The 144,179-nt window shown below is 36.0% G+C and overlaps 2 protein-coding genes across 3 annotated transcripts; one reads left to right on the forward strand and one right to left on the reverse strand.

Annotated features, from left to right (window-relative positions):
• Positions 1-20,075: 20,075 nt before the first annotated feature.
• Positions 20,076-23,272, reverse strand: LOC134667647 (uncharacterized). The gene is made up of 2 exons (XM_063525070.1): positions 23,147-23,272; positions 20,076-20,623 (listed from the first exon to the last, which is right to left on the reverse strand). Exons 1-2 carry the CDS (start codon positions 23,153-23,155, stop codon positions 20,150-20,152), a joined length of 483 nt encoding a protein of 160 aa, XP_063381140.1. The 5' UTR covers positions 23,156-23,272; the 3' UTR covers positions 20,076-20,149.
• Positions 23,273-36,051: 12,779 nt separating this feature from the next.
• On the forward strand, positions 36,052-110,822 carry LOC134667377 (protein eva-1-like). Of its 2 annotated transcripts, none has more exons than XM_063524775.1 (9): positions 36,052-36,561; positions 44,799-45,018; positions 82,396-82,613; positions 88,277-88,415; positions 89,670-89,819; positions 92,967-93,110; positions 98,636-98,728; positions 104,234-104,398; positions 109,728-110,822. In XM_063524775.1, the coding sequence occupies exons 2-9, from the start codon at positions 44,907-44,909 to the stop codon at positions 110,243-110,245; spliced, it is 1,539 nt and encodes a 512-aa protein (XP_063380845.1). In that variant the 5' UTR covers positions 36,052-36,561; positions 44,799-44,906; the 3' UTR covers positions 110,246-110,822. The 2 variants fall into 2 exon arrangements, with proteins under 2 accessions (XP_063380845.1, XP_063380844.1); XM_063524774.1 differs by having other exon boundaries at positions 36,052-36,557.
• Positions 110,823-144,179: the final 33,357 nt, after the last annotated feature.

Consider the following 144,179-nt stretch of genomic DNA (forward strand, 5'->3'; position numbering starts at 1 on the left):
ATAAATTAATCAAACTTGTTAATCACTTAAATAGGCTTTTGCTTGTTCCAATGACATAATCGCTTAATCATCAATTAGTGGTAAATAGATTTCATTTGAATGCTCACATTGTACTCGTACATTTGAAATTAATTTCGGTTTAATTTCTAACCCAGCCGTGATTGGGCCAAAAAGGGGTAACCGCATGTTGTTCTAATCTCGCCGGTGTACCTACAAACAGCCTACATGAGATACCTGCTAACTAATTAATAAACATCCCGTGCCACTGTCAAAGAATAAACCAGACTCGCAACTCGTAACGTTTTAGCCTGGATTATCCGAAAGCCACACAGATCGGATCAAAATTACGAACAAGAAAATAAATATGAGCAAAAAAAGCAATAGATTTTAACTGGAACCACGTTTAACTTGTTACAGAACATGTTTACCAGTGACGTGATTATGAAGTTGATAAATACATAGTTTGCATTGATCACAACTTTTAGAATACCAATCATACAGTAATTACAAAATTATAATTTTTAAAAGGTACCTTATGGTGGCTGGCGCCGCGATTCGGGAAATTAATTGTAGATTCACTAGATATGAAATAGTGAAGATAAATATCTTTACTATATCGTATCTAGTTTACCTCTAATTCATTTCCCGAATCGCGCCGATAGGCATTATATATCAGTATTAAAAAGAAACTGCATGTAGTTGCAGTTTTTATAGTCTAGCTCTAGACGAATTCTTTAAGTTTTAATGTAATATTCGTAAAATTTAATGTAATATACCTAATGTATTTATGAATATCAAAAGTTGTTGGTGTACAAAGACTGTATTTTGTTTTGCATGGGATACAATTTTTAAGTTTTGTACATGCCAAATGACAGAATATAGTTATAGTAGGTGCATGCCCTGTATCTGTAATGTTCATGTGAATAAATGATTTATTCATTCGTTCATCATTAATTCATTTATTTATTCATTCGTTCATCATTAATTCATTTATTTATTCATTTATTCATTCATTTATCATTTATACATTTGTTATTCATTCATTTACTCAACCATTCATTCATAGTACTTTTAACTTTCAAAATTCAATTTTAATTTTTATTGGCTAATATATTATCATTGTCTTGTCGATGAATTTTTCAAACGATTGCCCTTCTAATTGAATTGGGTCGGAGAACATTGGAGCACTGGATATTAACTGAAAGACAAATGGCCACGTTTCATGCTCAACACCACTAAATTCTCAGGGCGCCTATAAATCGTGAGTTCGCTTTCGGTGATTAGGGCAGGAATAGATACTTGTTACCTGGCTGTTTTTGCACTCAAACGAGTTAATCTAAATATAGTGCTGTGGTGGGTGAACGTTTTCGCAACATTCATTTTTTACGAATGAAATATGTTTCGTTTTACTTATTTTTATTACATATAGAGAATTTACGAGAAAAAAGTAAATAAAAAAAAGAAAAAAGTAAATAAATAAAGAATTATTTCCATTCAGTTTTTGTTAAAGGTACCGTGCACCCAGTCTCTCCTAATTCTCATACAAACAATAGTCCGGTAGATATCTCTTCGATTAACATAAATAAAACACTTGTCCTTAAACATCTCCAACAGGTTAATACAAATAAGGGACCGGGTCTCGACCGTATTCATCCTATTTTAATCTCTCGCTGTAGTAAGGAATTGGCTACTCCTCTCACTATTATTTTCCGTAAATCGTTATCCGAGGGTTGTTTCCCTTCTGTTTAGAAAACGGCTTTAATAACACCAATACACAAAAGCGGAGATAAACATGATGTGACACAATACAGACCCATATCTAAATTATGCATATTTGGCAAAATTCTTGAAAAAATAGTGACCTCCGAATTGACAAGTTGTATCATTCGTATAATTTCTCCTGACCAACACGGTTTTCTTCGTGGCCGTAGTGTCGACACGAATCTCATTACATTCACAGATTTTATTCTGAACGCTATTGACAACGGTCATCAGGTTGACGCCGTGTATACCGATTTCTCAAAAGCTTTTGATAAAATTAACCATACTATGTTATTACACAAATTATACGAACTCGGTATACACGGCGATCTCTACAGGTGGATTGAATCCTATATCCAAAACCGATGCCAGGCAGTATCACTGAGGGGCTATACTTCCAGATACTTAACCATTGATTCAGGGGTCCCTCAAGGCTCTCATTTAGGACCGCTGTTATTTATCCTATATGTTAACGACATGGGTTCATCATTTTCTAGTTCTAAACATCTAGTCTATGCAGACGACACAAAAATTTTCAAAATTATAAAAACAAAGAACGATTGCCTGGACATGCAACGTGATCTTGATAGCTTTGCCACATATTGCGGTTATAACCAATTACTTCTAAACCCTGACAAATGTAACTGTATTACTTTCACTCGTAAACGAAGTCCGCTTTCCGATTTTTCAGGAAAGGTCATAAATAGAGTCACAAAGGTTCGAGATCTTGGCATTATTTTAGATTCTAAGCTCAATTTCATTTCACACATAGACCACATCACCACGAAGGCCTACAAGAAATTGGGTCTGATACTTAGACTATCTCAGCCATTTAAAGATCCAAACACCTTAAAAGTATTATACTCCTCTTATGTTCGTAGCATTTTAGAATTCGGTAGCGTTGTCTGGACCCCTCAATATACCGTTCACATAAAAAGAATTGAAAAAATTCAAAACAAGTTATTAAAGTCGCTCCACTTCCGCCACGGTTTAAACATGTCAGAGAATAGCACACACCGTCGTGGTCTTGGGCCACTAGAAAAAAGACGTGTATTTATAGATCAAATGTTTCTTTATAAACTCCTAAATAGCCTCATTGATTCTTCCACTCTTCTTGAAAAAATTGTTTTTAAGTTGCCGCGTCGTATTCCCACTCGTCACCCCCAAACATTCCATATCAGCTTTTGTAGTTCTAATTTCGCCAAAAATACTTTCTTTACACGAGCCTGTCAAAATTATAATGTTAACTTCATAAATCTAGATATCTTCTCATTGTCTTTCGGTAAATATAGTAGTGGTCTGCGGAGCCAATTATTTCCATAACAGTGTAATGTTATTACATACTCATAAAGATAGTCACACATTACAATTATTGTAAGTAATATTCCAATTGATAATTTTAGTGATCATTTACTACAAATCAAAGTCAACATACATACACATACATACACATACACACTTACACACTTAGACACTACACACACTTAGTTATTACATACTTAGTTTAAAAAAAAGTCATAGTTTTACAGTCTTATGCAATGTATGTACTTACGTCTGTAAGCATGATCGATACTTGGTACTTTATGAGTTGTGTATCCAATTGATACTTCTGTGCATCTTCCTATATATAGGCAGAACCGAACTAGCCCTGTTTCTACTTATTATCAATGTCATTATTTTATATTTAATGGAACTATAGGTCTTATTGTATATCTTCAAGCTTAAACATATTTGTATGCGACTGCTTGTTTCCTAAATAAAAAAAAATAAAAAATAAGATATAAATACAGCATAATGTTGAGTACCTATATACAAAATAACAATGCTGTTGCTCAAATAGAAAAATTATAACTCAGATCGACTTTAATTCAAATATAAATAAACCCAGTCCGTCCCTTACAATATAATATGACGTACCTATAGGTACTATGACGTACCTAGACGTAAATATACGAGCAAAACCGAGATCTTCGGCTACGGAACTGCACTGCGTCCTATTCACTACTATACAGGTACAAGTATATAGGTACAGGTACTCTAATTATATTTAAGCGCATAATTCAATTCGTCGCTCTTATACATAGATTAACGTATCGGATCGCCACTATCTGACAAGGACGGGCCGCGGACCCGCGTGTAATTAAGATCCGAGGATCTGAGTACATGGATCTTAATTACATGGAGTCAAACGTGCCGAATGGGCAACAAATCGGGGGTCGTGTAACACAGAAACGGAGCCTCGGTGTGACGGGTACATGAAATCCGGACACGACCGCGAGCCCTACATAGTAGAAGAGCCGGCCGCAAATTTTTCAACCGACTTGATACCACGATGAAATGCACAATAGTTTCCCATAAAAGTGATGCTAAGTCCGAATTCCATAGTCTGCCACGGCGGAACTTGCCGAAAGTACGAAAAAGAAGGCCACTTCCGGTCCAAAAAAAGGGGGCTGATTTAACCCATCTGATACCGAAATAAAAGTTATGGCAGCAGTTAGAAATTTACATGTAGAAACATAAAAGTGAAGTCTGCCAGTATTTTTTTTGCCGGAAGTGCTTGGCAGACGCTCTCAAAGGTGGCCACCGGGGCCCCTAATTTAACCCATCTGATACCACCATGAAACCAATTCCAGTCGGTAGGTATGAACCCTCATGTCAGGAATATATAAGTCTGCCAAGGCTTTTCCTGCCGAAACACCTTGGCAGACGAGATTATGTGAACAAGGTAACCATCGGTTACCCTACACTAACCCATCTGATACCACCATGAAACCAATTCCAGTCGGTAGGTATGAACCCCCATTTTAGGAATATATAAGTCTGCCAAGGTTTTTCCTGCCGAAACACCTTGGCAGACGAGATTATAAGCAAATTGACCATCGGTTACCGTACACTAACCCATCTGATACCACGATGAAACCAATTCCAGTCGGTAGGTATGAACCATCATTTCAGGAATATATAAGTCTGCCAGGGCTTTTCCTGCCGAAACACCTTGGCAAACGAGATTATAAGCAAGATGACCATCAGTTACCGTACACTAACCCATCTGATACCACCATGAAACCAATTCCAGTCGGTACGTATGCACCCTCATTTCAGGAATATATAAGTCTGCCAAGGCTTTTCCTGCCGAAACACCTTGGCAGACGAGATTATGTTAGCAAGGTGTACATCAGTTATTCTGCCAACGTCTTGGCAGACTTATATATTCCTGAAATGCGGGTTCATACCTACCGACTGCAATTGGTTTCATATAACTGCTGTACATCTTGCTAACATAATCTCGTCTGCCAAGGTGTTTCGGCAGGAAAGGTCTTGGCAGACTTATATATTCCTGAAATGAGGGTTTATGCCTACCGACTGGAATTGGTTTCATGGTGGTATCAGATGGGTTAGTCTACGGTAAACGATGGCCATCTTGCTTATAATCTCGTCTGCCAAGGTGTTTCGGCAGGAAAAACCTTGGCAGACTTATATATTCCTCAAATGGGGGTTCATAACTACCGACTGTAATTGGTTTCATGGTGGTATCAGATGGGTTAGTGTATGGTAACCGATGGTCATCTTGCTTATAATCTCGTCTGCCAAGGTGTTTCGGCAAGAAAAGCCTTGGCAGACTTATATATTCCTGAAATGGGGGTTCATACCTACCGACTGGAATTGGTTTCACGGTGGTATCAGATGGGTTGATGTAGGGTAACTGATGTACACCTTGTCAACATAATCTCGTCTGCCAAGGTGTTTCGGCAGGAAAAGCCCTGGCAGACTTATATATTCCTGAAATGAGGGTTCATACCTACCGACTGGAATTGGTTTCATCGTGGTATCAGATGGGTTAGTGTACGGTAACCGATGGTCATCTTGCTTATAATCTCATCTGCCAAGGTGTTTCGGCAGGAAAAACCTTGGCAGACTTATATTTTCCTAAAATGGGGGTTCATACCTACCGACTGGAATTGGTTTCATGGTGGTATCAGATGGGTTAGTGTAGGGTAACCGATGGTTACCTTGCTCACATAATCTCGTCTGCCAAGGTCTTTCGGCAGGAAAAGCCTTGGCAGACTTATATATTCCTGACATGAGGGTTCATACCTGCCGACTGGAATTGGTTTCATGGTGGTATCAGATGGGTTAAATTAGGGGTCCCGGTGGCCACCTTTGAGAGCGTCTGCCAAGCACTTCCGGCAAAAACAATACTGGCAGACTTCGCTTTTATGTGTCTACATGTAAATTTCTAACTGCTGCCATAACTATTATTTCGGTATCAGATGGGTTAAATCAGCCCCCTTTTTTCGCACCGGAAGTGGCCTTCTTTTTCGTACTTTCGGCAAGTTCCGCCGTGGCAGACTATGGAATTCGGACTTAGCATCACTTTTATGGGAAACCATTGTGCATTTCATCGTGGTATCAAGTCGGTTAGAAAATTTGCGGCCGGCTCTTCTACTAACAGCGCAATTCGGGCAACCAAAGCCACTTTTACGTTAGATAGAGTAAGATATCTATTAGATGTGAATTGGATCTCTAAGTCATATCCTGTGGAAATCGTTCAATAGAACCAAGAGTATGTCCAGAATCGCGTACAGGTTAGAACCTGTCAAATTTGACATTTACGCTAGAAGATCTATCTTTTTTAAACATATAGTTATCGTATCTTGGTGATGTCTAAAAGATATCTAATAGATGTCTATTTCAAAATCCGAATCGGGCCCCTAGTCACCACTACTAGTTACCACCTGTAGTTCAGTAGTCGTACGAGGAAAGGTGACATTCGGATGTTAACTCAGTTGACTCAACTGCAGATACTGTTGTGACATGCGACATTACTGTTTTGGTGTTGATGCCACCGATGTATCTGTCAACTTTCTTGATAAAATGAGCGACATAATAGCAACAGTATTGCAGCTGCAATTCCCATCCGAACGTCACCTTCAAGAGAAACATGTAGAATACACACCGTCAATACCTTGCCACAAGGAATACATCTCTAAATCTACATAGTATTTACTTACAGTGAATAAAATAAAATCAATTAACGAATAATGAGTAGGTTAACTATAGATATTGCCCGTAGCTTCGTCCCCGTGTACTTTTAACTATGTTAGCTGTTTCATATTCTACATGAATGTGAACGAAAAGATAGCATAACGGTTGATCATTTGAAAAACAAAAGACATTTAATCTGATTACTGATGTTGGAAGGGTGTTATTGTAATCGATGGTACAGGTGAGTCGAAAAACCAGACTCAGGAAAACAAAAAGTGTGATCTTCCAATACGCATAGATAATATGGATCTTGATGTCACGTTATCCTGGTTAGTCCCAAGGTCGCCCCTCTAATGAGAATACAAAGTCAACCACAGAAAGCATGCGACGCATCACACCTCAGGGACCTGTGTACCGCAGTTTATCAGAAGCTCTCGAATTAACGAAATCCAACACAGATGTTTTTACAGGCCGGCAACATGCTTTCGTGATCAATGGACCCAAATGGCAAAATGTTTTCGCATTATTCCATTTCCGAACCCTGTATTTCTGCCATAAAGTTCTGTATATTTTCCGATTGTTTGCCTTTTCCCTGTATTCATTATTTCTTATTGAAACCGAAAGCTGCACTTTTATGAATGTTGGACGATATCACGACAATATGGGTTCAATATGAATTTATTTATTCTTAGATGTCCCTGATATCTAGACATCTGTTTTCAAATGCTGATTGCAAAGAATATCTAAAAATATACCAATACATACAATCGATCGGTTAGATTTTTTACTTGCCCGTTTGTAACAGAGAAATGAAGGTAGATTCCGAGTATACAATCTCTATGTACTCATTTTCATTGCTCTCTTGCTTAGCTACAAGCACAGATAGACACACAGAAACTAATAACCAATAATAGGCCTATTTTTCTGAATGATTGACCCCCAATCATTACACACACTCGTATAAGCTTACAAATATGAATAAACCATACCTACTTGAAATTTATGTATCATACGAAGAAACGTTCTCTAAAATAACGATACTTAGCACTTCTCAGAACGCCTTTGAGGGTCGAACCACTGTAAAACCGCACTGTTATAATAACAGTGTAGCAATTTTATCGCAGCCAACATTGTGGCAAAAACCAACGAATCTGCAGTGATCTCTTACGCAATCTCACCGCAAGCCGGTCTTTTTGGAACTTGCTGAGACGAAAAGATTCACGTTAAAATAAAATAAAAATTTATCGTACTTTGTCATCACACGATACACGATATACATATACAGATTTTGATATTTAGTTTAGGGGTATTATTTTGAGTATATCGCTAGCCCAATATTACAGGGTTCTGTGTTTCACTTTTTTCAAACTCAAATTTGAACATTGTCATAGTGACATTAAGTCGAATTTCAACTATCTTGAAAATGTAACATAGGACCCTGTAATATTGGGCCAGCCATATTTCTATTTGTAATTCGTGAATTGTAGAGTACCTACGAGTATGTATTTATTAAGGTTACATTGGAAATGCAACTACAGAAGCGTTAATGCTGTCGCGATACTGGTGAAGCATTGTAAATGCGAGAAATAGGCGATGCCACTATCATTTTGCTTGATAAACTGAGTCACGGATTTGAACGTCCCAATCGCAACAGCTATGCGGTAACGTCAGCAACTCAATTTATCAAGGTACAGTTGACATCGGCCATTTCCCGCTAACTCCGGGTAACGTACTGCAGTAGTAACTTTCTACGTCATGTTTAACGCGTTTTTGTACAATTTACGCGTTTTTTGAAAAATACTGTTCTAGGAACTTGCAAGTCCAGTAAGTAACCAAATACTTATTTTATGGTTGAACTGACGTGCCTTTAGTCACTCGCGCGACATGTTTCCTAGACATGAGACCATGGGCTCATCGAAACATGTCACGCGAGTGATTAAAAACACGTGAGTTAAACCGTAAAACCCTACCGTAAACCGTAAAAACCGTAAATTAGCTTAATATTAGTATGTATCACGATATGGAATCTTTTCCTCAAGGTAAGATAAAGATACTTAGTTTATTATTCAAGTAGGCATATTACAATGCGCTGATGAACGTCAAATAAAGCTACACCAGCTCCAACCCAACACCTCTACCTCTAGAAGATTTAAATCCCCCCGTCAATTGGAGGAGGGTATCCCAATATGGGACCGGCAACAAACTTGGCGGGACACATCTTTTCAAAACATTACATCTTACTCACACAAACGTCAGTTGGCATGTTAATTGCTGGCATATTCCGCGGACAAAAACCTTTTGCGCGTCATTCCATCTTGCTTATTAGTGGAAACAGAGTTGTTAATGGAGTTGGCGCATACACGGCTTCAGACCTTTAATGGTTCCCCCGTGAAAAACAACAGAGTAACGTGTTGTTGGAAAACTAGATGGCCGCTGTTAACACCGTCCTGTACGCATATGATGGTCGTTCTTGTCTACGTCACAGTGTGATAAAACGGTGTCCGTCACTTTCTATCCCACGGTGTTAAACAGTGACAGTTATTTTATCACGTGGATAAAGATGGATAAAGCTATCCATAATACGCCGGCTGTTACAGTTTTACACTTAATAAGGTACCTGCGCAAAGAACCCGGTCAGCCCGCTTCTTAAGCTTGCCTAGCTCTCAAAATTTCATAATTTTGCACGTGTGAATGGGTTCAAATTTTTCGTCCGTGTTCGTTAGTACCAATAGTGAATACTGCAAGTTCATATTAAAATTAAGAACAATAAAAATAACGATGGGCTTTCTTTGGCGCAGGTATTAAAATATAATATATTATTAGGTATAAATGGTAAGCGGTCACCATAGCCTATGAAATCCAGAGGTGACACGTTTAAAAACCTGTATTGTATTTTTTTTTCAAAAACTCTTAAATTTACTGTGAAGCTTAGGGGAAACTTTCCTTAATCGTACCTGCGCCTAAAACGTACCCTATCAAGATCTCGAGTTGTGAAACTGCAGTAGCGATGCCAGTGCTACAAAATGGAACTACTAGTTTGCCATGTCTCATCACCCGTACAACAACTCCACGCTGCCCTTCTACATAAAAATATTCAAAAAGTTAGTAATATTGCTCTTTTCGGGTAATGTTTTTGGTTGATACGTAAGATTTTCAATTCCGCACATGTCGAGATATGTACATTAGAAGTTTTATGCTTAATTATATACTCTTTTACGGTTTCAAATAATGGATGACAGACGCCAGCCCGTCAGCCATTTTTTTACGCGGCAAAATTAAAATCGTTAGTTATCATGTGCCTTATTCGTACTGAACACTTTGTCTTATTTCGTACTTTAGAAAACATGATACAAACCACATATTGTGAAACCTGGATTCACGAACTATGTGTTGGGGTTAACAAAAATACTCATAATTTTATTTGTGATGACTGCAAAGAGTTTTATTAAGATACAGTAAGATCTGCTATAGATAATTAAAATGTTCGTTCTATATTTCAGATGATTGGACAGAAGTGGACAAATTATTCAGATTAGTGACTCAATTATAATATTTATATTAATATTACTTATGTCAATTGATGTGATTATAAGACTGATACTAATTATCACATCTCATAGTTTGACATGGAGACAATACGTACAATAGGTACGTAGTACGATATACGAATATACGGGTACGTTTTAGGGATAATTAGGCCTAAATCGTACCTTTTCCACTTTTTTTTAAAACTTTTATTTCTCAGAAGTTGTAGAGGTTTAAGTTTAACTTGTTACTTTTGTTGGTTCGTTATTAAATAAAGATTCTTTAAACACTATTTGTTTTTTTTTAATTAGTTGTATTTCCAAGAAATTAGCATTTTCTCTTAAGGGGTACGAATTAGGCAAGTTTCCCCTACGTAATTTTAGTCGGTCGTCTCGTACGACATTCTTTGCAGAGCCGAGGCCTTCATTTTTAAGCATTACGAGTATTAACACAATGAGCGCCAACTATGCATATTGGGTTCGTTTATCAAATGAAAACATTGTTTGAAGGGAATTACGTACTTGATATAATAATTATATTCGCAGTATAGATAGTTAAAAATGCAGAACGGTGTGACTAGCAGCTCAAGTTGAAAGAAAAAGTAATCGAGCAGCGCATTTTCACTTATTCAGTTTACTGCTAATTTCATCCGGGGGTACGACTGTTTTCGACATAGGTAGTTAAAAGGTTTTTCCTTGGTTTTTCCACTCTTAATAGGGATGTCGAAAATTTTATAGAACTGTTTACATTTTATAGATAGACACGTAATTATTGACCTGTCGACACGGCTGGTCGACGCCTCGGGAGACCGTAGGGCTGGTGCTTACCTCTCCCAGCGCATATCGCTGGCAATACAGAGAGGTAACGCAGCCAGCGTTATGGGTTCAATGCCGCAGGCAGAGATTTTAGAAGGTGTATTCTCTTTATAACTTCTTTTTATTTTCATATATTTTATTAGTATATTTTAGTTTTTATATAATATTATAAGTATTAGTTTAATTTTTAAGTAGTTATATTTTAATTTTAGTTTAGTTTTTAAATCTTTAATTTATAGTTAGTTTTAATGATATCGTAATTATTACAATATATTTAATATTTTATCAATTAATTTTAAACAAAAAATCGAGTTTAATTAGTGTTTAAATTTCGCGCCTAAACGCTCCAAGCTGTCACGTGATCTTGATGACGTCACGAATAAACAAACTGCTGTCAAACTGTCAGTCAGAGCGTAGATCAAAAATCAAAAGCTTGTTGTATTAAATTTTTATCTCTAAAGGATATTAGGTACATATAATTATAAGCTAAAATAATGAATAACAAGTTTTACAAGTGTTATGCATATGCAGTGCCTACTAAAGTGTAAAAGAACAATAATCAAGACACTTAGAGTAGGTATTCGTCTTTTGATTAAAATATGTAGTACATTTTCACTCATGTGTCATTACTTACGAGTCCCGACATGTATTTTATGAGCCGTAGGCAAATAAAAGACAAGGGACGAGTAAATAAAATAACACTTTCGCACATAAACAACGTTTTATAATACATTTGCGAAAAAAATCACTATAACGCAAATATTTATTAAGTACAATAATAACACTTACTGAATTTGAATGAAATTGTTAGTTCGGCACTATAATATTAGTGTTGGTAAATAAATTGCAACAATTAATCACAATAACTGATTTCGTACAAAAGTACGCTTACGGTTAACAAAATATTTTGATACAACTAAATTTTCAGTATAAATAGCGGCCGCCGGTTAAACTTTTTATTTTTGCTGTTTCCAACAGCCAACGTGGCAATGATAGTTAACATTCAGTAAATAATTAAAAAATATTTTAAGTGAAATATAGTAGGTATTATAAACATTTTATTTATAACATATAATATAACAAATAAATATATACTTTATTTAGTGTAATAATATTTTTTGTATGTAATAAATCTCTAATGGAGAAATAAAAGATACATACAGTTTGTGAACATCGTAACTCTTTAGTGGTGACGCATGGATTACGGTCAGGTTTGATAACTTGTCTGTGGGACTTTCTCACACCGTCACGTGAAAAATAATCATAACTACACCCTATACTAATTGAATGCGGCAAGTATTTATCGATCAATGATGTCCAAAAAAAAAACAAATTGTTATCCAGCCAGAAGCTCAGGGTTAATACGCCAAAAGCCATCCCCAAAACAATATCAAATGGAATCGCTCCAAAATAAATGGCAGAGAACTCATCAAAAACAAAGGGAGAGAAATATTTTAAGACGCTGGTATTTGTCTACTAAACGCTTGGATCTCGCGCGAGGGGGATCTATTGAATAAAAAGCGTAACAATCATTTTTCTTCCTCTTGAATAAAAGCGGAGCCAGCGAAAACGAAAATGTCAGAGTCTGTGAGTGCAGTTTCGTGCTGTCGGTCTCGTTAGCGTGCATTTGGTTTTTCGGTGTTGGGTTGTTTATCAATTCTTCTATGTATAGTGAAATTATATATCTATAGGTACATATATTTTAACACTTTTGAATGATTCACGGTTAGTTACACTAGGCTTATATCGACCGGGATATGAACCGAGATTACCCGCGAAAACAATACAAAAGGTAATCACGGTTCATATCCCGGTCGATAAAAGACTAAGACTAAAAGATATATTTTACTTTTGTAATCGCACAGATTGTCACGCATATGTTTGAAAATAGTACAGCCTCGTAGTTTTAAATGTTACATGATTATGAAATATGAAAACTTTCCTTCGATGATTGTCACTAATCAAAGGAAAAAAAAAACAACGGGTTGCATTCCGGGAGTACCGGCAGAAGTGAAAACTCAATGACATTGTAACAGTTTTTCGAACAGGTCACGTATTCGTGTTACGAAGCATCTTACGTCTTACGTCAAAATATTAATAACAGCGCCATCTAGCGCAAAATGTCTGCAGCTCCATGTATAAATGAGGTTAACGCCATCTAGCGTTATTTCGTCGCATTGCTTAAAACCCCTAAGCACATCACTGTTAGTAGGTACTCGAGTTATATTAGTACCAGTTAGAGAGAAACTCACTAAGATGGCATTTAAATCACATAACGTTCGTTACGTGTCCGTCACACGTGACGTCACGTCTTACGAATCTTACCTGTCGCGAGTTTAACATTTTTCCCCGTCACAAAAAGTGCACAGCGCCGCTAAAGAAGTTTTCACTTCAAAAAGTTAAATTTGGATAGGCACTGTAACGCGTTTGTTCCTGTAGCGTTACTGCTGCAGTCGGTCGCTTCGCAACATCATCGCTCAATTATTTTACCTAGTGACAGATTGAACGTTCCAATAACAGCAACAATGCGGTAACGACAACCACCATCAAGGAAATCGCAACAGAAGAGCTGCTGCCATCGCCATCAAAATGGAACCTTAAATTGACCCACTGATTACCACTTCGCCGGACGATATCGGCCTGTCAGTTAAACGCAAAATTTGACAGCTGCGAACAACTGACAGCTAGGCTGATATCGTCTGGCGAACTGGTAATCTGTAGGCCCCTTAAGACTACTATATTCTAAAATGTTAAGTTAAGATTACATAATGTTAATGTGAACATATTTATAAACATGTCATTCCAAGAATGTGTTGTGTGTCATACCTACAATAGTCATTCTTAAAACTCCACGACTGTAGATATTGTAAACAAGAGGGATATTTCTAAGTTTCTACCGTAATTAATGTTGGTTATAACAGCTTAGTTTATTAAGTAGAGAGCCCTCGTAGTCGAGTATTATCTGGGCACGCTTAATTTACTAAGCGATAACCTCGGGTGAACGCAACTTGCTAAGTTTTATGCCATTAAACGGCGGACTCGTTTTCAGTGGTCCAATTTTCAGGACTCTCATATAAGATGAAAACCGTCTCAATCAAAGTACTGGGCCACGATTTTTTTTGTGCCAATTAATATTTGGGATCCTACCTATTACCATTACCATTAGATACATATACCATTCTCTAGTTGTCAAGTGAAAATAGAGACTGGTGGTAAATATTCAAGACGGACAACCTCCATTCAACAACGCGTTCCTCAAGTGCCTTTTTACTATTTCTCCATTTTAGCTTTAAACGTATAAAACCTGTCCTCTAAAATCAGACTCTACTGTCCACTGTCATAAACACAAAAGTAAAGCATATTATAATAGAAGCATTTTCGGCATGCTCTTTTTTAATTACGCCATCCGGTTTTAACATTTTTAAATGACTCAAAATGCTTTATTTTTGGTTTTAATCTAACTTTTGTGATTAAAACTGCTGTTATTAAAGTCAGATCATACGTTTTGAAATTATAAATAGATAGCATTATGATGGCAGCTTTCATACGCAGATAACTAAAATGAAAAATAATATTTAATATCATCTACAACATTGACTATCTTCGTGGCATGGTGTGGGGTGGGGGTCATTCTTTTGTATTACCTAAATATTCAATTCCTTTAACAACATAATTATAGTTATGCGATGAGATTTCTACTACATAATAAATACAAATCAGCGAGAAGAAATCGTTGAGTTATTATTACTATACTAGATACGACATACCAAACAATGAAATTGCCGCAATCACAACCTGTACCATTTGCCTACCATCTTGCGACCAATACGCAGTAAGCGCTGTACAATTCATGCCACTTACGCATTTAGGTCGCGAGATTCACGCTCCGCTTCTATGATTTTATGCCAAAACGTCAGCAACTCATGGCGCAAAACACCGATTCTCTGTACCGGTTCTATACGTTAGAAATAATAGTTCAATGGAAGAAATACTAAAATAGTATTGATAACGAATTGCCAATAAATCCTAAGTTATACGTACAAAATAATAAAAGTAACGGGTAAGCAAATCTCTATTCTGCTCAGAAGCGTTTTTTTACGAGATGTTTTGGTTGATGAACCCTTCCTTGCCAAAGGCAATAAATTACATAGTAATGAAGACAGCCCTACCACGGGTGAAGTCAACTGGAAAAATACGTAATCAAATGAAAAGTTTTTTTTTTATTATATGCGAGCTGTGACATTTATCTTATCTAGTTAGATCAAGTCACCTACATAAATATATCATCTCATGTAAGCAAAGATTTAATAAATATTTCAGTAGGTAAGTACCTATGTATGACCCTTCATGTACCTACATACTTTCTCAAAATAACAACTTGGACTCGTAGTAGAATATGTTTATAGGTATTGTAAACTTATGAGTCTTATGACTGTAAGCGAATTTCTACGATTTTTTTGCTTCGGCTGTGGAGATTAAAGTACGTTGTAACACCCAGTAAAAATTATCAATCAATTATGTTTTAACTTTTAGGAAATACTAAAAATGATAGCAAATATATGTAGGTACAGTCATCAGCAATAGTATCTTACACAACTGGGGCCGCAAAAATATATGACGCGCTCTTATTGCGCTCCAAATAAGAACGTGTCACATATTTTTGCGGCCCTAGTTGTGTAAGATACTATTGTTGATGACTGTACGTGACATTGACATCAATCACAATAATTTCGCAGCGGTTAGATATACTAGAAAAAGGTTACATATGGAGGCTAGCTAGACCCGCCACAAGACCTACCTACATAATTATTGTGCCTCAGCCCTCTGGACAGAGATGAATAGGACGCCTCGATTAGGGTATTTCTAACCTATGTACAGAGTCTCGTTCCGAACGCCACAGTATTAACGGAGAAATGAATGATTTACGATTTAATACTTCGGAACAGCCTGTATGTAGATACATGGTAATTAAAGAGTATGTCATGTCACCAAAATCTATTTTTTTATTCGGTAGACTAAAATGACATTTCATTCTATGAAATGACATTTTATGTTCATACTAGGATATGTCATTTTAGTCTACCGAATAAAAAAATAGACTTTAGTTTCACTTTAAAATTGCCATTGTGAACGACTCATAATTAACTAATAATCGCTTCAATTAGCTAATAATCGTTTGTATTTATCTGACCTGTCATTTTGACTAATGTATTTGTAAGAAAGGGATAAAACATAATTTAACTAAAATTAGGCCTGCACACAAATTTGTTAGACATTGTTTATCGCTTTATGTAGTTTATGTATTTAACTTGAATATATTTTACGAGTAATTAAATGGTAGGGCTGCCGTTGCTATAGCCAACGGAACAGTCAAGTGATCCGATGTCGACGGGATCAATGATAGATGATTGCCTATCTAAGTACTGGATATTAAGCCTACTTCTATTACCGTGGGTGACAATCTTATGTCGTATCATTTCGATGGGTGGAAATACAATGATTTATTATATTATAACCCAAGATACAAGATATGTTATAGGCGTTCCAAAATTGAAACGCTTAGGTACCTTGTGAATTGTACAAGTTGCCTTAGGTCGCGCCTGGGCAAGCAAAAAATCTGCACGTGCTACCGAGCTAGCTCATCGAAAGAGAAAGAGACAAGCTGATGTTTAACAACAAGTATGACAAAGTCGAATGGAATGCGAAAATGAAGAATTCGAAGGTATAGAAATAAATATGGAAGTATTTTTTGTGGTCCTTTTGTATGCGTATAACATACCTAGAGGTACATTTATATAATATCATTGTGGAAATATGACATGTTTTATTTGGCGCATGCAGAAAATTCTTTTTAAGATCAAACAAAACCGGCACTTATATGACATTATAAACGAAGGCCGGGATCCGTACTTCTCATAAAATGCCTTTTGTTATCACTCGCACGTGTATCTCGTTCCTTATTATACAGGTTGATTTCTGGGTCGTGATCCAGAAACACTTTTTCTGACTCTGTAAATCAGCGGCCGGCAACCTGCGGCCCGCGGGCCGCATGCGGCTCGTGAACCTATCACGTGAACGCAGCCCGAGAGCCGCCTTGGCTATGTTGTATGTAATAGTGACAAACGACAATGTCTCATAAAGTCATAAATATTAACAAAGTACGGCCCGCGTCACCTCCGTTAACTACTATTTGGCCCTTGGCTGCTAAAAGGTTGCCGACCGCTGCTGTAAATGATCCACATTATCACATGGTAGTATTTGATTAAAACATAATTACTTTAATTATTCTTATTTTTCAAGTAAAATTAATGTTATATTAATAAGTAACTTTTGACATATATATATATATATATAGTCCTCCTCATCGTTTTCGATGACGGCGACCCCAGATAAACATCATGGACGCTGTCTAGCGTGAGCCCTTATGTGACTGGCCAGGCCGAACTTGGTCTTAAACACTCTATTGCACGTGTGACAATACAGTTGGCCAGCTTCGTTGAGCGACCCTGAGCATTGGGAGGAGCTTGCTGGAAGAAGGTCATCTTGGCGTTCTACCATCCATAACGGTGTCAAAATGTTTGAGGATAACCGTCTCAAAAGCTTAGACACCAAACGCCAATTACGGAAAGAGAGACCTAAGCCCTCCTACGTGAACTTTTGACATACGTTGTATGGAAAGCGACAAGACGTCACATTGAGTAGGGTCACCAAATTGTATGCAAAAATGTTTTTTCCTACTTGTCATCTGGAAAATAATCATCATTATTCTTGATAAACAATAATTGCAATAATTAACAACATCATTAGGCTCATCTTTGGATTCTGTTGAATTTGGATGATGTCTGGCTCTCTTGCTCCACGACCCCGAAATCACCCTGTATACATACGTGCGTATAATCAAGGTGAAAATATGATATGTATTATTAATTGGCGCATGCAGGAAATACACATAAGATCAAACAAAACAGGTACTTACAAGACAGATAACCGGAGGCTGTGTATTATGGAGTGAAATTATATTGGAAGAGAACGAAGGACTTTTACGCAAACGGGGAATTGTTTAGTCTTCGTACTTTATTTTTCACTTATTAATCACGTTAATATTTCTAACCGTTTTTGAGATACAGTTTGTTAAACATTAGTGCAAAAATCTGTATGTTTCAACCCTAGCAAGTAGATCCCATTGAATGACATGACATGTGTCAATTTAATATGTAAATAACTTTGTAGGGTTGTCACTGATATAAAAATATTTCGTTGTAATGATTAAGTTTGACTTTTTAATCCAACTTTACGATTATAATAACTCGATCGTTGATCAATCAGATACCATACACTATTCTTTCGTTCTGCTCTAGAAATGTTCCACGCCGTACAGGGTCATTTTGGACCGTTAGCCATATTGTGCGAGGTGATTAAGTAGGTTTTTTCTATGGAACCAATCCCGAAATCCCAAAAAAAATTTGACCTTCCCATAGAAAACGTCAACATCCACTCGACCAAAATGTATGAAACGGCCAAAAAAATGTTTGTGATTTCGTAGTTGGTCCCATAGAAAAAGTTGTTCAGTATGGCCTACCTAATCACTTCGCACAATATGGCTGACGGTCCAAAAATGACCCTGTATGTAATCAATTAATCAATAACAGATTTTTAATGTTCTAATACTGCTTCCGATACATTTTTAACTTGCAGCAGCGATCTGAGCCATTATCAAGGACGAGAAGTATAAAATGCAAGTAAAGTAAGATCTTTAAAAAATGCAATTAAGTGCAAGGGTGCTGGCTGAAAGTAGTTTTGACCTCAATGTCCGGAAGGCCGCGTACAAAGGCAGCACGGCCAATACCTACTGTACAACTTTTTTTTATAGAAAATATAACATGAAGATTTTAAAAGGGTTTGAAATTAAAATTCAAGTGACTATATTTTTTTAAATTAAATATTATTATAATTACTGTTTGAGTTATTCTGTCTTGAGAAATTCAGGAACATCTATGATGATTTGTGACATAACAAATATTAAACGTACAATGTTTTGTGCGAATTTCATCCATGCGGCGTCAATACATCTAAAGGTGACAGTCCATTTCCAACCGCAGCTGCAATACTGTTCATTTTACTATGGCAATTGACAGTAACAGCGACGTGTTTAGTGCCAGTAGTGCAGCTGCGGTTAGAAATGGAATGTTACCCTAATAAACAAAGTCTGTCGCGTCTGTTTGTATCATACAGACTGTAAGTTCGTGAAAACTACTGAACAGATTTTCATGCAGTTTGCGGTCCTATCAATAGCCTCCTGACTCCATGAGGCCTTTATAAAGGATTAAATTCAAATCGAATTTCGAATTAAAATGGAATATAGGAAAGTTAAATTCCAATTTCAAAACTGGAATAATGACAAGGGGGAGTCAGGAGGATCTAGTGAATTTTGAGGAAGGTTCAGGCCTAGCGAAACGTTAGGCAAGTTCTCTGTTCGTTTACTTCGTATGCGCTTTTCACTCCTAAGCTGATAACTGCCGTATTCGAACTTCAAGATATTCACAAGAGACGATACGTACTAGATCCATAGATACGTTATAGTTTAGATATCAACTCTCTCTTCTCTTTTGCAGTGCAATTCGGGCAACCAATGTCACTTTTACGCTAGATAGAGTAAGATATCTATTAGATGTGAATTGGATCTCTACGTCATATCCTGTGGAAATCGTTCAAGAGTGTCCCCAGAATCGCGCAAATCTCAAATTTGACAGGTTAGATCTTAAACATATCGCTATCGTATCTTGGTGATGTCTAAAAGATGTCTAATAGATGTCTATTTTAAAATCCGAATCGGGCCCGTAATCGGCTACGCTCGTAGCGCATAGCATTCACTATGCTTCAATTTGAATCAACAAGCTGTTGCACTGCCTACAAGTTATTCGCCTTTAGTATAATAATAGTTATACGATGTTTTTTTTTATTTTGTGCATTAAATTAATAAATAATAGAAGGTACATAGTAGTAGCATTTATTAAGCTGATGCAAATATTTTACTATAAACTGAATGTGTCTTTCGGTTACGGTCAATTGAGCATCCTTAAGACCAGTGGTTCGCTTCGCAAAGGTGTATTAGTCCCATTTTCTTCCCGTAATCTTAATGCCTTCGCAATCTGCCACTCTCTCAAAGTCATCACCTGAGTACCTGGCACTATATATTCGTCCATATAAGTGGCATTGCGTAACTCGTCCCTGTATATACGCAACTGTTCCTTTATATATTCTATAGGTATTTGCGATACGGCTAGCATTGACGGCTTGTAGTCATAGGATTTTCGAGTGTTAGGTATATTATCAGTTTCGTACAGCTCGTAGATTAAATGTTTATCGTTATCGGCAGGTGCTCTGAGGAATACTGAGTAATCGTTACCAACGTGGAGAAAGCCTTGTATATTTGAATCGTAGCGTCTGTTAGAGCTACTGTCAATGAGTTGAAAGAGTGTGTGGAGCCTTACTGCTGTGCATGATGCAGTGAATACACAGAGTGCGGTGAACAATTTCTGAAAAATTAATTAATATTAGTTACTTAACTTTATTGAAGTGCTGATGGCCTAGCGGTGAGAGCGTGCGTCTTGCAATCTGGAGGTCGCGGGTTCAAACCGGCTCGTACCAATGAGTTTTTCGGAACTTATGTACGAAATATCATTTGATATTTACCAGTCGCTTTTCGGTGAAGGAAAACATCGTGAGGAAACCGGACTAATCCCAATAAGGCCTAGTTTACCCTCTGGGTTGAAAGGTCAAATGGCAGTCGTTTTCGTAAAAAACTAGTGCCTACGTCAAATCATGGGATTAGTTGTCAAGCGGACCCCAGGCTCTCACGAGCCGTGGCGAAATGACGGGATAACGCGAGGAAGAAGAAGACTTGACTTTATTGCACAAAATATTTACAACAATGTACAAATGGCGACCTTAATGTCAAAAGGCATTCTCTACAAGTTAATCATAATTCACTTAAACCATAGTAACCACTGCTTTGACGACCTGTCTTCTGGCCTGTGGTTAGTGCCCCTGCCTATTGAGCTGATGGTCCCGAGTTCAAATCCTGGTACCTACAGGTGTAGTGCATAATTATTATCCATCGTATTTTCACGGAAACTTACGAACGTGTCAGTCAGTCTCGGTACAAAAAGTACTGAGGTTGCCTAAAGTAGCATGATAAATACGAACGTTTACGAGAAAGTATAATAATAAACAATAAACATCTGTAAGGTCATTTATTTGTATAATGAGCACAGATATTTGATCCCGAGTCATGGGTGTTTTCCATATATATTAATTTTTATTAATATTTAGGTACATATTACACATATCGTTGTCTGTTTAAGTACTTAGGTATCTATAAACCAACCCATATTGAGCTTACCGTGGGACTTAGTCGATTTGTGTGATAAAGTCCTATAATTTATTTATAATTTTGGACACAATACATAATACATCTTAAATAATTACGAAAGTAACTATCCGTCAAAACCCGTTGCTTATCGCTTCCGGTGCAAAAGTGCCCATAACACTCACGGCATTACCCCGCTGGATGGCTATGGACAGCCTCTGCACCATAAACGATTCGGAGCGGGGATCCTCTCCCTTTTGCCTGAGTCGACGGCCATATCACGCACAAATTGTTTCGCGTCAGCACCCCAGCAGCCCGCCGTTTCCACCGCAAAAGGGACGAAAATATAACCCGAGCCCAAGGGAACATACTTTTGGCGCTTCACTGCCGCCTGAGACTCGGCCGCCGCTCCGGCCGCGCGTGCCGTGCGACTGATATGAGAGGCGGCGAAGGTGCTGACGCACGTAGCGTCCCAGACCAGGCACCGCCCTCTCTCCCACGGCACTAAGGTTAGGCCATCAGGCCGCTTGCCGTCCGTGCGACTTAGACCCGGAGGCTCAAGCACGGATGGAACAACCGCTGATCTGAGCGCCTTCTGGACAATATCGTTCAAGGCATGGTGACGCGGATGCCGCCCGACGCATCGACCCTAATCCTAAGAAGATCCTAATTCTAGATTAATTCGAAGTCCTATAATATTTATTTCATTTATTTATAGTTGGGTTTTGAATGCTTCAAAAGTAGATAAAAACTGAGTATAATTTAGTTGTGAAACCAATCAAAATTCCGACGGCAGCCAATAGGTAGGTATACATTTTGGTAGCAATGAAAATTGGATCCTGGACGTATAAAACTATAATCAGAAATGAATAAAAATAAATCGAATCTAACAACTATCAAACCCGTGAAACATATCGTCAGGTGACAAGCAAAAGTCACTAAATACTATCAAAAAATTAAAGTAACAAAGCACTTTATTACGCTTGTAACACGGCCGGAAGACGCTGGATGCGGGTGGCTTCCAACCGGTACGAATGGAGGTCCAAGGGGGAGGCCTATGTTCAGCAGTGGACGTCTTATGGCTGAGATGATGATGATGATGATGATGAACACGGTTTATTGTCCAATAATTTCAATGGTGTTAGTTAGTGACTTTTGCTTGTCACCCGACGATATACACGCTTGCAAATTGCTATCGACTTCAAAATTAAAACAAGTTACCGTCAACATTTTTTTGTACACACGCTTTTATTAATGACAGTGTATTCTTCTCATTTTAAATTACCAAAAATTTTGAATTATTTTACACAAATCTGCCGTAGTTCCAAAATAAGGTTTGGTTTTTTGTATATGGGGGTTAGTAAATCTGTAAGTATACTTGCAAACAAATTAATACCCGAATCGCTTGAGAAACAAAAGCAAAAAAAAGGGGCAAGATGAAATAAATTCAAAGAGGGTCTAAGATTAAATTCAGGTACTATATTTCGACCTAATTTTACGTACAGACAACAATAGATATTTATGTTAGCCATTAGTTCGACTGACCGAATAAAACGAAAAATATCAACACACCGCACCACATCGCTATTTTTTTTAAATTAAACCACGATTTGAATAATATACTAAGTATATTATGCTATAGGTGATATTATCCATTAAGTACTTCAATTCAGAAACCCGCTGTACTTACCAAATCCATAACTTAAACTATATAACTAGTTGTAAAATTTTGCATTCACATGAAATAAAATAAAAATACATTTCTGTACCTACTATACTTCAACGCGTAAAAAGTTTTGGTTTTATAGCTGTAGTAAAAAACTATAACATTTTCTTTTATCAAATCGTTTTATTTCTGAAAGTTTATACATCGTGCATGAATATTTTTCAATTTTAATAATGAATAATAAATCAATTCTACATAAATAGCAAATTCTAAAAGTGACATTCGGATGGCTACTGTATCAGCATTAACACTGTCAATTTTCTTGATAAATTGCGTGGCTGTCATTACCGCAATGCTGTCTCGATTTGAACATTCAACCCTTTATTCAATTTATCAAAGTAATTGACAGTGTCATCAATGTCATCATTCCTTTTGCCACCACGATCTCCATTCAAAAGACACCTGTAGCTCAATGAGTGTGCAATAATGAACAAGTATTGTTATTAAATTGCACAGCGGGACACTTAATCGCGTATTTAAGTTTAAGATTTACGTCCGACGTTTCGACGGCGTTGTCCCCGTGATCAATACCGTGGCCGTGGCCGTGGTTGTGGTGGTCTTCTCCGAGACCACGGGGACAACGCCGTCGAAACGTCGGAGGTAAATCTTAAAACTTAAATAAGTAATTAAGTCCCGTTGTTCTATTTAATAATGTTTAATAATAGTGAAAGTTTAAATAAGTATTTTATTGTGAAATATTGTAAGCATTAGTACAAGACTATTACGAGTATTGCGGAAAGATTTATACCGGATGTGGCCTGTAACACGAGCAAATAATTAAAACATAGATTGTACTCCTCAATCGATGACACTTTTGTTCAACAACTTATAAAAAATATGAAGTAATTAGACTCCTTATTTTTCATACAAAATAAATATTATCTTCAATGGACGTCATCGCCACGCCATATCATTGTGATTGACGTTGCTTGTCACGCCTTAAACATAACAAAATTCGCAATACATTGCGTCTTAGAAAAAACTTTAAAGTGTATTAAAAATCAAACCACAAGTTATTTTTAAAAGTTGCTGAACAAATGTTGGTCAGTATGAGGAGTGCAGCCTACAGTTTAATTTTTTGCTCATATTACAGGCCACACCCGGTATATGGCTATGATTTATCCCAATAATGTTATGGTGGAAATTGTACAAAGCAGTGGGAACTGAAATGTCCCAGACAATAAATACACCGGTACTTAATCTAAACGAGGAAGAGATTAACTACATTCAACATTTTATGTAATCACATAGATTTACGGCACAGGTCGCCATAAATCGCCGTTGCGATTACAATTAATACGGTTTTAATATTTTACCTCGTTAGGGGCTCAGGACGGTGTCCTTGGTTATCCTTGGATAATTAGTATGTGTTGCGACAACTATGTAGTAAGATTTATTTGTGTGAAATTAGCATATTTTCTGCTTGGGTGGTATGGCTTATACAGCCATGAAAAACGTTGTCACCCTGCCTGACACTGTTTGTATAGTCTGCAATAGACTGAAAGGCCTATGATGGTAACACTAGAATCCATCACTACGCTGAGGATTCAAGAACCGCCCTAATATGTCATTTTGCTCCCCTGGGATACAATCTACTATTATTATTGCCCACTAATAGGTAACAAAAGAAACAGTATACTATACACCATAATTAAGCATGCAACAGGCGGTCTAATAGCTAAAGAGCGATCTCTACCAAACAACCTTTACGCATAAAGCACGACAACACAGTATATTTATTAAATATCGGAAAAACCGAGCCCCGAAAACCCCAATATAGCAAATTACATCGAAATCGTTATAGCCAAGATCCCCGAAATATATAAATAAACAAGAATTACTCGTTTAAAGGTATTAGATAGATGCAGCAAACTTCAAGGTGTTGCACACCATTCGATACATTTTAAAAATAAATGTTTTTATTAAGAGTACGAGAGAACATGATAAGCATATTTTTTATTTTATTTTTAGAATATAATATGTTAGCCTTTTTGATTTCTTAATAATATAACGGGAGTGATTCATAAGGTGATAGTCCATTTCCAACGACAGCTGCATTACTGTTCATTTTACTATGGAAATTGACAATGACAGCGACGCGCTCAGTACTGTGCAGCTGCGGTCAGAAATGGAATGTTACCATTAACCATAGCAACGGAACGGACTATTGTAGTCTGGTAAGTCCGAAGTGGAATTAAAGTATTTCTCGATTTAATTTTGACAATAATAAACTGTGACTAATTAAAATATTTAAGTATTATGATTAAATTTTTCTTATGTAATTGTTTTTTTTTTTCAACGAAATCCTGTGGAAATCCTTTGTTATGAAAGGCCTCATTGTCTTGCGTAGGTAATTATGATATAGATAGAAAGTGCGATAGGAATGGTAGATGTAGATATTCTCATAATTTTAAAATAAAATATGTAGGTACCTACATGCTAAAGCATTAAAGTCCAGCCAGTATGGGATCGCCAACTTTAGAGATATCGGTATCGTTATATCTTATGATTTCAGCTAGAAACAGTTGGAGAGCTATAAACTACACTGTATATCATTTCTTTTATTTATCATCCCTCGTGTAAAATGTTCAAAAGATAAAGCCATTTCCATTTCCAGCTCAATCGGTATAGTAACGACGTCGTTGCTGAAAATATATGATTACATAGCGTCAGACTGAAAACTCGGAGGCTAACAAACCTGAGATAGGGCGTCGACTTGGCACGAGCCAAAAATACGCAGAAAAGGATTATCTATATCATACAAGACAGTGACAGATTTTTGTAATTTTCTAACTTGAATGTTCCAAAATCTTTACAAAAAATTGAAATATTACTGAATATTTTGTTTAAATAACACTATTTTCAAAATAAAAGAAAATATTTAATTTATAAATCATTATTACAATTAATAAAATTACCAAAGTTTTAACCTAAACTACCTAAGCGCCACTTGCACCATTTCACTAACCCGGGGTTAAACGGGTAAACCTGGATTTCCATGGTTACCAGTACAATTTGACACTTGGTTAACGGTTTAACCGCTTAACCCCGAGTTAGGGGGATGGTGAAAGTGGCGCTAAGAGTAATAAAACAAAAAAACTATTCACCAAATTCGCCCCGCGCCTCTCCAGATGCAAAGGAGCCCATCACGGTCGCCGTGTTGTCATAAGGAACGACCCGGAGCGAGGGTCCTGACCATCCTTTCAAATCCTGTTCAAAACTGTATCTACAATACAATAATTGTCCTTACTATATTTTCATAGTCATTTATATTATTTTATTTATTTATTGTTCAGAACACATACAGTCATACATAAAAATATAGATATAACTTACAAAAATATATAAGAACAGACCTGGAGGTTCATAATGTAAACATGTAAACATTAAAAGATACAAAAGCGTTTTGCGAAGAGGAAATAAGTAAAACATAACTGATAATACTACTACCTACCTACCTACTAATTACTTATAGTCATAATTTATTTTATCAACAGCAATTTGGATCTCGTATGTTCTTTTAAAGCTGCAAGAGAGTGCATAAATGGATCGATGTCACAGAAATACTCATTATAGTTTTTTGAAAATCCTTGGAAAAAAGTATGTCTAGAATAATTAGTTCGTGCGAAACTCACATAAAACAAATTACGAGGACGTAAGGAGCGATGCGGTACATTAAACATAATATTTTGTAGCAAATTTGGGCAATTAATTTCATTTTTTAAGATTTTGAAGAAGAAAAGTGTATATATTTATATATATAAGTGTGAGTATTTATAACTATATAGCAAGATTGATCTAGGCTATTGTATACATATAGTTATAATCGACTTTATGTGTTTTTATTTTTATGTAATGTTTTCATATTTCTGTTTGGCACGGAATCCTAATAACACCCTATAATATCTACCTATCGGAGATCTGTCAGCCGTTTGGTAAATCAGTGGTCGCCGATACAGACGGCACCCGCTCCGTCCAACTGGAACAGAGATAGCGCATATCGCGTCATCTTACGATGATTCTTTTAACTTAACGCACTGCCGTATTCGAACTTCAAGATATTCACAAGAGACGATACGTACTAGATCCATTCTAGATACGTTATAGTTTAGATATCAACTAGTTCTCTTTTGCAGCGCAATTCGGGCAACCAATGTCACTTTTACGTTAGATAGAGTAAGATACCTATTAGATGTGAATTGGATCTCTAAGTCATATCCTGTGGAAAACGTTCAAGAGTATCTCTAGAATCGCGCAAATGTCAAATTTGACAGGTTAGATCTTAAACATATCGTTATCGTATCTTGGTGATGACTAAAAGATATCTAATAGATGTCTATTTCAAAATCCGAATCGGGCCCGCAATCCATCTTTAAACGACACTGATAAATACTTTACTATTTTCCTCGTCTGTTATGGAATATTTCCTGAAGTCCATAACTTATATTTCATTCAGTTAAGGCTTGGTTACTAAACCAACTAAACGGGGATAATGTTATTTCGTCTATGTATTAGCCAAAGACACATGTAACTTCTTATAAGATGAATAAAGTCTAAGAAAAAAACGTGATGCCTCGGAAATCAAGAAAAAGTCATTCTCGGATAGATGGCGCACACACCTTTAGCCTATACTATGCTCGGCTAGATGGCGTGACGACACTGTTTCATATTTAACAATTTTAACACATAGATATCAGTGAATGAACATAGTTCAAAATGATATAAAAATTATAAAATCATTTATCTATATATATTCATTTTTTTTTTTAAATTTTATACGTTTTTATTTTGAGTTATGGTCGTGTGTCGATATATGGCAGTAAATTTACAGTGACTACAACATTTACTATGACACTCTGACCCCCTATTTGGTATTAGCAAAACCCAATTTTATTTTTTCTTAGATAAAGATTAAAAGACCGAGATAAATATTTATAGCGTTATTCATAAAGATCTTCCAATGATGATATCCGCAAGAGGCTTCGTCTATTTTTATTTATTTATTGTGTTTTTGTTATCGTTAATATTGCTTTGCTTCAAATTGCACAGTTTCTTCTTATTATTTTACTAAAGAAAACTGTATGTAAACTATTGAAATGAGATGGATATGCACATATACAACAATTAACAGTTTATATTTAATTGACAAATTGTCGCAAAATTTAAACAATTTAATTTTAAAATTACATCGTTTGTAAAACAAATTGCACTTTCAAATATACTAATTACTTTAATTTGAAGGTACTAAGAATGACATCGCCCCGAAATATCCAATAAACACGTTATAGTCCTTGAAATGTTATTTTCCTTTATTCATCATTTTTCTTCTAAATGTTATTTATTATTAACCTAAGCTATGATCGTAGCGCTACGTCGTAGCCAATAAGATGGGTTTCCCGGTATGTACCTATCTAGCGAAAAAGCTTCTGCTAAACGGGATAGTGTAAGCCACTGGGCACAGGAGACCCATATTAGCGACTGCTCAAGTGCTTAAGTATTAAAAAATAAAATACTTAACCGAAACTGCTTGTGCTATTACTGCAACTCTGTTTATCACGAATCATCGTGATTTCACGATAATAATTCAGTGAAAGCCCGGTAAGCCAGAGAGCCGTATTGAACTTTCCGTAAATTCATTCGTTCAGTACTGTAAAATAAATTTTATTTGCCCGTGCCGCAAATCGCGGTTATGAATAATACAATAAAATCGCAGCTCGGTAAACTGCAATTTTAGTATTTACACTATCGGATCTTATTTCCAAATAGAAAATTGTTTTATTTTCTACAATAGACAAGAAAAGTCTGCAGCGGTTTTGATAGCCCACGCAGTGCAAGTGTTATTTATACGTCATAATTTCAAAAACGTTTGACGTTTAAAATAACACTTGCACTGCGCGGGCTATCAAAATCGCTCTATACAGGGACCGCATTACGTATCTCCACAAAAAGGGAAAAGTTTACTTCAAGTTTTTATCAGTATCTTGTGTGATGTGCAACTATGTAGTTCTAAGGAACCGAATCGTACTACTAGAATGAGATTAGGGCATAATAGAGTTAGAGTTTGTAAATTTATGTCATACAAATCGTTAACGGCAAAATGTTACGAAATCTGAATAAAAGCTTTATGCATAACTCACCCTCACCGATATATAAATGACTGGCTATTTATACATTTATGACTTTGAATTGTGCCCCTAGAAACCACTAAGTGAAACGAGAGAAATTTACTCAATGGGTAACTGGAAGGGATACGTTCGCCTTTGTACTAATTACGAATGTTATTTTCCCTGTTTTTTTATTTATTGCCATTGAAGTGTACTACTAATACAAATTGCCAATACAGTTAGCCAAATTTGATTGTAATTAAATATTGCATGTCCGTATGAAATATTTACATATAGTATAATAATTTGTTATGCCCATTTCGTACATCAATTCAATTCCAATAAGGGTAATGAGTGTATAAATATGAAAACAACGTCAATATAATCAAATTTGTCCGAAACAATCACAGATAATACATCAGTGGGTACATAAGTGGGTACATACATCAGTGGGTAAGTAAGTACATACTCCATAATATAAAAACCATTACATGATTGGGTGAGCTGTTAATTTCCGGTGACGCCAATGAAATGTTTCATGCAAAACGGTTTAATACCATCGCTGTCATTTACGGATATATCCGGTGACATCCGACACATCCAGTGTGGAAGTAAGCGCAAACACAATAAATGTGAGTACCTACCTATAAGTCTTTTAATTTCGTGATGGATTCAACGAGTGACTTTCTAGAATTTGTCATACGCATATTCCACATTATGCTGTGGTCTTTCCGTGACCACAGCTGGTGCAACTCAGCTTAATCGTCGTAATCTATGTTAAAAAGTAAAAACAATGAAATTATATCGCAGTAGACCCGGTGTAATTAAGATTGCCTCCAGAATCTCGCGAACTAAATTGACAGGTCAATGTGCACAAATGATACCACAGTTTGGCCAGTGCTGTTCATATCGATATTTGCAAAAAAGTTTGAATTAGAGAATATCGCGAGAATTCACCGCTAGGGGCACAACTGTTGCGCGGTAGGTAGTTAAAATGTATCTTTAAGTAATTTAAGTTATTTTACAAATGTAACTTGGTAATGGTATTTCGAAAATTGTGCAATTTTATAGTAAGTAATAGAGACAAGGATATTGGATAAAAATATTGTAAATATTTTATATAGAAATATGTCAGTTTCGCATCCGCACTTCCTGGTTTGATCGGTAACGTCACATCACGACCTTACAATCGAATCAACCACTTTTCTCGTCACATTCATATAAATCGAAATCGGTCATGACCCCTTTATAATTATGACTTGGGTAGTACCTAAGTGCAATAACTTACCTACTTATCGATATTATTTTATCGACATATACCCGTTACTATTTTTTCTTTGCTATTCCTGGTATCATTTTATTTGTCAAACTCATGTCAATTCAGTTCGCGAGTTTCTGGAGGCAACAAGTATACCCATACCTGTGCCCATACTGTACAATTACGTGTAGGTACGTGTTGTTTGGGTTGCAGGAAATGTCAAAACAAAATGATGTGTGTGGTGTCTTTAATTATTTATTTTTGTTACTAATCTCTTACGGCGTTATTCATAATAAACGCGTTTCCGGCCTGAATTAGCTATGAATCGTTTGTCTTTATCTGTCATTCTGATTTATGTATTTGTAAGAAAGGGTTAAAACATAATTTAACTTAATCAGGCCCTTTATGAATAAGGAGGTTATTATTACATATTAGTTAATTATCACTCACTAGAATCAGAGATATATATATATATAACTGCGTATAAGATAAATAAAGTCTAAAAATAACGTGCCTCGGAAATCAAGAAAAAGTCATTCTCGAATAGATGGCGTACACACCTTTAGGCTATTCACGGCTAGATGGCGTTGACGACACCGTTTGATATTTAACAATTTTAACACATATCAGTGAAAGAACATGGGTCAGTATAGAACAATAAAAATTAAAAATCAAGTAAGTGTACCGTGACTACAAAATTTACTTTGGCAATAGCCCTCTATACTATCTATTCTCTTTGCTAGAATTAAGAGCAAAATTATGATTTTCATATTATCAAAGTTCCAATATCAAGGATAAAGTCAACTGTTGCATGTATAAACTTTCTAGCGACAAAGTCAAAGTACGCTCTAACCGGGAGCAAGCCACTTTCATCTAATTTCCTAGTTGCTTTGCCGAGGAAAATTCATTTTTAGGGCCGCCCCAGTACTCGAGTTCGAGTGGTCTGCCAGGTAGGCAGAGAGCGGGTATGCTGTAAGTAGAAATGAGCGTGATTGAGTCTAGCTATCAGCTAAACCAGTTTAGCATGACCTCGAGTTTCATAACGACTGATTTGAACATTGCTTATACTAAAGACATGTAAATTCGTATAAGATTAATAAAGTCTAAGAAAAAAACGTGCCTCGGAAATCAAGAAACAGTGATACTCGGATAGATGGCGCACACACCTTTAGCCTATGCTCGGCTAGATGGCGTGACGACACCGTTTCATATTTAACAATTTTAGCACATAGATATCAGTGAATGAACATATATGGGTCAAAATGATATAAAAATAATAAAATCATTTATCCATATATGTTTGGAGAGACGAAGTGCAGAAAGACCTTAGCGAACTCGGCGCCGTCGACTGGACAGAAACGGCTTTGGAAAGAGTAGCATGGCGGTCTTTGGTGTCGGAGGCCAAGATCCACTTCGGGTCGTTGCGCCACAGCAGTAAGTAAGTAAGTATCCTTATATATTAATTTTTTGATAATTTTATACGTGTTTATTTTGAGTTATAGTCGTGTGTCGATAGATGGCAGTGACTACAACATTTACTATGACAGGACTCCTCTATACTATCTATTCTTTTTGCTTATAAGAAGTCACAGCGGTATAATACCAATGTCTGTGTCAAAAGTGACGTCGTTTTTTGGTTAAAGAAAAACTCCTTATAAATCAATCAAACTTTTATTGATAAAATAGCAGTATTTTACATGTAACCTTAAGCTAGTTGAGGGTAGATGAAAACATTACACGATCAAATAATGTAAGTTAAAGTCAGGTCGTTCAGTGACTGATCCAGGCGGTTTTGTATTTAGTCGGTTTACCAATAAATGTTATCCATAACTACCCGAAAATTTACAAATTGTTTGGTTACCATATTTAAATATACCTACAGTGTCATTCTATGGAACTTGCTAACTATGTAAACAAAAGTCACTAGTAAATTCATCATTCAGAGACAATTTCAATATGGCGGATTGTTTGTTTACATAGTTAGCAAGTTTCATAGAATGACACTAAGGGCTAATTTAGACGGCGCGCGAACTCGTATGCGATTTTAGTTACATTGAAGACTATTGGTTACATCCAATTCAGCCGACCAATCAAATACCGCAATGTAATGAAACTCGCATGCGATTTCTCGCACCATGTAAATGGGCCTTAAAGATAATAGATATCGACTATAATTCAGGCGCGTAACGCGCAGTAACGCGTTTATGAATAACGCGATTAGTTTCTAAATGTCTAAATACACAAAATTATTTAGAGGTGTAAACGTAAAGAGTTCCCAAGGACTGAATTGCGTTAAGGGTTATTGTATTTTACAAGAAATGAAATCAGACAACAGCCAAGAACCGAATGAAGTGTCTCACCTTAATGCAACTCAAAAATAAAGATACGTCTAACATAACATGTAACCCATGTAAGTTGACTTGGGGTCGCAGCGCATGAGATGTCTTAGGTAGGTATACAAATGATTGATGGTTCGTCACTGCGATTAACTCACTTGTGCACATTATCTAGCGGTTAGAATAACTGTCACTAGAGTGCTCTGTAGCGTTCAGTGACGCTACTTCGATTTGCAGAATCACTTAAGATTAATTAATTCTGGGAGTGTGACTATAATGTCCTCCCAGAATTAAACAAAATGTATTCCTATTTAATTACTTTAAGTAGGTAAATCTATTTCGACACTTAGATACATTTAGAGATATTTTCCAGGAACTTCCAAATGAAACTCTGAAATGCCACAATCGAGTTTTGCCAGTAATTGTTTTATTTCGACAATAAGCACCGTTTACACGTTTAGGAGATTATGCAAAGTGGCGCCAAGTCTGTATAGTAATTTTAATTAATCAAAGGAAGCGCGCGCCGAGGACTGGGACGATCGACCGCAGATGCGGCACAGCCACCACTATAAAAACAGTACGTGGGCCATACTGAAAGTTTCTGGATTCTGATATATGAGACTACTTATTTTTATTAAGTGGCCAGTCCAGGAATTTTCAGTATGCCCTAAGTATTATCACATTATATGTAATATTATATTAAATGCGTAAATAAATTTGTTAATGTTTTTATAAAGCTAAGCAGAAATAGCGTAATTTCATATTTATTTTAATTGTGCCAACAAATTAATAAAAAAACCTTAAATCAATAAATTAAATACTTGTGTGCAACCAATCTGTTATACATAATTTAGGTTTTATTTAATTATTTTTACTATTTGTTTTGTCTTTTTTAAAGCCTACGTGTTTATTTCCATGTTTACGAAGAGTAAATTTAAATTTGTTTGTGCGGAAAAAGCAGTCTTCGAATATATTGGTTCCCTTACATTCCACGACTCTTCTCTTTGCGTACAGGCGGAATACTACTACATGTATTAGAAAATTTTAGATTTTATAAAACAATCTCTTTTTTACAATTGCCCTAATAAGAATCATGTGAACAAATACACCGAAGTCAATTTAATCCAAAATAATGTATCGAAGAGTATTTTTAACCGACTTCCATTTCATAGAAGGAGGAGGTTCTGTATTCGGTTGTGGCTATTTTTTTTTTTTTTCTATGTACGTTCACCGATTACTCCGACATCCGTAGTCCGATTTGAGTAATTCTTTTTTTGTTTGAAAGGAGCTACCTCCGAGTTGGTCCCATTTTAATTTGGTTCTGTTCTGATGATGGGATCCATGAGGAATTGAGGGAACTCCTCAATTTTTAAAGGCACATGTATGGTGATTTGGGTGTTTTCTTAAGCAACTCGAGCATTTTCTCCCGAAAACCACCACTTTGATGAAGTAGACCTGATGATGATGATTGTTTTGATGATAATGATGATAATTTATTAAATGTAGTATGTTGAGCGATTACTCCGGCACCAGTGATCCGATTTGAGTAATTCTTTCTTTGTTTGGAAGGAGTTACCTCCAAGGTGTTTCCGTATTATTTTTGGTTCTGGTCTGATGATGGAATCCATGAGGAATTGAGGGAACTCCTCAGTTTTTAAAGGCACGTGTAAAGTGATTTCGGTGTTTTCTAAAGTAACTCGAGCATTTGCTTCCGAACACCGCCAATTTGATGTAGTGCAAGTGTAGCCTTACCACGAGTTTGACATTGACATATTTGCTAAGTTAGCGACGCTAACGTCTTCGAAACTTACTTTTTATGCATCTCGCTCGCACTAATATGCCAGTACGAGCGAGATGCAAAGAAAGTAAGTTACGCACACGCTAGCGAATAAATCAATGTCAAACTCTTGGTAAGCTGGTAAGGCTACTGATCGGGGGTTAGGGTTAGGAGTTAAGATTTCGGGTAATGGTGGTTGAAGGGGGGGATTGGGTCAGTGGCGGGGCGGAGGATGGATTTAGTGTAGTGACAGGAATTATAATTTCCCAGACGGACTCGAGAAAATTCCAGATTACATATTTATTTTATTAAAGTAGATACACGAATTTAGTGTTAATCATGATGTTGTTTTTCATTCACGCGTCGCGCTATTAACAATGCGTTAAAATTAAAAATGGAAAAATAAAAACTTTTTACAATAAAAAGAAAACCGACTTCAAAAAGGATGAAATAAAATATTATCCTTTTTAAGTCTATGCGTTACCAACTGATATGTTTGAAGTCGGTGCCAAGCCAAGTAGTAAAGAATACCCGTCAAAAATAATCAGCTTTATGACTATAAATCCCATTAGAACTGTACCATTTAGAACTATTATAAATGTGTAAGTAATTCTGTCTGCCTCTTTGTCGCCTTTTCATGGCTAAACAACTGAACCACTTTAGGTGAACTTTGGCAAGAACGTAAATTCCTTGAATTGTTTTATATTTTGAAATGTAGTCCTCTGAATAAGGGACGGGAAATAACTTCAGTCCCAATCCCACGCTTGCGTGCCGACAAACATGGTACGGAGTGTGCCGAGAAGGTTTGATCGTGTGTTCTGAGGTGTGTTCTTAGGTACAGTCGACGTCAAAGATATGTATTATACACTTTTGCACCTTACTCCTTTGTAATAAGACGAAAAGTGTAAACATATTTTTAATGTCGACTGTACCTATAGAAAGTACGTTCATTGTAAGGCAATCCAACGTACATCCTTATCGAATCGCACCAAAATCATGGTATGCTTCAAAAGTTGGCTTGGCACCGACTTCAAACATATCAGTTGGTAACGCATAGACTTAAAAAGGATAATATTTTATTTCATCCTTTTTGAAGTCGGTTTTCTTTTTTTTGTAAAAAGTTTTTATTTATTATTAGTTTGTTACACTACTGCTTATATTTATTACTACAATGGTAATAATCACAGAATTTTAATAATTATAATTCATTATAATTCATTATATGAAACAAAAATTTTGGATATATTATACTGTAGTTTTAAGATATTTCGTATTCCTAGATTTCAATTACAAAAAGTGTTTTATATGCAGGTACTTATCCAATTGATTGGCTTTTAAAGTCATATCCCTACCTACTTGTGTTAAGTACATAGCTATAACTCTGCTAAGATTTTAACTGTATCAATTTATCCATTTTAAAACCCCGGTGCACGTATCCTATATCGGTTAATACCATTTCAGCAATATTTCAGCGACAGTCCGCGTTATATGATAACCGTTCTGCGCAGAGAATCTGGCGAAAGCTCTGAAATACAGTCATCTGAATGGGCCAGTCGCCCGCCAACCGCCGACGCATCGGGACGCGTACGTGATTTCGTCACCCATTCATTCGCGCGTGCACCATTCATAGTAACTTTACGAACCTAATTCAAACATGGAATACAAGTGCCGGTGATACTTATGTGCCAGTGCTAATATTAATAACCGTTATGTGAATTTTAAGTTTAAATTAAGATTCGAAATACAAAATATAGCAGTAGCATATATCAGTGTTTGCGCGGTGTTGATTGTAAAGCGACTGATTATGTTTGGAGGTGTTAATTAGGGATGGACGCATTGGGTGTTTATATTTAAATAATTCAACTCGGATGGATGAAACGGATTTGATTCGCACTGACAAGTGAGTGTTTATTTTGTGTGTTTTCTATACATATATACCTAATTCCTCTTTAAGTAATAAATTTTGTATTCATCCATTATTGTTTGTTGCATAATTCATAATTCATAATACTTTATTTGCAAAAAAAGGAGTTACAAAAGTTGGCAGGTACATTACATTTGTCTGAAAGTCCATCCTCTTAGCCGTCCGTTCGTCCGTCCGTGCCATTGCACAGCATGCATATAAATCGGAATGCTGAGTTTTTCTCCACTTAATTTATTTCTAAGCATTGTTTCTGATTATTACGAAATTAATTTCGGATATCGAATTTGTTTGATCAACAACAAACACAATAACCTTTTAAGTTAAATAACAGCTCGTTTTTGATAGGTATTCTTGTTAATGTATAAATAATAATTTCAAAGCCATTCAATAGAATGATTAATATTTCAATAACAACTTGCTTACTAATTATTATTTCTAAGCGTTTTACCAGTTACCTATTGGTTTTAATTTACACTCACATTTAAAATTAAAACTCTTAAAATTTATACATTTTAACCAAAAACTTGTACTCCTATAAAAGTTCCCGGTTAGCAGTATTATTTACGTTTCACGAATAACCTTTATGATATTTGCTCAAGGGTACAGTTATTATTTCGTCGGCGAAATTCAATGAATAATTTAGGTCTCTCGCAAATCGGGAGCAAAACTTAACCACGCTACATCTGGGTAACGTTGCGAATAATAATTTATCTGGAAGTCTGTATCTTTAGGTATTTGAATAAAATTAAACAAAATCTACCCTCAAAGAGGGTAGATGCTGCCACTTGAGGGTAGATGAAAACATTACATGATCAAATAATGTAGGTTAAAGGCCTGGGCACACCGTTGGGCACGTGCGTTAAAATGTTGGAGCCGCACACGCACACGTCACGCAAGCGGTGTGCCGTCTCTCATAAAGATCTGTATACTACAACGCTGCACGCACACGTGCACGTCACGCACACGCAGCCGGTGTGCCCAGGCCTTCAGTCAGGTCGTTGAGTGACAGATACATCAGGCGGTATTGTATTTGGTTGGTTAACCAATAAATGTAATGTTATAACTACCCGAAAATTTACAAATTTGGGCGAGCTCGCTCCATCGTAGGCCACGTCTACGCCTCGGCTAGTCTGTGGCCATGAGTAAGCCCATTCTTAATAAAAAAAAAATTCTTTGTTTACTTTTATTTAAATACCTAAAGTTACAGAGTATTCATTTAATTAATTTTCTAGAACTATTTACATACCCGTATAATATTATTTCATTAAGCTAAACCTGCGCTAAAACGTACACTCTTAGTGTAGGCGTAGGTCCAAATATTGACAGTTTATCTCTACAGAAAAGGTCAAGTGTTAATAACACACTAATTAGTATAAAAAAATTATAAGTATATAAAAATAAAAATAATTTATACGGTCAAGTGGAATAACTTGGGATATTTTTTTACTACGAATACGAAAATCATTACCCTACTTGACGGTATGCATTCTTTCGTTGATTAGTTATATTACCTAAGATAATTATATACTTATACAGGGTGATCAATCCAAATGGGTCAGTATGGAGAAGTCAGAAACTATAATTGATAGCGAAATCTGTTCATAGGAACCATGGCGTCGATTTTAGATTTAATAATAATGGCATTCAATTTTTTTAAATCTATGTTACATAACCGGGATTCAAACCTGGTCAATATTCTTTAATGTAATCGTGTGTAGTATTTGTTTGTATGGAACTTTTAAACGATGCGTGATAGGTGGAGGGTGCTCGACCAAATATCATAGAGGGCCCCAAGACAAATAAACTACATTAAATAAAAATCAAAATGGCCGACTTTTTTTTTCAAGTTGGTCCGAGCGCGCTGGGATTTGGCATGCGGCGAGCCTGGGGGCTCAAGATTACCATGACAAAAAAAATTAGCATGACAAAAGTCCTTCGGCCTTCCGCCGGGGTCGGCCTTCGGCCTCCCGGCCTGAAGCTCGCCCTTCGGGCTCGCTTCGCCTACTTGGAAATTTGCCTTTGCCCGTGTCCGCCGCCATTTTTGATTTCCTCCAAATTTTTTTTTGACATGGTAATCTTGGGCCATTGGGCTCGCCGTATGCCAAATCTCAGCGCGCTCGGACCAGTTTGAAAAAATTAAAATTAAGTCGGCCATTTTGATTTTTTTTAATGTAGTTTGTTTTGTCTCGGGGCCCTCTATGATATTTGGTCGAGCAACCTCCACCTATCACGCATCGTTTAAAAGTTGCCATACAAACAAATACTACATGCGATTACATAAAGAATATTGACCAGGTTCGAATCCCGGTTATGTATGATAGATTAAAAAAAAATTAATGCCATTATTATTAAATGTAAAATCGAAGCCATGGTTCCTAAAAACAGATTTCGCTATCTCTCATAGTTTCTGACTTCTCCATACTGACCCATTTGGATTGATCACGCTGTATAATAATCATGCGGAGTAAATAGATAATCAATATAGGATTAATTTTTAACTTCTTCATGTTCTTCTCTTTATATTACGTACTTAGCTGTTTTTTTACGAAAGCGAGTGCTGTCTGACCCAGAGGAAAACTAAGCTTTATTGGGATTACCTAGTTAATTTCTTTTTACAATGTTTCCCCTTACCGTAGTGCAACCGGTGAAAATGTATTTCCTACGTCGATTCCAGAAAACCCGTTGGCACAAGCTACGTAAGAGCCAGAATTCAAAACTATGATCAGCTTATAGTTCGTTTTTTTTAGCATTAGAAAGAACTTGCAAGAAGGTAAGCGATCTCGACATGTCTGTTAATTGAAAAACGCTTTTTAAAAATCAAAAACTATTACTTATGAAAGCAGAAGAATATAAAATGATCGTATTCGATTTATAATTGTCACATGTTTGCCGTAACTTATTTTTAAAATGTGTTTTTCAATAAAAAGACACATCAAGATTGTTTACCTTATTTCTAATGCTAAAAAAAACGAACTATAGAAGCTGCACGGATTGAATTCGGGTGACCAATATTCTTTTTTTTTTGTTCAATTCTTTTTTTTTGTTTGGTTATTTCTGATCTCAGATTTCAACCTGTGTAAAACTACTCGCTGGCTCAATATTACAGGGTTCTATGTTTCACTTTTATAGAACTGACATTTGAACATTTGTCGTGACGTCTATTGGGAACGTGCGAAGTCGGTGGCGCTAATCGTCACAAACACAGGTAATCTTATGGAATGTCTGACATTAGTACTAGCGGCAGCCGCTTGAACTAATTTTACTCCATAAGATTTAACGTAGAAATTCCGACAAAATGAGGGCAGCACCAGTCGTGCACATAGCGAATACATATGCAAGATTGACATCCAAAGCATCAACCGTCCCCGAGTTCTAACGAGACATAACGACAAGATATATATCTGAAAATATACAACACAATACTACAGAGTGAGAGATGAAGTGATTTCCAAATTTATACTCATTCTAGATTCTAATACAACGTACATTCTATTCTGATTGTTTGGTGGAAATTCTTTCTCCGCCGCGGGCCTCCACAACTCCCCTTATAGCCCGACCCTGTCCACTCACAGCCATTTGGCTTATTCTTGGCTGTTTCTATTCTAATTCTCATTCTTCATTCTTAATTATCTCTTCATCTCTCTAATCCAATTACTGATGAGACTATAATTCTAACACTCACCGATTTAACCCGCAAGTCTTCTTTCTTTCTATCCAACTTACTTCCCGCCACGCGAACATTGTTTCGTTGGAAAAAAAACGTCTTCTTCCTCCTACTGTCAAAGATTCGTTAACCGTTTTTAAAATATTCTGTCAGTGCTGCCAGTATAAAAAATTAAAACTGTCCAAGGCATACAATTACCTGCTATTTTGTTGATGATCGCGTTAGTCGCGACAACATTGTCATAGTGACATTAAGTCGAATTTCAACTATCATCAAAATGTAACATAGAACTTGGTACCTAATATTGAGCCAGCGAAATGTTGGAATTTTACGAGAAAATAATAAAAACAATATCAATTTAATTAGAACGCTTCATTATCGGCTACAGCATTAGGTATTATGGCACCCATTTTGCTGCTTGTAAGGGTAACACCTATAGTTAGGGCTGATTTAGAAGGCGCGCGAATTCGTATGCGATTTTAATTACATTGAGGACTATTGGTTACATCCAATTCAGCCGACCAATCAAATACCGCAATGTAATGAAACTCGCATGCGAGTTCTCGCACCGTCTAAATGAGCCATGTAGTAGATAATATCATGTGGATATTTAATATATTCTTAGCCTTATTTTCACAATCATTAACATGTCAACATGCAACTTTTCTTTAACGCTGTGTTATACAGGGTGGCCAAAAAATAAGTGCATTCCCGTTGCCAGGGAGGTTTAGGGATTATACTGAGCAACTTTTACTATGGGATCAACCTTGAAACCGCGAAAAAAATTATTGGCTGTTTCATACAGTCATTATGACTCGTCTATTTTCTATAGAAGGGTACATTTTATTAGATCATAATAGATCAATAGATTTCGTGCAAGCTAAGCTAGGTGTTAACGTAGCTGTGGTGTTTACGGGACTGAAATTTCATTTTGTGACTGTCTCTACATATAAAACCCACAGCAAAATGCTAAGAATAAAAATTACCAAAGCGTAAGACTAAGATTTACATCTGTCTATAAATTATTTCAATTTAAAAACCTCCACCCACCAGCGTCATTCTATCCCCAGGCGTAAAGGCCAACTTGCCTAAGTGGAATTTCGGAATAAATGAAGGCAATTGGGGCGGCCCGCATTATGTTTAATTTTTACCCCGTAAACTGTTTTATGTCTCAGAAATATGACTTTACAGCAGCACCCAAAATAACTGAACTCGAATTTGTTTGATTTGGAACAGAAGCGTTCTTAAAATTCTAATTATAGAACCTTTATCAGAAATTGCACATTCAAATATCTTTCCGTCCTTTTGAAATCATATTGCTGAGATGAGAAATAAATTAAGAAATAATAGTATGTACCTAAACGTTACCAAGTTTGTAATTACTTAACTGATATCCTTTTTATATTTTTTTTTTTATTTTATTATTATTATTGCTGAGATGCCTATCTTATCGTGGTAATAATTAATTTTCCAATACAGATACGATTATTAGCAAAAGTCTAGAACTTAATCAACTAGAAAATTTTAAACAACTTCATCAGCGATTAAATTATATTGAGATCCCAACAAAAATTTTTGTTAAAAAAATAGAATCTAGATAACCGTTGGTTTGGTTCTATTAATTATGATGTCAACCAATTCTTAGGCAAAACCATCACCTTAGGTACTCCCGATTAATAATTTAGGTGTATTCAAGAGTCATAAAACATTATCACCGTTGCACCTAGTAGTTACGTTTATCAGTAAAACCCAACAGTATTTTTGTATGTTATGAGTAACAAGTACGTTACAATACCGGCAGTATCTACCTACTTACATAATGATTAATGAGTACAAAGATAAACAATGAGCATAATACTTCGAGGGATCTTTTCCGTCCATTCTGTGAGGAATATTATGTCAAAACGTGACAAAATGAATAAGAGTGACATTCCATTTCCAACTGCAGCTGCAATACTGTTCATTTTACTATGGAAACGCGTCGCTGTCATTGTCAATTTCCATAGTAAAATGAACAGTATTGCAGCTGCAGTTGGATATGGAATGTCACTTTAATGTAAAATGAGTTAAATGAGATATGAAAATACCAATAAAATATGCAATATAATTCACTATAGTTAAAAACATCAAAGTGACAATATATAGTAGATTGTTAACCAAGGGTTGAAAGATACCCATTTCTAGCGAGGTAGTTTAGTCCGAGACGGAAATGGTGCTTTTCACCCGAGTTAAACACTCTACTTTTCATATCGAATGCGAGGAAATCAAACAAGACAAGGTAATTTCGCAAAATCAAATAGACCTACGGCCATGATTTTTTTCTAGAGCATAAACGTTTGCTCTAGAGCATAAACGTATCACTTTCTGCGCACCTTTTAGAACAACAACAACCCATTTTCAGAGCATGAGATATGAAAAAACTGGTCAAGTGCGAGTCGGACTCGCGTTTCAAGGGTTCCGTACATCACACAATTTTCAACAAATTTTTTTTGTACGTGTAACGTGACGTGAGTGAAACGTCTTGAAAAACCCGAATGAGTCAATCAAGTTTTCAACACATGTAATATGAAGTTTTCTGTCGTGGTGGCTTATATCTCTGCAAATATGCAAAGTAGCTTAGATAGGAAATTAAATGCCGAACAATAGTACAAGTGTCTAAATGCGAAGAGTGAAGACCGAGCTCCGCCAGGCGTGTCTCACTCCGCGATTTCGTCGCTTTGCTACAGGTAGCTAAAAGTACATCCGTTCGACCCCAATTTTGGGGTTTGCCATAAGCCGCGCGTGGCGCTGTCGCCATCTAGGGGCCATATCTGTGCTGATCGTGACAGACGCGTTTTGTTAGAGAGTGAGTCTTCTGTACCTAGTACTATTATTTATTCTGTGGCTCCCCGTAGAGCTTAAAACTCGGAGCGTCCGACGGGTCGCGCTTCCTACAACTTCCGCAAGTGTTTTAAAAGCGAAGGCCGAAGAGAGATAATACCTACAAGGTGGCCAAAAAATACGCACATTCCCGTAGCCAGGGAGGTTTTGGGATTATACCTACTGAGCAACATTTACTATGGGACCCGAAATCGTGAAAAAAATGTATCCTCCCATAGAAAACGGACCAGCCAAAACGTATGAAACAGCCAAATTTTTCTTCGCGATTTCGGGGTTGCACGTCGGCAACCGGAATACACTTAGTTTATTAATTGGCCACCCTGTATAGTGCTTTTTAAAACACGTGACAATACCTAGTAACCTAATCAATAAGTACTACAAGTACCATTGCGGCTGTGTGCCAGATACAGCCTAGTCGCATTTTTTTATCTACAGTCCAACTCACGCTTGAAGCTAAAGGCACGCCTCTTCGGGACGCTTCGGGTCTTCGGCCTTATGCGGATATCGGCCTAGGGCCTTCGCAATAGCTGTCTACATCATGTTTCACTTAAAGTATTGCGGCTGTGTCCCTAAAAAAACCTAAACCGCATTTTTGTTTTTAAATCCGACTCACGCTTGACTCTAGATTTCTAATAAGTTTTCCTGTCATCTTTAGGTAAAGGACTATTTTGTGTATTTTTTTCAGAATTTTAGACTTAGTAGTTTCGGAGATAGAGGGGGGGGAATGGTCATTTTTTGTCTATTTTCTTGAATAACTTCTAAAATTTTTATCGTAAATTTATAAAAAATATATATTTGAGATTCTCACAATGAGCTCTTTCGTTTGATATGTAACACGACATAGTTGCAAAACTTTGATTTTAAATTTTATGGTTTACCCCCCAAAAGTAGCCCCTATGTTTAAAATTTGTTGACGTTACATATCCGTTTTTGGGTCACAGACTTACATATGTGTACGAAATTTCAACTTAATTGGTCCAGTAGTTTCGGAGCAAATTGGCTGTGACAGACGGACGGACAGACAGACGCACGAGTGATCCTATAAGGGTTCCGTTTTTTCCTTTTGAGGTACGGAACCCTAAAAATTGTCTACATATCATCTGGCAATAATTTACCATAGCAATAACCATTTGCCGTACTACATATCAATTAAAAAAAAATCTAAATACGAGTAATTAAAGATATCAAAACATTTGAGGCACATTTTTTTTATTTCAGTGGTGTCAAAAGAGATAATAATCTTTGGTGTACTTAATATTTATTGTTACAATGTTATATATGATGATGATGTGATAAGTTGTAACGAAACTTTTACATGCCAAGAGAGTACATGAATCCCATATTGCTTTTCCTTTTATCTTATTTATTATTTAATAATTCAAACTGTTCCATTATAAATCATTTGTTTATTATTAAAATGACGAGACTTCTGTGATTAAACGATGTAATATTATTTTCATCCTCATAAAGTAACGAATCAGACGTAAGCTGACATAGACACGCATTTAGGTTTTTACTGTCTTCTATTTTTTATAGAGTTTAATACAATAATCCCAAAAACTCACTCTTTTGTTATTTTATCCTCAAACTACGTGTCCAGACTTCTACCAACCATCTGAATAACCAAGCTTTGAGGTCAAGCACGTTCTAATCACTGTCATATTTTGTTACAGATAAGTCGCCAATCAGTGCCATGTATTCAGCCCCGAATACTAGTTTTGTGCACTAGTGATGCAGTCAACATGCGGTTTAAGTGTATCTGTCAAACATGTGTGAATTGAATGGACCGGTCTAACTTGGCCGCAGACGTGCGGGCAGCAATGGCGCGGAAAACAGGCCTCCTCGTCCTACTGTGGATAGCAATTTTCCCATTGTACCGAGCGGATAATCTTGGTGAGTCTGTTCAAATTGAAACTGCCATCCCATTGTTGTATTCACGACTGTAATACATAGTGTTATGGCTGATTTTTCTCTGATCAATAATGCGGATGTGGTAAACGGATTAACGTTCAATCTATTTCCTCACTTACGTTAAATATTTTGAGGGCGATGTTACGGAAAATAAGATAGCGAAGTATTTGTTAGGTTTTAACCATTCTATTCTTATTCACAATCAGCACTTATCAAATATATTATCTATCTGTTTTTCTGTTAAATATAATATTATTATGATAATTGTTGAGTTACACAGCCACGCCACATATTTTGACTAAGTTGTAGAGTTTGTAAAGTTAAGGCGTGTACTGTGTACCTAGAGTTAGAAGCTTGGCTCTACATAAGATCTGATAACTTTTTGGCAGTGCGAGCCATATGGTCTCGTCTTGGCAACATTTTACATGAAAATGTTTTTGGCGAGATTTCACTTATTTTTGTAAGTTACTTATTACTTATGTTGCGTAGTTTCATCCCCTAATTTAAATAAGGGGAGTAATTTACTAAAAATATAAAATATGAGTTTTATAATTTATAACAGTTTTCAGACCTCCTAGCATCAAAATTTGTAGAAATCTCATACATCCCCTAGTTTAAGGGGTTGGGGGGTAAAAAAGTCCTTGTTTTCGTTTTTTTTTGTTGTTTATGTACTAATAGTAAATTATGTACCAAATTTCAGCAATCTAGGACTTCAGGAAGTAGGTACCTTAAAAATTTTGATGCAATCAGTGAGTGAGTCAGTAACGAAATTGTTTTCTTTTTCATAAAGTTGAAATCTATGAACAAAATCTTAAGTATACGAGCTATGCAATTGACACTTTATATACTGACATCATATCCCGATCATTTTGTTTATGTATCTGGTATAATTGCTTAATTTAATTTATTTGTTTTGATTTGTTAGGTATCGATGCACTGTGAGTCGTGTTTTACCCCCGATCATTTTATTTATTACAAAATTACTGCGGTACATTGATAAACTTTCCCCAAATCCCACGCGTACGTGTTTGCTAAAATTACTTTCGACGATATTCTTGTAAATTGTCAGCGATGAAATACACGCGCCCTCACTCGGTGAACTCAAAATTAAATGTGTCATTAAGTGAAAACGTGACAAGCATCGTCTGAACTGAACCCAGTGCGGTAGATGTGTGGGCGATTCTCAGAGATGACATTCGGTGCCTGACTTCGGTGCCACATTTTTTTTTAACTTATATAATATGCGAGTTTATTTCCTAAAATCTACCCTTAATATGAAAAATATTGGTAGTGGAGGCCTCCATTAGAACCTTATAGTGTTCAAGATATTTGAGATTTTAAAAACACCGAAATCATGTGCAGGCACTGAAGTCAATTTGCGTCACCGAATTCAATAATGCTTACACCAAAATCACATTTAGGTTTTATATCTCAACTATATAATTATTTTAATCATATTTTTCAATCCTATTTGTTGATAAGCGATGTAACAAGGCTAATGATCTCGAAAGCTTACATAAATTTAATAGATATAAGTAGACTCAAGATTTTAAAATAACCAAATTACGGCTTGTAAATCAACATCTGTAGAAGATATCCCACACTATATGACTGGCCTCATATAATAGGGTGATGTGTGGTCCTGAAACGAATTTCAGACATGTCGACATTGTCGACCACAAATTCGCACATTATAATCATTTATTCATTGCATTATTATATCCATGAAGGAGAAGATGTTTGTTTCACGCAATCCGACCGTACACGCATCTAAAAAAAACTTATGTTACCTGCACCCGATAAACAATACACTCTTGAGTGGTGTTCAATGCTCATTAAATATTTAATGTACTTATAAAGCAATGTGATGCAATACGGAAAACAAGTATTTTTTTAATAAAAGAGTTTAAAAGCGTGAACTCCGTCAATTTAAAACTATAATATTTGAAGTAGTCGAGTAATGCTTGAAGATCCAATTACCAATTAATTATGATCTCCAGCACCCTCAAACACTTGAGCTAAATTGTAACAAAGTTGTTGACAAAGACATAAGACATTGAGGATTGTTAAAACATTTGCTGTGTTCAATTTGTGTCTATGGCTATCCTTTAGAAATATCGATCAGTAGGTACGCTCAGTGCCTTTGAAGCGATCTCGACATTAGAATGCTATTTTATTTTTAATCCCTTGTTCTGTACATCCTGTCCCTTGGGTTCACCTTGCATAGTACTTACATACACAAGTTATTTTAAAAGAAGTGGGATCTAATTGACTACATTTATTTAACATGGCTGACATGTTTAAAGGTATCGAGGTGTAGGGCCTCCGGTGATACAGAGGACAACGAACATAATTTACTTAATTGGTTGGAAAAGAATATCAAGACAGAGAAAGAAACATTGGGTTACGTCTGGTTTAAAAAACTACTCATAGTGAACTAGTGATTTTGTGTACCTATACCTGTGTATATGACATAATTTACTTACAAACATGATTTTACGTTTGTACAACGTATCTTTCACTTTTTAGACATGATAAATTAGTACAACAAACTAGTTTACAAAGCAAGATTTGAATTCAGTGATCACTTTTTTGATATCGGTGGTCAAAAAATCCACCGAAACCAGGGAAATCAACACCAGCGATATCAAAATTAATCGGTTTTTAGCAATTACAGAAATAGCATGAACGATACAGAGGAGATGTAATAATGGTGGATTTACGTACTTTCGATGACTTCTTAATCACTTACATAACGATAATTGCACTAAAACTTTCGGAGTAAATTGCACCACCGATCTCAAAAAAACATAAGACCAAACCCAGCGAAGGACGGAGAAACGTTTAAAAAATCACTTTATTGTACTGTGACTGTACCTCTACTTTATTGAACGGTTAAGGCACAACTAAAGCATACTATGTTTGAGACACTGAGTTCCTGGTCTACAACTTTGAAGGAGTACTGACATGTTTTGCAAATTACACCGATATCAGTCACTAGCCCGGGGGTTTACCCTTGAATTGCCGACAGACATTTCATCGAAAGTTATTTCGAAGACAACGTTTCAAGTATTTTCATTTCATCGACAAGTCATTGCGTCGAAGAATTGATACTAGTAAATTTACATCGGGGACTTTTAATTGGCACTCGAGTTATTTCGTATATAGTTTATACCGTGGTATTTCTTTACGGGTTTTCTTATTTCATTTTGGATTGCATTTAATAAAATTTATTACGCATAAAATTATTTCAATTTGTAATATTTGACTTTGATAGCCGTTCGTTTCTATATGGGGTCGCAGTTCTAACTTAACCTAAACCTACTTTGAAAGCCGTTCGTTTCTGTGTGGGATCGCAGTTCTAACCTACCCTAAACCTACTTTGAAAGCCGTTGGTTTCTGTGTGGGGTCGCAGTTCTAACCTAACCTAAACCTACTTTGAAAGCCGTTCGTTTCTGTGTGGGGTCGTAGTTCTAACCTAACCTAAACCTACTTTGAAAGCCGTTCGTTTCTGTGTGGGGTCGCAGTTCTAACCTAACCTAAACCTACTTTGAAAGCCGTTCGTTTCTGTGTGGGGTCGCAGTTCTAACCTAACCTAAACCTACTTTGAAAGCCGTTCGTTTCTGTGTGGGGTCGCAGTTCTAACCTAACCTAAACCTACTTTGAAAGCCGTTCGTTTCTGTGTGGGGTCGCAGTTCTAACCTAACCTAAACCTACTTTGAAAGCCGTTCGTTTCTGTGTGGGGTCGCAGTTCTAACCTAACCTAAACCTACTTTGAAAGCCGTTCGTTTCTGTGTGGGGTCGCAGTTCTAACCTAACCTAAACCTACTTTGATAGCCGTTCGTTTCTGTGTGGGATCGCAGTTCTAACCTAACCGAAACCTAAAATTCTTACAACAGAAAAATGTATAAATGTACGACATAAGAATGTATTAAAGTAATACGTCGAACAAATGAATTGCAATGTTTAGTAGTTGTGCCAATTAAAATAATTTGAAATGAATCAGCGATCAAGTAATATTCGTTGAATAGTATTTCTACGCAGTAAGAAAAATTGAAATAAATAGTATATGAAACAAAATAACGCCAAACAATATTACTAGTACTAACGTTTCGATGAATCGTTGTCGATGAAATAATATTCGATGAAAAGTTTGTCGGCAAAACAAGGGTACACCCTAGCCCGGGACACATCGTAAATTTGGTTTTATTCAATGTGTTGAGCAAACACATTATTGTGATATAAAGAATATGATAAGCTAACTAATACCCTATGCGTGAATACCCATAATAACTCCGATCTAATGCCCCATCTTGAGTAATAATTTTTTGTTTCATAAAATCTGGGTGCGGGACACGTCCACCGGACATCATTTTTGGCATTTGAATTTCTTTTTCTTGTGTTATATAAATAATAAATAAATAATTTGATAGTGTCCCAGACAGAATATAAGCTGAAGATCATGCCTAAATTAATTCAGATTTATTGAACAGTAAATTCAATCAATTACTGCCCCGGACACGTAAAAACGGCCCTCCTGAGAAATGCCCGTGTCTAGGAGATGTGTTGTTAAAAGGAAGAAAATCGAGTAAGGTATTTTTTATGACAAGAGATTTAAGTGCTTTAGACAAAGAATTAAAGAAGACTGTAGCATTTATCTTATACTAGATTCTGCCAGTGTAAACTTGGAATAGTGGTGTCACTTCACTCGCTACCTATCGTATTGCTACTAAAGAGTGGATGCAAACTTAGCAAGGATAGAATTTAGAAGTTTGACGGATGTTGATATACTATGCAATTTATTAAAGATTACTAAGCTGTACTACTGCAGCTACTAAAGTAAATTAACTTTTCCTGGCAAAGTTTTTATTTAAACTATAAAACAAATTTATCGAGATATAAAAGTAAAATCACGTGTACGTAGTGTGTAGCGGATGGGTAAATAAAAGTTATTGCAAAATAGAAATAGAAATAGAAAATATTTATTTGGCGTATAAAACATACATAAGGTACAACGTCAAGTAATATAAAGACACGGCGCTGGTTTTCAGGGCACCCAAAATTAAAAAACTAAAACTTAAAACCAATAAACAGAAATAGAACACGTGTAAGAATGAAAGAAAAAGAGAGAGGATATATATAATAAAGGAGGGTTGATGTCGAATTGCGGAAACCAAGCCCGCGAAAACCTATAACCTATATTAAGAGAGAGGAGAGAGTTAGTCCAGAAAAATAATTCTATCTACCGAACAAAAACAAACAAAAACTAACAGTAACAAGCTATACGTATAATACTTATTGATAAAGCTGTATTATGTAAAACTGGCCTGACCATGGCAAGAAATCGAAATTTCGTTATGTACCCCTCTATTGCACTTGCGTATTCGATTGATAGAGAGGCAGATACATATCTAAGTAATTGTCAGGTATACAAACTTCTTTCTTATTTCCCAAGCAAACTTGCATTAGCAAGCAACGTTTCTAGAATAAACATAGCGTTATTTGCGTCAACTGAAGACCTAGTTACAATATAACTTTTTATCGGAATCTATACTCTCCATTCAAACCGATATCGTTCTTTAAACATACTTTATGTTCGCAATTTATATTTTATTTTTAGAAAAGTTGGAAGGATAATGGTTATTTTTACAGTTTTCCTTGTTCACTCTTACAGCTTTTCTCTTCAAAGATCAAAGTAATTTCTCAGGGTACGTTTTTAAAACAGTAAGAAAGATACACGACGTATGTAACCACGCGAGTTCTTTGACACCTAACATACCTAGTAGTTATTAAAGCTAAATATAACTTGGTCTCTTATACTTGTTACATTAATCAAGCGGTACCTACCTACTTATTAAACATAGACGTTTGCTAACGACATAATTTATATATCATTCATTATTTCTAAACATAGATCTCATTAATTTGAAATAATTCTCAAAGCACTTCTGAACATCACTGAACTTAGGGTTACTTCAGAATTTCAGCTTCAATCGTTGAAATCAGATTAATAGTTCAAAACTTGTATGTTCGCAACCATAATATAAGGATCCGACAGCCGTATTCGAACTTCAAGATATTCACAAGAGACGACACGTACTATATCCATTCTAGATACGTTATAGTTTAGATATCAACTAGTTCTCCTTTGCAGCGCAATTCGAGCAACCAATGTCACTTTTACGTTAGATAGAGTAAGATATCTATTATGTAGATGTGAATTGGATCTCTATGTCATATCCTGTGGAAATCGTTCAAGAGTATCTCCAGAACCGTGCAAATGTCAAATTTGACAGGTTAGATCTTAAACATATCGTTATCGTATCTTGGTGATGTCTAAAATATATCTAATAGATATCTATTTCAAAATCCGAATCAGGCCCCGAGAGTCATTGAGCTGTACTAAGATTTTACAATTTGTTATATAGTTCGTTTTTTTTAGCATTAGAAAGAACTTGCAAGAAGGTAAGCGATCTTAACATGTCTTTTAATTGAAAAACGCTTTTTAAAAATAAAAAACGATTACTTATGAAAGCAGAAGAATATAAATGATCGTATTAGATTCATAATTGTTACATACTTGCCGTAACTTATTTTTAAAATGTGTTTTTCAATTAAAAGACACATCAAGATTGTTTACCTTATTTCTAATGCTAAAAAAAACGAACTATAGTTATAATGTTTTTATGATGCTACCTTGACATGGCTCAGCGTGCTAATTGGTGCGGGTTTTTAAAAATGTTGCGCGAGCGATCTTATCGTATCAATATCAAAACCTTAACAAATTAAAAATTAATAATAATACCAATCACCGCTCATTTCGGCAAGGCAATTTTCAGGGAAGAAAAATAAATGAAATTAGTGAATATTTATTATTGCTGCTGGGATTGAAAAAATAATTACTGATTTTCACCTCCGAATACTTACTTTTTCTTTTCATTTCAATGTTATTAGTTTACATTAAAATCCCATATACCTACTTACTTCGTTTTTGTGAACTGACGGTATACCTAATATACCTATTTAGATGTTGTTACCAAACCAATCGCGAATTCCAAATAGTACTGAACCCCTATTTCATTAGATAGCGTGACGTGCGTTAGCATTTGTGTTATGTCTATTTTTGTCTTTTTTTGTATAGGATTTTGAACAGCGCTCCTAGCGGGACGTTTTGGAAACTTAAAGTCCATACAAAATGACACAACGAAATGCGTAAGTCAGGTCACCCTATCGAATGAAATTTACACTAGGGGTACCTACTGATCTAATAAAATCCTAAAACGAGCAAAGCAAAAAGGTTCCAAGAACTCTAGTACTAAATTGGTATTGAATATATCTTTCACTGTGCTCCTGAGAGCAACGAACGATTTTACCCTCACAATTCAGCGAACTGAAAACGTTCCGTGAGGTGACGTAGCCTAATACAAAAATCGTGTTACCTTTGGCGCAACGAAAATCTGTTGCTGATCGAGTTCTCGGGTTTTTCCAAATCCCACGTCCATATAGGTACGTGCCACACACCGTAGTCCGGTAGACATTGACTATTTATATTTGATGTTTCCCAAGAGACCTTAGTGGGCATCTAAGCGGTCAAGGACTGGCCCTGTATCACTCACAAGCGTTGTGTTAGGAGATTGAGTAGGTATAAAAGGCATCTTTGATTGCATATACTTGTGATGGATTTAAAGGTCTCACTTACACTGGTCTCCTGAGGCCGGAGCAGCAGCGCTATGTGATACGAATAGGCTAGAACACTCTGAAATCGCGTACGCGACGAGTTCGTATAATCTCTAGGCTCAGCTTATACAAAACCCGACCCTGACTTTTCAAGGATGAACTATGGGTAGACAGCAGTTTTTTTTTCCTTACTAGTTACTTAGTACAGTACCTACACTACCTACCATACTTAAAATACAATCAGTAGGTACCTATACCTTATCCAATTTTGGTAAAATGATTTCTGAAAGATGAACATCGTTTAGATTATTTTTAAATAATGCACGTACCCTTGGGACATTCGTTAAATAATGTCGAAAGTAGCGTCTAACAAGAAGGAAAATTTTACACGGAGCTTTCCTATAAGAATGTTATGGACTTTTCTTATAAGAATGCTTTTTGTTTTGATTATATTTGTCTGTAATACATATACTTACTCAAGCTTATCCATACTATTTATATATATATATATATATAAAGGCAAAAGTGTGTCTGTCTATCTGTCTGTCTGTCTGTTACCTCTTCATGCTTAAGCCCCTAAACCGATTTAGTTGAAATTTGGTATAGAGATAGTTTGAGTCTCGGGGAAGGACATAGGATAGTTTTATGTCGGATATTATCCTTAAAAAGAAGAGGGGTGGAATTGAATGAGTTAATGAATTGAAGTAAGCAATGCGCGAATTGACTGATTGCTATTAGCATTATCCAGGCGCTATACCTAATTTAGCTGCTATCACTTATCCCACGCAGACGAAGTCGCGGGCAAAAGCTAGTTTCAATATAATAAAAGGGCTCACGACTCATTCATCATTTTAAGCCGACGAAGTCATGGGCAGACGAAGTCATGGGCAGACGAAGCTAGTATTTCATATATTATACTTAATTAGTTTGCCAGTCAATATGCCCAGCACATTGTCACCTACTAGTCTGGTTTCATTCTCCATTACGATGAGTATCTAATGGGAACCTATTGTTCGTATTTCTGTGTGCAATCGTTAATGGATACATCGTGTATGCCCAGTGAAGCTTACGGAACTCTCGCCTGGGCAATCAACCAATTCGTAATTGTATAAATATCGCAATCGGCTCTAATAATCTAATAAATATAGCCCTGAACGTGCTTGTAATGCGAAACATCTCTTGGAGTTTTGTCGGTTTGAGGAGTTACAATTAGATATGTTGTTTGCGGAAATATTCGGATAGCTTGCATAGCTCAAAAAATACAGGAAGGACAAATATATTGCGACAGGTCTATCAGGCAGAAATAATATTAAAAAAAACGGACAAGTGCGAGTCGGACTCGCCCACCGAGGGTTCCGTGCTTTTTAGTATTTGTTGTTATAGCGGCAACAGAAATACATCATCTGTGGAAATTTCAATTGTCTAGCTATCACGGTTCGTGAGATACAGCCTGGTGACAGTGGTGACAGACGCACGGACGGACAGCGGAGTCTTAGTAATCGGGTCCCGTTTTACCGTTTGGGTACGGAACCTTAAAAAGACCAATTCGAACATACACTGACATCAGAATGATATCAGAATCACGTTATTTAGTTATCGTGCGTATCTATCGCGCCAATAATAGTATATGTATGTACGGATAAGTACATATACTCGTACATATAGGTACGAGCGAAATGTACGGTAAGTTCGGTAAATAAATAACATGATTCAAATATCGTTCAGATATCAGTGTTCGAATTGGCCTGTTGATTATCTAAACCTCAGAGATACATTATCAATGTCAATAATGAAGGCCTAATGAGAGTTAAGTAATGAGGAATAAAATATGACCCGTGACCTTCCATTGTCACATTATCGTTTGACTGTTTATTCATTGTATTAGAGCAGCCATTCTCAAAGTGTGTTCCGCGAAACCCTAGGGTTCCGCAAAGCCTCTGTTGGGGTTCCGCGAAAATATACTTGTAATAATAAGAAAAAACCAGCTCTTCTATTCGCTATGTGCACGACTGGTGCTGCCCTCATTTTGGCGGAATTTCTACGTTAAATCTTATGGAGTAAAATTAGTTCAAGCGGCTGCCGCTAGTACTAATGTCGAACATTCCATAAGATTACCTGTGTTTGTGACGATCAGCGCCACCGACTTCGCACGTTCCCAATAGGTATATCTGGTCCACAGTGATGAACGAAAATTTTTAATTTGGGGTTCCGTCAAATATTTCGCTTGCCGAAAGGGTTCCGTCAAATATTTCGCTTGCCGAAAGGGTTCCGTCACCAAAAAAGTTTGAGAACCGCTGTATTAGAGAATGAGAATTTTGTACATTATGTACTTACCTAATATTACTACTAGCAGGCTCGCTGTGTAGCGGGAGTCGTCCTCTATACATACATACATCAACACTCCTAACTGTACATCGGTGGGCATTATTACAAAAGGCATAAGGTCCACCAATGTACAGTTAAACAATGTGGACGATGGTACAACGCCGGGAGTCTGTGATATACCGTCATGTCACAATCTGCCACCTGCGACTTGCACAGTACACACAGAAAGAGCAGCTAAGAGGCAGTGTTTCTGGTTTAGTTTGAAACCTTTTGTGACAGAAAAGTTGGCTAAACTTCGCTTTATTCCCTTAGCATCTAAAATGTCACGATTGAAGATACTGCGACGAATTGTCTTTCTTACGTATGAGTAATAATTTTATACAGTCCGTTTTTTTTAGCATTAGAAAGAACTTCGCAGAAGTAAGCTTGTGGTTCCAAATCCGGCACTTTTAGCGGTAATAATTTGAAGTAAATTATATGTATTGACCATGCTACATTAGATAATTAAATAATTATTAACAATTAAAGAGCCTGATAAAAACTGCACCCTTGCTTCTGTGGAGTTCTTTCTAATGCTAAAATAAACGAACTATAGTTTTGGACCTGTTTGGATGAGGCCTACAAACTGTTAGCTGAGGCTCTTATTATATAATTTTCGTTTGACAAGTTTTTCCGCGCTTGTTTGTCATTTTAATTACGATCTTTATTCGGGTCTGTACGTATCGTGTAAATCCGTATTCTTCATCCTGATCGTGTTCCTTCACTCTTCTCAAAAAATTACGAAATACGTAAATTTTAACAAGCAAGCGGTGTCTTGAGAGTTGGGCGGCATACTGAAGTATTCGAAGTTCAAGATATTCACAAGAGACGACACGTACTAGATCCATTCTAGATACGTTATAGTTTAGATATCAACTAGTTCTCTTTTGCAGCTCAATTCGGGCAACCAATGTCACTTTTACGTTAGATAAGAAAGATATCTATTACATGTGAATTGGATCTCTTAGTCACATCCTGTGGAAATCGTTCAAGAGTATCTCCAGAATCGCGCAAATGTCAAATTTGACAGGTTAGATCTTAAACATATCGTTATCGTATCTTGGTGATGTCTAAAAGATATCTAATAGATGTCTATTTCAAAATCCGAATCGGGCCCATTGGCGACAGTTCGTGCCGAAAGATTGGTATTATATTGAATGTTGTTCCGGAGCCTCTGGGGACATATTTACGAAGCTTTAATGTCGTGATGTGCCCGATTTAGTAACGTCTATATGTTGTCAGTTTTCTATCCTATGATAAATGTGTAATTGTGTGTAGGTACCTAAGTATATCTTAGATGTGTCATTGTTTTTGCTTTGTTCTGGCTTTGGTATACTAAGTGATGTTTTTTACAGCACATAATATGGTGCTACTTTACCGGCCTAGGGCGGGATTAAGGCTATACGTACTGTAAAACGTACATATATTATCATCATATACACGTGCGATAAAGTAATTCGCAACTCCTATCGATTTAAAAAACGCCCTTCGGTCGTGTTTAAATTTATCGCCACTCGTTGCGAATTTCCTTCATTCCGCACTTGTATCGTAATGTACTAATAGGTACTCATTATTATCAAATAATACAGATTTTGTGCATTTAAATTTCGCTAAATAAAGCAACCTTTTTCTACCATAATGACATCTACATTTCACATTTCACTCACCTAATATATTAGCGAGGGGTTGTGCACAAATCACGCGAGGTATTTTCGGCTACTTTTTGACCCCCTCTCCCCTTGGTGATATTTGGTGGGGTTTTTGGCTACCCCCTCTCTCCCCGCCCCCCATACAACCTCACGTGTATCTTTTTTATATTTTTTCATTCGACCTAATTTTAAGATAGATAGTATTGTATGTATATAGAAAATTTTGTTTATTTTTCTATTTTCGTTAAATAGAATTGTTATTTTGAAGTGCAGAGTGAAGATTAATGTTTAACGAAACCAAAAAAAAGTATCTACTGAATGTGGTGGGATTTTTTTCTTAGTTTCGTTCACTGTAGAAAAATACACGTGAGGTTTCCTTATACCCCCCTTCCCCAACGTGATCAATCGTGATTTTTTTGTGACCCCCCCTCCCCCTGTCAAACCTCACGTGATTTGTGCACAAGCCCTGAGACGTATGGTGGATTATAATGTTAGAAATGGGTTTTTTAGTTATGGGTGCCTTTGTGCTTTGCTGTGATTTATAGTATGCAGGCGGCATTCCAATCGCACTGGCGAGTCTAGGTACCAAGAAAACCAGTAAGTGCTTTATTCGTATTAAGTATAGCCGTTACGGCTCTTGAGGTCACGCTTCACTGAATCGCTCGAAAACTGGACTCGTTTACGTACGTGTAAGCAATGAGAATATATGGCGGCCAGGTCAGTAGGAAGTTTCTGATTGACGAAGCCGATTTTCAACACGCAATAGTGACGTGCAATATTTTAGAAAGTTACACTGCAATATAATAAACCATTTAAACCGCTTTCATGCGGTTACAGTGTTAATTGATAACAATGTTTACTCATGTAGCATTGTATTTTGTTTATGGTTAGGTGTGGACGTCGACAAGTTTATAACAGTTTGGTTAAGATAAAATAAAATTGTAGTATTTAGGGCCCGGTATGCTTGGGTGGATGGTGGATGTTGTCACTTTCTATCGAGTGAACAAACAGTATGTCATCGGGTATACTTCAACTTGCGAGACCTATACCTATTACAAAACTTAACTCGGTATGACTTGATGTACAATCGAATCAAAAAAACCACAAAGTAGTGAATAACCTTAACCGGAAAATTATCTATGTCAGTAAATAATGTTATTATTAATTGTTTGTCCATGTTTTTCACACAGCTGCCTCTTCATCCAGACTTAAAGCAAATAAAAATGTTTTTTCCAAATAAATAAAAAGTATCATTAAATCGTTGACAGCGGCAAGACAAAATACTATTGTCAATTTTTCTCGCCCAAACCCGTCTCACCCTGTCACTGGCAGGCCTTTCTTGTCGTTTTCGTTAAATCTGTCCGCTACAGTTTTTTCGTTGGCCCCTTGTTTACAAACGTGTTAATATTGTTTTAGCTTAGTACTTAAAACAGGGCTAAAATTTTTCATCAAAAAGCCAACAAAACAAGTAAACAAGTGAAGCGATGGAAGCAAAAAGAACTGATTATACATATTAAGTAGAATCTACCTACTTAACTTCCACTAAGTGCGACATGCATCATTCACTAACCCGGCGTTAACCGATTAAACCTGGAGTTACCAATAGTTACCTACCAATACAATTTGACACAGGGTTAACGGTATACGGTTCAACCAGTTAACCCCGAGTTAGTGGGATGGCGCTTAAGGCCTACTTGCACCATTACACTAACCTGGGGTTAACCGGTTAAACCTGGAGTTACCATGGTTACCAGTACAATTTGATATTGGGTTAACGATTTAACCGCTAAACCGCGGGATATTGGGATGGAGCAAGTGGGCCTAAGACTACTAACACAAAAGATTCTTTTGGCATTTCGCCGTTCAAAATTCATCAAGCCGTTTGGGTCGCAGAGCGTGTCATTGAAATAGACAACCATACAAATACCCACACTCGAAGTACTTTAGGATCGCACATTGCAGCGACCGAAGTAAGTCTTATATCTGATGTTTAACACAAAGTTGTAAGTTTTCTTGGAACCTAACTAATACACGCTACTCGTCAGAATGTAAACTTACTTAACTCCCAACCTAAGTGTATCATAAAGCTTTGAGCAGGGTGTGATTGAGCCAAAGTTTTCCACTAACCCGGTCGTACTGCAAACAACACCTCTGGTCTCACTTTGAACAAACATCTAAAGTCACCCTAACGAACTTCATAGTGCTAACGTGTGGTATTTGAGTTGCTTATTTGGCAATATTTTGTAGGTCATTTTGCTTATTATGAATCTGGTTTATTCATAGGTACCTACAATTAAACAGGTAATCAGCTTATGAACCCTGAAGGCCAATTTAAAATGACATTTTGATATCTAAATTGCGTCATTTTGTTATCATTCCCGCTTGCATTTTGCTAGTACATATATGTACGAGTATTGACCTGAATATGGTACTTGTTCGTAATGAAATAATACGCGTACGCGGCGAGTGAAATGCATGGGTGGCTCATTCTGACAGACCAATTTGTTATGGTTTTGATCTTATTTTGGTAAGACCTTGATGATCGCCTTCGCACTCACGAGTTTTACAAGATATAGATAGATAGATAAACAAGATCAAAACTGTAACAAAGTATTAAACCGGAATCTGGTTTCGGGCGAGTGATAAGACATCATTTTCATGTTAATTTTTAATACTTATCGTAGTTTTACGTAGGTACGTAGTCGAATTTGTGGTTTTATTGACTAACTTCTGCGTGCGACTTCGTCTGCGAGGAATGATAATGATGATAATTGATAAAAACTACCCTATATCCTTTCCCATTTCTCAAACTATCTCTATACCAAATTTCATCTAAATTGGTTCAGCGGTTTAAACGTTAATAGGTACAGAATTACTTAATTTCGCATTTTATAATATCTGTAGGGATATAGAATGTGCCAAATTCAAAGGTGCAATGAAAACTAGAACATGGACACAATCTCATATTAATACACAGTACTAGTTTGCACGGTGCCGCATTTGAATCCAATATACATGCAAACAGCAAATCATAAGGCAGATGGTTCTCACGACTTAGTTGACTAACAAGAGCTAGTGATTTGTATTCTGACGGTGTCCACACGTTACTGTTGAATCTCTACAGTTACTCGTAGCTCCCTTATAATACAGTAAAATTATACATTTTGCGTTTGCGTCAAATCCGGTAGTTCTGATTTTTTGCAGGCATGTTTATGATTGGGCCAACCCAATGAATAATCCAAGTTTGTGACCTCGGGCGCCGAACGCAACATTGTCAAAAATCGAATACATATTCAATTACACAAACGGGTCTACCGCGATATAATTTCATTGTTTTTACCTTTAATTCCGACGTTTCAGCTGAGTTGCACCAGCTGTGGTCACGGAAAGACTGACGTCCCAACAAATGTCAACGGAGGTATTAATAAAACAACACTAAACTACCCGAAATTAGTTTATAAAAATGTTGGGGGTAGACAAAGAAATTGCAGCTACCCGTTAAAGTTTAATGTTTATTGTCCACGGCACGACACGCAACACTCACAGTATCCGTACACTGGTCCGAAGATATATCTGCTGGTTTCAACATTTGAAACACTGGTCCCCAAGTAGACGATAATTTGTACCCGTCCTCTCGATTGAAATTTTTAAGGTGTTTTTTTATTTCAATCGCCTCTCTCAATGAAATTATATCGCGGTAGACCCGTTTGTGTAATTGAATATGTGTACAAAACGCGAGAGTTTAAAGTGTTAAAAATCGAATAAACCTCAATTTTTTTTAGATTTGTGCGATTATAACCCTAAAGTACTAGTTGTTGATAGTAACTTCCTAGGGCGTTTTTAAAGAAGACTAAATTTGCTACAATAAGACACTAGAATTGTCTCTGTAGGTACATCTAATATTTTCCGAGATAAGCCTTTCAAAATTTTATAATTTTATTCAGTTCTTAGCTATAATATAAGGGTTATGTAGGTAATTTATATGGAATTCATCACCGCCACATTCTACAAAATATTTATTTTCCATAAAAAAATGTATGAGTGCCTATTTTGAAAAAAAATTTTTTTGTTTGGAAAATAAATATTTTGTAGAACGTGGCGGTGATGTATTCCATATAAATTACCTACCTAACCCTTATATTATACCTAAGAACAGATGTAAAATTATGACATTTTGAAAGGCATTATCTCGGATAATATTAGATATACAGAGACAATTCTAGTGTCTTATTGTAGAAAATTTAGTCTACTTTAAAAACGCCCTAGGAAGTTACTATCAAAAACTAGTACTTTAGGGTTATAATCGCCCAAACTAAAAAAAAATTGCGGTTTATTCGATTTTTGACAAAGTTGCGTTCTGCGCTCGAGGTCACAAACTTGGATTATTCATTGGGCCAACATCATAAACATGCCTGCAAAAAATCAGAACTACCGGATTTGACGCAAAAGAGCCAGGTTACAAAATTCGACAAATTTACTGGATTATTAGTTAAAGGGGGTTGCTGTTACAAACAGCATGTGTGATTATGTTTGGTTTTTTTTTTCTTTGTATGGGCTTGAAGGCTTATGTTTGGTTGTTTGGTTTCAACATCTTTAAAAAATTATGAAGTATTTAGGGTCCCTATTTTTCATACAAAATAAATATTCTCTTCAATGGACGCCATCGCCACGCCATATCATTGTGATTGACGTTGCTTGTCACGCCTTAAACATAACAAAATTCGCAAGACATTGCGTCTTAGAATAAACTTTAAAGTGTATTAAAAATCAAACCACAAGTTATTTTTAAAAGTCGCTGAACAAATGTTGGTCAGTATGAGGAGTACAGCCTACAGTTAAATTTTTTGCTCATATTACAGGCCACACCGGGTATGTAAGTTCTTTTTTATTTCAATTGTCAATGCCGTAGGGACGGTTCGTTTTCTATGGAAAGCACCACGTGATCACCGATCATCCGTCATAGAAAATGACATGTCGGACGCCTTGGCCCGAGCCGGGCCCGGTCTATCGTTAGTCATCTTTAAAGGTAACATTCTGATGCTGCATCAATGAGCCAATGTCAACAATTCATCATCATCATCATCATCATCTCAGCCATAAGACGTCCACTGCTGAACATAGGCCTCCCCCTTCATGATGGGGGGTGAATGCCATAATCGCCACGCCTGGTAGGCGGGTTGGCGATCGCAGTCGAGTACACCGAATTTGAGGGACGCTGCTGCCCGTCCACCGGTGGTCTTGGACGTAGTTTAAGGACATACCCGGGTCCCATGTCAACAATTACTTTATTGAAACTGCATATTCATGAGTCTGAGGCATTTAACTACCACAAAATTCTACAGTGTTAAGAAATTTTGGTCTGTTCTGCCTGTGTAGATATAATAATCTTATGTAATAATCATCACAAGAATAATAACCGACGTGGTCAGATAATAGCTCGTTAATAGGTATATATATTCATTATATTACATCAATTAATTACTATTAATTAATATTAATTAACGATCACATGATATCACATCGGCCATGTTATTAATTAACGTGTGGGGCGAGACGACGTCGGAAGTTTTGAAATACTTTTAGTACCTTAAACTTTTAGATAATTAGTAGTAGTAGTAGTAGTAATTACTTTATTGTACACAACACAGGTTTACAAAAATAAATTACAGTAATGGAAGTACAAAGTTTATATTTAAATCCAGGGTGAATAACATTTTTGCTAACATAACGATTTTGCGTATTTAAATCATGAATTATTATATAAAATATGTAATAAAATCATCTAATTTTATTCTAAAGGCTCTAATATCCACGAATACGACGGTAACGAGTAACTGAGGTGTATAATAAAGAGTATTGTATTGTATTGTATTGTATACCCAGTGGTACATATCATGGTATAATAATATACTCCGCCTGGTACTCTTTTCCCGTCTTTTCGTGGTCACGTGACTGACACAAGCGTTCATAATGCGACAGCGCTCTATGATAATATGCGATAGCGCTATATATAGCGGCCATGTTATTGTGACGTAGGCTTGTGTCACTCTGGGAAGAGAAGACCATGTTTTATTAGACTATGTGTACATATATAGGCCTAATCAAGATGAGTTTCGTGAGTGTGAGAAGAGGTCACAGTCTGAGAAGTGATCTGGATCGTTTCTCTCACTTAATATTAACTGAGTCTACACAATTGCAATTAAGTTAAGCATACCCACGGCTTCTCCGGCTCAGAGTAGGTACCCTAATTACACATGCAAAGGATACCTGACAAATTTACTGTCGGCATGCTGACGTAACTTCTCCGTCCCTTAATAAAAGATTGCAAGCGACTTGGTTTTCCACAGAACCGACTACTATTCATCACTGTGGTCGTCAGCTAATTTTGAATGTAAGTAAAATCTTCTACAGAGTCAGCTACTCGGCTAAAACTGTTCTTAACGGTTGCTTGGTGGTTACTTCATGTATATAGGTTAATACTTTCGGTGCCGGGCGCCTCGTTTCCAGTACAAAATGAACACACATACGTGTTCTTGGCAGTGAATGTGTTAAGGGGCTAAGTTAGATTTAACAAAGCTTCTTGCGATGTTGTTCCCTTGTACAAGTATTTAACCTCTTCAGTGTTAACATAAACTTGGTGGTGGTTTACATCATACTCGTATCGTTCGTGTTACTATGTATACTCGTAATGTTAGTTGTTGTTCTCCTCGGCTTTCAACATTTCCCTAAAATTTGAATTTTCAAATTAGCGTCATATCAGTCATGCTGAAAATAAATTCTAAAACCCGATGGTGTCGTATCACACACGGGCACAATCGCTTCAATAAAACGATTACAAAATACTTGATCTAAAGTCTATTTCAATAGAACTTGCGAACTATGTAAACAAACTGCCATATTGAAATTGTCTCTGAATGATCAATTTACTAGTGATGGGCAAGACTCCTACTTACTACTTTACTAATGTCAAACCATATCGAATAATAAAATACCAAAAGTGAAAAACAAGTAGTTACTTATCCTTAATTTGTTTAATCACGATCAGAAGACAAATTAGTACTTAAGAATGATGTATTGATGTATTTTATAATCGTGGCGATAGGTACAGAGCGTGGGTTTGGTAGTGTGTAGCGGGTTTATATTACAAACTTTAGTCACAACACTACCCATCATAGACAATTGTAGAATTAATAAAAACTTTTTACAAAAAAAAGAAAACCGACTTCAAAAACGATGAAATAAAATATTATCCTTTTTAAGTCTATGCGTTACCAACTGATATGTTTGAAGTCGGTGCCAAGCCAACTTTTGAAGCATACCATGATTATGGTGCGATTCGATAAGGATGTACGTTGGATTGCTTTACACGGCGACAATGAACGTGCTTTCTGTAGATACAGTCGACGTTAAAAATATGTTTACACTTTTCATCTTATTACAAAGGAGTAAGGTGCAAAAGTGTAAACATATCTTTGACGTCGACTGTACCTAAGAACACACCTCAGAACACACGATCATCCTTCTTGGCACAGTCCGTACCATGTTTGTCGGCACGCAAGCGTGGGATTGGGACTGAGCTATATCCCGTCCCTTATTCAAAGGACTATATTTCAAAATATAAAACAATTCAAGGAATTTACTTTCTTGCCAAATTTCACCCAAAGCGGTTCAGTTTTTTAGCCATGAAAAGGCAACAAAGAGGCAGACAGAATTACTTACACATTTATAATAGTTATTAGTACAGTTCAAATGGGATTTATAGTCATAAAGCTGATTATTTTTAACGGGTATTGTTACTACTTGGCTTGGCACCGACTTCAAACATATCAGTTGGTAACGCATAGACTTAAAAAGGATAATATTTTATTTCATCCTTTTTGAAGTCGGTTTTCTTTTTTTTGTAAAAAGTTTTTATTTTTCCATTTTTAGTTTTAATGCATTGTTAAGAGCGCGACGCATGAATGAAAAACAACATCATGATTAACATTAAATGCGTGTACCTACTTTAATACATATGTAATCACAATTAGGAATTTTCTCGAGTCCGTCTGAGAAATTATAATTCCTGTCACTATACTAAATTCATCCTCCGCCCCGCCACTGACTCAATCCCTCAACCCCTCGATCACTCTACCTACCTCATAGCGCATCAACCCCTGATCCATGAACCCCTCGGCCCTGAACTAGCAGCCCTTCAACCGCCATTCCCCGACCCCTTAACTCCTAACCCTAACCCCCGATCAGTAGCCTTACCAGCTTACCAAGAGTTTGACATTGATTTATTCGCTAGCGTGTAACTTACTTTCTTTGCATTTCGCTCGTACTGGCATATTAGTGCGAGCGAGATGCATAAAAAGTAAGTTACGAAGACGTTAACGTCGCTAACTTAGCGAATATGTCAATGTCAAACTCGTGGTAAGGCTACACTTGCACTACATCAAATTGGCGGTTTTCGGAAGCAAATGCTCGAGTTACTTTAGAAAACACCGAAATCACTTTACACGTGCCTTTAAAAACTGAGGAGTTCCCTCAATTCCTCATGGATTCCATCATCAGACCAGAACCAAAAATAATACGGAAACACCTTGGAGGTAACTCCTTCCAAACAAAAAAAGAATTACTCAAATCGGATCACAGGTGCCGGAGTAATCGCTGAACACACTACATTTCAAAAATCATCATCATTATCATAATAACAATCATCATCATCAGGTCTACTTCATCAAAGTGGAGGTTTTCGGGAGAAAATGCTCGAGTTGCTTAAGAAAACGCCCAAATCACCATGCATGTGCCTTTAAAAATTGAGGAGTTCCCTCAATTCCTCATGGATTCCATCATCAGAACAGAACCAAATTAAAATGGGACCAACTCGGAAGTAGCTCCTTTCAAACAAAAAAAGAATTACTGAAATCGGACTACGGATGTCGGAGTAATCGGTGAACGTACATAGAAAAAAAAAAATAGCCACAACCGAATACAGAACCTCCTCCTTCTATGAAATGGAAGTCGGTTAAAAAGAAACAAAACCGCCATTCCATCAGGTCCTCATAACCTAACTTATGAAACCATTTTAAACTTTTAATTAAATATCCAAGATACAGTTACATATTTATGTATTTTACGGAACGGACCGTTTCAATAGTGTATATGTGTATGATTTCAATGGTATTTGATGAGGTGGTGTGAAAATTCAAAGAGAAACAGTGATAAAACAAAATTACATTGTTTGTTTACATAGTTAGCAAATTCTATTGGAATAGACTTTAACAATTGAAATTGTGCTGTTGCAGAAAGAAAACAGTAAGCTTGTAAATATGTAGATTTTATTTGAGTGTCATATATAAGTAGGTATCTTGCTCTCATACAATAAGGTTACACGATCGTGTAGTTTCTAGTGTGCCTATGTCCTTCCTTGGACCTCAAACTACCTCCTTATCAAATTCCATCTAAATCGTTTAATCGGTTTAAAGGTAACAGCCGCATCGATCACAAACGTGTAATTCCTGGGTCCATCTGCTCTGCAAATTCATCTTGTCTACGTACGCTGAGTAGTGTCGGTCGTATGAACCATTTTTCGAAGAAATATGTATTGAGAGTTTCACCTATAAGATACTGTATTCCGTCGCTGCTGCTGCGAAATGCATCAGACGACCCAGTGTAAACCGGTCATTAACTTTTGGTAGCAGGCGCGTTACTGTTTCTTAACCATTTTTAAAATTAACAACCGCAACACAAAGTTGAAGACGTTTACATACTAAAATAAGCTATTAATTGAAGATATGTCTGCAGCTGTGTCTTTTATGTTTTTCAACGAAATGGCAATAAATCAGTCGTTCGGGGCCGTTTTCTAGTATTGACCATGTAAGACGTAGGGGAATTTATTGGAACAATTTAAAAGAGGTAGCGATTTACCGAGCATTAGAACTTAAATACAATTAGGGCCACTTACACCATCCCACTAACCCGGGATTAAGCGGCTAAACCGTTAACCCAGTGTCAAATTGTAGGTATAATACTGGTAACCATGATAACTCCAGGTTTAACCGGTTAACCCGGGGTTACTGTATGGTGCAAGTGGCCCTTAGAGATTCAGATATAAAGTTAACTGCGTAAGCGTGAGAGTGTTGTAGATAAGCGTAGCAAATTTTTTGTAGGTCTAGGAACCTGTACCTACATATCAAAACCATAATTACCCCGTTTTCATATATAGGTACACTTTGATTTTTTGAAATTCTCAGAACCCCCGGTGTTAATTTCAATCGCTAGCGTAACGTGCGTTCGCATTTGAGTTAACAATTTGTATGGGATTTTGAACACCGCACCAAGCGGGAAGTTTTGGAAACTCAAAATCCCATACAAAATTACACTAAATGCAAAAGCGTATGTCACGTCACGCTATCGAATGAAATTTACACTACCTAGTGGTAGTGTTATCTATCAACAGTACGGATGAGAGTGACTTTTGTCGCTTGTATCGTGTTGTTTACACCGTTGCGTAAATTTGCCAATCAGCTTTCAATATCTAAACTTCAGCGTAGACAGTGTGTGCTCTGTGATTCATTCTCGCTTGCGCTCATGCCTTAGTCGTGTTAGTAATAAAAACGTTTTGACGGGACGTGCGGGCAATACATTCCACTGACATTAATGCCGAGCCATCCCTCGTGTCCCCGTCAGGCTCTTTTCTCTCTGGCGGCCGTAAAACGATCTCTTTGAGTGATTCCTCGGAATATAAATAATTTAGTTCACTATGGTTCACTTCAAAGCATGCATTGTACTGTACAAACGATGTCGTATTCTTTGACGGTGGAATTTTTGGAAGGGATTCTCGTTCTACCTATTGTGTAAAGTATACGTATCTGCTAAATATAAACATGCATTTAGGTGAACTATTTTGTAAACCTAGTAATGACACAAGATAAACTAGTAAAGATAAAGTTAGTTTTTAGTTGTAAGACTAATAAGAGCAAATTATGATATTATGTTATTTATTATCATAGGTACAAGGGTCAAATTAAATTACTACTCTAGTATACATATAAAAATTAAAACTATAAAGTTATACCTCTAGAAAAAATCGCTCCCTGACGTTCCTGGTACAAAAGTGCATATAATGCATGACATTTTTCATACGTATATATACATTATCCTTGCGCAATACTAAGATGCTGAAACTTGGAGCCTGATATAGATTTGATCACGCTTGTACTTATACAGATTATTATTTTTTGAATAAAAAGGCATTATGCTTTAATACTATTACAAATCAATGTAATTTCGATCACGAACATCCATAATACGAGTAATTAATTAAAATTTCGTAAGTATTTACCTACTACCCCAATTCTATTTCTCCTATTCCTCTAAGTATTGGTCAAAGTTCACCTTCCACGATTCATGTCTTCGGCCTATCAGTGTGTTTCTATCAGAGCGAATGTGAAAACATTAAGGAAATAGTGACACATCGAAGATTTTATCTTAAACTTTATACGAGTGAATAGAAAAACTTTGACTTTAAGGGGATTTGTAATAACTTTTAACGGAAGGCTTCAGCTTAAAATCTTATTTGAGTAAGCACTTGACTGATATTGTAGAAAAATATATGTGAACATAATATTATAATTATAAAGATATTTGGTAACAAATTACAGGCCTTTTTATTATTAGTGTTCCGTACAAAACTTTGTTTACGGAACACTTATGGGATCACTTCGGTCTTGCAAATCAGTTAAATACGTTTTTCTCAGAGACCGTTTGACATAGATACCTAAAATTTGGAACAGTTATAGCAATTACCACCACTCATATTGTAAATAAGTCAAATCTGCTTATTTCTTATTAAAGGGGGAAATTTAGGGGGTTGAGAGGGGTAGGCTGAAACTTTTTTCATTTGTAAGAATCGTGTGGGGTACCATTAGAAAGCTTGCAAAAAATTGAGTCGATGGACTGATTTTGACTTCATTTTAGACTGCAATAGTTTCGTCAAAAAATGCATTTAAAGTTGCAAGTTTTCATACAAAAATTTTCACCTCTGTCCTGGCGATTTTCGCGAAAACTATAGCTAACAGGCAGCTGACCAGTCAATACCCAACTTAAAGAAGCATGGAGACGGCGGGAAAATTATCAGCTTAACTTTATCTTTATTAGTTTTTCAACTGCAGCTTGACCTTTGGTTGCTTAGGGCTAGCTAACTGATGCTTACACTGGTCAATTCATATAAGGCGAGAAACATCCTTAGTTAAAACTTTGGCATTGAAATTTATGATTTATGTCTTTGACACAAAGTTTAATTCTGCTTGCTTATTTTTGTGGGATATTTAATTTTATCTCAATAGCCTACTATAAGTATGAGAGAGATCTACAAAATACGACCTTATTATATTGCAAATAAGTTTCAATTTCGAACGGGCTTTCCAACCAATGGACTAGGCATCTCAAAAATCGGAAAAATTCAAATTAAGAACTCCGTTCTTGACTGTCGTTGTGTTTTTTTTTCACAATAGGACACATCTGTGTTTAAGTACACATAGAGATAGAGATAATAAAGTCATTTAATATTTATGAACAGCTTTGGCCTCATGTATAGATTTTATTGAGAGTATCTGATTCGTCGAAACAATATACACAATATTCCTTTTCATTAAGTACCATTACATTTCTGTATTAATTGTATAATTATAATATCTTTTAATTATATTCAGTACTTATATGTATATTTTTGAACGGATCGGTGAGCAACAAGATTCAGGGCTATAACCGCGAAAATAGAAGTTCGCAAATTGCGAGCATTTTTCTCTGTCACTCTAATTACGCCTTCATTGGAGTAAAAGAGAAAAATTCCCGCAAATTGCGAATTCCGGTTTTCGCGGTAGCCCCTCAGTCCTGTTACGAGAAAATAATTTTGGAAGACATTAATAGTATATGACAGTTAAATATCACAGTTTTTACAAACAAAGGTAAAATTGACGAAATATTTAAAGTAAGCCGATCTTGTTTTTTAGCAGTTCTAAATAATATTAAAGTCTATATATATATATATGGCATAGAACTAGAAACAGAATCAAATAAAAAATAATAATGAGTTCTAAATTCAAATTGAAGGAGTATACATTTAAGGTATTATAGGCCAAGCGCGCACCTCGATATTAATTTTTGCGACACGATTTTAGAATCGCGCTGTAATATATCGCAGAAAATTCACTGCGCGCACTGCGATCAAAAAGTCGACGATTAGTTCATTCTCAACATGGATTTCGTACCAGTCGCTTGTCATGAAACGTGTCTTTAATATGCGATTGCTGTATGACTTTGAGCATTTATAACTACTATCTAACTAAATCAAAGGTGATCCCCGTGTATTTCCATAATTAAATGGTCAACATCTAGCGTCTCATTTTGAGACTCCATTGGAGATGCAGGTGCCGAGATGTTGGGGTTTGGAGAGCGAAATGCCGACTGAGGTCCGGCCGGTTTGCGATTTTATTATCATAGTGCGCGCGGGGCCATACAACTCCGCATGCTGCAATTCACTTTGCGACAATCGCGTCGCGAATAATCGCGGAAAAATGTGACAAATCACAATTTTAAAATCGCTGCGATTTTTTTGTCGCATATGCGCGCACTAACATATAAACACATACGTTGCATTTCTGCGACAAAATTATCGCAGGACAAAAAATCGTGGTGCGCGCTTGGCCTTACTCTAAATTATTATATTACATTAAGCATTCGCGAGATGCTCGACTTCGGTATTCAAACACAAAGCAATAGTACAAGAATCTAACTAAATGCAAAGGCCGGAGGAGCGATTCGAAGATCCGAAGCGTCCGACAGACGCGCGCCTCCCGTAACTTTTCCAAGTATTTTTAAGTACAAGTGTCTAAGTCGCAAGATCCAAATGCTGAAGTCGCATTGGGCCGAAAGCCCGAAGCATCCAGGAGGTCAGTTCTAAACACAGGTAATTAATACAAGTGTCTAAATGCGAAGGCCGGAGGCCGAGCTCCGCGTAGGGCCGAAGGCCCGAAGCCTGCAAGATGTCAGTGGTTAAACACAGAACTGACAGCCTGGACGCTTCGGGCCTTCGGCCTACGCGGAGCTCGGCCTTCGGCCTTCGCATTTAGATACTTATACTATTGTTCTGTGTTTAAGTACTAACATCCTGGACGCTTCGGGCCTTCGGCCCTACGCGGAGCTCGGCCTTCGGCTTTCGAATTTAGACACTTGTACTATTGTTCTGTGTTAAAGCACTGACATCCTGGACGCTTCGGGCCTTCGGGCTACGCGGAGGTCGGCCTTTGGCCTTCACATTTAGACACTTGTACTATTGCTCTGTGCTAAAGCGATGACATTTTGCTAAAGCTCGGTCTTCGGCCTTCGCACTTAGACACTTTGTACTATAGTTCTGTGTGTGTAGTTGAATACGGTATCCTAAAAACAGGCAAACAACCTCTGTAAAATGTAACGATGCGAGCGGTACGGTTACCATCAGTTTGGCATTGACATAAACGCTACCGTGGGCGTGAACGTAATTTACTTTCTATGCATCTCGCTCGTACTGACATATTAGTGCGAAAGAGATATACCTATAGGAAGTAAATTACGTTCACGATATCGTTTATGTCAATGCCAAACTGATGGTAGCCGTACGGAACACTAAATGCCTCGAGCTATCTCGGACTTGGCCAAATTATTTTCGTTATTTATCAATTACATTGATCTCAATCTCTCCTCATCTTTTCATATTTGTACTGAGGATCCTTAAAAAAAACTAGCTTAAAAAACAAAAGACTCTGTGATCTCAGAATTAAAAATCATACTGGACATATAACATTTAAAAGTTTCACGTTTTGAATACATATCTCCTAGTGAGTATTATATTCTTTGATACATATCACCACCGCCACGACCAGTGAAACCTGTGTTGAAACGTCCGTAAATAAATGTAACAAAATAAACTCGTGATATACCCGGTGGTAAATGTGATTTAATATGCGTACCTACTGGACATCTTGCTTTAAACATGAAACTCGAACCAGCGTCAAAATAACCGAGAAAACATTTCGTTTTCTGGCTTGAAATTCGAGCATCGTATTCCTAAAGGATATCACAGGTGCCTCACTTAAACCGATGCTTTTAACTCCAAGCGTTCCAGTTTTCTTTAAAATTTTGTACAGAAAACGGTGGACTATCTGTCGGTGACAGTTTCTTCGCAATATGGAAGTTAATAGTGTGTAAAATAAACTGGGATTATATTGCTGTATCGTATATTGCGCTCCTGCCATATTATGCTAACATTCTCATAATGGCTCCATCTTGCAGACTTGCCGCTTGCAGAGATTTTACAGTTTAAATAGTGGCTAAGTAGACAATGTACTTAAAACTACATCTTATACCTTTAAACGAGCAATTCTAGTATATTTTTTTTATTTATATATGTATATATTTCGGCTCTAATTATGGGATTAGTTGTCAAGCGGACCCCAGGCTCTCATGAGCTGTGGCAAAATGCCGGTATAACGCGACGAAGAAGAAGATAATTATTTCGGCTCGAATTTGCTACGATTTCGATGAAATTTGCTATATGGGGGTTTTCGGGGGCGAAAAATGGATCTAGCTAGGTCTTATCTCTGGGAAAACGCGCATTCCTAAGTTTTTATATGTTTTCCGAGCAAAGCTCTGTCTCCCAGATATTGTTTATATAATCAAGCCAAGAAACACACAATAGACGGCAATAAGCTTGCACATGGATTCTTTCTTGCAGTGAAATTTATTTTGTCTGGTAATGCTGCCCCTGACTACCACCATTGTTTATGTGACACTTTTGGGATAGGATGATTTATTTTTCTGAATAATGTATGTTTTATAACGAACGCCACACAAATTTCCTTGCATTAATTTCAAACTATAATATATGCATATAGCGAAAACTTAAAAACAGTGTTTATGATAAAATTTAAATTGCTAAGTAATTCGACACAGAAACTCAAACCACCGCTTAAACTTAACTACCCGAGTACCTAGTTGGGTAAGTTACATAGAGAAACATTAAACTTTTATTTTATTATGTATATAGATTAGATAGATAATAGATTTAATAGATTTAGTAATTAATATCAAAATTAAATCTTTGATAAACTTTGATAACAAAAAATAACAGAACGACGAACAGAGAGTCACTTGCACAAAACCATGGAACCTCACAGAATTCCTCCTATAGGATCAATTGATGACAAAATCCGTCCTGGATTAGCCATTTTGATTTTGGATTGACCAGTCAGGTACAATTACTATTATTAAAAATTTTACTTGTCGATATAAATAAGCAAACAAAAATAATAAGCATTGATTAAGGTACCTAAATGTTTTCTCGTTGCATGACATTGTTACATTAGGTAAGAATATTAGCCATAAGAATTTGCGTGTCTAAACTGTCTAATATTGGGACGCAAATAACGAATATTTGGCTCTAGTCAGTTGATATCAATATTTTGCTTTTTGCGTATGAAAATCGGGTAAAACATAAAACTAATTAACGGGCCACAGGCGAGGCAAAACCCGGGGGAAATCTGTGTGACTCTCGCTCAACACGGTGCCAGTATAAATATTAAAAGGAAAAACCGCGACGGTGTGACCTGGTTCGTCAAGTGCATGCTAGATGAAAACAGTTATGAACGTCAACTTTCCGACCTTGGGAATTGAACTGATTTTGCCGATCGAGGGCGACGAAAGAGTAGGTACCTAATGCATAATTGATTTATAACATTTACTAACTTTTAATAAAATATGCCAAGTAGAATTTGACTAAATTTTGTGCTAGTTACGCAGGGTCTGCTATTAAAACCACGATGCCTGAATAATGGTGCTCCGATATTGGCTGTTTTACAATGTTATATTGCTGGCAATTTAACATTGTGTGACAGGGACAACAAAATAAACACTATTAACACTATCATGTTTTCCCTGTCATACGATGTTGTATAACGTTAAATGTATTATAACAGTTAGTGATTAAAATAATTTCATAATTCTTTCAAGCTTAACTAATGCTGAAGCCAAAAGGGTAGATAGTGGAACATTGTTCGAGATTGAGTAAAACTCTCGAGTTTGAGCTTAAATTATTCGTTGAAAATCTTCGGAGCTTAACAGATTGTAGTCAATAACAATTTAGACACAAACTTATTACAAGTAGCATTCGAATATAATAAATATCAATCAAAATTTACAAAAAGTAAGCGTTTTTTTGAATATGTTGCGACGTCGAGAAATGAAAGTAATAAGAGTATTGAAACCGGACTATTCAAAATAGCGTACCTATTGTCACCATCGTCTGATAAATTTTTCTCATCGATATTGCAATGCATCACAAGCATTTCCCAAATTAAATCATTATTAAACCGCGTCTATTTGTCGGATAACGGACAACCAATTAAAACATTAATTACCTCTGATTGGAATTGAGACGAGCGATGTTCTTTATAAAATATGCTCACATGTTATGATTTAATTAATAACTTACATATTAATCGTTAACTGCTCGGGAGTTATTGTTGATTTAAATTGGCGTTTCAAGAACCCGCCAGCTTAAATTTCATAGTAATACATACCTTTATATTTTTTATTTTTTATTTAGGAATAATTGAAAACAAGGCTTTCTTTATTGAAGCCAGTCTATTTGCCTGTAGTTTAAAAAATCACACTAAATAAACTCCATGCATGAAATAAAGCACTAGAAATCTTCCGGGAAACCATTATCCACAAATATTATTAAATAAAAAAAGATTAAGATAAGATAAGATAACTACAAAACTACATTCGACATTACAAGAAAGTGAAGTTTCTGCTTAGTACGTACTTACATGGTTTAGTATTTCGAAAAAATTCAATCATTAGATTTGTCAGTCTAGACCTAAGCCCATTTATAAAAAGTTTTAAATGAAGACTCTTGATTTTATCATATAATGACTACTGGCAATCTAAATATAACCACAATGTTCTCAACATTATTTGAGGCGTCCTAACGCGCGACCAATATAGTTGTGTCAGATATTTTTATCCACTCTACAGGGATGAGTGTTTTAGAAAAGGGGCGCTCTTTGTCCATCGTAATAAAAATGCTTGTTTAAAATTTTCTTCTCCATAAGTATTTAAGAGCTCGCCAATGCATCAGATAGAAAGATACCATAAATGTGAATCACAAAGAAAGAGTCTTACAAATCTAGGCAATAGCTAGGATAACCATTTTAGAACTTCGAAATTTAGCTATACCGCGACATCGACATATTGCTTGCCATTCTTAGAAAAATAATCTGTATTTACCTATATCAGACCATCTTCCAAAAATAACTCTATTTTGTCTGAGATTATCAAATTACGGGTATATCAGGAAAAAGTAGACCGGTACGTTGTACACCGCTTAAATAAGTTATCTCAAGCATGCGCGCAGATGTTGTGATTTTCTTTTTATTAAAAGACCGAATTGACCAAATAGCTTTCATGCATTATAAGATATTGCGCATGGTACACCTCTTTATCACACTGCTGCCGCATTTCATTGCGGCCTGCGGAGCGATGAATTTGCGTGCGGCGACGACGAAACCGCTCCGTATCTCCGTCCGGAGCTGCGTGGCACGACGTAGAAAATGTCAGCTGTAGAAAATCTGTACGTTGCTAAGGAGCTCGGTGTGGCATAGATTGTAGCCCGCACCGCATCTCCGTCCGAAAGCACGAACCGTCGTGCGATTCGCACGGAGATACCGTTATGACATGTGGATTTAATTGCATTACAAATAAAGATTCTACAGTTTAAAGTTAAAAACCGCTGCACTGGACGCCTCTCCGAAGTTCGAAGCAGTTCGCAGTGTGATAATCGCCTTATACAGGTAGGTATTGCCTGCCTTGTGTTACTAAATGGATCTCTATAATATATATATTTAACACTCAACTAATAATCTCATATTTGTCGGCCTTAGTTGTTATGCATTAATGTCAGGAAATTAGAAATATAATGCGTCAATTACTAAGCAAATGGACTAAACAAAAGCAACTAGCCCCAAAATAGGTTTCCACCCGAAATGCGAGCCGGTAAACATCCCTGTGGGGACACAGGTTTCATTTCGCTTTGGCTTGGTCCAAACGACTATATTATGGAACAATAATTGAATCAGCGTAACAGTGTTAGCCACCAAGTTAGTCAATGAGTCCAATTATTCTTAATACCTACTTGCGAACAAAAATTAACGTTTTATAAGGTAAGCTTAAACCCTCCTTTTCATGATTTACAAATATGTAGGTATTAGAAGTCTCTGGCGCATTCACAACTGACACGAATATAAACTATTCAAGGATGCCACAGTGACCGCCATCAATATAATAATAAAATAATAAATATCTCATAAAAATATAAAAAATAAGAAATAATAATATAATAATAAATATCTGAAAGACCGAGCTTTGCTCGGAAAACATATAAAAACTTAAAAGTACTCGTTTTACAGAGATATGACCTAGCCAGATCGATTTTTCGCCCCTGAAAACCCCCACATAGCAAATTTCATCGAAATCGTTAGAGCGGTTTCCGAGATCCCCGAAATATATATATATATATATATATATATATATATATACCTAAATAAATAAACGTATATATTTACAAGAATGGCTTACAGAGTTAATTCATTCAGAAATCATTTGTCTTTTAAGCATATTGAATCCCATCCTGCTGCGTTTTAAAAGCGTTTCCCTATTGGATCCGAAATGGCGCTACAAAACTGTCATCCTATATTTATGTGACAAAGATAAATGGCCCGCTAACCGTGTCTTCATCAAGCTCACCTCTCATTATGGAGCTTCCCCTTAAGGGCTGCATGTTAACCACGAGACAGATGCTCGCGGTTTTGGTACAAGAATCTGAACGTTTGGTGTTTAAAAAAGTTAAGTACCTTCTTTTGTTTTAGGAGTGGCCCAATTTAAATTTATATTTCGAGTTCGTGAAAGTGTTTAATACCTGAAAAAAAAATTATTTACCTTTGGTCTATATCTGTAACTTTATTTATACTAAGTATATCTAAAAGTATAATAATTAATGTAAAAAAATTGACGTTCAAATTTTATCGTTACGTAGCTTTCCAATTTTTCTCTAGTCTGTGAGTAGAAAAACACGGTTACTTATGGAATTATAGGCGCTAATGGTTGAACTTCTATATTACCTACATTATACTTTTCGCGCCTTTTTAGAGATCCGTAGCCAGTATGGCAAAAAAGGAACCATTATTGTTTCGTCATGTTGGTTCGATTCGCATTAAACACTTTGTTATGCTATTGAACTGGTGTTGATACGACCTTGATGATCTTCTTGGTGATTACTACTGTGATTAGCGCGCATCTCACGCACGAATTAATACACTTAGTTTCGTATGCACCAATCAGCGTGACCGATCTCCAAAGTCGTATCAAAATAAGATCAAACCCGTAACAAATTGTGAAACTAGAATTGGGCTCGGGATATTTATTCAAAGGTAAAAATATGAAATGAAATGAAAATGAAATGAAATGAAAAATCTTTATAAAACAAAAAAATCAAAATCTTTATTATATGAAACTGTAGCAAGCAAATATTTGGAGTAGTAAATATTTTGTATACCTAAACGGTAGGCATCACGCCGATAATTTAAAAAATCGGAGGGACGGAAACCGAACATACATGTGTAAACAGGCGAATGGGCCAGGACGTAAAAAAACTGAAAGTTCAGACCTCGATAAAAGTCAAGTGGCTTCTGTTGCTATCTCTGTGGATCCATCCTCGTTTTAGAGCTGGTACTTCAATAACCATTTTCGAAGTATTGGTATGGTTCAATGTTGCACCCTTATGAGCAAATTGAGCTATATTATAAGTTACTATATATTTAATTTACCGTTATTTTGATTAAATTAAATTAACTACCAGTAACATAAATTACATGATTCCATGTTATATATTATATTATATTTTTACAAAACTTGTTTCCATTTAAATATTAATAATTAACATATACATACTCTAACTAATAATTCACAGAAATAAAACTGTAAAAAATTCATTATTGTACTGAAAAAGTTATTACGAAGTATTGAAGATAAATTGGTTTGTCGTTCATGTTTAAATACAACGAATACCTATTCGTATTAAATTTTTTCCTAGATATGTGGCCCAATTTATTATTTTTTTAGTATTACCTAATTGAAAAAAATCTTTACTTAATAAAAAAATAGTAGATTTTCTTACTAGATATTTTAATTGATGAACAGTAACGTAAAGAATCCGCTCCCGCTCGCCGCTCATGTCGCGAGTCGCGCACAAAATCGTCCGCACCACGTGCGCCCTATTACGCCTCTCGTCGGCTATGAAATACGAGCACACGCTATAAATAGATCACTTCCCCTTAATGACCCGTTGTTTAAGCGGCTCTTGTGCCCTAAGCTCTGAACAGTTGCGCTTGTAAATGTTTTTATCTCGAGATAATGCCGGTAGCTCGGCTTTGGTAAGTCAATCAAGCTATTCAAGCTGCTCAAGTTTTTGTAGAATTTTTGAGTAAGACATACTACTTTTAGTACCTATTTAACTAATTTTAGTACCTAGTTTTAGTTTTTTTTATTTTTCGTAACGCGATCCTATAATTATGGACATCATATTGTTCTTCCAGCTGTATAAAAAATTAAGAATAAATTCAATTACTTACTTACCTAGTTCTGATGATAATACAATAATATGGTACTATCGGACTGCCGGCCTAGCCAAGGTTACAATCGCTATCGCTTCGACAACGAAAAGCATTATGTCTCTCTATCACTCTTCCATATTAGTGCGACAGTGATAGTTGCGTTTCGATCGCTACGGAGCGTAAGCGATCGGCAACTTGGCTACGCGGCCAGATCTGATGATGGAGACAGGAGGTGGCCATAAGAACTCTCGATCTGTATGTAACTATGTAATGGAATCTAAGGTAACTAATTTAACCATCTTCCAAGGATCGTAGCGTCATGAAAATTGCCAGCTGTATGTATTTCTGATGACAATACAATAATATAGTAGTGTCGAACTGATCTGATGATGGAGACAGGAGGTGGCCATAGGAACTCTGTGATGAAACAACGCAACCTAATTGTGTTAGAGGTTTTGAGAATTGTCTCGATGAGTATTAGTTGTCTGTCGTAAGAAAAGTACAGTCAGCGATAAAAGCTTGTATCAAAAATGAAATTTTTGCCAAAAACTTAATGTATTGAATATGCTTGTGCCGCACAGTGCTGCACACTGGAGGAATCCCGCCTTAACGTTCTCGTCTCATCAGAGTGTCAAATCTATTAAAATATTGTCATATAAGTACATTATAATATTATATTTATACATTTATTTATTTAAACTTTATTGCAGAGTAAAATTGTACAAAAGGCGAATTTTATGCCGAAAGGCATTCTCTTCCAAACCTTCGGGCCAAACAGAGATCAAGGAGTAATTGGTGCAATAAATATTTACATAGTACGAAAATTTTTATATTAAATATAAATGTTTCTGTTAAACATCATACTTCAAATAAATGTACATATTTTTTACTACATTTAATAGGTTTGCGCCTTACTTATTGGTTATTACAGTAATTTATGTTCAAGTATTGTGTCTACCTAGTAACCGATGCTCCGTACAAACGCGAATTTTCTTCCAAAGATTTGCTGAATAAGAGCTTTTTTCTGTGATAATGGATGTAAAGAATGCTCAGTAATATTATCCACGTTTCAATGTCGATGAATATCAAACAAAATGGCCGCTCAGTTACAAAAAACATCCTAAAATGTAGTTAATGCTTTTGAATAAATATTTACAAAAGCGGTGCCATAAAAGCATTGAGTATTACAATCTCCCACGTGTATCGGGATTAACGGTGTTTGTAATAAACCACTGGATAATGTAAACACGAGATTAATTCCCGTTGTGTATGGTTGTAAATATCCCGTTATAATAAACAATCTTAATCTTATAGCTTGATCTAATAAACTGTTCTTAGAACCCTGATAGTTCGAAAACCACTTTGATTGAACACAAACTTTAAACCGCCACAAAATTTAATTGGTTATACAGGATGAAATTTATATAGTACATCTATAGGGATAGGGGGGATAGTATAGGTGTGTTAAGTAATCGTTATAACTACTTACGTTTTACGTGTTTAGTGTGCAACTTTTGCAATTTCAAAATAAATAATGATTTAAAATACTGAGAAATTACAAAAATAAACCCTAAAATAGGCAGAACAAGATATAAAATTAGAAAAATAAAAATACAACATAAATCATTCTTAAAAACTATTCGATTTTCTCCGGGCCTCCCAATACCTACTCAATTTAAAAATACTCTGTAGCATGACCAGAGTATGTAAGTATTATGAAATATTTTTGTAGAATTGGTATTTTAAAAATTGTTACAAAGACAGTTCAAACTACTGTGTACTGTGTGACACATGTAACTTACTAACTGATAATGCTGTGTCATATTCACATACTTTTTTATATAACACGTCGGTGGCAAACGAGCGTACTGCCCATATAATTTTTAGAGTAAACTCTTAATAACTACATTTGTCCAGCATTAGATATTGTAAAAATAGGTAGGTATCGTATTACCTACTGAGTTTATAGAAGCTATGCTAGTAAGGATACATTTTACCTACCTACTAAGCTAAATACAAATTTATATTTTATGACATACTTAAATAAAATGAATCACAATGTGGCAACTTGACTATATGCTCGAAACAAAATCCTGAAATTTACTCGGTGGCAAACGAGCGTACTGCCCATTTAATTTTTAGAGTAAACTCTTAATAACTACATTTGTCCAGCATTAGATATTGTAAAAATAGGTAGGTATCGTATTACCTACTGAGTTTATAGAAGCTATGCTAGTAAGGATACATTTTACCTACCTACTAAGCTAAATACAAATTTATATTTTATGACATACTTAAATAAAATGAATCACAATGTGGCAACTTGACTATATGCTCGAAACAAAATCCTGAAATTTACTCGGTGGCAAACGAGCGTACTGCCCATTTAATTTTTAGAGTAAACTCTTAATAACTACATTTGTCCAGCATTAGATATTGTAAAAATAGGTAGGTATCGTATTACCTACTGAGTTTATGGAAGCTATGCTAGTAAGGATACATTTTACCTACCTACTAAGCTAAATACAAATTTATATTTTATGACATACTTAAATAAAATGAATCTCAATGTGGCAACTTGACTATATGCTCGAAACAAAATCCTGAAATTTACTTGATATAATTGAGAATGATGGAAACCTACATAACATAACAAAAGCCAGTATAGTAGGCGATGTTGCCGGCAACGTGACAGAAACTGCCAATCTCAACATGCTTTAGTACATGACTTGCTTAAGCGCACGCATTTGGGTGTAATTATGGCGCAGAACATACGGAGTGATATCACGCTTTGCAATCGTTCGTATCGTGAATAAAATATGAGTACGTACTTATTTATTTGAATTTTTGATTAATATTGAAGTGTGATGCTCGTTTAAAAAGGTTACCGGGAGGTAATTAGAAACATAGAAAAAATCTAATTTGCAATAAAGTACCTATACTTTGTTAGTACTTATAGTAAGTTACACAGGTACATTACAAGTTAGTGACATTTTAATCTTACAAATTCTATACTTCATACTTTCACATGTGAGGTCAAATGGGGTAAGGGAAACAACTACATTTTTAAAAGGGTAAGAGAAACCATATGGGAAAAGTGTTTCTGGGTAATAATTTTTAAGTTAATTTTAATATATTTAAGTATCTCTAACTGTTTATTTTCCCTACAAGTGCCCACCTTCTCCCATAGTTCCTCTTACCCCACATGACCTTGTTTAATTGTGCTGCCGCTCTCTAAATGGCTAGGAGAACTGTGTTCGGCGCCGCGCATTTCCGTATGTTCGATGCGTACTTCACTCTCTACGCGGAACATTCCGTCTTTGTATACTATATCAAAGTGACACTTCAGTCGGCAGCTGCCATTAGGGGTAATTGTACAACCTTACATACAAATCTTAAAGCAAATCTGTAGCTTTGTCAATCTGACTACATATTGTTCCCTTTTGCAGTTATATTTGTAATGCAAAAAGTTGCTAAGCAGACAAGAAAGTGAAATAAATAAGAATGTGACAATTTTTATTTGTTTTTCGTGCGCCTTCATAATCTTAGTCAGTAGTTTATTTTAAACTGCTTAAAAAGGGGACGGATATTTCGTTAGTCAACGCGAGTGACTTGTTAAGAAGTATTAAGTTAGTACCTAAGGACCACTTGCACCATTCCACTAACCCGTGGTTAAGTGGTTAAACCATTAACTTAATGTCAAATTGTACTGGTAACCATGGTAACTCCAGGTTTAACAGGTTAACCCCGGGTTGGTGGAATGGTGCAAGTGGGCCTAAGTAATTTTACTAAGTACTTTTTTTCTGTGTTAAGACAATTTGTGTAAGATTAAATTTGCCTGTGCCGAATCATTCAAAACCGATTTTTGTCCAAAATAAAATTAATACTATCGTGAATTGAAAATACTGTACGACTGTTACCTGTTCATGTAACTATTATGATCTATTGTCATATCATATCAATCATATTGTCTACAGAACTGCTTCTTGGCACGCTTCGAACACACCAGAAAGCCGCCTGCGACGAAGAAATGGTGTCCCTCATATGTCCTCGGGGTACCACCGTCAGTATCCAAGTGGCTCAGTATGGGGCGTCGGCATCCCAGGGATCCTGCGCCTCGGAGCTGGCGGAGTACCAGCCGGTAGCTGTGGAGGTGGTAGGAGATACTAGTTGCTCTTGGCCCGCCGCGCTGCAGGTAAATTAAACGTTTGATAATGTGCGCAGATGAAGGCGGTAACAAGCAATAACTCGACTCTTATTATCTTATACCTTTAAATGAGCAATTCCTGTTTATTTATTTTTATTTCGGGCATCTCAGAAACGGCTCTAACGATTTCGACGAAAGCTATATGGGGGTTTGTTAAATTTGCTATCTCTGCATTTTCGAGTTATTATATGTTTTCCGAGCGAAGCTCGGGCTCCGGGATATTATGTATCTAATAACATGAGCACAGTAAATCTTATCGATATTGTGGCTCGTCCCAAGTCTCAATTGTCACTTCGGCAAGAATCATGATTTAAGGATGAGGTTATATTGTTCCGTATTCGTCGAAGAATTTTATTCAATAAATCTTCAGTGGATTGTGCAAGTTTGTGATTTAACATATTATATGTACTTACCTACCTAAGGACTATGGACAAGATTAATTGAGAAATAACTAAAATTTTCCATCAACAAAGAAGCAACAAAACCTAACCAAGCCTAGCCTGCTGGCGCAGCTATGCAAAAAAAATATCTCAATATACTTAGGTTAGGCTATCAATGTACACTTCTGTTATATGAAAATAATCACAAACACCGAATAACGCAGATTCTCCGTACAAGTGCCGCGCGCGAAGTAAATATAATAAGTACGAGTATTGAAATAATATTCTTATTGGATTCAATAATAACAAAGAATTGTACAAATTGCAAGCAGTATTTTTGTTGTGTTCAAACACTGGGCATTGTGTATTCTAGATTTATGTTGGTTCAATAAATAAAATCTGAATTCAAGTTGAAATGGCTGTCACTGCTGCGTTGCGAATTCGGGTCAAGTTGGTCCATTGAGATGCAGGCGCATATCTATTATCTATGTAACTTAAACGAGGTGCCGCATAAACTTCATTTGTGTGAGTAATAGTGTCCTCAAACAGAACCTAAATTCAACTTTTGGTTTAGATCGGATTTCGTATTAATAAAATGTAGAACTTATTTATTGTTTCGCTCTAGCGGGCTTTATGGGTTGCGGATTTGATTGCGTGATGATGACAATGTCTGTCCCTTTCAGTCACGCGTTGATAAAAAGTGACGTGTGCTTATCAAGTAGATATTATACGTCGGGAATGATTTTGTATCGCAAGAACCGGGCATTCCTGGTTCCGGAACTGATTTTCTATGAGAAGGTCTGCCATTCTACTTCAAGTCAATCGATTCGCTACCTATGACAGAAACTGTTACTATTGCATTGTGTAAATCTGCAGGTCACGTATGGGGTTAGGTCGCACAACGTCACTTGCTACGACATGGTCGCATCGGATAGGAGAGAGCTTAAACGTATTTTGCATTATTCATTGCATCAGACATATGGCCCATAAAACGTTAGGTAGCCACTCGTTATTCACCACGACTCGAGTTTGATCGCCCATGAATCCATTTACTGCCATGGTTTATCGCTTTTATAGATACTTGCCGCAATAAGAATCCTACAAAAGTGGTCCCTAAACTGAAGACCGTACGCGAGTGAAGATTTGATTTTCCACTTTTGTAATTTTTAACGGTCAAATATCGCAGATTAAGTATTTAAAAATGGTCCCGAAAGATGTTACACGATTAATAACTGTCGTTTAGTGATCAAGTTACGTGCCTGAATTTTTGAAATAGGGCTTAATAATAGTGCTAGTTAGCTCTCCGTCATAGCACATTATTTATTAGCTTTCCTGGCATAACTTATTTATTCGAATATTTTAGGGTATAACAACGAGCTGCAAATTTTCTGTTTACTAACTATTTGTGTTGTTATATTCGCTAATTTCGAGAAGCATTAAAATTAGTCGACAATAGCTTAATGTAAATTTTACCTAACTACTAAATTTTGTCTAGAACAGCAGTCTTTTTGCTACTGATTTATAGCCAAAGCTGAGCTTGAATCCCGAATATGCTACAAATCAACGGCATCAAGAATTTAAGGAATTCTGTTTCGATTTGTACAATTTAGTTTTGCTTCTGTGATTTTATTTTGTGAGAGAGTTCGTTTGAAAGGATACTTGAGATAAGTATTTACGGGAAGTACATATATGTGCACATTTTGATCATCTATTATTTACCCTTTATCAAAGTATAACTTAATCAGTGTTCTTACTTAATGTAGAGATTTAAGATAGATAGGTACAGTCAAGGAATTTAAATTCCGACCCATTTCGTACTTTGTCACAGTGACAACCGTATGAGGTCTCTAGCGGCTTTCATATTGATTGTCACTGTGACAAAGTACGAAATGGGTCGGAATTTCAATTCCTTGACTGTACCTACATAATACAAAATCAGATTTTTTATGGGATAATATTGTGTGACTGATAAAACATAAGTTTATCATGAATATTTTGTTCCTAAGTTATGGATGTCACCTATGTATTTAAGTATTTATATATGAAAATATTCGTATCATCGTCTAGTTTCTACCTATAACACAAGCGTTATTGGGCAGAGCTGTGGTACCAGGTCGATTTGTGTCAGACTTTCTCATATTTATTTATACCTAAACAAAGTTAAACCATATTCAATCAGCACCTTATGGTTTTACGGGACATTACGCCCTTTCCTAAAATATACCTGTATTTTGTCAAAGTTTTCCAAAGAATGAAGCTGTCAATGCTCACAAAAGCGTGGCAAAAAGGAAAGAAACTAACGTAGTGAAACATGGCGAACCCCGGCCGGCCACTCGCACCGCATACTAAATATCTTACAGGATAAATCCGATACTATTGTATTGAAAAACATTTTAAAACAAACGTATTAAACAAAAAGTTGATTCGTATGTGGATTAGTGTGCATAAAATGATTAACGACTTCGATTTTCAATCCTTTGTTATTCATTCCAAAAATTCATACGATGTGACCAAAAAACTAAAAAATAGTATATTTTAAATAAATATAAATCGCTAGTTTTTATGTTTGTTACCAATGTTACAAATTACCAATTGTTACCTATGTTACCTTTTACAATAACCACATATATGGCGAACACGGCCTGCCTTGTAGCAAGTGGTTACTGTAGCCTATAGGCGCTTGCAACTCTAGGGCTGTCACACACGCGTCATCAACCCTTCAAACAATTTATTTTTAAAGGATTTTATATTTTAATTTCTCCAGAAAATATTTGATGTCAAACGTGAGAGACCAGCCGGTCTAGCCAAGGTTACAATCGCTATCGCTTCGGCAACAAAAAGCTTTACGTCTCTCTATCACTCTTCCATATTAGTGCGACAGTGACAGTTGCGTTTCGATTGCTACGGAGCGTAAGCGATTGGCCGAACGTGGCCAACATACCAATCGCTTACGCTCCGACGAAGAAGGAAGAACAACACAAAGCATTTCGCTGTCGTAGCGACAGCGATTTGTCACCTTGGCTAGGCCGGCAGCTTTCATTCACTCGTATATATTTAATATTAGTATTTAATATTTCTGAATTTCACGGTAGATACTTATTGAAACCTCGGTACCTAGTTCATTTCACAGTCGAGGTGTTTTATGAGAGGAAATTCTTTTGAAACCGTTATCCAAATATCAAATGCGCTTCCTAAGTGTGTTTTTGGATAGAAACGATTTACTAGTTTTCCATTAATTGAACAACACTTATTATGCAGCAAATTCCCTTGAAATAATATTGCAAGTTCCAGGCTCCAGGCTTGTCTGAGTTTTGATGAAATCCAACCAGACGGGACCAACACTACCAGGTTCGGTAATGAAAATAATATTGTTTGATAGTTTGTGTAAATCTGGTGAGGTTCAAACCTCCAGTCGGCTCGTACTAATTAATTAAATAGGTAGATAAATAACTATTATAGGGACATTCTTACGCAAATTGACTAAGTCCCACGGTAAGCTCAAGAAGGCTTGTGTTGTGGGTACTCAGATAACAATATATACTTACTAATGTACTTAATGTGCTGTACATACATACTTAGCTTTAATCTATTACACACTAAATTACAAAATTATATAATATACAAATACTTAAATACATAGAAAACAGCATCCATGACTCAGGAACAAGTATCTGTACTCATCGTACAAATAAATGCCCTTACCGGGATTCGAACCCAGGACCATTGGCTTCGCAGGCAGAGTCACTAGCGCCAAACCGGTCGTCAACAATCAGTCAATCGTCAATTTAAGGAACTTAATCATGTACCTACCTACGGTATATCATATGATAATTAACAATCGTTTTTCGGTGAAGATGATGGTAGGTCAGATGGCAGTCGCTTTCTTAAAAATTAGTGCCTTCGTCAATTCTTGGGGTTAGGTAACATTCCATTTCTAACCGTAGCTGCACTACTGGTGCTGAACGCGTCGCTGTCATTGTCAATTTCCATAGTAAAATGAACAGTTGTGCAGCTGTCGTTGGAAATGGACTGTCACCTTTAGTTACCAACCCGACCCGAGGCATGAGCCGTGGCTTAAAGCCGGATCAAAGCTATGAAGATGTCGAGTTTATGTGAAACTGGTATTTAATAATGTTGGATTCAAATAAATTACCTAATTGTCGTACCTACAAGGAACAAAATTCAGTTATTTTGTCGAGTAAAGATATTGCGTATAAACAAACTGTATAACTTACCTTAGTAGATACCTAAGTTTATGTCGAAGCCAACTTGATATTTAAGGAGATGAGTATTGTGTAGGTATGTCCAATAATATTTAAGTTGAATTTGTAGAGAGGCACCGACATTCATTTACTTTCCACGTTCAGTTGAGCTATAAACACAAATACATACAAATACTTGCGCAGATAACAAGCTCCTGAGTGGAATTCTATGCCACGTTAATGTGGAAATATTAAAATTCCTAAATTGTCTCTATAACGGTTTGCGACTTTTAAACCTATTTGTAGTATTTTAATGTTTTTTTATTTCTTAAAACGTACCCAAAGTATTTAAATTACATCGCCAAACCTGATATGGGTATCATGATGTAAATAAAATAAATGAGAGAAATAACTTTGTTGCAAGGTTTTCAGGTTGATTTGCCGCTTTAAATAAATGAAACTAGGACTTTACCTATTGTACTATTTCTACTTTCGTTACCGCTGCTGTTTCACCCAAGGAACGGAATCATTGGAGACGTTGATTCTATTACAGACATGGTTCAACATTCTGAAATATTTTACCTGCCTTGTTCACCGTTACATATTTAACTAAACCATATGCCCATTAGGTATAGAATATCTGGGAGACCGCGCGAGCTTTGCCAGGCGTGGTTCACTCCGCGATTTCGTCGCTTTGCTACAGGTAGCTAAAAGTACATCCGTTCGGCTCCAATTTTGGGGTTTGCCATAAGCCGCGCGTGGCGCTGTCGCTACCTAGCGGCCATATCTGTGCTGATCGTAACAGACGCGTTTTGTTAGGCAGTGAGTCTTCTGTACTATTATTTATTCTGTGGCTTTGCTCGGAAAACATAACAACTCAAAAATGCGCGTTGTCCCAGAATACCTAAATAGATTTTTCGGTTCCGAAAACCCCCATATAGCAAATTTCATCGAAATCGTTAGACCCGAGATCATCGAAATATATATATATATATATAAATAAATAAATTGCTCGTTTAAAGGTAAAAAATATATCTACAATAACAGACAAACTAACCGATGTGTTTAGTATTCATTGTTACAGACGGTAGTAGAAGCGTGTCAGAAGAAGCGGCAGTGCAAGTTCCACACGAGCCCGAAAGCCTTCGGAGTGGACCCTTGTCCGGGTTCCAGGAGGTTCGTCGAAGTTGCCTACAAGTGCCGTCCTTGTAAGTCATAAGTAGACATCGTACTCGTAACTTTTACAGCATTTTTGGTGCAGCGGAGTGGTGTTAACGGAATCTGTATAAACAATTTCAACCGTAATGATTAATTAAATAGCATTAATTACGTTAATATATTAACCTTAATTTACCATTTCAGTTGGAATTATCTATACCAATTCCGTTAACATCACTCCGCTGCACCAAAAATGCTGTAAAAGTTACGATGTCTGGTCATAAGTCATAATTAAAGGTTATTCCGTATTTTTCTTGGGATTTTGTATTTATAGAATCATAAATGTTTGTTAGGTGTAGGTATGTGAAGTCCACAATCCGCATTGGGCTAGCGTGGGGACTATAGCCCAAGCCCTCTCGCGCATGAGAGGAGGCCGTGGGACGTGTATAGACTGCGTTATTATTATATTATTAAATGTGTGTATGTGCCTATGGGTAACCTTTATCTCAAATGCAAATTTAAGCTTTCGTTGAAACCACATTTAAACCAAAAAATCCGTAAGTATGTGTGTTATCAATAAATCAGATAAAACCAACCTGCTGAAAAAAAAATTAATCTAACTCTGTACAGTTAGCTACAGAGATAGTTGACTCCCACTGCAAATAAATTTGTATGTAGGGGGGAGGACACATTTTTGCATCATAGAACATCAATTGTAGCGGAGAGTATATACAACACTCCAAAAGGATAAACATAGTGTAGCTTATCAGCTACACTGTAATAGTTTTAGTTTAACATATAAAGACAATATCTTTTAGGGAATGGTAGAGACTGGAGTGTAATATACTTGTAACAGAAACATTTACCTTCGTATTTAAATAGTATTCTTATCTTTATTAATATCAATAAAATATAAAACCAATGTTTAAAATAAATGCTTATTTCGCCTAACCATATTCAGATGCACCTTTACTACTGCGAAACGTAAATTAAAACCATAAGTACATTAAGCCAAATAGGCCTTTCATTTTCAGTTCAGTTGCTTATTCTATTAAAAAAGTATTCACAAGGACGTATTCTATTCAATATTAATATGTATTTACAGTAAAATTAAATTTAAATTAAAAAAAGAATTATTTTATATGTATACATGCTAGTTATTAAGGCCTGAAATAAAGATTTTCATTTCGTAAACTACCAATATTAAAATAATTATAATACCGGTAAACGCATAACAGGAAAAATTGTAATGCAAAATTTGTACATTATTTTCTTGCTGAATAAAATTTGTATTTTTTTCGCAGATGAGTTTCGCAGTAAAGTGGGTTGCGAGAATGACGTGTTGCACCTCAGTTGCAATCCGCACTCAAGAGTAGCTATTTACTCTGCTCAGTATGGGCGCACCGAGTATGACTCCATACAATGTCCGCAGCCGAGAGGGATGAAGGAGGAAAGTAAGTACTTATGGCAGTTATGGCGTTATTCATTAACCTCGTTACTGGCCTGAATTAGCAAGAATCGTTTATCTTTATCTGTCATTTTGTCTAATATATTTGTAAGAAAGGGATAAAACATCATTAAACTAAATCTGCCCGTAAAGTTTTTTGAATAAGGGGGCTATAGGCTCCGATTCTTTTAACACCATGTTCCTTAGGCCTGCAAAAAAAAAGGTTTGACCTACGGTAAACTGACATGGGTGCACTCTGACAAGAGTGCACGACTGAGAAGAGAGAAACTGACATGGGATTTTAGACCGCAATATTCCTTCCTGATGAGTTCCTGTAAACAACAGAAATGTTGCTACAGTAGAAATCCGAAAGTCACCTTTATTTGTAAGTGGCGATGAGCTATGTGCTACATCTACCTCTAAAATTACTTGGGATAACTTCTTTAATAGAATCAGCAAAAGTAGGTACCTACCCATATAATATAAATATTAAATTTCGACAAGTAACTAATATATTACGATACAAAGTGCTAAAAGTAGAAAATTCGTAACTAGTGGCAAGAAATTAATACACTACCGAAGGGAGACACGAGTTGCGAGCAACCTATTTAGCTACACGTGTATCGTACTAACACGTTTTACAGTGGGTACATATGGCCCTTTACATTTTCGACATAGGCACGCAAAGTGCTAATTACCTTGCGGTAAAGCACCATATGTACCTACTGTAAATGTATTTACATTCGCAAATATTCAGATTCTGCTCTCTTATTGAGCTTCCCAAGTATCTAAACTTGAGAGGTATTCCATTTCAATTAGAGCAAATATCAAAAATAATTAAACTCGTCAACGATACGGTATTATTTACACTTGCTTTAATGGCTCTTGGTAATTGAAATTCTTATTATTATGGAATTTAGTTTTATAATTAATGTGGTTAAAAGAATTTTACATTTCTGTTGTATTCTCAACTTTGTTCAACACCCTTGCATCCGTATCATAGAATGCTAACCATAGGCATAGTAGATTTATAAAGAGTATTCTATCAAGACCACTATTCTTCTATCTTAACCACTTCTGATGGTTACTGTGCGTTTCTCCAGAAACTTCCTGCCTCACACAGCTTAATGGTAACATTCCATTTCTAACCGCAGCTGCCCTACCGGTACTGAACGCCTCGCTGTCGTTGTCAATTTCCATAGTAAAATTGACAGTAGTGCAGCTGTCGTTGGAAATGGAATGTTACCCTAACTTGTGAATGAACCGTCGCCTTATGTATTACCGGACCGATACGACCTTCAAACATTCAAGAACAGAGCATACTTTTATTTTATTCTCTCCTATATCATTAAAAGACGCATACCTAAAGGCGTTTTATTTATTCTATTGGATATTCGAAGTTATCACGACCAATTGTTAAAGTTGGCAACAAATCAGATGTTTGGAAACTCGGCACATTCAAATGATCTTCCTTTGCGTGATTTGAGAAACGAAAATCATGTTATTGGAAAAATAATGACGACGTTTACCAGAATCGTGTAGGTAGGTACATATTTTGGTATGACATAAGAATGGTTTCTACACAACAAACATTTACTTACTGTAAAATAAATAGCAGTAATAGCTATCGATATTACACTTTAAACAATATTAGTGAGCAAAAAACACGGTTAATCACGAGACGTGACTATCAAGATGGCGCTTAAACCGGAAGTCCTACCTACCTGTTACCCTATTCGGGGAAACCCGCTTTTGTTTTAATGCTGCCTTCAACTTTTCATTACCTGTCAACTGCCAACGTGATTTAATATACCCTTTATTTAACAACTGTCTTCGTTCATAATTTAAGCAATAATAAAAACAAGTAATTAACTGTCAACATAAATTAGAGATTACCCTCAATATTTTAATAACTTTATCATTTATCACAATATGACGTTTAAGCAAAAAAAAAAACATCTTAACTGCTAACATTATTTAATATTCAGATACGTATCGATACAAGCATAATTTTCGGCAGTGCGATCATTTACATAAAATACATACTTAACAGTTTTATACTAAATAAATTTAACCATTATTTTAATCTTATTGCACTTACAGATAGTAAATGCAACAAAATGCAAATTTTACAGGGGTATTGAAAAAAGGTGAGAATACAACAGACTGTTCAAGAAAATTTAGTATCTCTTTACCACAATATATTATATCATATAACTAAATTCCGTAATAATAGGTAAACTTTCCTGGCTTTTCGTAATTGTGCCAGGTAAAATTACTGAATTTCTATGCGGAATGGTCTAACGGCCCTATTCTAACTTTAACACTAGAGATCATCTAGAAATGAATAAGATACGATTGTGACTTCATGTACATATATGTTTATTTTTTATATCAAATTCTATAAAGTTATGTACTCACTGAGTATAATTGCATGAATTCTATAGTAATTTAAATTGTATTTTTCTTAATTACTCGTAATGCATGTTAATTATAAGATGTAATAATGTTTTGAAAAGATGTGTCCCGCCGAGTTTGTTGCCGGTCCCATATTGGGATACCCTCCTCCAATTGAGGGGGGATTTAAATCTTCTCGGGGCAGAGGTGTACGGTTGGAGCCGGTAAAGGTTTATTTGACGTTCATAAGCGCATTGTAATATGCCTACTTGAATAAACTATTTTTTATCTTTATCTTTATCTTACGATATCGAGAAGATATAGTCATTTGTAAGTTAGATATGTCAAATTTGACGTTTCCGCGATTCTGGAGGTCCTCTTGAACGATTTCGACAAGTAATGACTTAGATATCCAAGTCACATCTAGTCGATATCTAATGTAAACCTAGTTGATCTCTATATCGTCTCTAGATCTTGTGATTATCTCGTTTCCCGAATACGCGTGTAAGTTCTAGGGGATAAGTTATGAAATTTTGGTGCAAGCCTATTAAAAAAGGCGCTCTCTTTAGCGCACGATGGCTGTCTTAATATGTCACTGGTAAAGCCATTAGAAGTTAATAGCATTATGAGCGGCTACCGCGAAAACCGAAATCCGCAAATTGCGGGGATCTTTCTCTTTTACTCCAACGAAGGCGTAATTAGAGTGACAGAGAAAAATCCCCGCAATTCGCGATTATATAGCCCTGCTTTTCAACAGCATGCCTGGAGCCTTACGCGACGGAGACGGCGATGCGAGAATGCCACGGGAAGAGACGGTGTGTGCTGTCCGCCGACAGCAACATGTTTGGGAAGCCGTGCAGAATCGGCAGCCGGACCTACCTCAAGGTTGTTTATACTTGCGGTGAGTAGGATTTTTCTTTTATCTTGGGTCTAGGTAGGTTAGGGTTTTACAATGTGAGCAAATTACGTATAAATACATTATAAAAACCTAACCTAGAAGCTAGGAAGTTAAGAGCTCTTCGGACAACGTAAGGAATTCCTAAAATACGTAAGGAATAAAATGTGACGTCAAGACTTTCTGAAAGTTTAAAAATAAAGTTAACACGTAGCAGCAACGTTCCACCTGTAACTTTGATTATTTAAATACCCGTAGATTCGCAGTTCCACTTTCCAGATTAGTAATCGCTTTCGTGTACGTTAACGGCATTAATAAGGAGTAGAAAGCAGAGCGGACTTTACTACTGACTTAGAGCACCTCTAGTTATTGCTAAGATAAGCAGGACAATAAGTAAATTTTGATTATGAATCAAAGTTAATGTGTTCCATCACATCATCATCGACCTATTCATAAAATAATCAGACCGGAATTGGAAACCATTACTTTGACTGATAGTTGAAAACTAATTTATCATCCTTCCTTTTCCTTATTTTCATCTCATTGAGAGTTTTGTCGTAATTCTGACAAAAGAGTCGTATTTCCTCGATCTTTTATTATTTTGTTTTCTTTAGGTTGGTGCTTGTTAAACATAATAGGAGTTCAAGGGTAGATGCGTGACCTGAGTGCCTTCTGAAGGACGGTATTATTTTTGCATTTGTAATTAAAGCAAAACTATTACTTTGGTAATCCACAAAGTAATAACGTGCTAGACAATCATTGCCGTTACCTATACTTACTTGCGTATTTTTAGGGTTCCGTACCCACAGAATAAAAACGGGATCCTATTACTAAGACTCCACTGTCCGTCTGTCTGTCTGTCACCAGGCTGTATCTCATGAGCCGTGATAGATCGTGATAGTGAATAAATCTTTTATCTTTCTACCCATAAAAATAAATCCTGTCAACTTCACTCAAAACCCTTTATTATAAGCGATCGCGATGTCTGGTGGTCGTTTACATCCTAAAACCTCGAAAGTTACGTGTAAGCCATAAACTTTGCAAACAGCTCTCAGATCTTGGATTTATTGAATGGAAATATCCTGATAAAACGTTCCGTCCCTTTCCCCTACTTGTTATTCTCCAAAATGCAAAGTCATGTAATGATCTGCATAAATGGGAAACCAGCCTTCTATTGAAAACCTTTTATAAGTTTAACATAGTTAGGGCGATATCCCGTCATTTTATGTCGGGATTCTATTTTCGCCAGGCGCTTGGGTGCTACGCAATTTTTTCTGTTTAGTGATGCGTCACATCTGTTATAATAACAAATATAAATAGTAATTGAAGTCTCAAATATTTTTGTAGTACCGTCAATCACCTGCGATAGTAATTATGTTGCTCTTCGAAGGCTGCAAAAATAGGTATCTCCTGAATACTCTATAGGGGATGTGTTACCCTATACTGTATTCATGATATACCTACCTATTTCAACTACGAATGTAAACCTATTTTAATTTTTAAATTTAATTAAGTATAGTATTAAGTATACTGAGACTCCACAGTCAAACTAAATGTAGTTTTGTGGAGCATTGTATGTAAGAATAAAGTTGTAACTTCTGGTATAATAAATAACTATAATAAATAATAATAAATGTAACATGCTCTTATGGTTCTACAAATAGGATTGTTTCAGATATTATTGTGGTCTTTGTTGTGTAACATATTATTGCCACCTAAAACATAATTAAGTGAATAACACGTAATATAGAGCAGTCATAACATTGAGGCCCATGGTTTATTACAGGGAACTCTTGAGACACCGTTGGAAGGTGAATATGACTAATATTATAAATTTTAGTTGGTACCTACTCTGTTAATTTTACCTAATATATATTATAAGACTTGCAATTATTTAAGATTAATATGGTTAAGTCGGTGAAGTGTGGCTGCGGGGTATAACTAGCTTTCATACCAGAGCCTGTCATTAGTGTTTTGTTAAACGTAAGTACCAATAAACACTACATAATGCGTAAACAGGCCTCAGTGTGAAGGTCAGACAGATTTATCTGTATTGACCTTTTTATGTTATGTTAAGATTGGAAAATCTTAAGCATAGAAGAACGGCAAAAATAAAATAAATCGACCAAACCGGCACGACTTTTCTACCTTATACAGTTCGGTACCCTTTGTATAACCGGGTCTTAAGCTGAACCTATTTTCTGAAAAGAAAAAATCTGTAAAAGAATTTTTAAAAATAGAACAATAGCGTACATTTTTAACGAAAAACTCAATTGATTTTACAAATTGAATAGTATGTAGGCTTCAAACACAAATCGATTTTTATTTATAACCAGAAGTAAATAAAATATACATGTACATATTTTTACTAAGCGTAAATGAATATTATAAACTGCAGATGATCGTGGTTGCTAATAATATGCCAAAATGTTTGCTTAAAAAAAGTACAAAAACTAACAAAAAGCTTTCGTAACCAGTCATGTTATGTAGTTTCAAGAGTTATTTTGTATCGTTGGAACATCCCATAGTATTTAAATCTCAATTCACGTCAGTTCCAGTCGAGGATTTAATAAAAATATTTCATTCTGACTGAATTTCGAGTAATAAAATCGTATGAGAAAGGAATGAAATATTGTGGCAGGCTTTATAGTTATGAAGTAACTCAATTTCAACAGATGTGTTGACAATCTCTTTCAGTTAACCTTTAAGTAGTTAAGCTATGAGATTAAAGTAATATTGCTTGTGTAAGTGTATTTACCAAAGGGAGTTACCGCACTTATTTTTATTTTAGCACATTTTTAACGATGATTAAAATATACATAGTAGAAGCAGATATAATACTATAACAGCTTTCGAGTAAGTAGGTACATATATACATGTATATAAAGATAATATAAGCATTACATCAATTATTCTTTCTTTGTGTTTGATTCTTATTTTAATATCAAAATTTCATAACGTAAAAAAGCTTGATTATAATAATATTATTTAAGTTTGTATAAGCTTTAATATAACGTCAATCTTCTGTTTAAATGTTTTCAAACCATAGAATATAGTCGATCTGTTTGCTTTATTATTGTATTATGATGTCCTATATTAATATGAAATCTAGGTACCTACTTATGCCAAAAAGCCTTCAATATATTCCAATGAAACAATCTAAGCCTTCGTTTACTTTGCTGGAGTTTCCGGAGTACTGCATAATAAGCCCTGGGAAACGGTATCGATGTTAAAAAATAAAGAACCTCTACATCGCTTCATGTTATGCTTTTATAAGATGATTTATCGAGAGCAAATATTCGCTCTGATTGTAATGGTATTATGAAGCTATTAATATTATGTTGTTAGCTCGGATAGAGTAGGTGTATATTTTTACGGCATTTCGATTCGAAATAGTAAACATTATCTTTACTATATCGTATTTAGTGAATCTCTAATTCGTTTCCCGAATCGCGGTGCCAGCCGCCATAAAGGTACTTTTTGCCGTGGAACGTCACATATCTTTACTATATCGTATCTAGTTTCTAATCTCTAATTCATTTCCCGAATCGAGCCGTTATGTTTATGAAATTCCTTGATCGTACTCTGTAACCATACCTTCGCGTTCATTTCAGCTTCAGATTTTCAGCACCCACACGGAATACTATAATATTAGTATACACATGTCTAATATCACTATACAAATCCACCGAATATCAGCGACATTCACCGAATTTGAATAGTCACGCGAATAATACCAACTTGGAACTCTGACAGATCCTTACAATAGCTCTGATTATATTATAATAGACTCAGTCTACAAAGATGATTCATTCACAATAAGCGTCTTAGATTTATATAACTGAATATCTAGGCTTTCTTCTGCTGCGAAGCGGACCATTGATCACGACATCACTTGCAGCGCTTCGGTAGTTCTAAAGTCTAGCCAAGTTGAAAAATACAAATCGGAAGAAAACTGTAGATAAATCTTTTAAGATAAATGCATGTGACAATGCTTTTTCCATTTGAGATGTGTATACGTCTAGTTTACAATAGATATTTCACAGACTGTTCAATAATTTCCTTTGTAAAATAATGACACCAGGACTCACAAGATCTTCGACATTTAAACATCCTCAAGTGGAATTTTAATCTATTGTAAGTATGACAAGGAACTTGATAATATCTTTTTTTTTTAGAAATATTTTTTCTGCTCTATATACTACAACTACAGCAAAACTGTGGTGAGACCCACGAGTTCTTACCACCACATAAATGAAAGGTTAATCCAATTCGAGCGATAACGAACAAAAGCACAGCCGTATCTACCATCTTTTCTCGATATACAATGTTACTCTCACAACTGAGATGAATCTAATGACATTGTAACCCTTTAAACAATGTAGGCAGTGCCAAAGAATTAGACATACGGATATTGATACACAAGGTGGGAACTGGGAACGAGTAACCCGACAGATTATAACTACGCTTTCCTGAGATCAAAACTAGTTACTTAAGTACTCGTCTGGCGCAGCGACCCAAAGTATGTCTTGGCCTCCAACAGGACCGCTCGCCACTGATCACAGTTCTGTGTCGTTTTTCGTCAGTCTTCAACCTGGAGCTCGCGCAGATCAGCGTCCACCACATCCACCCATCGAAACACCCACTTAGGTCGACATTTAAATCTGTCTGGTTAGTCGTTTCTCAACCTGAATAATTGAGCTCATACTAGGTGAACTTTCGTAAATCCATCAGATAGCTCTACTGTACCCGACAGATTATAACTACGCTTTCCTGAGATCAAAACTAGTTACTTAAGTACTCGTCTGGCGCAGCGACCCAAAGTATGTCTTGGCCTCCAACAGGACCGCTCGCCACTGATCACAGTTCTGTGTCGTTTTTCGCCAGTCTTCAACCTGGAGCTCGCGCAGATCAGCGACCGAGCGGCGTGCTGTCGGTTTTCCCTCAAACATCGGCATTTAAATCTGTCGGGTTAGTCGTTTCTCAACCTGTATAATTGAGCTCATACCAGGTGAATTTTCGTAAATCCATCAGATAGCTCTACTGTACATACACACACTCGAAAAATATAAGCCTCCTTAGTCAATCGGGTAGTCAAATCAATATTGGACTCATGTCAATGAAATTTACAAGCTAAAAAAACAGCTTTCGTAAGTCAATTATAAAACCACGTACGTCGTACGTACACATTGTACCTGTCACGAGAATAAATTCCGTGATAGCAACGTGAGTAACGTCACATTGTGATGTCAAGGTACCCAAAATAAGTCTAAACGTGAGATTTTATTATAATAATAAAACCAGCAGCATATGACAACGTCACGTCTTCCAGAGATTGTTTCTATTCCCTCTTCCTCATAAAACATAGGCGTGCTCTTAAAATACAAAAAATAAAGATACTACAAACCCCATTTCACCCCGAGTCTAAAATTAACGTTCGGTTTAAGTGTCAAGGAGTCCACTTGTGAGCTTAATCTTTAATGAAATTTGAGTCTTATAAAAGGTTGGTTAAAGAGTTTTTTTGGTTGCAGTGCCGCGAACGGTTTTGAAGGAGCGGTACGAGAGCGCACCCGAGGAGGACGAGGTTGCTCACGACGCATCGGAGCTCGAACACGACGATGTCGGTGAGTGGTCTTTTAATTATTTTTGACGGCGTCGTTTTAGGCGGCGTAGACAAAATCACTGGGCCGTGAGGAATTTTAAGTTAAAAGTTGTGCGGTTAAAACTCGGATGAAGTTAATTTAGGAAATACTACATTTATATGTAGTAGTATAGTACTTATTAAATAATGTATTGTTGAGAAACTTATTTCTCGTTATTTTGTGTAGTGGAAATTGCGGATTACAAATATTACTAAATATATATTCATCGAATTATTCAAATTCATTTTTATATAATGATTCGATTAATATCTAATTAGCAATATTATATTTATATTTACTGTCATTTTCTTACTTTTGAATATGTAATGATTTTAATTCTAAATTTACATAATAGATTTTCATACATATTTAGCATGAAAATCTATCTCTAAAGTAGAGTTCGTCAATTTCGTTATCAACTGAGTAGAAAGCCAACGATTGTATCGTACCTAACTATAAATAACACCTTATACTGATAACAACAAATAACATGACTAATTTAAAAACCTTAGGTACTCTTAAGCAGATTTTCCTTAATAATATAATGTGCCGGAAAGGCAGAACTTAGAGCTAATAAAGCAAGATTATGAGGAGTCACGCGGTTCCTTGGGAGCCTTTTATCATTTAATCCACTTTTGCCCTGACGTGACGAAGTGTTGATGCGGGGCTTACTGTAATGCTTACACGTAAGCACTAAAATATACTAATTTTATATTGTAAAAGGTCTATTTCCGTTCAGTGGTTGTGGTTAAAATTAGTTCATGAAATTGGGTAACTTACTCGTAGGTAAGTGTTTATAACTCTAGATTTTAACGATTAACGATTTTGGTAGCATAACACGCAGTGCAGGTGTTATTTGAAGAAAGAAAGAAAGAAGAAAGAAAATACATTATTTAATACTTACGTCATCATTTCATAGAACTCTGCGTGTGCTATCAAAATCGTTGCAGACTTATCTTGGTCTAACTCTTAATCTGTGATTTATAAGACTACCTTGACTCGAGATAGAGACAAGATAACCGTCTAAGATGGTTTTTAACGAAGAAAATATACGTACTAACTAACTAACTATTTGTTTGCACCTATGGTACATATTTATATAATTGTATATGACCGAATGTGTAATCTTCTTATTCCTGTAATTTATTTCGTGCACTACCTGTTTTTAAAAGTTTTCTATTCTTTATATCCTGCTACCCCAAGGTTGTCTGGAAGAGATCGCTTACAGCGATAAGACCGCCTGTTGCTACCATTATTTACACTGTAAATCTGTTATTGTATTTTTCTTTGTGGTGCAATAAAGAGTATTTACTTACTTACGTAAGTAGGTAAGTACTCGTACAGTACATCTAACAAAATTTAGCTGAATATGAAAAATGGTCGTTCACCATCCTTTTCCTTTGACAGTTGTTTCTTAGCGCCACTTGCACTATCCCACTATTCCGGGGTAAACCGGTTAACCCAATTTAGTTCGTACTTTCGGTGGGTAGGATGTTGCGTCATACTTACTAATAATATTATAATGGCACAAGATTGACTAACAAGACCTACGACGGCTTAGCGTCAGTAACTAGATACAGTTGACAGCGCTTTTACAATGCCGGCTCTATTAGCTTATTCTTATAAGTTATCCTTTATATCCTTATAGCTAATCCCTATTAGCTGATACATACATTCATATCTCACTGGCTTAGTGACCCAAAGAGGATCTTGGCCTTTGACACAAGAGAGCGCCATTCTGCCCTATTCTGCGCCACGTCACGCCAGTTGGGTATTCCGAGGGCGGACAGGTCTTTTTGGCTTGTTAGCTTATAATATTATTATTCTTAGCCTTATAAGATACTAGTTCTTGTGACAATGCGCATCTTTGCGCGTCTGCAAATCATAGGTACAGTCAGTAAAGGTTAGCACCAGGGGTGGTAACCTTTATATTTTTATGTAGGGTATGTATCAAAAATAGCAGATCAGACTACCTACGCGTCAAAATTCTGTACCATTCTCTAACAGCTAAACAAAAACTATAGATATAACTATATGTGGGAACAATTGGACTGCAAAAATATACTTTTGAAAGCGAACTGTACAGATTTACCTCACATGTTGTAAAAGTATTCTAGGGTGGCAGATACTTTTGGCATGTTGTTTCATTCATCTGTATCATAATTAACATTTTAATATAGGTAACTAAATATTCCACCGAAGCTGATTCTGTTACATTTATGTTATAAAAATAATAGCTACCTTTCTCGAAAATTTTGCGTGAGATACGAAAACAAAAGTATTAGATGACAACAGTTGAAGTGAGTGACATTTTGGTGAAATTGCTCTTCTTTTACATGGAAGTATATCCGAAACATATTATTATATAAACCTGCGCCTAAATCGTTCCTTTGTAGTTTGGATCTGAGCGCAACTCCTGTTTTCTGATAATCAGTACAAAAGTGTTAACAACAAACGTAGCCTAGTTAGCAAAGTAAATACACTGAATTCCTCCATCTAAAGCCACTCTAATATATGTCAAAGTCATATGTTGATTAAATTGGCAACTTGCGCTTGGCTTCCACACATTCCGCTACACGTGAGAGGTTGAGTGAGAACCTCGTCTGGAGTTTTACGTGGTCTCGGCACGTATTTAAGTACCTAGTGTAGTTGTTTACTACGGTGCAGAAAAATTTGAAATCTTGCCAGGAGAAAACGTAAAAATGTACCAGTACTCGTAACAAAGATTTAGCGTTTGACGTTATCAAGAATTATAATCAAACAATAAATAAATATTATAGATGAGACATCCAGAACCTAGGAGAAAAATCGTTGATAAACACGTAAATTGCCCTTGAGGATTTGGACCCGGGACCTAAGGATGTTTGTTAGGAGGATATACGTATAATGTTAAACCAATATCAGGTTACATTCAAATCCAATATTAGTTCACCAGGAAGCTATATTATTAAATTCATTCAATGTACTTAACCAGGTTTCATAAATATTTTTTAATAACGATAACTCGTTGTGCTCCCTTATATCTTCGGTAATGTTTTGTAACTAATCCCACAAATAGCAGTAGATGTTGCCTCATCGTAAAACCATACATTACAAACTTCGAAACTACAGCCACTGAAGACAATACAGACCCGAGTAATTTCATCCGCAGAGTTTATTGCGGGTAGCACACCTTTATTGCCTTACTATAAAACTCTTCGCTTCGACCTGAAGCGATTTACTGGATTGCTGTCCGTAAAACATCAATGAGTTTATAGTTTACCGGTTTATACTTGCGGTGTTTCTTAAGATTTATCGGAAACTAAGTAATGAGGTCCAAAAAAATACATACCTAATGGAGACTGATTAGATAGTGCTATAGTTCGTTTTTTTTAGCATTAGAAAGAACTTGCAAGAAGGTAAGCGATCTTGACATGTCTTTTAATTGAAAAACGCTAAAAAAATATATAAAACTATTACTTATGAAAGCAGAAGAATATAAATGATCATATTAGATTCATAATTGTTACATATTTGCTGTAACTTATTTTTAAAATGTGTTTTTCAATTAAAAGACACATCAAGATTGTTTACCTAATTTCTAATGCTAAAAAAAACGAAGTATAGTTTGTAGTAATTGTCCGTTGAAATGTTACATTATTTACGTAAAAAATTTAGTTAGATGGTCTGATAAAAAAATCATTATCACCAATACCATCATCAGCAGCCTATTTGTATTAAATTCGTCTTACTGCTGGAACATACAAACAAGCAACATTTTCCATAAGATATTTATTTAAATCTGACTATTGTTTTAAGCTCTATTATGTAAGCGAGAACTTGGTATTCCTGATAAATTCCATGTTTTGTGTGTCGTTTTAGTACACAAAATAATGACATATCTACTGACAGATAAAGATAAAGTAATATTCACTCGAGAATAAACACTTTTGTATGTACCTACAGTTTTAAATAACTGTATCATTTGGATTGGAGTATTTATGTTAATACGTGTTAAGCCTTAGGCTGAAATAAGATTATCTATTTTATCTTTTAGATTATCTCTATGATATTAGGAGTCATCTAAATATGAAGAACCTATGATGGTTTAATAACAACAATTTTGTCGATTTTTGCTCGCTGTGAAATATGATCCCTTACAATTACATGTGCCGTTTTCAACCAAACTCGGACCTCCTTATTGTTGGTTGTATTATAAATAAGATGCTATTTCCTGAAAGCTTGAATTTGAAGTCTACCTTATCAAACAATCGACAATGTGGTACCATTTAGTTGAAAACGTCGCATATATGATATGATCATTTCTAAGGCTAAGACAACCTCGTTTCAATTAAAATTATTTCCTCAGTGAAATGTCGTCATAATGTTTCTGAAAGTTTGTTGACATACGTAAGTATTCAAACTTTCCGTAAATTTCGGTATCAAATAAAACACTTTTATAGCATTTTAGGTTATTTATGTTCGTCTAATTTTCCAAGTTTCCAGATTATAATACAATGAGAAGCATGTATGTAATTATCTGTACTCATCTCTCAGACAACGCTAGCGTTTTAGCATTCTCTTTGAGCTTGTGTTCTTAGTTCGGTGTACATTGATACATTTATCTAACGGCCCGATGCGAACAATGCTTATAAGGAAGAAGTCACAGCGGTACGATACTGATTTGTCAATGTCAACAGTGACGTTTTTTGGTTGAAGAAATGTCACTTTTGACACTGATAGATCGGTATCGTACCGCTGTGACTTCTTATAAGTATTGTTCGAATTGGGCCGTTAATATTAGAAACAACGAGCCATGTCGCCACATATGTCGAGCTAAGTTCGGCAACGTCGCGCCACTTCTCCCTACGTCGCTGGCTGTAGACCTACCTATATAGGAAAGCACTCAGTAGTAACAGAACTGTGCCTTATGGCTCCTCTACACGATGGGCCAGCGCCGGCCACTCCGAGGGACGCATTTATGCGTTAGATGGACCAAGTGATATTGGTATCTCGTTCTACCGCATGGCTGCGTCCCTTGGAGTGGCTGGCGCTGGCCCATCGTGTAGAGGAGCCATTAGATTGCCTACAAAATGTTGAGACCACGACCAGTAGTCACTCGCTAAATCAGAATTCATTACATTACAGCAGCATACCTTATTCCAAGGCTCGGAACCGGTTTTTTCTTCATAAAAAAAATAGCGGTATTACTACGTTCTTTTTCGTTCTTTGGTTTATTATTTCATTTTTAATGGAACAATTTAATAAAACGAAGTCCTTACCTAAACACACGATTCTGTTCTACGTATAGAGCATAAAATAATCTAACATATTGGACTATTTCGGGTTTTCTAAAAAAACCGGTTCCGAATTCAATAAATTACACAAGTACCTAATAATCAAATGGAGTATATTGGGCTATCGCCGGCTCCCTGAACAGGGCTAAACACTAGTCGATCGATCCGCTACATAGTTTGCAACCCCAGTCTCATACAATCACAATTGCAGATGAATCCAACGACCGATGGTGGGGGGAGTCCGCAGTTCCGCCCGCGCCGGCGGTCGCGGCCGTGCCTCCTCGCCCTTCCGTAGCCCCTGCTGCCAATGTCACCAGCATCGTCAGAAGCGAACCCGCACCTTCACCTACACCTGAGAGAAATGGTACAAATGATGGTAAGAATATGTATACCGGGTGTGGCCTGTAACACGAGTAAATAATTAAAACATAGATTGTTCTTATTAAATATCTTAAAAACGGGTTACTCACGTCTTTTAAGTCGAAAAACGCTCGACATGTTTCACTCCGTACCGAGGAGTGTCATCAGGAGCTTGCGTTTACGGTGACGGACCGGCGCAGACTGCGGGCCGCAGCTCTCCGAGCTCCTGATGACACTCCTCGGTACGGAGTGAAACATGTCAAGCGTTTTTCGACTTAAAAGACGTGAGTGACCCGTTATTAAGATATTTAATATGTCCGTATCTCACGGAAGTTTTGTTATTCAAATAGATTGTACTTCTCAAATGTTGACACTTTTGCTAACAATTTTTAAAAATTATGAAGTATTTAGACTTGTTATTTTTCATACAAAATAAATATTATCTTCAATGGACGGCCATCGCCATGCCATATCATTTGTGATTGACGTTGCTTGTCATGCCTTAAACATAACAAAATTCGCAATACATTGCGTCTGAATAAACTTTAAAGTTTAGTGTACCTATTAAAATCAAACCACAAGTTATTTTTAAAAGTTGCTGTATGAGGTCAGTATAAGGAGTACAGCCTACAGTTTAATTTTTTGCTCGTATTACAGGCCACATCCGGTATAATTAAATTTAGAAAGTGACTTATATTTGACCTCTCTAACTAAGAAAATTAATAAGGCTTGTTCTTCGTCACCCAAGAAATATTGGTAAATATCAAAAATGATACTTAGTTCCGAAAAACTCACGGTATGTGAGATGCCGAACGTCTTAAGGGGCCCACTGATTAACAGTCCGCCGGACGGTATCGGCCTGTCAGTTGTTCGGAACTGTCAAAATTTTGTTCTAACTGACAGGCCGATACCGTCCGGCGGACTGTTAATCAGTGGGCCCCTTTAAGGCCGAGCAACACCGGCTTGCGTGTGCGTGACGTGCGCGTGTGCGCTAAAATGTTGGAGCCACACATGCACACGTCACGCAAGCGGTATGCCGTCTCTCACAAGGATCTGTATACTACAACGCCGCACGCGCACGTGCACGTCACGCACACGCAGCCGGTGTGCACAGGCCTTTAAGTCGGCTCTCAGTGCTACAAATACAATATCTAAATATCCTTAAGCTAGCTAGTAGCATATTTATTATTTTGTTACATATATGCTCGAAAAATATAAGTCTCCTTCTGCTGTCGGATATAAATAAAAGTTTACATTACAACCGCCAAAGTGTGCAATACCACAATTATGCGTTTAAAATTATTAATTTGTGGGTAATAATGAACAGATGAAAATAATACCTCGTAATACGAGATTAATGTTACAATCGTACACCGCAATAATAATATGATATTTGTAAGTGCCGTAAAATTACAAAACCAATATTCCTTAATTAAATAGCACCATCATGGCAATTATTCATCATTTGAAGTGATTTCCAAGTTCAAACAGTCGTGTCTGTTGTTTGAGATCAGTTTAATGATTTATTAGAATCTAATGAGCTTCAGTTTCTGAAATCTTGATATCAGGACTGACATTTTATAATTAGCGAGAGTGTATTTAGGGTAAAATAATTAATTGGCTCATTAGGTAGGGTAGACTGGGACTAGAATAACAAAATATGTATAAGCTTTTTAGGGTTCCGTACCTCAAAAGTAAAAACGGAACCCTTATAGGATCAATCGTGCGTCTGTCTGTCTGTCCGACCATTCCCCCCCCCCCTTTATCTCTAAAACTACTGGGCCTAAAATTTAGAAAAAAATACACAAAATAGTACTTTACCTATAGATGACAGGAAAACCTATAAGACCTGTGCAGTCAAACGTGAGTCGGACTTATGTTCGGAACCCTTGGAACGCGAGTCCGACTCGCACTTGACCGGTATTTTTTCAAGAATCCTACATATTTGAATTAAACACGAGTTTGAATTATTATTTTTTCAATAAAATATTTTTATTAAGAAAAGTAAGAAATTAATTCCTATCTCGTGATCGGGCTTAGATTTAACGCTTCCGGGATTGTGCTTGTGTTCAATAAAAAGCTGTGGGTGGGAAAGAATTTGAGGAATCACGAATGTCATAGATTACCATCCGTAAATTCCGCATCATGTCACGTTTGCCGAGATCACTTTATGTAACGACGCTATTTTATTACTACGCTGCAAGCTACAACACTTAGTTGCATTGCATTAAACGCCATTTTTACTCAACATTCCACGTTTACCGCTAACAACTTTTTATTTATTTTTGCGTATAGGTATACATCGTAAAAGTGAAAGTCACTGAAATTAGCGTTTTGCCTAAACTTTTAACGAAACGCCGATTATAGATGTGTAGCGACTTCATCTAGCAGATAAGACAAGTGATCTGTGAATTTGCACTAATATACCGTCGGAAATTATAAAAAGCTCCCGTTACTTTCAATTATTTTCGGCTCAATTCGGGAAATGAATTAGAGATTCTCTAGATATCATATAGTAAAGATATGTGACGTTCCACTGTAAAAGGTACCTTATAGCGGCTGGCGCAGCGATTCGGGAAATGAATTAGAGATTAACTAGATACGATATAGTAAAGATATGTGACGTCCCACGAAAAAAGGTACCCGGCGCGCCGTTTAAGAGGTTTCGATGTAACAGATTGTATTAGCCCTTCTAACTCTTGCATATTATACGTGGGTAGCTAGAAATGTAAAAACGTTTTAATAATGATTGTTTTTATTTATTTTTTATAAAAGTCATTTTTATTTAAACAAACGTACAACCCCGCAGGTGGCAAATAACCGGCACCCGGAAAATACGTCACTTAAAATTGATTAAAAATTGAAATTCCAACAAATCAAAAATGCCACTTGATGGGTTATTTACTATTTGGTATCTAACGTTTAATGAAATTACGTGAAACCACGATTAAAACGCTTGGTATAAGTACCTAGCGGAAATGAATATTTCGCATTCAGCGCAGCATAAGCTGGTATGAAACTGACATTAGTGGTAAAAAATAAACAGTTTCTAACTTACAAGTGGCTATAAATAATGCATTACGTTCAGCGCAGACAAAGTCGACCATTTTAAACGTCGCTTAAGAAAATCTTGATATTTATGTTGTTCTTGCATTAGAGAACAGACAATGCTAGCTTTCTGTTTAGATGGGAAACTTAAGTAAACGTAGATAGGATACAATTTATACATTTTTGCCTTTATAAAATAAATATTAGCAATTATAATTGCAAATAATTTTTAAGAAAAAAAAACCGACTTCCATGGGGGCTGATGAAAGATTATTGTAGATGGTACACTATGTAGAAAAGGAGGTAAAACCACCCACTTTTTTACTAGCATTTCGCTTCTGTATACCTAATGGCTCCTCTACAGGATGGGCCAACGCCGGCCACTCCAAGGGACGCAGCCATGCACTATCACTTGCTCCCTCTAACGCATAAATGCGTCCCTTGGAGTGGCCGGCGTTGGCCCATCGTGAAGAGGAGCCATGAGGGTCGTAGTTCTAGCCTCACCTAACCCACTCCTCAGATAGCAGTTCGGTTCTGTGCGGATCGCAATTCGAACCAACCTAATCAAACCCACTTTTCAAGTAGCATTTCGTTTCTGTAAGGCTCGCAGTTCTAACCTAACCTAATCCTTGTTCGGTTCTGTGAGGATCGCAGTTCAAACCTAACCTAACCCACTTAATGGCGCATGCCGTGCGGTGTACGGGGGTTTAAGCGGGAGGGGCTAGTAAGATTGGCATCATCGTACTTTATACCTACATTAATTTTATGGTAGGTAATCTTAGTTGTTTAGTTAAGGTATCATACTGGTTTTCTGGGTCAAGGTCCGGGTCCGAGTCCGGGTCAGAGTCCGGGTCCGTGTCCGGGTCCGAGACCGGGTCCGAGTCCGGATCCGAGTCCGGGTCCGAGTCCGGGTCCGAATCCGGATCCGAGTCCAGGTCCGGGTCCGAACCGGATCCGGGTATGACTCCGAGTCCGGGTCCCAGTCCAAGTCAAAATCGAAATTCGTAATCACCAAACGTGTACCATGCGTCATTGAAGAGTTCTGTTCTGGTCATCATCAGCAGTTCCACTTCATCAAATGCGACAGTTTTTAATGTAAATGCTTGATTTTATGATGAAAATACAAAAAAATCCATACGTATGCCTTTAATATTTGAGGACTCGATTCCTTATGGATCCCATCATCAGAACTCGAGCTTGACAAAAATGTGGCTTAAAAACTTAACTTGCTTAACGAACATAACGAAAAGGAAAAATCACCAAACGTGAACTATGCGTCGTTTAAGAGTTCTGTTCTGATCATCATCAGCAGTTCCACTTCATCAAATGCAACAGTTTTTAATGAAAATGCTTGATTTTCTGATGTAAATACAAAAATCTCTATACGCATGCCTTTAAGATTTGAGGAGTTCCCTTGATTCCTCATGGATCCCATCATCAGAACTCGAGCTTGACAAAAATGTGGCTTAAAAATTTAACTTGCTTAGCAAACATAACGAAGAGGACAAATCGCCAACCGTGAACTATGCGTCGTTGAAGAGTTCCGTTCTGATCATCATCAGCAGTTCCACTTCATCAAATGTCACTTCTTTGGATGTATATGCTTGATTCGTTGACAAAAAACCAAAAATCACTATGTGTATGCCTTTAAGATTTGAGGAGTTCCCTCGATTCCTCATGGATCCCATCATCAGAACTGGATTTTGACAAAAACGGGACCAATCTGTATATATATACATTCAATCAAAAAAAGAATTTTCAAAATCGGTCCAGTAATGACGGAGTTATGGAGTAACAAACATTAAAAAAAAAAAAAAAAAACATACAACCGAATTGATAACCTCCTTTGAGATTTGGAAGTCGGTTAAAAAGATTGTGTTCCTAGTTCGTTACGTTCTCTTTTGTAAAGTTACTTGAAGCAACTTATATGTCATACTTGTGCCTACCGTACCGTCTTCTGTTTATATTATTATATTTTAAATAAATACTTGCGTATTTATAAATATAGCGTGGTTTAACTCTGTGGCCCTAGTGAAAAAGGGTACAAGTCTCACGCAGCTTAGGAATAAAAGGGCACAGGTGTTACTTGGAACTTATACCCATTTACAACCGCGCTGCCCGAGACTTATACCTTTTTTCACTAGGGACACAGAACTAATTATGAAGTAACTTTGTAAATATTGTTTTACCTAGGTTTTTCCTTGTTACACATACATATTTGACGAATAATATCATTCCTATTGCTTTGATTTTCTTAGCAGGTGTCAAACAGAAAATAATCAAGATTAACCTTTCAGATATATTCACCACAATGTACGCGTATATCATTGCGGGGGTGGCCGGAGCCATGTTGCTGTGCATCATCGCAGTGGTCGTGCGGTGCGCGATCCGCAGGAGAACCCGCGACCGCCCCAAGGGCCCCGACGTCTCCGCCAGCACTGAGATCCCCAACGGCTTCAACGACAGCATATCAGAGGTCGATAACGACATCAACATCACCAGCTTATCTGTCCCGGTCGATACCGTTGATTCTGGCTTGAAGCCAGAAATGCAATTCACCGACGTCGCTCTCAGTCCGAAAATCAATCGGTACGTCGGCCGACCTGTGCCTAATACCTACCCTCACGTCAGCACTAACATGTACGGACAGGTTGCCGAATTCCCCATAGAAATGCCGCTCCGAACTATGCCCCACGGCACGTTAGGTCGCGGTGTAGCGGTCAAAACACTGCCTCGCGTCCAAATGCAAAACGAAACGGACCCTAACACCAGGAGTTTATATCGATATTCCAACGCCCAGTACTATTTTGGGTGACAACAAGAACACCAAGGTACGGACGTATCTAGAACTTATTGTTTTTAGTGCAATGTAGTGAAGTGAATATAGGACTTAGTGGATTATGAACAATGTCCTACTTTTAACACTGTGATACTGTGATATTAATAGAAGATCTTTCGTAATGAACGCTACAGAATTCTATAAGATTTTAGGAATATGAAATACATTGTGTCGGAGAGAATTCTGTCTAGTTAAATAATTAATATGGAGAGTTTACTTGTTGTGAAATTAATTCTTATACTTAGTTGAGGATTTGAAGTTGTAGTTTTGAATTGAGTTTATTGATGATATACATTTAAACTTAACTGATCGATGACATTAAATATGTATTACTCGTCTACCTTCTATTTTACGTTCAAAAACAAACTTCGCCAATTTTCAATTAAAACTTTTGCGTACCTATTTAAATATTATTGTTTTCAGAAACAAAATTGTCGTGCAAGCAGATAAGGTAAATATTCAATCTTACGCTTCGCCGCAGAAATCTCAGGCGTGAAAGTGTTTTAATAAATTAAAGCTACGGTCATTCCTTATTCGTTTCACATTTTGTTAATATTTTCCATTAAACAGCAATTTTTTTTTTTCAAATTGCTACGCCTAAGAATTTTGTTGCGCTTTTGTTTCTAATTTTCTTTCTCTTCATATATTACTTTATCAATTATTGAAAGTCACCGTGAAACACCCTGCAGACTTGTGTACGAATATTTGGGCAAAACGATCGGATTAAGGTCACACAACTGAAATAAGGAGACTGCATTTTATTGCACTTATGCTAGAATTCTCAAGCGTAGCCAAAATGTGGAATCTGTCACAGTCAGGCGCGGATTACATACTAAAGAACTTTTGTGGACTGAGGAGCAACGACCAGTGCCCTTTTTGTCAAAAGCTTGTAACTTGTAATACAAGTCGGAAGTCCTTTTTTGACAGCTTTTGTTAGAAAGGGACTTCCACTTGTACCTTTTACAAGTTACAAGCTTTTGATAAACAGGGCATAGGGTCCCGATTCTGATTTAAATTTCTTATTCTGAAACTTTTATGGACTTGATCTGTCTGCTGCGTCAGATTCAGATCAGATCTGTCCACAAATGTCACTGTTGACAGCTGACACATCCAATTCAAAACTATTTCAGAACAAGAAATAATATCAATATCGGTCTCCTGGGTTTGGATTGATATTTGTCCGATACCATATACAAACTCGAGTAAATATAATTATTAGCCACAAAGCGTCAACCACTTTACCCCTTTGAATATTTCCTTACTAACCTCTCCCTATCGTGCCCGAGGTTATCAATTTGTATGGAAATGTACTCAACCGGTTAAGACGGTTCTACTAGGTATGGCGAAGCTTTGCTTATAATGTTGTATCGACCCCACACATAAGAAATTGAAATTTCAGGCCCGAAATTGTTTGCTAGCAAATGGATTTGATTATAACCAAGAGTTTATGCGTTTAACTGGTATTTATGTTTATGTAGACTGTATCAGTATATAGTTAGCTGCAGACACATACGAAATTAGATTTTGCTATTGAAATTGGTTAAGGTTAACTGGGGATACGGCTGTATTACTATGATCGCATAAAATAATATCGAAATTAAATAGATATACTTTTTTACTAGCCTTTAAGAGTTCACACCGCTCTATGTGTGTTCTATCTAAGTAGATAGGTACAAGTAATACATTTTATGTAATCGTCTTAGTAAAGATAGTTTTTTTAATGCTCCGCCATACTCCGCGAGGTGAATCTCGTATAGATCATACTAACCCAATACTTGTCGTATATTACATAGAAATCCAATCAGTCGATATGAACCCAAAAATTTTTTTTTTAATAATCGGGGTTCTAGAAATAAGATTATATCTGTTTATTTAATTAGTAATTACCTCGCGGAGTGCCTATGGTCAGACATTAAAAAAACACCCTGTATTTAGCCAATTGTACCACGTGAATACAAGATTCGGTTTAGCGAGTGCTATCCATTTGTTCAGTGGAAATATAAAGCCTTGAAACAAGAGTTTGCATTTAAATACTAAAGCAGTTTAAAAATTTTCAACGCTCCACAAATGCTCTTACTTATTTACAAACGCCAGGGCTCTTCAACTAAATGGACTCCACGGTCGATCTGGAAAGTCATTGTATATTTAAATGATTGTCTTACCTAAAAAAGATGCTCGATTGAAAAGGCAGCTCTTTAGGTATTGGAGACACTTAAGGCGGGATTCCACCAGCGTGCGGCACTGTGCGGCACAAGCATTTTTGTTTTGTACTGAATATGCTTTTGTCGCACAGTGCCGCACACTGGTGGAATCCCACTTTTAGATATTAATTTGTAACTTGGGTTTGCATTCCTACTAAAAAAATTCTGTTCTGCGGAATTACGAGTACATATTCAAGTACCAATAATTCGAAATGGTATTGTCATGTGGTGCACAAAGGCTCTATTTAAAAAAATGACTGACATTTAAATTACTATTTAGAACACATTATTTGATATATTAAGAAAATAATTAAGGTCTGTACAGAAAACTTTTTATGTGTTACATCGATTAAACATTAAATTATATGCACAAAGTGTTTTGTGTTATTTTTACTGTTAAGGTTATTATCGGATGGTGAGAGCAGCAGTTTTGCTGTTGCAGGGTTACTGGTGCAGCGTTAGTGATGGATTTGTGTGTTTTTTTCAGCAGCAGTTTTACTGTTGCAGGGTTACTGCTGCAGCGTTAGTGATGGATTTGTGTGTTTTTTCCAGCAGCAGTTTTACTGTTGCAGGGTTACTGCTGCAGCGTTAGTGATGGATTTGTGTGTTTTTTCCAGCAGCAGTTTTACTGTTGCAGGGTTACTGCTGCAGCGTTAGTGATGGATTTGTGTGTTTTTTTCCAGCAACAGTTTTACTGTTGCAGGGTTACTGCTGCAGCGTTAGTGATGGATTTGTGTGTTTTTTCCAGCAGCAGTTTTACTGTTGCAGGGTTACTGCTGCAGCGTTAGTGATGGATTTGTGTGTTTTTTCCTGTGTATATTCATAATTGTAAAATACTTTAAAGCCTAATTTACTTGCTCTATCCTTATGGGCATGTTCAAAGCTTTCTTTCTTCCTTTTCTTATTTCTTTCAAGTTATAAATGATTAAAGACTTATTAAAATAATAGAGAAATAAGTACAAGCTTTGATTGAAATTTATTAAAATTAATAAGAGATAAGTGCCACTCCACTCACCGTCTCTTAGGTCGTTACTTTGTTACCAATGATGCGATCTAACATCGGCTGGATAATAAACCGAGTCGCTTATCAGCCAATGTCATACCCCATCATTCATGACAATCGTGTGTAGAAAACACCAAACAGAAATTAATAATTACGGTGTCTGAACCTTGCTGAAGGAGAAAGAATTAAAATGTATATCTAACAAACTTCATTTACTTAAGGTGGATGTCTAGGGATGGGATGCCGATTATCAGCCAAAAGATGGCGTCACTGTGCACGAATTGTGGATTTTCACTATTTCTCCCAAAATACAAAGTTTCATAAGATGTGTTGATATGTGCGAAAACTATAAAAAATACTACATCCAAATCGAGACATGTTCAACTCAACATTGTCTCATTTCGTTATTACCGGAATCCAACTGCAAAATATTGCAATTTCTTGCATTCACGCACACTTACATACCTAAAGTCAGTGTCAAATGTCAGTAGATTTGGAATGTTACAATAAAGTATCCTAGAGGGCGCAGTGCAGCGCATGAAATTTTATTTTTTGTAAAAACAATTTAGAATTTAAATTCTTATTTGTGACATTGACAAGTAACTTGGAACCAACTGGAATTTTGAAACGTAAATTGTCATGTGCTTGTGGCACCCACAACATCTGTTTTGAATAAATTTAAGCTAGTTACAATGATTCTGGGTTCAAATCACGACGGTGCTTATTTTTTTTGTTTTTTATTTTTATTTTATGAAAAGTTTTATAATTTATATATTGTTATTCTTATTATCAATTGAAAATGACGCAAATTATATTAGGTACCTAAAATTAAAAAAACGCTTTTAACGTTACCTTAGTAGTAACGTAACACTACTAAGCTGGCGTGTGAGTCACATTGTTGGGGAAGAAATGAGAAACAGAAAAAATCAAAATATATCGTTCTTTAAACACAATAAAATATTGTGATTATGATGGGATGTGAACTCGTTCATTTAGGTATACCTTATATATTGTTGTACATAATTATAATTATGTTTCCTTACGTTTATACAGCAGTCAGCCTTACTTTCTGTACCTATCGTAAATATCGTAGTCATTGTTGGTCAGTCCTAAAAACTATACCTAACTATAGTTCGTTTTTTTAAGCATTAGAAAGAACTACAAAGAAGGTAAGCGATCTTGACATGTCTTTTAATAGAAAAACGTTTTTAAAAAATCGGTAACTATTACTTATGAAAGCAGAAGATTATAAATGATCGTATTAGATTCATAATTGTTACATATTTGCCGTAACTTATTTTTAAAATGTGTTTTTCGATTAAAAGACGCATCAAGATTGTTTACCTTATTTCTAAAGCTAAAAAAAACGAACTATAAAGTAAGTAAGTATACCTTTACCTACATTTTATTGAAATTATACATAGTTACCATTTTACATAAACACCTAATGTTCTATCTAGATAGGTTTTTAGAAAATGCAATGCTAAAGGATATTGAGAGCATTTCCACGCTGGATGACTATATGGTCAGCCTTTCCACCTTTTCTAATATATATATACCTATTAAAACTAATTTAGAGTTAAAATAAATACTATACATTATATTATTATTTAGAAAAACAGTACTTAACCGTTTTAGTTAAGTTTTTAAAATGTACCTCCAACTTTTCCGTCCCCGTTGTCTAAGAGAACTAAGAGCCCGACCCGACAACCACGGAGACTACGCCATCGGAACGTTGGAACTCGGAGGTAAATTTTATAAACTTAATTATACGCGATTAGGTAAGTCCCGTTTGATAATGATTAAAAATCGTAAAATAATCATGTGATAAAAAATAAGGTCATAAAAAGCCAAAAAAATGAAATAAAATAAATACAAAAAGAAATGAGTCTTTGTTCGTGGTTTGAACCCTGTCATGCTGTTCAACTTATTAGACTTATACTCATTAGCTAAAAGCCACTAGACCATTTGACCATAGTAGACCCGGGCGAAATATGCCTTCTTATTTAAGTAAGTAACCCATTACTGTCAAAAATATCAAGTTTGAATTGATTTGAAATATAATTTTTCATTGTCGAATTATTGACATCCAAACGTTGCGAGCATGTTGCCCTTTAAACCAATTGGCAACGTCGCGCGGGGAAACCTTCTATAAATGTATGTCCTTTTATATTTTGTTATTTATGAATTTATGACGATTCTTCTAATACTTATGTTGCAAATTGATTAAATTATCGAGAGAAAAATGCTAATGCAAAGAAAACAAGAAATATCCGTTTCATTTCGCATGCTATGAAAGACGGTCATTGTTGTTGTAAAAGGTGTGCAGGAAATGATAGGGTAGACCGGGGGCAATAGTACCATTTTTTGGATAATGGTTCCTAGTTCAGAATGTATAGGAGTTGAACCAAAACTGTACGTACCTACATATGAAATAGTAGGTTATTGATTTACGTATTTTTGAGGGTAATTGTTGTTAACGGTAAGAATATGGTAGAAAATCCCGTTTTTGGTCAATGATTCCTTGTGTTACAATTAGGGCTTGCAATATCGGATGGTCTCCAATTCCGGAACTGATTTTCGATATTGGATTCGAATTCCGGAATTCCGGAACTGGTTCCGGAATTAGGGGTTATCGTATTTTACTTATTTTTTTTTGTAAAATCCAACAAAAAATGTGAAATTCTGATACTTTACGTTTATTAAAGTTAATATTGTGCGTGCGTTATGACAAGTCACACCGCTTGCTTGAGGTGTTTTTTTTTTCCAATTCATAAATAAATGTACGTTTACGTGTCTGATGAGCGAATGCTCTTTAAGGAACCTTAAACTAACATATCTCATAGTAAGATAATCGCTACTCACAATTATGACAAGTGTAACTCAATTCCTGGCCCCTATTTCACCAAGCCGACAGTGACATATGTCGAGTGTCAATTGCCAAGTGACAGGTGACAAGTGACAATTTAGTAGACTGTTTTTGTATAGAAATGCTTATAAACTTGACACGCCTTTAGTTACAATTGTCAATCTTTCATTTAATGACAATGATTTGATGAATCAAGAGTAGTTTTTATAAGTCGACATGTTTGTCAATTTGTCGGTAATTCTTGACATGAAATCGGAGCTGTGTCAGGCTTAGGTGACAATTGTAGTGTTTTCGTTGTTAGCAAACCCCGTTATTGGCAAACGTTGGCAAAACAAACTTTGTACCCTAAATTCGCCTTTAGGGTACAAATAAAAATCGCTTTTAAATTCTTCTTAACAAGCATGAAATCATAATAACACTATAAATAGTAATTGTTGCCTACGAAGGCGTTTAGTACTTCAACATTTAGGATTTGGAATAAGTTTCAGTATAGTTTTGATTGAGTTGGGGACAGGTAGCGAAATTAGGTATGTTTAGGTAAATAGGTAGGTATTGTTTTTTTTATAATTTACTTGGGCGAAGTTGGGCACTAACGGTAAAGTTAGGGTTTTGGTTAGAAAATGAATCTACGCGAAAGTAACAGAGGTGACATTCTTATACAAGGGAATACATAAAGTAGGTAAGAATAGATTTCTACTTTGACGTCACTGCACTTGCATTTGCAGAAAAAATAACTTAAAAGTAACAAAAAAATAATGCTTTCACGCCTTGTCAACAAATAATGTAGGTACGCTGCATTAGGTGGGATTGGGATCTCAATCAATATCATGTTAGTGATGACAACACGGTACACAGAAAGCAATTAACGATATCTTGTCAAGAATTGACAAATATATCGACTAGTAAAAATTACCCTTGTTTCACAAAATAATTGTCATTAAATTTAAGATGGACAATTGTACCAAAATACCTGTCATGTTTATATGAAATTCTATACAAAACAATCTACAAAATTGTCACCTGTCACTTGTCAATTGTCACTCGACATATGTCACTGACAAATGTCGGTGTGGTAAAACAGAGGTCTGTCATTTTTTGACAATTGCCATACCTGTCGTAGTTGGTGAAATAGGGCCCTGGTCAGTACACTCTTCATGAGCCCACAATTGACAATTATCACATTGCACCCATGTTTCATTGGATCTGCTTATACTATAAGGCTCACCACAGACTAGGCAATAGTATTCTTCTACAGAATCCTCCTTGTCGTTGAATATTTTTTCCTTTTCCGGTCCCTTTCCCCTTGTCTATTACCTTGCCTTTTCCCTTCCCTTTTGCTTTTTCCGTCTCATATTTTTCCTTTATTTTTGGTTTCTCCTAATGCTTTTTTAATATTTTTGGTAACGTTGTTAAGGAGTCGTTTGTACCGCGGTGTCAATTGTAACGGTACAATTGTCCCCGGCTCACATAGTTACTAATGCCCCCGAGTACCCAAAATTACATAAAGTACTTATATTTCAATTCCTTTACCTAACTCATCCCCATACTGTCCCACAAAAGAAACTTTGATAACTAACTAATCATAATCTAATACCAATCTAACTCTAGGATTATTTGGTTTTGAATAATATGACAAAATATTTCTCGAAAATACTTACTTTGATCACTCGAAAACAAAAATGGTCTCCGCGCACCTCCGTTCCGCGTCGCAGCGAGCGGCCGACTAGTGTAGTGTAGTAAACGAAGCAAGTTGTTGTATGGAGACCCATGCATTAATTTCTCAGTCGATGAAATTTTGCTTGGTTATTGTATAGTATGAGCCGAAACTAACATATAAATATCCAAAAAAAAACCACTCCTAAGTTAGGTATTTATACGTAAAAATACAAATCTGTTTATATATTGAACCGAGTAATTCCTCCGTCCAAAATTATTTTACCAAATAAGTTATTTGTATCAGTATCTGATACTAGAAAAAAATCTACAACTTTTGTCAAACATGAGAATATTTTTTTTACGATAATTCCTTTTTTGGCGCTCATTTTCATCGGAAAATTGCTCTGCCATTTTTTCCTTCTTATATGATCTTAGAATATAATTTGGCGTAGTGGGTAAGAAAATCCAAAAAAAATGCATACCCAAGTTTATGTATTTTAGAACTATAAAAAACTGAGAGTGGAAAATTTCTCAGCCTGATTTCTTTTTTAATATATACTAAGTAGTCACGTATATACTTAAATCCAAAATATCCAAAAGAACTGTCATCCCTTGTACACCCCGCTCCTATACACTGCTCCCGATATGTTTAGTTTTGAATACGCTCGTTATTTTTTTGGATGTTTTTATAGTTGAATGGAAAGAAAACTGTGAACTTAATTCAATAAATAAAATGGATAGAGAAATTTTCCACAGCGAGTAAAAAGGCAATTTCTGAAAAAAAGTATAGTTACATGGTAAATTTTTTAGATTTTCAATTTGTATGTATAAATCGGCAATAAAATGGCATTCCAGTGAAAAAATTAGACTGAGCAATTTTCCGGTCCAAGCCACGCCAAAAAAATATATTTTGTTAATATTGGTATTTCTGCGGGGATTTTTTTTTGATATTTCATATATTGTTGCAATACGTTACATGAACATGTCCGGAAAAGAAAGTTTAAACGGAGCAATTTTCCTTAAAAAGATATTAACGATTTAAGACTTTAGGTATTTACTTAAATACTATTATTATTGTTCTTTGGAAATTTATACAATACTTTTTATTTATTGATACTTTATCATACTGTAAAGCTTTTTCTGGCTGAGGAATTACTGCGGGGTCCACTACCTTTATTTACTACACTAAGTGAGCGGGTCCAGACAAGTATTGGGCTTTATCGTATATACCCACATATTCATATTTCGTTGTAATTGTGAAGATAATAACGATGGTACTATTGCCCCGTGGTACTATTGCACCCGGTTTACCCTACGTTTCTGCACTAGAGCAGTTTAGGTTCCAATTCCAAGTACGATTTTATTATTCTTTTTACAATAAGGAATTGAAATTTGGGTATAAATGGATGTATAACAATTTCCATTCTGATATTTGACTCCCCATTCCATAAATAACGATATTACTTTTGGCCAAATTGTTAATTGAAAGTACCTACTCTCAAAAATACCTAGTATAAAAATGTATTTAAAAAACACATGCATTTTACTTTCCTTATATGCGAAATGAAAAGTAGAGTGTTTTAACTCGGGTGAAAGGCAACATTTTTGAAAAAAATTTCAACAAGAAATGATCACTTGGTTAATAATCTACTAATGTTATTGTTATGCACAAGTAGAACATATAGAATCTTGTTTATTTACAAGAAGATGACATTTTTTTCCACATACCTATATATTTTTGAGAAAAATATAGCTAGGTATTTTAGTTTAAAAATCATTGTTACAATAAATATAGGCTTTTCCAGCGAACATTTATATTTCTGCCGAACCGAAAGCAGAATTCACAAGGCTTTTCGGTGGACGACCGTTACGCGAATGATTGTTTGGACTGACCTTTCTATTAAATGTATAGTTATATAAATGTATTTTATTGTGTAATAATCATAATAATTATTAAGTTATATTAAATCTGGGAATGAAATTATATCAGAAAGGAGACTCTTAAATGAGTATACTCGTAACATGCTTTGTGCATTAAATATATCTCCCTCTATTGAGTGAAAATAAAACAAAATACACAGGTAATCTGTGTTGCGGTTTTAAAGTGCCATCTGTTACACCTTTGATAAATTAAAAATGATTGCTTGTCAAATGAAGTCGCCATGTTAGAATTACACCTACACTATAAGCATCACTCACACAAACAAGCAATGGGGCAAATTTTTACCAATATTCAAAGGCTTTTTTCTTAATAATTTTAATCAAAATCTAGTATTTTTTTACGTTCTGCGAAGACAGAAATATATATACTACCCAAACATTACATATACAAGTGAAGAAACCCTATATAATAGGAGCTAGGGTGCCAAGAAAGTTGTATGAAAATCGAGCAAGGAGAACCACCTTAACTAAATTACTTATTAAATAAAATACAAGATAACTTCCCAAACTTCTGAAACCAACTGAAGATAAAATTAAAATGTTCAAAAAATTTAGCGCTCGACCTACTTTCATAAATCAGGGTACACACCGTCTTGATTTATTATTGCAGTTCAGGGAATGGGTGTAAAAATGAATTTTTGCATAATTATAATATATTTCGAGACCAGTGATAATGGCTTAAATTTGAATAAGTTATAAGGATTTCGTACGTATTAAACTGTAGAAAAGAGATAATGTTTGATGTTTCTGCAAATATATCAATCTCAAAAAAACACGTCTAACGACAAAAAAAACACGTCTAAACACACGTAAAAAGACACGTCTGACGTCATCCACCGCCACATGTAGTGGGGAGTGACAAATTTGGACCTGATCGAAAAAATTTTAATATATTTTTTTAACAGTAAGTGCGCATCAAAATCATATAATCAAGACAAATTTCGAAATCGACTCGAATCAAACAGAGTTGTTTTTAGGGTTCCGTACCCAAAGGGTAAAACGGGACCCTATTACTAAGACTTCGCTGTCCGTCCGTCCGTCCGTCCGTCCATCTGTCACCAGGCTGTATCTCACGAACCGTGATAGCTAGACAGTTGAAATTTTCACAGATGATGTATTTCTGTTGCCGCTATAACAACAAATACTAAAAACAGAATAAAATAAAGATTTAAATGGGGCTCCCATACAACAAACGTGATTTTTGACCAAAGTTAAGCAACGTTGGGAGTGGTCAGTACTTGGATGGGTGACCGTTTTTTTTTGCTTTTTTTTTTGCATTATGGTACGGAACCCTTCGTGCGCGAGTCCGACTCGCACTTGCCCGGTTTTTTAAACTATTATTATAGTTATAGGTCCTCACTTTCAATACGGGCGGCCTATAACTATTATATAATTACTTCGTTTCATTAGTTTTTATGAATGTATTATTATGCAGTTTATTTAGGTATATAAAATATTATAAATATAATTATATGTGTATACATATATATATATTGGGCACTTTATTTATTTTTATTTAATTTAATTTATTCACGAATAAGCTTACAGTGTAATGAACCAAGGCGCTTATAAGTAATGTTTAATATTATACATGCTATGTTACACTTACACTATAAAATTACATGTCAACGGTACAAAAACAGAAACAAATTCAATTATCAATTAAGTATCAAAATAATATGTCAATAAAGCTAATAAATATTAATTAATCAATTAAATTCAAAAATTCATACATGCCTTTAATAACGTGGTAAGATGCATGATAAAAAATGTCAACGTCAGGTAACCGCAGAGACATATCATTTAACAGAGCGATAGCTCTTGCAGAGGGAGCGTTTGCCGCCCAGCGCGTGCGCCTCACCGGGCATGCGAACAGGCGCCGGCGCCGTCGCGAAACGACCGCCCCACCCTCCCCCGCCGCGAGGCAACGGCGAGGGGGCGGAACAGAAAGACCTATTCTTGACAGTGTAGATGGATTCCAGACTTGGTTGCACAGGAGCTTATAATAATGCACCATCAGTAACAACTTCCGCCGCAACTCTAATGTATCCAGCCCGACGATACCACTGACAAACAATGATGGATACATATAAGGATAATATCCTAACTTTTTCCTATATAGAAATCGAGCAAATTTCCTCTGGATTCTTTCGATCATGAGGGTATATTAGCTTTCGTGCGGATCCCAGATACAAGCACCAAATTCAAGTTTGCTGCGAACATAGGCGTTGTATAGCAACAGCAAAACACGAGTGTCACAAAACTGGCTCGATACCCTCATGATAAACCCCAGGACCTTGTTCGCCTGCTTACAGATCTTGGTAACGTGCGTCCTAAAGTCAAGTCTCGAGTCCAAGTCCAGTCCCAGGTCAGTTACCTCATCAACGCGATCCATGAATGCCGCATTGAATGCGTCTTTAATGTGGTATTGTTTGATGTGAGGTGACCGAATTCTAGAGAACGTAATAACTTTACATTTAGATGTGTTAAAATGCAGTTTATTGTCCTCACTCCACTCGGTCACCACTCGGTTTACGTATATACCATATTATATCTGTTTATGTGTTATTAATTTTTTTAAGTGTGTTTATTATTTTACTTATAAATTTTTTGAACGATGTTTTTGTTATTTCTTTTTCTATTATTTTAGATATATCATACGGGTCTATTTGATGTAGTTCACAGAGAAACTCGTGGTCACAGCGGAAATAAATCAAACAGAGTACTGTGAGTATCAGAAAGGCAAGACGCCAGCTAGATGGCCAAGGCGATGGTTGCATGCAAGTGCCAATACAAGGCATGGTGCTAGTTGCAATAATTAATAGTGTGCATTGACATTAAAGCTGATATCTGCATATCAGTATAAATCTCACAACCAATCAGTTATCACTTAGGGCCACCCCACATTTAGCGTCTTTCGAGCGTCGGCGTCTGGTCAGCGCTATGGAAAATGACGTTGCTGCGCAGTTGCGTCGACGTTGCGTCGAGCAGCGGCCATAGAGTTGTAGACGCCGACGCTCGAAAGACGCTAAATGTGGGGTGGCCCTTAGCACAAATTTATTTCAAAAGAGGTATAAATAGCATGCTTTAGTTAAAACGCGTCTAATAATCACTAAATACCCGGCGGCTTTTGGCAGTGAGTCTGTATAGTAAGGACTTGTACATTGTATACCGCTGGACAAAAAGGTTTTAGAGTGGCGAGTACAAACAGAAACCAAGGCTCGGAACCGGTTTTTTCTTCATACAAAAAATACCGGTTTTATTACGTTCTTTTTCGTTCTTTGGTTTGTTATTTCACTTTGAATGGGACTATCTAATAATACGAAGTTGTTACTTTTAAGTACATGATTCAGTCCTAAGAGCATACAACAATTAAATATATTAGGCTACTTTGGGATTTGAAAAAAAAACCGGTTCCGAGCCCTGGCAGAAACACTCCTAGCTGCAAATCGGTGGACCTTATTAAAAAAGGCGTAAGGTTCACCGAGGTACAGTTAACAGTGAGGGCGATGGTACGAGCTACAAGTTTTAGCTTGGGACAATAGGATCGACCGAACTGGTTAAATTTTAAGCCAACCATCAAACAAGGCATCAAACTACCGATCATCGTGGAGAACCTTGAGGAGAGGTCTTCATTCATGCATATGGTGATGAGGTAAGTAAACTTTAGTTACTAATTCTTATTTGATAGCTCCTCTTATACTTATTATACTTATTACACGTTGACATTAGACCGGGGCCACATTGTCGATTTACGAGCGAGTTGAAAGCGAGGCGAGCGCGCAGCGAGTTCACCGCTAGAGCGCAACGATTTCGCTGCGTAGGTACTGTCATACTGGAAATGGGAGCGAAGTTCGCAAATCGTCAGTGTGGCCCCGTTCTGTAATTATGTATTTATACGCTAAAAGGCTTTTGACGTTATTATTACGAAAACAATTTTTAGTAGGTATTTCAGCTTTTTATTATTGTACATACCTACCTGTGTTAGTTTGTAAGGTATGTACCTATGTGCCTTAGTTGCCAGAAAATGAATGCTTTGATTAATTGATTAATTATTAGTAGAAATGTTGTTTACTTCAGCCATAACGCTCCTGGAGTTGCTAGCGTACATAGGCTACGGTGACCGCGTACTATCAGGCGGCCCGTATGCTTGTTTGCTACCGACGCGACGTTGTATACAAACATATTTACGCAAAGAGGCTCTTGACGTTATTATTAGCCAAAATGTTTTTTACTTCAGCCATTTGTTTACGTTTAATTAAGGACAACCCTCCCCACATTGTTTTGAATAACACGGTAACAGGGTGTTTTAATTTAAATATGTAAATGTAGGAAGTAAGCGAAATGAAGTGGTGATATTCATGTTTTTTTGTTACTTTAGGGGTAATGAGCGAAGATTTTGTATGCTAACGTAACCTGATTATGTGCTAACACATATAAAAGGTTAAGATTTACAGACATGTTTAATGAAAAGTTAGTACATATATTCGTAAAAATTAGGAATTCACTTGTTTTATTATAAAACTGTACTGTCTGTTTCTATAGTTGCTTCGAATAGCCTGTTGCCGGTAGCCTGTAGTCCGCTTGGCATGGCATCGCCATCCTTCACTGAAAAGCGACTGGTAGATTTCAAATGAAATAATACTTCCGAAAAACTCATTCACACGAGCCAGTTCAAATGAACTCGCGGAGTCGCGACCTTCGCATTGAAAGTCGTCCACCCTTAATCGAAATCCTGCTCTTCACTTTTCACACGTATTAAAAAGCTTTTATCGACATTCAATCACAGGGCCTTCCAGCTTCGTATAATGGGCAAAGTTACTAGGCAAATCGGCCATTTAGATAAGTAAATACGAGTATTACTATCCAATCTTACATAAGATTTGTTTAGCCAATAATAACACATCTGTCCTCATCCTTTATCAAACGAAATTCTCGGTCAATACAAAGAATTAAAATTTACGCACCCAAGCGTCGTAACTTTTAATATGTTACCCAATAAACGTTCAATATCGTGATTGTACGTGACCGGGATTTCCATGGGCAGGTAAATTTCCCGGTCCTTTCTTACAGGAAGGGAATAGTAATAAAAATCATTAAATGAAGGGTCGCGCTTGACCGCTCCGGGTCACCTGCGGGCGGCAATGTGGGCCGACTCGAAACTAAAATCTAATAATGCTCATACCTACTTGAAAATGTTTCATAGGCAAGTACTGGTTTTTATTTATTTAAATTTGCACAAAATATAAACATAATGTACCTACAAATGGTGGACTAAATGAATAACTGCATTATCTACCAGACAACCGTCGGGCTGATTGACAAGAAGGACTGGCATAGCTTTTTGATACTGTAACGTTTATTAAATTTATATAGGTAATTTACATTTTCCATCAGATATATCGAAGTGACCAATGTAGGTAATCATAATAAATGAACATTTCATTATAAATCAATAGGTAAGTACCCTTTTTTGAATTGCCACAGTTATTTAAATGCATCCTAACAATTGAGCACTAACCTAATTATTTATTTATTTAGGAGCAGTGTTTGGTGGACAATGGCCTTCCTCTTAAGGCAGGATTCCACCAGTGCCCGGCACTGTGCAGCACAAGCATTTTTGTACTGAATATGCTTGTGCCGTACAGTGCCGCACACTGGTGGAATCCCGCCTTATACTCCCACGTATCCCTAACCTTTTAAGTCTCCCATCAGTCTTTGTCAAAACACAAGGTCCTCATCATCTCCGTACCTACTACCTCTCACACTAAATATGAAACGAAACAAACATTAAAACACCATTAGAAGAACAAAATAATGTTCTTAATTTAAAAATACACAGGTGAGGTCCAATTTTAAAAAATTCTGGCTTACCATTTATGAGAGAACGTGCACAGAGAGCCAATAGTGAAAATATTCATGAAAGGCATAATTCGGGCCGACCTTTTGCGGCAAGATTTGGCAATAAACGACGGGACCGAAATATAATTTGAATGTTTACTGCCATGTCCATAATAAATATAATTTCTACGTACGGTATCTATATGTTTGGGACCTTTGTTTAAAACAACAACGTCTAACATCAGTTAACACAAATTCGTGAGAACTTTGAACGTATAATTTGAAGTTTTGGGATGTGTTTAGATACGTAGGTACCTAAGATGAGGAGTGTCTTTTCAACGGGCTTATTTTTGTTTGGTATTCATAGAGAAATAAGCCTTTCTGAAAAGACTCTCCTCAGATATAAATATTTTATATCAACATGATTTAAATATCAGGTGCCTGCTCAATTACTCATACTAGAGTGTATGTAAAAAGAATAAATACGAAAGAACACATCTGAAGATTCTGTTAACATTTTAAAATTCTTATTAGTTACCTAACTTTTGATGAGTTGGGGAAAATGGTGACGAAAGTAACAATTTACTTTTATATTGATATCTTAATAACTATCGTATAAAAATGAAGGGTGAACTGTGTGAATTAAACATCAAAGCTGTTTTTTTTTTCAAGTAGTTATTATGAAATTTTCTGATATTCCTCCTTATCTATTCCATTGTCATCAAGATGAATTACATACTTACGACGATAAATTAAAATATATCAATTTATCACTCACATGAATAATATTAACATCCTCTCCTATTTATTATTATTTAACCCTTAAATGCATAGTGCTGCCAAATGTCTACAAACCATTAGACAGCTCACAGTTTTAAAATAAAAAGGCTTTCGTTCTTGAACGCACCTTTATACCAAACGTCAAGTAATAGGATGATCATTTAAGGGTTAAATTTACGCTATATTTTTAATTTATAAAAATTACATTCGTTTTAAGATGTAAAGTCGGCAAACTTGGAAAAATCCACTAGTTGATAATTTTTAGTATGTGGTTTTGAACGGCTTTTTCGGGGTATGTAATTATTTTATATTTAAAAACGTTATCATAGGTATATCACAAATAGTGTACCTTTCTAATGGTAGTAAAAAAATTCATTTAAATATTACTGAAAATTACATATAAGTAAATATGTAATTTTCAGTAATATATAAATGAATTTTTTTTTTAGAATATGACTTAGCTAATTCAACTTCTAACACTGATGTGGCAGTGAATATCGAAGTTATATTTTTATTTACTATTTTTCGTAGAATCGGCAAACAATTATGTGATACATATATAAATTTCGGGCAAAAAGAAAAATCATGCATTTAAGGGTTAACATTTTAGGGTTTCTTACTTTTATATCTGTCCGCGGCTTAGCTCAGTGATACTTAGTAGAAGAGTAGAAACAGCAATTTAACTTGGGTCCACACACACACTACAATCTGCCATATAATAATGTATGTATGTATTAATTCTTTATTGTACATATAAAATGAAACACGAGAAACACCGTTACATTAAAAAAGATTATTGTTATGGAATGTCGTATCTAATCTATGCAAAGGTAGAAAAGCAATCTTCCGGGCACAGAAAAAAGCTAGTGGCTCCAGTTATCCCAGGTGTCAAGTTAAAATTTTTAATTTAGAACTCTGCCGCGGTGCTGTGTCGAACACGAACCATTAACAGACGTCCATTATAAAGAGACACCTGAGCTTGGAACCATTTGGCTCAGTGCCGGGACGGTACAATGCCTCTATTTTTTCCTAGCCGTCAAACTAGGCAGCCCTATTTGAGAAGTCCGTTGGGAAGATAAATTTAGACACGATTTTTACCTTTTAGCGGAATCTCGATTTTTGAAATTATTTTATAGCGGGTGAGGCCTGTAACATGAGCAAATAATTGAAACATAGATTGTACTCCTCAAACGGTGAAACTTTTGTTCAACAACTGTTAAAAATTATGAAGTATTTAAACTCCCTATTTTTCATACAAAATAAATATTATCTTCAATGGACGCCATCGTCACGCCATAACATTGTGATTTGACGTTGCTTGTCACGCCTTAAACATAAAAAAAATCGCAATACATTGCGTCTTAGAATAAACTTTAAAGTGGATTAAAAATCAAACCACAAGTTATTTTTAAAAGTCGCTGAACAAATGTTGGTCAGTATGAGGAGTACAGTTTACAGTTGAATTTTTTGCTCATATTAATTTTTGTACCTACTCCGTATAAAAAAATTGAACCATATTACAAACATAAGTTTTATTGTAGCTATACCTATTTTTCTGCGGAAAATTGGTAGCTTGAAAACGGATACACTTTTGCTGGTCATATTTTATGTAGAGCTCGATATTTTTCAAATTCAATTAGATATTTTAACTATAGACTTCAATCTTTTGTTTTTGTCTACAGTCTATATGTTGATAATATTCCAAAAAACAAAATACCTACAAAGTTAGATATAGGCAACTCGTGCACAATTTAAATATTTTAACGTTAACTAATATTGCATTCTAATAGTCGGAAATGTTGCATATAATTTAAACATTTATTAAAGCTATCTAATTGCTGAACATGTTGCAAATATAGTTCGTTGAACCGACATTTTGGTAAAAGACCAACCTTTTCCAAGAGCCAGATCATGTGCAGCCGTACAAATGACGTAAACGTGACACTATTCACTGCAGGATTCGATGTGAGCCGTGAAGCTTGAATTTTGGCACCAATTCGGTTAGGTAGTGGCTTTTCTTAGAGAACGCTCCGTGAGCGTGATCGTAAACTTATAACACAGATAGTATAAATATTTAGGTATGCCATTATTGCTAAAAAAAAAACAGATGCCTGCCGCGATGACAGAGGACGCTGGTTCGATTCCAGCCTTGGGCGTTGGAGGCCTGCCTCACTTTTTCTTTCGTATATGTATGACGTTTATTTCAGTTTTTAATTTATATTAGGTAAGTAGTGTTTTATTTAACTTCATAAACACAGATTAAAATATATGTGTGTCTCATCTCATAGGAACTCTTATGACTTACGGTAAACCTAGTAATGAAAAAAATGAAATTTATTTAAGTAATTGTTTGTTAGCATTCTCTACCAGTACCTAAGCCGAAGAAATTTTAGGGGCAAACAGAGATACGCAAAAAATATATAGAAAGCAATGATAGTTAACGTTTTTTGAAGTGAAAACTTCTTTAGCGGCGCTGTGCACTTTTTGTGATGGGGAAAAAAAGTTTAAACTTGTAAAAGGTGTCACGTGACCGTAAGACATAAGACGGGCACGTGACCTGATCGAAAAACTGTTACAATGAGTTTTTCTTTATTGATTTAAATGCCATCTAATGAGTTTCCCTCTAACTGGTACTAATATAACTCGAGTACTAACAGTGTGAGATATATAGGAGCCGGGAACACTGGGATAACTAATAAAAAGGCAAATGCACGTCCGTTCGTATTAGAAGATATATTTCGAGAGACAAGTTAAAACTACCACCAATTATGACATTAAATTATTTATCAAAATCTTAACCTACCCGCGAGTTCACTGACCGAGCGATCAGCTGTGATACATGTCTATGTATATACCTTTGGTGCTATACATGTACATATATCACACCCTACCACTTAACTGAGACTACATAGTATACGGTCGTCGGCCATGTACTAACATGGCAAGTAAGGATTCCGTGAAAACTGCTCCTCCAGGCCAGGTGAAATGAACCCTTAAGTAAATGCTAATAAGACTGACATGGAAAAGCCGTCTCCACTATAGATACGACAATTATTACATAATATCATAGTAACTGAATAACAGAACTTCCTTAAATATAGCTAAGTATTTCTAAAGTACAATCCAGTATTAATCTTAACATTTTTTTTTATATACTAATTCTATAATTACAAACAAGTAGTACTTAATATAATATGGGATTGCCATATCTTTCTACGGGCACGGGCACACGTTTAGGTATCGGGGCGGGCGGCACAGAGGCGGGCTCCGGCGGCGCACACGGCTCCGAGTTATCATGGTTATCGTCGTAGTCCGCCGCTGGGCACGCCGTTATAGCTAAGCGTGAGTTATTGCGTAACTGATCTATATGTCTTTTCATAATTTGACCGTCTTCCCTTTGCACCAAATAATTACGTGAACCTAATTGTTCCGTGATCGTACCGCTAACCCATTTCTCCCCCTTGCTAAAATTCCTAGCCCAAACATTATCACCTACACTATACGACCTCGAGACGCCCCCCGCGTTTTCGCGCTGTCGGAGCTGCGCGGCGCGCGCACACTCGTGCGCAGCGGCGCCGGCGTCAGCGCGCAGCAGGTCCATCCGTGTGCGCAGACCTCGTCGCAGCAGCAACCTCGCCGGCGACTCGCCCGTGCTACTGTGAATAGAATTCCTATACGCCAGTAAATATGTCTGGAGCGCAGCGTCCACGTCTTGCCTATCCCGTAAAGCCTTCAAAATGGTTTTTTTAACTAGCTTTACTGCACCTTCCGCTGCTCCGTTTGAAGATGGATGATACACCGGGGAGTAGGTTTGTTTTATACCATTAAATTGCATGAACTGAGCCAGTTCTCCACTCGTGAACGGCGGGCCATTGTCCGATACCACCATCTTGGGTAGCCCGAAACGAGCAAACATCTCCCTTAAAACTCTGATGACGTCATCTGCCGTCGTTCTCGTCATTTGTTTTGCTTCAATCCATTTGCACATGTGCTTAGAGGTTTCAAGTAATGCGACGAAATAACGCTAGATGGCGTTAACCTCAATTACACATAGTGCGTCATTGAGTTTTCACTTCTGCCCGCACTCCCGGAGTGCAACCCGTTGTTTTTTATCACAGAGTGAAGTCTCTTACACTCTAATCTAATCTGTGGTTAAGGTCATTCCGTTTCGCTAGACATGAATAGTCTTATCTCAGGTTTACACTTAGTGACTCACTGTCTTTGTACTAATAAAATTAAATCAACTGGAAATAATACGTTTTACTGTAAAAGAGGCACTTACTAATTAAATTGATGAAGTACAAAACTATCCCAGAATACAGCAAAATCAAAAGCTCTGGAACATCTTACCAAAAAAAGTAAGCTCTGAGATAGGTATACCCAAGTATCATGTCAAAGTAATTTCACAAGAAATATCTATAAAAGTATTACGTTTATAATGACACTCCCTCACTTTGTTCTGTTAAAGTCGGTACAACACTAGCTACGACAGCACTAAACGCTAATTGCACCATTCACTAACGCGGGGTTAACCGGTTAAACCTGTTAACCTTTGGTTAGTGAATGCTGCAACGTGGCACTCACACTGAAAGGAGTTGTACTATGTAAATGTAAACCAAACTCTTGTGCGAATTGCGATGCAGATATTTACTCAGCACTGAACAGCGACATCTTTCGGTCAGTCATGAACTACACGAAAACAAAACCCCCTAAAAAATTTATTATGTAACAAATTCTTAACTTGAGTTTATAAACCTTACGTATTGTTTTATTCGGTAACAGTTAATTCAGTACGAACTTTTTCTGTTTTATTTATATCCCATATTCCATTTAAAATATTCACCTAATAACACGATTAATTGATAATGTACTAATGGACGGAATTTTTACAATTTCAGCCACGAAACCGATATCTTTTCGATTATTTCCTTAACCATAGACAAGTAGTTAATAAAGTCTGGTAATGTATTTTACTTCCGTATAATTTGTAGGTCGCTTGTTATAATTATGTATAATTTGAACTGTAGTAATTCACCAGAGTAACGCACACCTCTAGTTTAATGCTAATACATAATACCAGGAAACCAGTTTGAGGTACAAAACTGCTATTTTTCAGACGAGTAATAGCTGATATTAAACTTTCGTGAGACATATTTTATTAAATTGTTTATACGACAACGGGTGAGTGCACGAGTTGCAGTCGCCGCGAGCACTCGAGCCTGAGGAAGGACCCCCGACGGGCCCGAAACATTTCGCCTATAGCGACTAAAAATTCAAGTGAGTGAAACCGTTGTCGTATAAACAATCGAGTAATAGTTATTGATAGTTTTTTTTTGTATAATAAATATATATTTCCATTAAAAAATAATTGGCCAAGCACGAAGTCAAGACTACGGTGTTCAGAGCACCGTACGACACATCCCTAGGTGGTTTTAAGTTTGGATACTAATACTAATTTATCCCATAAGCACATTTTATTGACTAGGAAATAAGAAGGTAATGTCTGGGAGCTCTGGGACCTTGGAGTTTGGACTTTTATTAAAGTCCTCTGGGCTAGTATAGGTAATGTAGAAGTTACAAAGCTTCTACCTTAGATATATTTTTTAGAGATTAAAGATTTTATTTACCACCTTGTCGGGTTGATTGTATATCCATACCAAATTACAGCTTTCTAACACTAACAATCAACCTCATCTTGGAGGTGAAAAGAGGAAAAATCGTAAGTCCCATTTCGGCCAATCGAAATCAAGAACGTTTATATAATATAGGCCTAATACCGTTTATCTAAAACGTTTGGTGAAGGCACATTTCTAGTAGAAACAAATTATTATGAATTTCTCTGTAATTTGTACAAACCATTTCGTAAACTGACATTCCGCTAAACTGTTGTTTTTACATCTTACTAGCATCCATAACATATTGAAGTATGATATTCTTCCACTTGTCTGAACATTCTCATTATTATTGATTCTTTTTTTGTGAGAATGGCTTTTTCTGCCACGGCACTTTACCAATTATTGATTTTTTCAAACACCAAAATAGTTGACCATTTAATATACGTCAGAGTTGACAGGCAACTTCGAGCATGAAAAACTAAATCCAAAAATACTGGGTATACATACAACCTCATAATCTTTGATATAGTCGCAATTGTTGTATTTTAAACTTGTAGACTGGGCAGGCACGACTCAAAAAGGAATAATATTACAATTAAGTCTGTGATTCGGCATTTCTCGGTTTTTGACGTTAGGCTTGTTTGTGACTCAAAATATAATTAACGTAAAGTATTAATCAATTTGCTCATGTTTCATATAAGTCACAGAAATAAGTATCTAATAATAAATGTCTAAGTTTTAGTACAAGTAGGGTAACTGCGTCAGGTTGCCGTCCAGTACCTGTTTCCGTCCACTTGGCGGAGTTGCTACAAAGAATTGCGTATAATTTGAATATAAACCTAACTTACCGGACAATTTTGGACTTATTGTACATCAGTTTTTAAAAGAAAAAATATTTTAGTAGAACTGGAATTCATGAGTACCAAATATTAACTGACATTTTTGTCACTCAAACAAGTTTGATCAAGATCGGCTTACTTTATATTTCGTCAACTTTACCTTTGTTTCCAAAAACTGTGAATTGTGAATTTTAATTTTTTTTTCGTCACAGAACAGTATCTAGTTGCTGCTCTCATCGATCAGTTCAAAAATATACATACCTACTTTATACAACTAATACATAAATGTAATGGTACTTAATGAAAAGGAATATGTACTGTTTCGACGAATCAGATACTCTCAGTAAAATCTATAGGTAGATGACGCCATAGCTGTTAATAAATATTGAATGACTTTATTATCTCTATTCGCTTTACTAACTCTATGTGCTCTAATGTGAAAAAAAAACATAACGACAGTGAAGAACGGAATTCTTAATTTGAATTTGAACTGATAAACTCCAATAATAAATATGATTCTTACTGAGCACACTGCGATAGTCCATTGGTTGGAAAGCCCGTTCGAAATTTAAACTTATTTGCTTTATAATAAGGTTGCATTTTGCAGATCTTTTACTCTCTCATACTTATACTTAGTAGGCTATTCAGAAAAAAAATGAAATATCTCACAAAAGTAAGTAAGTAGAATTAAACTTTGTATCAAAGACATAAGTCATAAATTTCAATGTCAACGTTTTAAGTAAGGATCTTTCTAACTAAAACGACTTCTTAATATGAATGACCAGTGTAAGCATCAGTTAGCTAGCCCTAAGCAACCAAAGATCAGGCTGCAGTTTAAAAACTAATAAAGTTAGAGTTAACCTGATAATTTTCCCGCCGTCTCCATACTCGTTTTAGTTGTATATTGACTGGTCAGCTGCCTGTTAGCTATAGTTTTCCCGAAAATCGCCAGACAAGAGGTGAAAATTTTTGTATGAAAACTTGCAACTTTAAATGCATTTTTTATCGAAACTATTGCATTCTAAAATGAAGTCAAAATCAGTCCATCGACTCAATTTTTTGCAAGCTTTCTAATGGTACCTCACACGATTCTTACACTCTAAAAAAAATTTGGTTGGCCCTATCAATATCTTGATGGCCGTAATCAAGCATCTTGATTCCATACGAGCCTAACAAGAACTTAAACACATCAAACAAGGTAATTCTGATTGCTATTACTATTGTTAGGTAACTGAACCAATTAAGATCTTGTTCAATATTTACACGAAAAATAATTATGCTAACTAATTGATCCTAGTAAGATCAACTAAGGGCTTGATAATGAAAACAAACAAGTTAGTTTAACTAACATGTAAATCAATGTTAACATGAAGAATTACTGTATTAACTATTTGACCCAAATAAGTTCAACTAAGAACATGATTACACCAACTTATGGCGTATTAGCCTGAACTAAGATATTGGTCAATTTGAATCTTAATTGTTTAATCATTTCAACTAAGATGTAAATCAATGTTAACATGAAGAATTACTGTATTAACTATTTTACCTAAATAAGTTCAACTAAGAACATGATTACATCGACTTATGCATCTTATTAGCCTGAACTAAGATATTGTTCAATTTGAATCTTAATTGTTTAATCATTTCAACTATGAAGCTTGTTTAGTACAATACCATTCTTGTTCAATTGTACTATGACTTACTTTGTCGCATTTACTAAAACATTTCTTTCACATCTCTATTTTTTATACGCGCCGTGCTGAATAATGCTGGTGGTCCTCGTTATTATTCTCAAGGAATTAGTCTTAAATACTAAAATATACATTATACATTTATTTCAGATCTTTTTGGCGATCGGCTTAGACCGGTTTAGCTTTACAAACACGGGAGGAGGCGTGCTTGTGAAATGTGAAGCCATATCGGCCTAGGCCGATCCTCAAAAAGATCTGAAATAAATCTGTAATCTGTATTACCTACTTAGTATTTAAGACTAATGCCTTGAGTATAATGCGAGTACGAGGACCAGCATTTATTCAGCACGGCGCGTATAAAAACTAGCACAAAGAAAATTTATAAAATTTAAACGAATAAGTAGTGAATAAAATATTACAACAAAGAAAGGGATAAAACATAATTAAACTAAATCAAGCCCGTAGTTTTATAAAAAGGGGGTAAATGAATAAAACAAAAAAATATTATAATAAGATGTTATTTATTCATTTAATCATTTTGAAAGTAAACGTTTTGCATTTAAATTCACGCGCACGGATCCGTGTCTAAGCATACGAGGGGTTAACACTCGTTGGTCTAATCACGTTCACACTTGTTGGTCTATCCAAGCACACTACACTCACAGTGTCACTACGCGAGTTTGATTCGGATGTCACTGGTTGTTTTTTAGTCAAACAAATCACAATATTCCACACATTTCACAGTTTAAAAACCCATCTTCACGATTAAAATTGTTGTATTTGTGAATTAAGGCTTCTCTTACCAATCTTGGTATATAGTGGCGTGCTGTCGAAATGACCTTGGGACTATGCAGCTCGATCCAGTGACTTATACTCGACACTGAGCAATAGCTGACTTGTGAGCGTCGTTGTTCTTGACCGCAGCGATGTGGTCTTTAATTCTGCAGGCAATAGTGCGTTTGGTATGCCCACTGTACGAACTACCACAACTGCAATCAACTTTGTACACACCAGGTTTTTCCAGAGGAATAGGTAATTGAATGAGCTTAACGCAACTGCGTGCTACAGAGACTGACTGCTCGGTCGCACGCGCCACGAGAGGGGCGCGGGCGGGGCGGAGAGCGGGTGTACAGCTCTTGATTGATCGGATTAACCGATTATTTAATTTAATTATTAAGAAAATCGATTTAACAAATAATTCTTAGTAGAATGGAATATTAGTTTCGTAATCAATACAATAACTTGATCATAATGGGATTGAGTGTTTTATCTTCGTTGTTCTAAATAAATTATATGTTTAGTTGATTCAACTAGCAAATCTTATGTAAATCAACAAAGACAAAATAATCAAATAAACTATTAAAATGTTCATAACTATTAACATATTTATCTGTTTTAATTAAATTGTTAAGGATTGAATTAACCTACGTTACATAATTATGCCAACAAGTTAATAATAGATGCAAAGTATACAATTGTTAGGATTAATAACATACCTACTTTATTAGTTCAATCACAGATACACTTATTGTTTTAAGTAATCAGCTTTCTTTGATTTATATAAGATCGTTATTGTTGTAATTAACTTAACGTCAACGAAGAGAAAACTGCTCTTAGTTGGTCTTCATTTTTTAGAGTGTACAATTGAAAATAAAATTCAGCCTACCCCTCTTAACCCCTAAATTTCCCCCTAAAATCAGAAATAAGCAATTTCGACTTATTCACAGTGTTAGTGATGGTACTTGCCATAACTATTCCAAATTTCAGGTACCTACATCAAACGGTCTTTGAAAAAAACGCTTTTAACCGATTTGCAAGACCGAAGTGATCCCATAAGAGCACCGTGAACAAAGTTTTGTACGGTGCTCTAAAAATGATAGTTTGAATTTCAGAAAATTATTTAACTTTGACGGTTTGACGTTTAGTATTTTAAATGGTAATTGCTTCGATTGTTTATACTTTCAATGCTGAAATATTGATTAAATTTTGAATAATTACTTTTAATGCTAGTTGCGACAGCGGCAAGATCGATTTTGGTAACTAAGTAGAAAATATAATTTCTACGAATTTTGACACAACGTTGAAATATGACAACAATGACAAGGAACGCAATCAATTACTGGAATTGACAGTTGTTATTTTTAGTTTGTCTTTGCCGTAATGCTACACCAACATTCGTTTTTCGTTTAACGTTTAAATCAACGAGCTTTAAACAACATTTTATCGAACATCAGTTCTAATTTAGATGAACATTTTCATTGAAATTTACCGATTCGCTTTGAATAAAGGCAAGTATTTTAGCAGTCAAAGCAATTTTATGAACCATGTGTATACTGTATAAAGCTCCGGTTACAGACGCAAAATTCTGATTTATATTCTGCTGAGAAGATCCATAATACCCATTCATATACAGAAGTTCTACTAGCGATTAGACTTTGGAATTATTTAAAACCATTAACATCCGACATAAAACCAAAGGTAGGTACAGTCAACATTAAAAATATGGTTGCACAAATCATCTCAAAAATATGTCCCACAGGTAGCTCTTATGTCAGTGAATTAAGAACTATGGGACATATTTTTGAATAACTTAGCTATACCCATATATGTACGAGTAGTAAGGAAGCGGCATCAGATTTTATAAATCTCTTATTATTTTCTTACTTATAATATGCGCGAATGAGATGCATTATATTAATCAAATCAACAGGAAATACTCTAAATGAGGATGCTGCACTTATTACTTATCAATATACTATTTATAAAGATCTACGCGTTGCGGGATCATTTAAAGGCATAACAAAATGAGGATTCTGACATAATAATATGTGATAAAATATATACTCCCCATTACAATACATATGTAGGTACGTTCAGGCAGCTTTTTAAAGAAAGGAAAAGAGGAATAAGAATAATTAATAAAGTATGTACATAACAAGACAGGGGGCAGAATGCTACCCTATGTACGCCAGTCAAATGCTCGCACCAGAAGTCAAATCAGTCTTACGTATTGATATCAAAATGATTTCATTTGTTGACACACGTGCAAATGAAAACAAAATAACCTCATGGAATTCAAATTCACCTTCTGGTCGACAAGAACCATTTGAGGGCGACCCCTCAGAGTAAGCCAATTAAGAGCTGAAGGTGTTACATCCAAATGTTTCTGAAGAGCATAAGGTGTGTTCTGACTCTAATAACAGGTTTTGGCCGAGTTTATAAGTAATGGCACCCTGTCCAGTGGGACAATTTTGCAAGTGTCGGTTGGAAGATCAAATATACTTCAATATGACGATTTCGCCAATATCAAAAGTGTGTTCATAGAGCATGACACCGTACGGTGGTTGCTCTTAGTAAAGTGATAGCTAGACTTTACAAATAGCCTCAAATGGATTGCCGGGAGTTTTCAAGGGAGAGTTTCAAGATTAATTCTTCATTAGATGTATACCTACTGACTTTCATATTAGTTCACTGCTTATTATTATTAAACGATTAATTTACACTTTTAACAACATTATGAGAAATAACAAAAAATAATTCTCGAAACGCCAAGCCCCATTATGAAGTGCAAAAAGAAACCAACAGGTTGTGAATTTAATTTAGATTTGTTATATGATATATCAATGTCAAAACTAACACTTCTTCAATCAGTAACGTTACTTTTGACTCTGACCATATCTATTACAAATCTAAATCAAATTCATAAACTGTTATTACAATAAAATTGCGTCTCAATGTCTCAATGTCAATATTCCACAATATTAAATATTTATATTGGAGCTTTGAAAAGTTACTATTTTAGGTCTGCAAAAATTCTTTGTTTGTTACAAAATGCAGTTTTAAACGATTATTAAATCCAATATTGAGCAAAAGTTCGCAGCATGCAATGTTTTAAAATCAAATTAATTTTATTTGTTGGCTTGAGTTCTGAACACGTACGAAGTTTTTTCTGGAAAAGTTTATGAAAGCACGGCTGTATCGTAAATATTTGTCTATAACATTTAATATGTTAGCTAGCAAAATTAACTGCATCTTTATTATGTTAGCTAGCAAATTTATTAAACCTGTGTACGAGTATAAAACATACACCACATAGCTACATTATCTACCTTATACAAGTATGATGTATTATTTTTCGCACTACTGAAGAAACAATAACGGAAGTATGGTGTCTAAATGTGCTAGATAAGAAACATCAGAATCCTTAGAGGGAGGGAAACATTACACTAATTGCAAACAAGACTGTCAGCAAGACAAAAGTACCGTAACATAAATAAGTTTTTGGCAAAAATTTCATTTTTGGTACAAGCTTTTATCGCTGACTGTACTTTTCTTTCCACAGGTAACTAATACTCATCGAAACAATTCCAAAAACCCCAAACACAATTAGGTTTCGTTGTTTTATCACATAGTTCCGATGGCCACCTCCGGTCTCCATAATCAGATCAGCTCGATGACGCCATAATATTGCATTGTCACCCGACTTACATATGTATGTAAAATTTCAGCTTAATTGGAAACCGGGAAGTGGATGAAATTTAACTTGCAAGATTTGATTACAGACAGACACAGACAGACAGACAGACAGACACAGACAGACAGACAGACAGACAACGGTCAGGTGAAACTAAATAAAAGCATGTAAAAAGGGAATTTCAGCTGGTAGTTCTTTCTCTAAAATTGAAGAGGAGATTGTAGGTATCATCGACGAAAAAATAGCGAGAAAAACAACTACTGAATATTTTAGTAGCCAAGTTTTGTTTGCGTTTCAGCATACATTAACAATGTTTAAAGGAGGTTTTCAATAAGTTGAGATATATATATATAAACATATGTGTAGAATATACCTATATATTGAAAGCGCGCTTAGTCTATTTACGTGCGCGATTGTGTCGCGGCGCACTTATGCTAAGGCATTGTTAAATTGTACAACAGGACTTAATCGCATATTTAAGTTTTAAGATTTACCTCCGACGTTTCGAGAAGTCCCGTTGTACAATTTAATAATGTGTAAAAATCGTGATAGTTAAATCAGTACTAAGGCATTGATTGAAAAAATCAATTAAATATTCAATTTGCTTTTTTAATTTTCACATCGCTATACAAATACACACACGCTTCCTACAAACAATTTCACGCACCACTCCATTTCAAACTCCAAGTTAAACTCACTTAAGTACATACTTGAGCGAACTACAAGAAAATGTTATAAGAAAAGGCTGAAAATGTATATTTTGACAAATGTTTCACCATTTTTATGTTGCTAATGCAAGACGAATAAGTCTGATTTCTCACCAGTTATGACTACACAATTTTGTGTCGGAAATATACACTCGAGGAACGTATACTGTTCGGTGCTCTGAGAAATTTATAGCAAAGCAAGTATGAAATGTGGAATTTAATATTACTGAGATTTGGTGTGTAACATACGGCTTCATTAAATTTTGTTTGCCTATTAATTCGTTCGGTAATATCAAAGCAAAATTATGGTGTTGCGGGAGTCCATAGCAACGGTAATTGCTTAACCATCAGGCGATTCGTCTCCTTTGTATACCTACTTATTTTTTAGCTACAAAATTATGTTACTGAAATATTCCACCACTCCACATTAATTAGGGTTCCGTACCCAAAGGGTAAAACAGGACCCTATTACTAAGACTTCGCTGTCCGTCCGTCCGTCCGTCAGTCCGTCCGTCCGTCTGTCTGTCACCAGGCTGTATCTCACGAACCGTGATAGAATGTTCACAGATGATGTATTTCTGTTGCCGCTATAACAACAAATACTAAAAACAGAATAAAATAAAGATTTAAATGGGGCTCCCATACAACAAACGTGATTTTTGACCAAAGTTAAGCAACGTCGGGAGTGGTCAGTACTTGGATGGGTGACCGTCTTTTTTTGCTTTTTTTGTTTTTTTTTGCATTATGGTACGGAACCCTTCGTGCGCGAGTCCGACTCGCACTTGCCCGGTTTTATTATTTACTAATGACTGAGATAGTATGTTTCAATATAATAGTTTTAACTACATATATAAAGAACTAGCTTTTGTCCACAAATTGGCACTTAAATTTTATCAGAATAAAGCTTTAAGTTAAGCTACCTTTATGTTCTGTTAATATAAAAATATTTAAAGGAGTTATTGTTTTAATAGTTACATTAAAAAAACCACCCCAATGAAACCAACTGGATGATTTTAGCCTACATGAACTCCTAGTTTAGTATTTCCATTAAATTTCAATTAGCTACTTAGACCAGCGGTGGAACAAAAATGGGTTTTGATAACATTAAAGTTTTTTTCTTTTTTGATATGTTATTGTAAGCATGTTAAATAACATTCATGTAAAAAGTTAGAAAATTTCAGGTGGTGCGTTCGGCCATATTTAAATTTTCAATTTTTGCTAAATAACTATGTAAATATAAAATTAAAGTTACAAAAAACTTTAACATATTCAATAACACTTTAATTTATCCACAATATTCGGTTTTTAGAAATCTGGAACAGCTGCTTTCTGGTGAACGTAAAAACAGGAATTATTATGTAAATACAGAATTAGAGTAGCTGATATTGCAAAATTACGATATTATCTATCAACTTAGTATACATGTAAAAAGTTAGAAATGTAGACAATGTGCTTGTCTAGATATTGATTTCCCGTTAAGCAGTATAGCCAATATTGAATTAAAGTTTGTAGAGTTAATATTACACGGTCATAATAAAGATGTTACTTCTCACACAAAAGATTAGAAATATAAAATCACGGCGACACTAAATACTGATACGTAAGTATGCATTCCGAGCTTATATTAAGTTACATTTCAAACGCGCGGCGTTTGCGCGCGCCGCGCTGTGCGCCGTGGCAGGAGGCAGCGATCGACGGTCGCGGGCTAGCGGTTAGCGCGGTGCCCTTAAAAATACGCAAAGCGTTTATAAAATTATTATCAATGGTAAATAGTTATTTTACACAGTACACTAATGGAAACTTACCTTCCCTTATTTATTTCTATATGTACTAGGGATTGTCCGCGGTTTCGTTTACGTAGAATTCGTTATCGTGTTAAGTATAGAAATAATAGATACATTTGAAAATTATTTTAGGTGCATTGTCATACAGATAACTACCCTTGTTAAAGTATTCTTCAAATTCAATACACAGGTGTCATTTCAATATAATTTTGCGTAATTTGGCGCTTTTAGGTTATAAATGACTAGCGACATATATTTTTTAAGAGCGATCATCTCCGATAATATTTACTTTATCATAAAATCAATTTCAAACTAACGTTATTCAATATTTATCATTTTAAAGTCAATATTACCAACCAACTGATCCAATTTACCTACGGTAACAACTCAAAATTTGCATCAAATTAAATGCCACTTTTCTTATCCGTTTCGAACAATCAAGAGGGCCTTTACGAGCTGATGTGGTGAAAATTTTATTCAACCTTCGTCCCTTGAAACCTTCACTACGCTCAAGGTTCAACTTTACGAACCACTCGCTACGCTCGTGGTTCAATTTTAGAATGAATGAATTTGTGAATGTGCTTCCTGCCTCGCACAGCCAAACTGTGGAATGAACTGTCCGATACGACCTTCAAACCTTCAAAGACCCCCATCTTAAAGGTCGGCAACGCGCTTGCAACCCTTCTGGTGTTGCGGGTGTCCATGGGCGGCGGTAATCGCTAACCACCAGGTGATCCGTCTGCTCGTTTGCCTCCTATTTAATAAAAAAAAATGTTTCGCTTGTTTGGGTATCAATATTAGCACGAGCGGTTAATCAACAACTTTTCCCCTTGTAAAACAAATAAATAAGGTAGGTGAGGTGCAGGCATATGAGGCCCGGCGGGTAACAAGGCCCAGCATTCAAAAATAACAGTTGCTCCCTATTATTCCCAATTATTCTGAATTTGTACTTGTTGCTAAGAAGGCCCACTGTCAGTGCAGGTAAAAAGGTCTAGTCCCGGGCCTTATTGAACGTATGAGATGAAATATTAGATTAAAATATTTTAAGACAATTTTCAATATTTTTAATTTCTTATTAATAAGGTCGATTTGAAGAAACTTCTATGAAATTATGACTTATAAATAACACTTGCACTGCGTGGGCTGTCAAAATTGCTGCAGACTTTTCTTGGTCTAACTCTAATAATTTTTCACTTGCTTTATTGACCTAAAGACGTTTTAAAGAATCAAAAAGTCTAATAACATTGAGGCACTTATACTTTTTAAAGACAGTAACTAATTACAAGTGACTTTTTTTTGTTAATACATAGGTAGGTATTTACGATCATCATCATATATTTAAGAGTATGACTCTTGTCGGTGGAGCAATTTCCATGTTTGGCGGTCCTCCGCCTTCTCTTTGACAGCCCGATACGACACGACGTTGATCTTTTCCTTTATTTGATCCATGTACGCTCTCCTTGGTCTTCCCCTCTTCCTGTTTGCTTCAACTTTCCCTTCTATGATATTTTTGATAAATTCGTCGTGTCGTATCAGGTGCCCAAGCATCCTTCCTCTTCTATTCTCTATAGTTCTTAACAAACTCCTCCTCTATCCTACTACATAGGCCACACTGAATGTTTTGCACTACTGGCCACTGGTAAACATTTAAATTATGAATTGTATATTAAAAAAAAATACATGCTTTTGATTATGGAATGTGACAAATGTTGGCGACAAATCGATCGTCTTTTGTTTTTAATGGCTTGTCAAATTAAGTCAGTGCGTTGAACGTGGCTTTAACGCGAAAATATTTTTAGAGCTATGATTTTGTTATGATTTTAAAAGTTCGCTTACTCCGCAAGAGTGTAGTGCTTGCCTTCAAAATGCTTTTGGGATTGAAGCACCACATCTGAGCATCGTGAGGCGTTGGTATGGTGAATTTAGTAGAGACAGTATTATTCTAGATAATGATTTTCGTGAAGGTCGACCGTCCACGGCGATCATTCAAGGAAACGTGGCTACTGTGAGACGACTCATTAAAGAAAACCCACAAATCACCTATGACGAAATTTGAGGACAATTAGGGATAGGTATGAGACAAATACAAAAGATTTTACAAGAATATTTAAAAGTCGGGAAGCCTTGTTGTCTTTGGATTCCTCACGAATTAACTTCAGTCCAAAAACAGGTACTTTTTGACTGGTGCCGAGAAATGCTGCGTAAGTATAAGCAAGGAAGTTCAAATGCTGTATATAACATCGTTAGAGGAGATGAAACCTGGATTTACTGCTACGATCCGGAAAAAAGGCATTAGTCCAGTCAATGGGTCTTTCGAAGGTGACAGGAGGCCCATAGAAGTTCAACAAGCCAAAAGCGTTGCCAAACATTTTGATCGTCTGTTTTTTTTAAACGCGACATTATTGTACCGTACTTTTAAATAATAAAAGAACGTTAAATACTGAGTAGTACACTACCATTTGTGTGCCCACAGTCATTGAAAAAGACCGCGAGAGACGACTGAGAA

Source organism: Cydia fagiglandana, chromosome 9 (genome assembly GCF_963556715.1).
Source record: "Cydia fagiglandana chromosome 9, ilCydFagi1.1, whole genome shotgun sequence".
NCBI classification, from domain to species: Eukaryota; Metazoa; Arthropoda; class Insecta; order Lepidoptera; family Tortricidae; genus Cydia; species Cydia fagiglandana.

Bases quoted from the DNA above. Each gene is read 5' to 3' on its own strand.
- LOC134667377 (XM_063524775.1), top strand. From the start codon at position 44,907: ATGGACCGGTCTAACTTGGCCGCAGACGTGCGGGCAGCAATGGCGCGG. The intron at 88,416-89,669 runs GTAAGTCATAAG...TTTTTTTCGCAG, and splicing joins TGCCTACAAGTGCCGTCCTT to ATGAGTTTCGCAGTAAAGTG. The intron at 89,820-92,966 runs GTAAGTACTTAT...GCTTTTCAACAG, and splicing joins GAGAGGGATGAAGGAGGAAA to CATGCCTGGAGCCTTACGCG.